Here is a 144179-nt window from a genome sequence, read left to right on the forward strand (position 1 = left end):
GTTTCTTCACCTGGCAACTACAATTCCGGCATTTGTCTCATCTATTCTATTCACAGACAAGGGCACCTTCACGCGGAATTCCCTTCAACTTTCATAGTAGTCATCTGTGGGATATTATGCAGAACCCCCATGGTATTGTGGCAGCGAATCATTTGCATCCGTGGAGCTGGAATGTGAGGGCCGGGATAATTGGCAACCGTCTCTTGGGACCAATAAACCTTCCACGTCACGTGACAGGCCGGAACTATCGGCGTTTCTTGCGGGTGATTGTCCTCCCCCGCTGGAAGGAGTGCCATTGATGTTTCGAAGGTTTACGTGGCTGCTACTCGTACATGATGGCCCTCCACCCCACATCTTCGATATCGTCCGGATTCTTCTCAGTCGTTTCTTTTCTGGTCGATGGATCGGACCGGTGCGATTTCTGGTTATGGGGCCATCTCAATGGTATCGAGTATGCAGAAGCCATTCCAGATGTGGAGACACTGGAGCAGCGTATTCATGCTGCCTTTGACACTCTTCGGATGCAGCCTGGCCGATGTGAACGTGTGAGACAGAAAATGCCACGGCACGCAAATGCATGCGTTGAAGCACATGAAAACCATTTTCAACACATACTGTAACTGTGGTTGCATGGTACAGCGCGTATTAGACAGCAGTCTCTGTTAAAATGTATGATTGAAAAAATGATCTCTAGCAGGGGAATCATTCATTTCCGGACATAAGTTAATTAGATCTTGCTTGTTCCGTATCCCCACAGCGTTGAATCCCTAGACTCTTTACACGGTGTAAAAAATCACCCTGTATTTCCGAAAGGCATTACCTTAATAATATTATAACCGGATCCGGTGTGAAACTTCCTGGCAGATTAAAACTGTGTGCCGGACCGAGACTCGAACTCGCAGCAGACCTTCTGTAAAGTTTGGAAGGTAGGAGACAAGGTACCGGCAGAGGTGAAGCTGTGTGGACGGGGACTGAGTCGTGCTTGAGTAGCTCAGTTGGTAGAGCACTTGCCCGCGTTAGGCAAAGGTCCCGAGATCGTGTCTTGGTCCGGCTCACAGTTTTAATCTGCCAGGAAGTTTCATATCAGTGCACACTCCGCTGCAGAGTGAAAATCTCATTCTGGAAAGGATCTAGTATCACTGCCACCTTTTAAGTACATAGCGTCATTAAGGGATACTGAACTGCAGTACGCACTGTAAGCTGCACAAGAAACTGTGAAGTGGCTTCTATCGGCACGGCCTCCTTGATTGTTGTTGTTGCTCCATCTGGAGGGCACTTAATATCGCGTTCGTCAACGCCCATACACTTACTATGAGGTGAATAGGGCTGCAGTATGCAAAATGAGGATAGCCTAAAATGCAACATGAGACCACATACGCTCATGTCACCTCCGTGACTCACTTAACCAATCACGTCAGAAATGAACACCACCATCCCAGTACGTTGTCGTCGATGGTGAGTGTTCATCGGAGGTGAGGGTATCATCTGGAGTGCCCCAAGTAAGAGTGGTACGTCCGCTGTTGTTGTCTATCTACATAAATGATCTTTTGGATTTGGTGGATAGCAATGTGCGGCTGTTTCCTGATGATGCAGTGGTGTACTGGAAGGTGTCGTCATTGAGTGACTGTAGGAGGATACAAGATGACTGGGACAGGATTTGTGATTGGTGTAAAGAATGGCAGCTAACTCTAAATATAGATAAATGTAAATTAATGCAGATGAGTAGGAAACACAATCCTGTAATATTTGAATAATAGTAGTGTAGCGCTTGGCACAGTCACGTCGATTAAATATTTGCGCGTAACATTGTAGAGCGATGGGAAGTGGGACAAGCATGTCATGGCAGTTGTGGGGAAGGCGGATAGTCGTCTTCGGTTGATTGGTAGAATTTTGGGAAGATGTGGTTCATCTGTAAAGGAGACCGCTTATAAAACACTAATACGACCTATTCTTGAGTACTGCTCGAGCGTTTGGGATCCCAATCAGGTCGGATTGGGGGAGGACATAAAAGAAATTCAGAGGCGGACTGCTAGATTTGTTCCTGGTAGGTTTGATCATCATGCGAGTGTTATGGAAGTGCTTCAGGAACTCGGGTGGGAGTCTCTGGAGGAAAGGAGGCGTTGTTTTCGTGAATCGCTACTGAAGAATTTAGAGAACCAGCATCTGAGGCTGACTGCAGTACAATTTTACTACCGCCAACTTACATTCCGCGGAAAGACCATAAGGATAAGATAAATTAGGGCTCGTACAGAGACATATAGACAGTCATTTTTCCCTCGTTCTGTTTGGGAGTGGAACGGGGAGAGAAGATGCTAGTTGTGGTACAAGGTACCGTCCGCCACGCACCGTATGTTGGATTGCGGAGAATCTATGTAAATGTAGATGTAGATCCACAGCAGAGTCAGTATTGATTCAGAGCCATTCAGTGCTTGTGTGTGGACCTGTGGATCTTACACGGACGTACCGGAATTCCAGGAAACACGGCAGAGGACGAGGCCCGCGCAATGAAGACAGCCGGCTGAGTATTCTCGAGACGTCTCACGGCGCGCGAGAACGAAATTGCCACAGCCGATATTAAATTCCCGGCCACAAACGAGAGGCGGTCGTCACGTGCGGCCGGCAGGAGGCAGGAGGCGATCGCTCGCCGGGCGACTGATGGCCCCACAGCCGCAGCCGCGTCGCGCGCCAGGCGCCCAATATAAACCGCGCCGCGCTGAGGAGCTCCACGCGGCTGCGTGCTGGGGCCGGCACTCCTGTCCAATTTTGCCACGAGACTCTGAACTGCGGTCAGCGGCATGTGCCACTGCTTTTCACGCGTAGTGTTTTATGTTTAGCACCGTTTACGTTTGAAGCACAGCGAGGGGCAAGAAAGTCTGTGGGAAATTTTCTCAGAGTTTGGAACTACGTAGAATAAAACCAGCATAAATTCCACAAGTGTTGACTGGTAGGCTCCTGTGCTTTTCTTCGATCATCGAAATAATTATAGCGTTTTAATATCCACATCCACATCTGTAATCCGCAAGTGACCCGAGGGTGTGTGGCGGATAGTACCTCTGGTGCCACTAGCTAATCACCCCTTCTCAGTTTTATTCGTGAATAGCGTGTGAGAAGTAACCCCTGTATTGGCTCTAAGTTCTCTCCTTTTCTCGTTGTCGTCATTTTGCGAGACGTATCTAGGAGGAAGTAATATGTTGTCCGCCTCTTCCAGGAAAGCACTCCCAGAAACTGCAATTGTAAACCTCTCTGTGGAGCACGAGGTCTCTTTGTAGCGTCTGCCACCGGTGTTTGCTGAGCATTCCTGTGACACTTTCACGTTGAGTAGACGCTCCCATGGCGAAACGTTCTTCTCTTTGATAGATCTACTCTATCTCGTCTTTCAGTCCTATCAAATAGGGGTTCCAGGTTGATAAACAACACGAGCACTCAAGAATCGATCGAACAAGAGCCTTGTGTATGAATTACATTTACTTAGGATTCTCGCTGTGAATCTCAGCCTGGCATCAGGTTTTCCTTCTGTAGTGTTATGTGGTCAGTCCGCTTAAGGTTGCTCCAGATGGTTACTCCCACATGTCTTACGGTAGACAGTGTTTTCACCAATTTGTCAGCAATTGTTTATCTTCCACTTCAGTGAATGTATTTTCCCATGTATCCACAATACGTTACATGTACTTACATTCATGGTCAACTGCCAGAGACAGCACGATTCGTGAATCCTCTGCAGGTCATTCTGCAAATCAATACTGTCATCTGGCGTTGCTACTTTTTTATAGACAAGCGCATCACTATTGATCAGTCTTAAAGAGCTTGCGACGCTTTGTGCTAGATTAATTATATATGTTGTAGACATTCCTCAGAGTACTCCATAAATTATGTAAGGTGTCAGGCAAATCCAACACCTTAAATGAAAACCCTAACATGATAAGCAAATCCAATAGTATGTCACATAGCTCCAAATAAATCGTGACGTTAAATCAACCAAAGTAATACGAGTAACGAGTGAGCAAATGGAATACCACAGACTAACACAAGAATGCCTAAATGCATGTCATACCTTCCCACCGTGAGACAGACGCAGTTCCGAGGGGAGAAACGATAACAGAAGCCGAGAACAAAACCGTGTTAAGCTGGAAGGCCCTACGATAAGGGACGGACACCCACGTGGCCAGATAACCGCTAGGACCCTTCACCAGCCCATGTTAAAAGATAGAGCCCTCCAGAAGAACGGTACAGATCTTACTATAACATTAAAAGGATCACACCAGCTGTAAGTATTAGCGTGAGGCTTTCTCGCGTCTTTGGTACGTCGCGCCGGCCGGTGTGGCCGTGCGGTTCCAGGCGTTTCAGTCTGGAACTGCGTGACTGCTACGGTCGCAGGTTCGAATCCTGCCTAGGGCATGGATGTGTGTGATGTCCTCAGGTTGGTTAGGTTTAATTAGTTCTAAGTTCTAGGCGACTGATGACCTGAGAAGTTAAGTCGCATAGTACTCAGAGCAGTTTGAACCATTTTGTTTCGTTGCAAACTTTAAAACCATTGCCCCACCACGAAAAGTATAACGTTTCTCATTGGATAGACAGAATTTTTGTAGGCGGAGCTTAAGGTTAACTTGGAGACCCTGATTGGTCAGATGAAAACACAGACAGATAGTTTTTTTAAACCAACTTCGGAAAATTGTAGTAAGGAGAAGTTAGGTGAGAGTTGCTTCCGAGGTGAGCGGAGCTATGCTGGCCGCCGCCCCCTGACGAACACCGACAAGGTAATGAACGCATGCGATGCCGCAGTTTTGAGCGCATAAGGCTTCACTCAGAACTGCAGAAGTCTCATCTGTTACATCCCTGTTTTGCGTAATACTAATGTCGATCGTCAATTAAAGCTCATGGTATTCACATTTGCCACTTGAAGTAAAAATCTGAAACGCGATGATTTTTCTGTTATATAGTTATTGAGATGCCACATTAGCCACTGTAATTTACGACAAGTTAGATAAATAATTAAAGATAATTGAGGGTCACGGTAGACCACTTTGATAGTTTTCTCTCTTGTGAATTTTAATTTAAACCTAGTTTATAGATGTGATATGGCATAGGTCATCCTTCTATCCATTGTAGTACTTGGAAAACCACTCAGGGAATATTCGTTCACATTTTTGTTGAACGCAGTTGGTTTTTATCATCCTGTGTTAAAACATTTCCTTTTATCAATAGCGCAATTTATTAACAATGTTTTATGAGTAAAATAAAATTTCCAATGGTAAACTTAACTGCTTTTTCGACGTTATTTTACCAGATAACTAAAAATAGGAAAGCCTTGAACCCCTTCCACTAAATTTAGTTAGTATTAAGATTCTTTTACAGGGAGTTCAGTGGAGCTGACGCTGAAATCATTAAGTATTTGGTTATATCATCGCTAGTCTCACTGAACTCCTCTGAACTCTACAAGGACTGGAAGAGCAGTTCAACGGAATGGACAGTGTCTTGAAAGGAGGATTGAATATGAACATCAACAAAGGCAAAACGAGTATGGTGTAATGCAGTCGAATTAGATCAGGTAATGATGACGGAATTAAATTATGAAACGAAACACTTGAAGTAGTAGATGAGTTTTGCTATTTGGGAAGCAGAATAACTGATGATGGTCGAAGTAAATAGGATATAATGTGTTGACTGGGTATGGCAATGAGAGAGTTTCCGAAGACGAGAAATTTTTTAACATCGAGTATAGATTTAAGTGTCAGGAAGTCCTTTCTGAAAGTATTTGTTAGAGTAGCCATGTATGGAAGTGAAACATAGACGACAAACAGTTTTTAAGCAAGAAGAGAATAGAAGCTTTTGAAATGTGGTACAGAAGAGTGCTGAAGATTAGGTGGGTGGATCACGTAACTAATGAGGAGGTACTGAATAGAAATATTGAGAAGAGGAATTTATGGCACAACTTGAGTAGAAGAATTGATCCCTTGGTAAGACACGTTCTGAGGCATCGAGGGATCGTCAGTTTGGTATTGGAAGAAGCTGTGGAGGGTAATGGTTCAAATGGGAAATGGTTCAAATAGCTCTGAGCACTATGGGACTTAACGTCTAAGGTCATCAGTTCCGCATAACTTAGAACTACTTAAACGTAACTAACCTAAGGAGATAACATACATGCATGCCCGAAGCAGGATTCGAACCTGCGACCGTAGCAGACGTGCGGTTCCTGACTGTGGCGTTCAGAACCGCTCCGCCACCCCGGCCGGCCGTAGAGGGAAAGCAAGAGATGAATACGCTAAGCAGTTTCAGAAATACGTCGGCTGTACTAGTTACTCGAAAATGAAGAGGTTTGCGCAGGGTAGAGTAGCGTGGAAAGCTGCATCAAACCAGTCTCTGGACTGAAGACTACAACAAATCCTTAACGTCCTTCGTACACTTAATCTTAGATATTTAATTCATGTAACTGCATCCAGTCACTGTTCTGAAATCGTGTAATCACACAACAGCGGGTCTTTTTTTCCCCATTATGCGCAGCGGTTTGCATGTGCCGAGGTCAGTAGCCAGTTGCTACACGAAGCCTCGATCGTATGCAGGTATTTCTGCATTTCATACAGTGTTCTAAAATTGCGACTTCTCTGTATACAACAGCATCACCAGCGATAATCCTTTTTCGACGTTATCCACTAAGTCTCTAGTCACATTAATGTGATAATCGCCTATATTCGACGTCAACGTACACCAACTATTTACGAAGTGGCAGTAGCAGCAGTAGCGTGTATATAAACCATGTCGGGGGACGCGGAAAACACTGCAGTCGTTCTCATGGTGTGGAAACAGAGCGATTTATCTGACGTCCAAACCGTCATTATCATTGGCTTTCAGACCAAGGGTGGAAGCGTTTTCATAATGGCTAACGTTGTTTGTGTACCGCCTTGGTTAAATCATACCGTGCATGGCAAAATGGTGCCATCGAAAACCGGTGACGAGTCAACTGTGTCGCACCGCGAACCACAGCTGACACAGGCAAACGTCTGCGGGGGAGATGTGTACGGAGAAACAGAAGTACAACTGAGCATCCAGAAAAGCAAGGAGCTACAGCAGTGTCTCCTCAACGACCATTCACCGAATGCAACAGTCGTCGTGTTTATGGACCCATGCTAACTGCTGTTCACAGGCGATGAAAGCTGGAATTTGCCGCCGTTACTACAGATGGATGTCCATTGAGTTGCGACAGGTTTCCGTTTCAGGTGAATCAAGTTTTATGCTGCATCAGATAGATGGCCGTTGGCGTGTTTGGCCCTGCATCTATCGTTGGAATGGTCCAGACGGAAAATGGAGCATTATGGTCTTCGGAATGTGTTCGTGCCAATCCCTGGATGATCTCGTAATTCTGCAAGTCACAGTGGATCAACAAAAGTATGCGTCTATTCCTGAGGATCCTCCCTTTCAGTCTGTTTTTTCTCGGCACGACGCCGTCTATTGGTAGGACAATGCAACGTGTCAAACTCCCCGGATTTGAACCCAATCGAGAATCTGTGGGACCACCTCGATCGTGCAGTTTGCACCATGAATCCTCGCGTGCCGGCCGTTGTGGCTAGCTGTTCTAGGTGCTTCAATCTGGAACTGCGCGACCGCTACGGTCGCAGGTTCTAATCCTGCCTCGGGCTTGGATGTGTGTGATGTCCTTAGGTTTAAGTAGTTCTACTTTCTAGGGGACTGATGACCTCAGATATTAAGTCCCATAGTGCTCAGAGCCATTTGAAGTATTTTTTATTCCCCGCCTGAGAAATCTAGAACGGCTGGCCACAGCAATGGAGTCGGCATGTTTCCATATCTCTGTCGGTACCTCCCATAACGTCACTGATTATATTCCTGCAGTTACGTGCTGCCGAAGTTGCTTATTAACACTTCTGGTAGGTGGTCACAGTAATACAACTTGGCCACGTATACGGAGTGTAACGGTCCTATGGTTCTCCCAGGGGGTACACCGCAGAAAGTGTGTGTTCATCACCATCATCATCATCATCATTTAAGACTAAATATGCCATTCAGTCTTTAGTCTGGAACATAGTTTCCCTTATAAAATTCCTCCATGATCCCCTATTCAGCGCTAACATTGATGCCTCTTCTGATGTTAAGCCTATTACTTCAAAATCATTCTTAACCGAATCCAGGTACCTTCTCCTTGGTCTACCCCAACTCCTCCTAACCTCTACTGCTGAACCCATGAATTTCTTGGATAACCTTGCTTCTCCTATGCGTGTAACATAACTACACCATCAAAGCCTGTTCGCCCTGGCTGCTACATCTATAGAGTTCATTCCCAGTTTTTCTTTTATTTCCCCATTGTGGAGCCGGCCGGAGTGGCCGTGCGGTTCTAGGCGCTACAGTCTGGAACCGAGCGGCCGATATGGTCGCGGGTTAGAGTCCTGCCTCGGGCATGGATGTGTGTGATGCCCATGGGTTAGTTGGGTTTAATTAGTTCTAAGTTCTAGGCGACTGATGACCTCAGAAGTTAAGTCACATAGTGCTCAGAGCCATTTGAACCTCATTGTGGACACCCTCCTGCTATTGTTCCTGCAATCACCCTAGCTACTTTCATATCCGTAACCTCAGCCTTATTATTAGGGTAACCTGAATCCACCCAGCTTTCGCTCCCATACAACAAAGTTGGTCGAAAGATTGAACGGAGCACAGATAACTTCTTGCAGAAGAGAGTAGATCGAAGCTGAGCGCTCACTGCATTAGCTTTGCTAAACCGCGCTTCCAGTTCTTTCACTATGTTGCCATCCTGTGAGAATATGCATCCTAAGTACTTGAAACCGTCCACCTGTTCTAAGTTTGGTTGGTTGGTTGTTTTGGGGAAGGAGACCAGACAGCGAGGTCATCGGTCTCATCGGATTAGGGAAGGACGAGGAAGGAAGTCGGCCATGCCCTTTGAAAGGAACCATCCCGGCATTTGCCTGGAGCGATTTAGGGAAATCACGGAAAACCTAAATCAGGATGGCCGGACGCGGGATTGAACCGTCGTCTTCCCAAATGCGATTCAAACTTTGTTCCTCCTATTTGGCACTCAATGCATTTATATCTCCTTTGCACTGACATTACTTTTGTTTTGGAGATGCTAATCTTCATACCATAGTCCTTACATTTCTGATCTAGCTCTTAAATATTACGTTGCAAACTTTCAATCGAATCTGCCCTCACAACTAAGTCATTCGCATATGCGAGACTACTTATTTTGTGTTCATATATCTTAATCTCACCCAGCCAGTCTATTGTTTTTAACATATGATCCATAAATAATATGAACAACAGTGGAGACAGGTTGCAGCCTTGTCTTACCCCTGAAACTACTCCCAACCATGAACTCAATTTACCGTCGTCTCTAACTGCTGCATGACTGTCTATTTAAAGACCTTTAATTGTTTGCAAAAGTTTGCCTTCTATTCCACAATCTTGTAGAACAGACAGTAACTCCCTCCTAGGAACCCAGTCATATGCCTTTTCTAGATCTATAACGCATAGATGCAATACTCTGTTCCACTCGTAACACTTCTCCATTATTTGCCGTAAGCTAAAAATCTGGTCCTGACAACCTCTAAGAGGTCTAAACCCACACTCATTTTCATCCAACTTGTCCTCAATTAATGCTCGCACTTTCCTGTCAACAGTACCTGAGAAGGTTTTACCCATAATGCTGATTAAAAAGATACCTCTGTAGTTGTTACAATCTTTTCTCTTTCCATGTTTAAAGATTGTCGTGATTACTGCTTTCGTCCAGTCTGCTGGAACCTCTCCCGACTCCCACGAAACTGTGTGTTTATTCAGCAAATTGCAGTCGCAAAAGAGCCATTACGCTTTGCATCCGTCTGCACATTTCTTAGTTGTGTACCTCCCACGGACTCTCACTTTTCTTTGTAGTTCTGTCTCTGTGTTGCTTCGGAAGTTCGTCCGCTACTAGTTTTAGATACTAAGGAATGCGACGCGTCTTCTTGTGCAAGGGTTGCGTGTTTACAATGGGACCCTAGTCCTCGGTAAGAGGCGTTGTCGAAAGAGCCCGTTAGGGTTGAATCATTCTAGATATTCTCCGAGTGGCTCAGCCAGTATCCCCAAGTTTGGAAGGTAGGAGACGAGGTACTGGCAGAAGTAGCGCTGTGAGGACGGGGCGTGAGTCGTGCTTGGGTAGCTCGGTGGTAGAAAGGCAAAGGTCCCGAGTTCGAGTCTCGGTCCGGCACACAGTTTTACTATGCTAGGAAGTTTAATATCAGCGCACGCTCCACTGTAAAGTGAAAATTTCATTCTATCCCCAATTCGTCTTTCGGTAAATCAATTTTCATCAATGGCGCGACTCTCGGACGTTTGCAAAACTTCAGACCCATATTCTTCTCTCTCTTTCCACCTCTTCTTTGTCTATTATCTGCATGCTTCCCGTTAACGTTCCTTGAGGCAAAGCAGTTTCCATTCATCCTAAATTATCCACACCCGTCATACTTTTGAGCATAAGGCCTCCTACGGCGCTCTGTTCTGTTTATCTATATCCGTAATTGGCTGGTAATGGACAGTGCACCAGAAGAACAAATTTCTCTGCAAGATTTAATTTGTATTTCTATTATTTGAACACACATTCGTATATAAATTGACTTCATGATGTAAATAATACATTTTAACATTAGTTACAACTAAACAGAGCCTAAGCGTCCATTTGTGGTCTATCAGCCGCCGTCCGTTGTGCATGTACCACCACAGCGGAAAGAAGAGAGGCGTGTTGGGCCATATGGTTCGAGAAACCGAGGTCGACGAGGAATTCTCATTAGAGGATCGACTTTCGTACGCTCCCCGGCCACCAACAGTCGTTAGGGTCCTTTATTGCCGGCTAAGAGGGACGTTAGGGCTATTCCGCGCCGAGCGGTCGATCAGGCTCACCCCGCTAGCAGGACGATTAGTTTCTTCATCGTCGGTAAATACCACAAACATCGCAGTACTAGTCTTTGTAGACTCCTGTGAATGGCTTTTCCGTATTAAAAATACGGAAGGTGATGACGCTGAAGATAACACCAGCTTTACTTTAAGAGCACGCAACCATCGCAGCCACATGGTATCATTTGTTGTGTGCAATAATTTCGGCTTTCGTTGTTGAATTTGTTGCGGAGACAAGAACTGGAAGGTAACCTGTTAGGTACGGATATGGTTTACATTATTTAATTGTGACGTAGCTTCTTTCAGTTCGCAAATATTAAAATTCATCAAGATCACGGTCACAGTTAACCCCAGCAACACCAGTGCAGTTTCAGTAATGTGGGCTACTCTACGACCACAAAAAATCAGTTGTTGTTAACTTTTGTTAACAGCATATATTTAAATAGGTTCTGATGAAGAACTAGCGTACAGAAACTGTAAATGTTTTTCAGCACAATCCTATCAAAATGTGTGCATTGAACGGAGGAGTACTTCAAGAACGCCACAATATACTTTTTAAAGATATATAAATGTTTGTGAAGTATGCGGAATCTGAAAATACACAGACGGGGAAAAAATGCAGAACCAAGAAGGTCCGACATGGACAGAATTGGAAGGTGTGTTTCTACATCTGAAACTAGATGTCTATTTCAATCTCACGCCAGTCGTCTGGGCGTGCAGATCTGATTTCCTTTAGATACACGATATAACGGTCGTGAGCATTAGTTACTTCTGAGACGGACTTGGAGAGCTGGTGTTAATCAAAGATGCCTTTAAACCAAAGAAGACGCCATTGTCAGCACCTCACTGAGTTTGAACGAGGTCGTGTAACAGGGCTACAAGAAGCTAGATGCTCCTTCTGCGGCACTACAGAAAGACTTGGCAGGAATGTAGCTACTGTATGTGACTGCTGGCAGCGCGCTCTGGATGGTCCTGTGGCACTATCGAGAGGGAAGCTCATCGTGTTCGACGTATGGCTGCATCTCCAGCAGCAATTTGAGGGGCAGCTGGAACCACAGGGACACAACGAACTGTTACAAATCGGTTACTTCAAGGACAACTCAGAGACATAAGTCCTGTAGAGTGCATTCCATTGACCCCAAACCACCCCCTTTTTCGACTGTAGTGCTGTCGGGCGAAAGATAGTTGGAGCGCAGGGTGGAGGTCTCTTGCGTTTTCTGTTGGATGCTGGTCCTGAGTCGGTGCCAGTGATGGCCGTCTGCTGTTTAGAAGTAGCCCACTTGAGGGCGTGCAAACAACCTCTCTGCGTGCGAGACCCACTGGAGTCATATAATGGGGTACGATTTCGTGTGACAGCAGGAGCACTCTCGTGCTTATCCCACCCACTAAGATTGCAAATCTGAACGTTAATGTAGTGAGTCGACCTGTTTTGCTGCAATTCATAAGCAGCATTCCAGGGGAGGTTTTCCAAGACGATAACGCTAGCTCATATACCACTGTTCAGACCCAACATGCTCTACAGAGCGTCGACATGTTGCCTTGGTCTGCTCGATCACCAGATCCAAACGACCACACACGGGACATCATTGGATGACAACTCCAGCGTCATCCGTAACAGCATTAACTGTCGCTGTACTGACCGACCAAATGCAACAGGCAGCCGGGCGGAGTGGCCGTGCGATTCTAGGCGCTACAGTCTGAAGCCGAGCGACCGCAACGGTCGCAGGTTCTAATCCTGCCTCGGGCATGGATGTGTGTGATGTCCTTAGGTTCGTTAGGTTTAAGTAGTAGTAAGTTCTAGGGGACTGATGACCTTAGAAGTTAAGTCGCATAGTGCTCAGAGCCATTTTTTTGCGACAGGCATGGAGCTCTATCCCAAAAACTGACATCCGTCACCTGTACAACACAATGCATGCACATTTGCATGCTTGCATTCAACATGCTAGCGATTACACTGGTTATTACTGTGCCAGCTTTTCATGTTTGTAATGACTTATATCGCATTTACATAAACCTGTGGTCTTACAATGATAATGACTTAAATACGTTACCTAGACAAAAGTATGCCCAAAATTTAATTAAACTATATTTATTAATTCTTTGGTGTTGCGATTTTTTCCGGCAGTGTGTAAATACGATATTTGTTGTTAAGAGTCACTAGTAAGACCTAAATTTTTGGGTTAAGTTTTACTGAAAAAATTAAAACTTTTAAGGAATGTTTAATAAGGAATCATTAACATTTTTTTTAAATTTTGAGGTATAAAGTATTTGTCTTGATTACTATATTTTCAAAAGGCTTGCAAAAGGTAGCCCCTCATGCATCATTCTACCGCGCTAGCTATTGCGAGGGTTGAGAAGGTTCGTCAGAGTAAAGGGGGACGCCGTGAAAGATGTAGTACCTTTACTGGTGTGCATTAAGCGGATAGGACTATTCAGATGAAGGCAACCTAAGAGATCAGTATAGTACCCCTTCAGAACTTACACTCCTGGAAATTGAAATAAGAACACCGTGAATTCTTCGTCCCAGGAAGGGGAAACTTTATTGACACATTCCTGGGGTCAGATAAATCACATGATCACACTGACAGAACCACAGGCACATAGACACTGGTAACAGAGCATGCACAATGTCGGCTCTAGTACAGTGTATATCCACTTTTCGCAGCAATGCAGGCTGCTATTCTCCCTTGGAGACGATCGTAGAGATGCTGGATGTAGTCCTGTGGAACGGCTTGCCATGCCATTTCCACCTGGCGCCTGTTGGACCAGCGTTCGTGCTGGACGTGCAGACAGGGTGAGACGACGCTTTATCCAGTCCCAAACATGCTCGAAGGGGGACAGATCCGGAGATCTTGCTGGCCAGGGTAGTTGACTTACACCTTCTAGAGCACGTTGGGTGGCACGGGATACATGCGGACGTGCATTGTCCTGTTGGAACAGCAAGTTCTCTTGCCGGTCTAGGAATGGTAGAACGATGGGTTCGATGACGGTTTGGATGTACCGTGCACTATTCAGTGTACCCTCGAAGATCACCAGAGGTGTACGGCCAGTATAGGAGATCGCTCCCCACACCATGATGCCGGGTGTTGGCCCAGTGTGCCTCGGTCGTATGCAGTCCCGATTGTGGCGCTCACCTGCACGGCGCCAATCACGCATACGACCATCATTGGCACCAAGGCAGAAGCAACTCTCATCGCTGAAGACGACATGTCTCCATTCGTCCCTACATTCATGCCTGTCGCGACACCACTGGAGGCGGGCTACACGATGTTGGGGCGTGAGCGGAAGACGGCCTAACGGTGTGCGGGACCGTAGTCCAGCTTCATGGAGACGGTTGCGAATGGTCCTCGGCGATACCCCAGGAGCTACAGTGTCCCTAATTTGCTGGGAAGTGGCGGTGCGGTCCCCTACGGCACTGCGTAGGATCCTACGGTCTTGGCGTGCATCCGTGCGTCGCTGCAGTCCGGTACCAGGTCGACGGGTACGTGCACCTTCCGCCGACCACTGGCGACAACATCGATGTACTGTGGAGACCTCACGCCCCACGTGTTGAGCAATTCGGCGGTACGTCCACCCGGCCTCCAGCATGCCCACTATACGCCCTCGCTCAAAGTCCGTCAACTGCACATACGGTTCACGTCCACGCTGTCGCGGCATGCTACCAGTGTTAAAGACTGCGATGGAGCTCCGTATGCCACGGCAAACTGGCTGACACTGACGGCGGCGGTGTACAAATGCTGCGCAGCTAGCGCCATTCGACGGCCAACACCGCGGTTCCTGGTGTGTCCGCTGTGCCGTGCGTGTGATCATTGCTTGTACAACCCTCTCGCAGTGTCCGGAGCAAGTATGGTGGGTCTGACACACCGGTGTCAATGTGTTCTTTTTTCCATTTGCAGGAGTGTAGAATTACAAAAATGCCTTGCAGCAGCTGTTCCACTGGCTGTGCAATGTGCGGAGGAACTCCATCTTACACAAATATGATCCTCCCCACGCATCCATGTTGCTGACGAATTGGAACAACGCTGGTGCGCAAACGACTCTCATTGTGTTTACCAGTGACGGTACAGGTACCAGGAACCGCAGGACACATCTCTTCGAAAAAACATGGCTCTACAATAAACGATACCATCAACCCGCACCACATAGTTACCTTTGCAGAGTGAAGCGGTGCCGACTGACTGAGAACGAATTTTTCGTTTCCTATACTCTGCAGTTCTGTGTACTGACATGTCAGTGGAAGTAGAAATGGGTTCCCTCTACCTACAGAATGTTCCACAGCCGTTCATTGTCCACTTTAAGGCGAACAAGATACGAGTATTCCAGCGCAAAAGTTCGTCTTGCTGGCTGGTTGTCCATGCCTAAACTGAAGAAATGTTGTATGGATAACAATGCAGCATGTTTTTAGAATTTTATGCACCGTGCTCACAGGCATGTCCAAAGTTTAGCCAATTCCCCGTGCATTGCACGTTTGGACACCACCGCCCGACCCCTCTGCAGTGCTGTGGCCACATCTTCTAATGACTTTGGATCAATTGTTTTCTCTCTTTGCAGATAACGCTTCAATTGAACCTGTCTCTTCGAACTGCGTAATCATTGTCTCCAGAAACTAGCCAGACATCCGACCTGTACATATTTTGATACCTCTGAGCGTCCGTGACTTCTGCAGAGCATCTGGCACACAGTTCCGTTCTTGTTAATGAGTTTCACCGTCAGCGAGCGATCCTTCATTGAAACAGTAATGCGGAGCGTCTCCGATACAAACTGAGAATCAGCTATTTACCCCGAATCATTTATTTTGCATCTTTTGCATTTGTTATTTTTTTCGATAACGTTTCTCCTTTCTCCTATAACGTTTCGCCCAAATGTGACGTCATTCTGAGCAGCAGTTCGTTTCTTACAGTGATCTGAAACTGGAATTTTCATTGTAATCGTCCCACGCGTATCTAATCCAGCTTGCTGTTCGTTATATCCCTGCAGAGTATTTTCTGGAACATCGTGTGACATTAAAAGATCCGTGATTTGTACTTGTTATCTAAAAACATTCACGAAAAGTACTACAATGTAAAGCTGTCTTCAACCCGAAAGATTCTTTGAACACCGCCGTGGCTTGCTGAGCATGAACTTGTTGGGAATGATACATCCTTGCGTTTCTATGACAGTTTAATTGACTTACACAATTATATGGGATCAATAGATGGCCTACAACCTTAGAAAGCGCCTGAGGTCTAGACAGTGCTATACTCAGTTTTGTTTGATTTTTACTGTGTAAAATATACCACTGTACGCTTTTCGACTTTAAGTCACATTCTGAACCACATTCAGAAAATTTGCGAATAATTTTTCCAGGTGCAGAGATCCAGCTGTGCAAGTTATATTAAGAGCGCATTGATAACAATGTCTCGTCAAAAATTTCTGGCGCAAGAGTATTCTGAACGCTAGAGCTTGCGGGAAAGTTGTAATATATCAACTTGTCACCAGGATAAATTTAAAAAAAACCATAGGCTGTTGTAAGTTGCAGAGAAAGCATTACGCAACTATTGACTGAAACAGATGAAAAGAACAAAACAGAAGACGAATGAGAGATGGAACAGTTTAGGTAGCACAGTATCAAATTGTCAAAACGATAACGCCTGGTAGATATCCTACGATATCACACTACATGCTGGATTTGATTGACGAAAGTAGAAAATATAAAATTACAGTAAGGGAGCAACCAAAATGAAACCCGAATGCACTAACTTATAAGAATCGAGGGTATGAAAGCTGTTGTTGAGAACGGAGTAAGACAGGATTCTAGCGTCTGCCCGATACTATTCAGTCTGTAAATGAAGCACGTACTAAAAACACGTGTGAGGAAGATAGAACGTACATTAAATTAAGCGACAAGACCGGAAGTTTTGACGATCACCACTGTCGTTGCAATTCCGTCACAGACAGAAAACGAATTGGAATAGTTTTAGGATTGATGGACCCATCTTCGGCAGGATGTTTTTAACGTTTCTTTATTCAGTAAGCCCTGTTTCGCTGCTACAGTTCATTAGGCCCTCAGTTGGCGGTAGTTGGATGGAAACCAACTTTCACTCCTGTCATTGCAGGGGATAAAATTAAACCGGTGTCTGCATAACCATTAACGTATGAAGAGACTGCTATGCATATTGCTCTGCGTAGTGAACCCTTCATACATGAATAGATCTAGAGGGGATATAAAACGTATACAGTTGAGACAAGAAGAGAGTACAAGAAGGTCGAGACAGCAGGGAGGAGGTATTGAATCGGATTATGAGGAAAGGAATTTCTCACAACTTGAATAAAGTGATCAGTTGACAAAGCACATCCTGTGTCATCAAGAAAGTGTCAATTTACGGTTGGACGGAAGTGTAGGGGTACAAATTGAGGAGGAAGAACAAGTCTTGTCTACAGTAATCAGATTCAAACAGAAGTAGGCTGCAGTAGTCCTACAGAGATGTAGAAGATAGCACAGGATGTACTACCGAGGAGAGTAGTATGAAATCCGTTTGCGGACGGAATACCACAACAGTAAAAATTAAAAACTTATGATTTCCCTCACTAGTATCCTGTGATGTGTAACCATTCATCATTAATTATCGCACTCGACACATATCGACCTATGCATGTCAGTCGACTTATAGGATAGAAACGTACGTACGTAATAGCGTTTTCCGGGGGTCTCCTGCAATGCCGCCAACCCACAAGATAGAACAGCTATGCGGGTCATCACTCCAGCTCCGTAGGCGCACCGGTCGAAGACAGCCGAACTTCGCCTGACCAGCAGGTAGCAGGCTAGTTAAGAGGGCGCGCGCAAGGTTAGTAGCGACCACCACATCTACAGACCTTTTCTAGCGTCCGCAGCACCCATTTTCCTCAGCCAATCCGTGCTCATATTGCTAGACCAATAGCTATCTGGAAGTCATCCACTACGTGGGTATAACTGGCCACGCCAAGCTAGCAGCAGGCAGTTTCCGACTCCACCAGCCGAATTAGAGGATTGCCAGCATCATACCACCGCCCGGGCTACCCAGGACCACAGTGCATTGCGGCCGGCTGCTGACTCTGATGCTGGAACATCTTGTACTGCTCGTGACATGGCACTTCGATTTTCTGCCTACTGTCTAAGAAGATAGTCTGTTTCGTTTGCAAGAGAACTTTGCTGAAGATAGTCTCAAGCAGAAATTTAATAGTTTTGTTTTCCAAGAAATTTATGTAGTCAAAGAAGTCACTGCCTAATTTTCAAGAAAGACATTCCTTATTGGTTTTAAACTGCAGAACTTATATTTGTGGAGATCAACTGATTTAGTCAACAAATTGATTTTTGAGTGTAATTAACTGACTTAAAGTGAAAGTTCCCCAAGCCCTGACACTTCACTTAACTTTTTTTCCCTTGTAGTACTTCCACGCCTTCTTCTACCCTGTGTCTACGCAACTCATTACGAATACAAGGTTTCCCTTTCATCACTCAATCCATTACTCAATAACCCAACAGATAAAGCGTCATGACGTTTGGTTATGTCACATAACCCTGGCGTCAAGAGAATCTTCAATTATCTGCGAGGGAAAATGACTACGGTAGCAAATTATGTAATAGTGGTGAATTAATACGAACAGCGGAAATGTGTAAGAAGTGGTAGCGCATCGGTATGTAGAAGACGAGGAAACTCGAATGAGATTTCAAAACTAGTTACCAGCACTAGAACGCAGCAATATGACAACTGCCAAACTCACATAGCAGCTTTGGTATTCGCGTGAGCAGTATGTAAACTAATCGCTGCATGGTACTGTGTAATCGACTTCGCATATTCTTCCTTTTGCACATCAACCGGCCGACCTATAGGACACATGCTTGCCTCATGGGCCACTGAGAGAGACGTAGAATCTGTATATCTGAGCTCAGTTCTCGACCGCGTAAAAAATTGCTACTGCAAATCCGAATCATTGGATTGTGCAGTTGGCAGGCAGTGGTATAGTCCGTATACAAAAGTTGCCTATTCCCAGTCCACGAATTCTGACAGACATCTCATCTAATTAGCTTTTTCCTGGAGAACAATAATAATTTCATTCTCTGTTAGCACATACGACTCATTTTCTGCTTCAAGTCTTTTACAAAGCTTGTCTCTTGAGTATCGTAAGTATTTCGTAGCACCGGTGACTGTGATTAATACCTGAATATGGTACTGAAGTGCTGATTTTCCTGATGATGCAGAGGGTAGGGTGAAGCATGCGAAGACAAGTAAGTAATCTAATATTCCAGAATAGCATCAATCGATAGCCGAGTTTGACATCCATATTTGACGGATACATGATCACCAGTAAAGTCAATACCCCTTCTCTGCTGACCCATTGTGGAGAGATTTTAAATTTAATCCAGGAATTTAGCGCAAAATTTCGTAGACAGAACTCATGACGACCACATATAGGCATCAAAATTTACGCACCAGCGCGAATCGAATCACAAAAGCCTGCAGTAGCAATCTTCCATACGGAGTGACCATTAATTGAGAGGATTCCTGTCTCCAGGGAAGAGACATAGATCTACGATTACTCTGTTGTATGTTTCAATATAATAACAAGTCTCTAATAGTGAATGGATCTATACGGATTCAAACTTCCAAGTATAGGGTCAATAATGGGCTATTTCACAACGTCTCCCGTCCGAAGCTTGTGATCTAGTGGCTGCCGTTGCTGCCTTTGGATGATGGGGTCACGGGTTTGATTCCCGGCCGGGTTGGGGATCTACTCTGCCCGGAGACTGGGTGTTTGTGTTGTACTCATCATTTCATCATCATCATCATTTGTGGTAGTGACTAGATTGGATTGTGAAAAGTATGGACTGTGACAAAATTGGGACTATGTACGGGCGCTGATGACCGCGCAGTTGAGCGCCCCACAAACGAATCATCATCATCATTTCGCCATCTGTCCTAGCTTCTGAAAAGTAATCGGTGATTGAATGATAAGTTAATAAAGTTCGACAGATTATTTGCATGATTTTTCTCAAAAATCGTGTAGAAAGTGTCTTAAATATTTTTTTCGCCGGCGTCTATTTTGCGAATAACAGTTTTCTCTTTTTTAATACTCGGCCCTGTTTCAGTGCTCCTCTGACATCATCAGTGGTTACCTTTACTCAGTACTAAAAAAATCAAACATGTTTTAACTAATAATTATTGTAATGGAATTATACTTAAGATTTACTTCATTTCTGATTATTATTTTATTCTTAGAATGTTACGTTCTGTAGGACCTTCTATATAATGTTGTCTAGCTTACCATCTACAAGCAGATGGTGATATTGTGAGTTTTTCTGACGCATTAACGCACTGAAGCAAACAAAAGAGGTGAAGGAAACGAAATGAGGCTTCGCAAGTCAGAGGATATTTCGCTGGTTACAAAAGGGAGTCAAACTGAGAAAGTATGAGCCCACTTATGACTATGATTTTGAAACCACTCTGTCCTCAGTACAGTCACTGATTAGGCTGGGACGTGTGTCACAAAGCCGTTGTGGCACCACAATGCTGTCGCATACGAGGTAACAAGGGGAAGCATGATGGCCGTGACGAATCCGTGTGCCGTCGTAGTTCCCTCAATTACTTCCAGTCGTGTCCTTAAGTGATATCCGATGGCTCCACACGCCATGACACCCGGATTGACACATTTCAACAGCACAAAGCTCGTCCACTAATGGCATTTGCCTATAGGAATTGTATACGTGATGTCGGGGTATTCCCATGACCAGTAAGGTCCACAGACCTGTTCCTGATAAAAAAATGTGTGGGGATACAGGATGTCAAAGAACAGTTCACGACAGCTGTGGGCGAGCTTACCCCAGGAGAGAATACTCCTGCACTTCCACAACAATGAAACAATGAGACTTCTCCTCAAGTCCCTGCCAGGCTCATCGATGCCCGCCACCCGGGGAAGTGCAGAACCAATGCAACGCCACTGATCAGCAGTTATACGTTGTAGTCACGGCACCATTTCAAACGCAGCCGTTTGTGTCGCTGTTTCAACAGCAGCCCACGAACCGTACGACAGTTCCCTGTCCCGGCTACTGCTGATCTTCGGCCAATGCTGCGAAATGACACATAATGTAACAGTGAGCCCACTACTTGGTCTGTGGTGACAGAGGCAGATGTAAATGGGCGAAGGTGTACTCCTTTATTCTACACTCCTGGAAATGGAAAAAAGAACACATTGACACCGGTGTGTCAGACCCACCATACTTGCTCCGGACACTGCGAGAGGGCTGTACAAGCAATGATCACACGCACGGCACAGCGGACACACCAGGAACCGCGGTGTTGGCCGTCGAATGGCGCTAGCTGCGCAGCATTTGTGTACCGCCGCCGTCAGTGTCAGTCAGTTTGCCGTGGCATACGGAGCTCCATCGCAGTCTTTAACACTGGTAGCATGCCGCGACAGCGTGGACGTGAACCGTATGTGCAGTTGACGGACTTTGAGCGAGGGCGTATAGTGGGCATGCGGGAGGCCGGGTGGACGTACCGCCGAATTGCTCAACACGTGGGGCGTGAGGTCTCCACAGTACATCGATGTTGTCGCCAGTGGTCGGCGGAAGGTGCACGTGTCCGTCGACCTGGGACCGGACCGCAGCGACGCACGGATGCATGCCAAGACCGTAGGATCCTACGCAGTGCCGTAGGGGACCGTACCGCCAATTCCCAGCAAATTAGGGACACTGTTGCTCCTGGGGTATCGGCGAGGACCATTCGCAACCGTCTCCATGAAGCTGGGCTAAGGTCCCGCACACCGTTAGGCCGTTTTCCGCTCACGCCCCAACATCGTGCTGCCCGCCTCCAATGGTGTCGCGACAGGGACGAATGGAGACGTGTCGTCTTCAGCGATGAGAGTCGCTTCTGCCTTGGTGCCAATGATGGTCGTAATCGTGTTTGGCGCCGTGCAGGTGAGCGCCACTGTCAGTACTTCATACGACCGAGGCACACAGGGCCAACACCCGGTATCATGGTGTGGGGAGCGATCTCCTACACTGGCCGTACACCTCTGGTGATCGTCGAGGGGACACTGAATAGTGTACGGTACATCCAAACCGTCATCGAACCCATCGTTCTACCATTCCTAGACCGGCAAGGGAACTTGCTGTTCCAACAGGACAATGCACATCCGCATGTATCCCGTGCCACCCAACGTGCTCTAGATGGTGTAAGTCAACTACCCTGGCCAGCAAGATCTCCGGATCTGTCCCCCATTGAGCATGTTTGGATGAAGCGTCGTCTCACGCGGTCTGCACGTCCAGCACGAACGCTGGTCCAACTGAGGCGCCAGGTGGAAATGGCATGGCAAGCCGTTCCACAGGACTACATCCAGCATCTCTACGATCGTCTCCATGGGAGTATAGCAGCCTGCATTGCTGTGAAAGATGGATATACACTGTACTAGTGCCGACATTGTGCATGCTCTGTTGCCTGTGTGTATGTGCCTGTGGTTCTGTCAGTGTGATCATGTGATGTATCTGACCCCAGGAATGTGTCAATAAAGTTTCCCATTCCTGGGACAATGAATTCACGGTGTTCTTATTTCAATTTCCAGGAGTGTATTTTTGTCATCCCCTACCACTTTCTCTATGTGAAAGTCTTCCGCTATGGCACGTTTTTGGAACGGGTCGTAATTTTGAGTCTGTCTGTTTAGTTAGGTGTATGATGTGGGCTGTTAAGTGCTCAGCAACTATACTATGAGATCTGTTACTTTCTAGGACTCTGCAGTGTTCTTTATTATTTGTTTCAAAATTTATGCGTATCTGTCCTACCTATATTGACTGTCAAGAGTTATAAGTAAGTTAGTATGAGCGAGAGCTGTTGAATTTTTCTGTGTGTTTCGCATGTAGTGAGTTTTTTGTGTGTCGTGTTTCATTGTTGTAATGGAATTATACCCAAATTTTTTTACATCTGATTATTACTTTTGTCAGCTCTGCAAACTTCATACATACACATATTCACTAAAGTAAACTTTTGACTGGTAGAAAAGAAATTTTAAATAAAGGGAATCGTATATATAAGCAGACATTCGCGTATGAAATTGTGTCTAGAAACAATGATATCGCTTTATTTAAAATTTTCTTTTCTACCTGTCAAAAATTTACATTAATGGGCAAATTATTAAACATTTTTCTCGACTGCATATTTATCTCCTTTCTGAGCGACAGACAACTTTAGTGATGAACAAGGAAGGTACTGTTTTTTCTAGATATCTAGCTCTAGACGTTACTACTCCACTCAGTTTTCGACGGATTTCAGCACCGAATACACTATTTTGAAAAGTTGGAGCTAGGCTGCATAACTCGTACAAGAGATGTCTCCTGAGTGACTAAGTGTACTCAACCTATTATTTTCACTGCTTGGTTTTGTAAAATAAATATTTTCTTTCAGAATGATAGGGTTCGTATGCTGTACGTCATTAATAGCTGTAAATTTGCAAAACATGTTAGTCTGTTTACAAAGCTAGCATGTATGTGAAGCTTAAGTGTTGTTAACTTCGCTCTTTGAGACGCTAAATAGTAGGGCTATTTCCATTTCAGATTTTCATTAAGATGTACACTCCTAAGTTAGGAATTTTCCACTGTCGTCACTGATTCCTGTTCACATGTCAGCAAAACTACGAACGTTGTCACTCATAACTCACGTTTACCCGAGCGTAGAGGATCGGGTTGACAGATGTATAAACCTGCGCCCAGGCGTACACAACCCATTACGTTCAGCAAAAGCGGCGGGCTGAAAAATGTGCTGAAAGAAACTCGTGTGGAAAGGTTTACAGCCCAGGAGAGGTGGACGGGAGCAACGTACTGTCCCCAGCGTTGGAGGTCACGAGTCGGGTCGAGGCTGTAACATTTATTTAACTTCCGGATTTAGTTTGCGCGAACACCAGTGCGGTATTTTTCCGACTCATACGTTTCGCACCTGCCAGCCGCTTGACCCCAGGGTGCTTCGCGGAAATTAAATGCCACCGAAACACGACAAAAGAATGAAAAAAGAACGCAATTTGAAAACTGGTCGGCTCTCTGTAGTCGCTGTAAATACTACCCTTCTCGTGTCAGCAACAGCTTATTTAGAAGGCAGTAAATTATATTTCAGAATTTTAAACTCTCTTTGCTGATGTTTTCGTGCACGAGACAAACCATTCCCTCGTGCACTCGCAAGCTACTGCGACGCGGGTTCAACTTGTACCTAGTATACAGGCGATGACTGCCACGCGATAAGTATTATCATACAATGACAAGACTGACAGCAACTTTCAACCGTCACCACGCATTGTGTCTGTGAATGGAACGGATGACGTGAAATTGGATGAATTCTGGTATTTAAGATATCACATATAAAAACAGAAAAGGATAGGCTCTATATGACCCTAACAGCAAGTTCACTTACCACAAAATATCATTTGAAGTTTTGACTAAAAAAAAATCACTTGCTAATACTAAGCATAACTTCAAATATTTCCATAAGTACTTGACGTTTTTTTGAAGAACTATTCAAGCATTAAAACGCAAGCACAGCTATGAGTAACAGATCATAGAATGACACATTTTCTGGTATATCTCTTTATACTGAATTACACACAGATGCATAAACATCAGCAGAAAATGTGAAAAAGGTTCCAAAGCACCTGGATTTACTGGTGCTTTCAACTTCTTTTCAAATTCCAGAGCAAACCCAGTGCTAACTACCTTTACCAGGTTGCTTTATATGCGAAAAAATTTTAAACACATACTACAAGTGTTTAGCTAAGTAAATTACAGTAATATTTTTTCATAAATTACTATCTAGTCCATTGATAATTGTTTAATAAAATGCGAAGAAGAGCAATAGAATTCTTAAGACGAGGGTAATCTTCACACAGTTGTTGGCTGTTTAAAACGCCATTTGCTTTTGCAACGTTCTTTTATGAATGTCACTTTGAAGACAGGAGAAATGTTAGCACACCTGTAAATAAGTCACTAAATGTGACTGAACTGACACATGAAAAATTGAAGTAACTCCAAGAGTAATAACCGTATAAATTTTTGGTGTTGAAGTATGTAACTTAATAAAGCATATGGTAATACCATTTATGACACACTGCATGTAATTTCAGTATGATGTACAAGGGTAACGTCAAGTTTGGTGTACGAATAGTACGCAAATTTATTTCCTGTTTAAGGTAGAGAGACATTACTAATATTAAAAATTTAAAGTTTATTTTGGTACTTTAAGGCACATTTGTATAGATACCAGTAGATTACTAAGTGCCTCACTACGTGTCCAACGAGCCCATGAAAAATACAAGAATTACGTGCAACTGGTCAATTAATTTCCAAATATTTTAATACGTGTGATGAATAATGAAGCGGTAACTGGTTAATCATGAATCTGATATGAAAGACTCCACAATGTAAGATACTAGATTCTCAAACAACTCGTTTGCTCAAAGTTAACTAAGAAACTTTACAGGATAATACAGGGAGAAATGAAAACTCTAGATTTTACTTCTGATACAAAATTTAAATGAGACTAACATCAAATAAAATGTAGCGAAAAGTTGATGGTCTTGGAAATATAAACTTTATTGAAAGCTGTATTCGTTTAACATGGACACCTATTTAAACAGGAAACCAAGTTTCCAGGATTGCAAAGCAATCGAAAATCTCATAGTGAATGAGGCACCAGTAAGCAGCGGGCAAGAAACAGAGCAAGTGATCATAGGAAAGTTATGTAATACGATGAATTAAAAATAAATGTTCGAAAAATATCTTCGACAAGATGTGAAAAAACGCAACGAATATTTGCTAAGAGAAACAAACGAATGCCATTAGATTATAAAGAAGGCGAAATAGTAACTTGTGTTGTGTAGACACCATGTGACAGATACTGCGATAACTAACAACAGAGAGAAAAGTATGCAAATGCTCCGGTACTTACTGAAACACTTAGGTTGGACCAGAAACAATGACACTTAAACAGAGAAGTAATGAAGGCAAATGAATAAAAATGTTCGAAGTTCAGTGAAAACTTGTTAAAAGGAACTTGCACAAATACCGACAGAATGTAAAAGTTATAGAGCGCAAAAGATGGAAACAATAAATATAAAAACTATAGACGTATCCGCCGCCTTCTTGTCATATAAATGACATTCACCGAAGGTATCATGAACTGCGTGTTAAAAGTACAATACTTCTATTCGACAGTGTAAGACGTTGTCCTTACAATGGTGATATGAACCAGTTTTATGTCGTGAAATGAGAGCGTAGCAATGAGAGAAAGAAACAATTACATGCTACTGACGGCATATAACAACAAACATATTAGAATCAACATATTACGTTTCAGATTCAAAACAAATCCATAACTGTTTCAATAATAAACGAGACTTCAAATCACACACAAAAGGAGAACACTCGCTTACGTCACAGACTAAATACAGTTCCGCTAAACAGAGACAACTACGAAAATTAAATAAATAGTACAGTACTCATAGCACAAATAAGAGATAGAAAAGAAACATAAACCTGAACAACAAAATCTAGAAACAAACACCAAGACACGCACAGAAAAGGACCTCTCTTAAACTTTTACACAATCCTGGCAATTATATACATTTCAAACTAATAGGTAAGATAATATAATCCTTGTATATTATAAAAGTGGATTTGCGTGTGTATGTATGTTCCACATCTCCTAAACCACTTGACCGATTTCAACCACACATGATATACACATCACTTACTGTCTCTAGAAAATCGCTGTGGGGTTAAGACCTACCTACCTATCAAAGTGTGGGGGTGGGAGTGAAAAGCAATGAATCCCACGATGTTCGAATACCCACACTTCAGTCATCCTGTGTCTGATAACGACAGCAATCAAGAACTTGCAAAAACGTTTATACATAATTTACAACCATTACGAAACTTTTTCGCGCTGAGAACCCCTCAAAATGATGAAAGGCTTGGAGTTTATCGCTTACTACACTTTCGCTGTTCATGCAGTAAAACTGCGGTATGAAACACGACGACTTAATTTATTAATCCTTTACTACTAACTGTATTAACAGCGTATTTTGCAGACGCTACTCACATACATCACTGAATGTACCACCATACATGTACCATTGTACGACACGTAGATCAAGAGATATGACGTCATAAACAGGTGCCGCACGGTGTATGACGCTTTAATTTATTACTTCTTTACCACTACCGTTGTTCGCAACACGTTTCGCAGACAGTGTTCACTTATGCCACTGAATGTACAAAAAAAAAACATAGGATTATACGAGAAATAGTCCAGGTGATATGACTCCAATACTGAGATGCGTGAAAACGACCGAATCATACACCATGTTTTAATTTATTACTTCTTTGCTACTACGTTCACAAAACATTTCGCAGACAGTGGCCACACACGCCACTAGGTGTACCTGCAAAATTATATCAGTGCACAGCACATAGTGCAGGAGATACGACTTCCTGAACATTGAGCTGCATGAAAATGAAACTGAATGACGAAATGCGTCGGAGATATAGCTGAAATATGTGTTCAAATCAGTGTGAAAAATGTTAAATATTTGTAAAATATGTTTGACATGCGCGCACGTGATCAGTGCCATGGCAAGAAAGCCTTTGGAATGATTCCAACCAAATTTGGTTCACATATTAGTTACAATCTGGGAAGAAATACTTTGATGATAAAAACAACCATACTCCTCTTGGGGTGAGCGTGACAATGTGGAGAGAGAATGGGGGAGGATGAGACTGACAGAGGGAGGAGTAGGAAATAGACAGAGAGTATGGAGGAAGGACAGTGAGACTCACACTTGTGTGAAGCTACGTGCAACCTAAGGGCCAACTGACAACCCGTCCTCGCCCCTTTACTTTCACAGGTACGTCATCTCGCGGAAGTTTCATATCAGCGTCCACTCCGGTGCAGAGTGAAAATTCACTCTGGAAACCTCCCATCATCCCTCAGGCAGTGGCTAAGCCATATCTCCGCAAATATCCTTTCTTCCAGGAGTGCTAGTGTTGCAAGCTTCGCAGAAGAACTTCTGTAAAGTTTGGACGGCAGAAGTTGACGTGCTCCTAGAAGTAAAGCTGTATGGACGGATCAGCAGTTGTGTTTTGGTGGCTCAAACAGTACACCATTTATACGTAAAAGGTAAAAGTTCCCAAGTTTGAGTTTCATTCCGACACATAATTTTAACCTGTAATCAATAATTTATTATCTTTTATCAAAACCATCTCTCAACAGCAAAGTATGACAATTAAAATGGAAGAATCAATAATTTTTAAGAAAGAATTAAGCTCAAAAACAATTAAGTACGATTTTTAAAAATTTACAGATCAGTTGTATAAGTAGAGTGACACCTACAATGAAATACAAACGAGAGTCAATACGATATTAGCAGTTTGAGACCGAGCAATAACAATAATAACACTCTTGAACAACTAAATTGTTTGAATAGTCCCTGTCAGCTTGTTGCAGAACAGTTAACTGGAGGGAAGAAGGCCCACAAAAGATGTGTCTGTAAGATTAATGCAAATTGGCCACTGCCTACTGATGGGCTACAACTTTTGTTTGTTTGTTTGTTTGTTTGTTTGTTTTCTTTTATACACAGCTACTCTCCCACATTGAGTCAAATCAAGTGCTACACAGAGTACTGAAATTAGGTACAAGTGAGGCCCACTGTCTACGCAGAAATCATTTTAAACTTTAAAACACCCATCCATCGGCAAATGCAATGATATACCAACAGACACCTCTACGGCACTACCAAAGGCTTTCACAGAAAAAAATGAAAACCACTGGGCAGGAGGCCCCATCCGGGGAAGTCCGGCCACCTAGTGCAAGTCTTATTTCGGTCGACGCCACATTGGGCTACTTGTGCGCCAGTGATGAGGACATAACAACACCCAGTCCCCGGGCGGAGAAAATCTCCAACCCGGCCGCGAATCGAACCCGTTCCCGCTTGCATGGGAGGCGAGCACGCTACAACCCAGCTAAGCAGGCAGACTTTCACACAAAACATTAGCAAAAGGATTTGACACAGACGGCCGTTACGACAATCGTTGGTATTATTAAGAAAGTTATAAAATTAACTGCGAGCACTACTAGATATTAGAGAAAAGGATTAGCACAACAGAGCAAATAAAGTAGAATTGCCAGAGGCAGCTATTTTAAACTAAGTTAGAAATTCAGTTAGGGAATAACAGTTATAACACTTAATGACTATCTACAGCCAGCAGTACAGACACTAAATACATCGGCTTAAGTCGACTGAGGTAGCACAGGGAGCGCAATAATACCATGGAAGGAGAGAACACTCAAATATCCTAAACAGGGAATAATTTATAGTAAGATGGACACAAGAAGTTTACTGGCCAACTGTTTTAAAGAGATAAAATACTTCTGTCCTATAGTGCATAAATGATTGAACAGAACCCTGAGGTGCCTCGTTTCTTCTTTCAGTTAGATGTGTGAACTTATTTCTACTCAACACACTTCTTTCAGTTAGATGTGTGAACTTAGTTCTACTCAACACAGCAAGGCCTGTGTACAAGCCCCCTCTTGAATTCTATAGAATAACAATTATGAATCAACCATTAGCTCCTCTGCAACATAGCCAATAGTCGCGATACGTGCTCAAGATGGCTTGAGACGTCTCCGTGCCAAGTCACATCCTCAAGCCAGGCTGCCGACTTCACTGAACGTTCAGCCCACAGAAATGTCAACACGTAGATGGTAATCCCGAACTATACACAGTTCCGCTGACAAGATAAGTCTTTTCGAGTATGCCGTGTATGTCCACATATTGCTGCTCGGCTCTTCTTCCCTGCTCCCCGCCCCCTCCTGGTAGGAAGGCGCCATTTGATTACGGAGCAACTGGTCGGTGACCTATGTTGTGTTCTGCTATTGATAAATGCCCGATACAGAATGCGTACCGCTCAATTCTCCTCTCCCATAAGCCGGAACAGAGTGCCAGAGGTGACCAACTGCACAGACTTTTCTATTTTCCCTGTCCTTCACATGTGCCTCAGGTGTCCATCTTCTTCAACCAAAGCCAGATAACACAGTCGGAAGTCAATACGTCTAGCAGATATACCTCTAACTTCGCGGAAGCTCCTAAGCACCACAAGATTCCCCTTGGTCCATCTTTCCGAAAAGTCGTCAGCCAGTTTTTGCCGCAGTTTAAATTCTTTTGTTAGATTGTGGATGTCAGTAATTTCTGTTCCAGTGGGCGCATTTAACAAGCCTTCACAAAACAGGAAGTGTGCTGGCATCAGGTGTTCTGCATCATCCACCAGAGAGATTGACCTCGAGTTTAATGCAGCTTTGGTGCTGACCAGAACTTACAAAGTTGTTCTGCAGTTAATCTTGATCGCCCCAACACCTTCCGTAAGCATCGCCAATCTTCCATCATCCTCCTGACCAAAACGCTCATAGCGCAACGAACTTTCAAGCAACCCCGTTCTTGGCGAAGAAGCGTTGGGGCCCTGAGGCTGTCAGTGAGTTCCATAGCTCCGAAAATTCTTCATTGATGGCGTGAAAGGTCTTTGCGTTGTCTGTGCAGATTGTGTGCGGCATTCTACTAGCAAAATCTCTGGAAAGCCATCAACATTGTGATCTAAATGTACTGCCCCTGTTGTTGGGCAAGTGAAGAGTTTTGTACAGGCTTTTTACATAGCCATGCATGTCTTTAACGTAGAGTGGGCATGCGGTGTCTTTGTCAGTGGCACTAATGGCTTAGATGGTCTCATTCGATCTGCAGGTGGAGATGCTTCAATTTGTTGTTCTCTTGCATTCTTCATAATCTTCCATAGTAAAGATGTATGCAGGACCTCTTCAGTGGTCTGACGACCGTCAAGAAACTAAAATTGTTTCCGAAGTCACGAGAACGCAGTTCGAACACCAAGATGATGAAGATCAACATCTTTTCGAAATATGAGGAATCTCGTGAAGTGATACAACGCAACTATAAGTACTGGATGTCGTTGATCACTGGTATGTTCTACGGCCCAGACGTAACGAGCCCATCTTCAGTGAATCGATGAAAGCGTTTAAGTTTAGGTACTTGCGGGATCGGTTCATTGTTCTGGAGTGCATGAAATTCCAGCTTGAAACACTAGCTTTGAAGTATTTTAATGTAGTAATTGCACCCAATTTCTAGCTCGATTGCTGTCAACTCTCCAGCAGGTTTCTCATTGCGATAAATATGTGTGAAGCGAACGATCCAACCATTTTTACGAATTAGTCTCCAGTAGGAACTAATTTGGAAATGTCTATGATGCCAGGAGATATAGCAGGTGCCACCATAAGCCTTACACCACTTCTTTCTTCCGGGAGGTCATGACGCATGTTAGGAGTGCCAGATGACCAACATTCCCCTGGGTATGTAAACTATTCCACCAAACTGGCGTAGATTGTGTTTGATTGCCAAAAAGGCCCCGTGTTCGGTGTTCCTCTGGGTTGTCACGTCCAGGACAATGTCTTCATTGACTAGGTGACGTGAATGTATTCATTTATGTCACTCTATTACAGATTAAAGTCATTTGCATCACTGCGTATCCCACCTAAGGATATTTTAGCGTCCTACCACAAAGCTGCTTGAGTGATCTCGAGCCCTGTAGCTGTGCATAAATATCTTATTAATCCTGCACCCACAAGTGCTCCTAGAAGTAGCAGACGTGTCAGGGTTACGCCTTTGACAGGTGCAAATCTGTTCTTCCTACAGTCTGAGGGAATCACTGTGTTTAGGTATAAAACACTGCGGATGTACAGAGCCACGACATACAAAATACTACCTTTGGTAGTTAATATCCATCATGAGATACGAACGCAAGACAATGGACGTAAAAGGGACGTCAGAATGTTCCGTCTTGTTGCCTGGTTGTAATGTGGCATTTCATTTCAAACAGTGCCTTCATTGCTGGGGTCTTGGACTATTAGTTTCGCCAGGATTGACACCAGAGGCACTAGTTTCCGTGGTACAGTGTAAGAATTCCCTTTTGGTGGTAGATCCATCAGAGAATCTTCTGTGACATCGTCCATGTTACTGTAGAAATTGTCGATTTCTACGTTCCAGGACAAGCCCAAATCTTGAGTAGCTGTCGTAATCTCTTGCCATTCGGTTCTCCATATGATCTGCAATTTGTTGGAAGTAGTGGTCTAATTCGCTAACTGGAAGATCAACAGTTTTGTATAGTCGACGTAGCACTAGATTCATTGACCTCATTTGCAAAAGCGAAGTCATCCAATGAAAACCGCACTGCCTATCACCTGCTCTGTGCTAGGGAGCGTGATCTTATTTTAGAAGAATGTTCTTTCAGCGTTGCCGTTCGTGATTGTCTTGAGAAACATTGTGCAATAAAAATCTGGTCAAATCCGTGTCGTTTTGATGCAGGACAAGTTGCAGAAGTGTTTGCTTGATATCGCTAATAGTAGCCACGGGGTGTAACCGGAAACGAGATAGAACAGCAAGTATTTCTGGCAGAAGATTTGGACAAGCTTCTAAGATGTTCATAAGAAAGAGAGCGTTGAGTTTGTGACAGTACTCATCGAAACGGTTCTCCACTTTACCCTACGAAGGTCCTTCTTCTTATATGCATTATGCGGAAGGTAAAAAAATAATTGTGCTTGGGTCTTCATGAAAAGGAAGTTCTACATGGTTCCTTGTAATGTAGTCCAACATAAGACAGTGATAAATGTTCTCCAAGGAATCGTTGGTAAGAAGTCTTTTATGTAAACTTCGAAATCTGCCTTCTGCATTAAATCGCTTGGTGGAATATAAAATAACATTTTGTTTCTTAGGCAGACGAACGACTCTTCTATCATCAACCACCAGATAAGATACCTAAAATTCTTCAAGAAGGTCAGAATCTTCATTGGTCTCTACCGTACCAAGCAGCGCAGTTTTTCCAATAGACTACTGGTCCCAGAGTGGTCCCCATGTGTCATCTGTCGACAGGTTAACAATAGAGAAGTTCACACAGATGACAAACTTTCACCCACTGAGCATACAACAAAATATGGTGGGAAACAGACCAATTGATTTAAAAATACGTTTCTGTATACCTTCCGTGAGAAACTTGCAACAACTATAAAATAACGATTGGAATACTTTATTTTGGATGTCTCTGTAGATCGGCTAACTGTCGTGGGCCGACGTTCGTTATATCTGTAATCTCTTATGGCGTGAGGTAATGGTCATTTTAATATGCGCTGATATACGTCGTAGAGTTAGCCCACACTCCTGTCATTTCGAAAGTGGCAAAGCTACGCCGTCGTGACGAGCTGCTAAGAGACTCGAACGTGCAAACACTGAGTTGACGTTGGTCTAAGGTAGGCAGTTTTGAATATTCTGTTAAGGACTTTGCCATGATATAGGCTTGGATTCCGCTGTTTAGCATACATCGAATTTGTTTGCTTAGCCCTGTTGGTGCTACGATGCCCAACTGAGCAGTTTGCAAGAACGTGAGGGTGGGTGTAGCTGCGTCTAATTTATTAACAGAAACAGTCACTCACTGATCAGTCTGGCCCTGCAACGGAAGACAGCAAAACGAAAGCTGAAACTTTAAATTTAGCATTTGAGAAATCTTTCACGCAGGAGGATCGTACAAACATACCGCCGTTTGCGTCTCGTACTATGGAGGACATAGTGATAGACATCCCTGGGGTTGTGAAGCAGCTGAATGGGTTGAAAATAAATAAATCGCCAGGTCGTGATGGGATTCCAAGTCGGTTTTACGGAGAATAGTCTACTGCGTTGGCTCCACACTTAGCTTGCATTTATCGCGAATCTCTTGCCCAACGTAAAGTCCGGAGCGACTGGGAAAAAGCGCAGATTGCGCCTGTATATAATAAGGGTAGAAGGACGGATCCTCAAAATTACAGACCAATTTCGTTAACATCGGTTTGTTGCACGATTCTCGAACATATTCTTAGTTCGAATATAATGAATTTCCTTCAGACACAGAAGTTGTGGTCCATGCATCAGCACGGCTTTAGAAAGCATCGCTCCTGCGAAACGCAAGACGTCCTTTTTTCACATGATGTCTTGCGAACCATGGATGAAGGGTATCAGACGGATGCCATATTCCTTGACTTCCGGAAAGCGTTTGACTCGGTGCCCCACTGCAGAATCCTAGTTAAGGTACGAGCATATGGGATTGATTCCCAAATATGTGAGTGGCTCGAAGACTTCTTAAGTAATACAACCCAGTACGTTGTCCTCGATGGTGAGTGTTCATGGGAGGTGAGGGTATCATCTGGAGTGCTCCAGGGAAGTGTGGTAGGTGCGCTGTGGTTTTATATCTACATAAATGATCTTTTGGATAGGGAGGATAGCAATGTGCGGCTGTTTGCTGATGATGCTGTAGTGTACGGGAAGGTGTCGTCGTTGAGTGACTGTAGGAGCATACAAGATGACTTGGACAGGATTTGCGATTGGTGTAAAGAATGACAGCTAACTCTAAATATGGTAAAATGTAAATTAATGCAGATGAACAGGAAAAAGAATCCTGTAATGTTTGAATACTCCATTAGTAGTATAGCGCTTGACACAGTCACGCCGATTAAACATTTGGGCGTAACATTGCAGAGCGATATGAAATGGGAAAAGCAAGTAATGGCAGTTGTGGGGAAGGCGGATGGTCGTCTTCATCTACATCTACATCTACATTTATACTCCGCAAGCCACCCAACAGTGTGTGGCGGAGGGCACTTTACGTGCCACTGTCATTACCTCCCTTTTCTGTTCCAGTCGCGTATGGTTCGCGGGAAGAACGACTGTCTGAAAGCCTCCGTGCGCGCTCGTATCTCTCTAATTTTGCATTCGTGATTTCCTCGGGAGGTATAAGTAGGGGGGAAGCAATATATTCGATACCTCATCCAAAAACGCATCCTCTAGAAACCTGGCGAGCAAGCTACACAGCGATGCAGAGCACCTCTCTTGCAGAGACTGCCACTTGAGTTTGCTAAACATCTCCGTAACAATATCAGGCTTACTAGATAACCCTGTGACGAAATGCGCCGCTCTTCATTGGTTCTCTACTCAAGTGTAGGTCGAACGAGTGTTTTTTTTTAAGCCACCTCCTTTGTTGATGGACTACATTTTCGAAGGACTCTCCCAATGAATCTCAACCTGGTACCCGCCTTACCGACAATTAATTTTATATGATCATTCCACTTCAAATCGTTCCGCACGCATACTCCCAGATATTTTACAGAAGCAACTGCTATCAGTGTTTGTTCCGCTATCGTATAATCATACAATAAAGGATCCTTCTTTCTATGTATTCGTAAAACATTACATTTGTCTATGTTAAGTGTCAGTTGCCACTCCCTGCACCAAGTGCCTATCCGCTACAGATCTTCCTGCATTTCGCTACAATTTTCTAATGCTGCAACTTCTCAGCATCATCCGCGAAAAGCCGCATGGAACTTCCGACACTATCTACTAGGTCATTTATATATATTGTGAAAAGCAATGGTCCCATAACACTCCCCTGTGGCACGCCAGAGGTTACTTTAATGTCTGTAGACGTCTCTCCACTGATAACAACATGCTGTGTTCTGTTTGCTATAAACTCTTCAATCCAGCCACACAGCTGGTCTGATATTCCGTAGGCTCTTACTTTGTTTATCAGGCGACAGTGCGGAACTGTATGGAACGCCTTCCGGAAGTCAAGGAAAATAGCATCTACCTGGGAGCCTGTATCTAATATTTTCTGGGTCTCATGAACAAATAAAGCGAGTTGGCTCTCACACGATCGCTGTTTCCGGAATCCGTGTTGATTCCTACAGAGAAAATTCTGGGTTTCCAAAAACATGATACTCGAACAAAAAACATGTTCTAAAATTCTACAACAGATCGACGTCAGAGATAAAGGTCTACAGTTTTGCACATCTGCTCGACGACCATTCTTGAAGAATGGAACTACCTGTGCTCTTTTCCAATCATTTGGAACCTTCTGTTCCTTTAGAGACTTGCGGTACACGGCTGTTAGAAGGGGGGCAAGTTCTTTCGCGTACTCAGTGTAGATTCGAATTGTTATCCCGTCAGTTCCAGTGGACTTTCCTCTGTTGAGCAATTCCAGTTGCTTTTCTATTCCTTTGACACTTATTTCGATGTCAGCCATTTTTCGATGGTGCGAGGATTTAGAGAAGGAACTGCAGTGCGGTCTTCCTCTGTGAAACAGCTTTGGAAAAAGCTGTTTAGTTTTTCATCTTTACGCGTGTCATCCTCTGTTTCAGTGCCATCATCATCACGGAGTGTCTGGATATGCTGTTTCGAGCCACTTACTGATTTAACGTAACACCAGAACTTCCTAGGATTTTCTGTCAAGTCGGTACATAGAATTTTACTTTCGAATTCACTGAACGCTTCACGCATAGAGCTCCTTACGCTAACTTTGACATCGTTTAGCTACTGTTTGTCTGAGAGGTTTTGGCTGCGTTTAAACTTGGAGTGAAGCTCTCTTTGCTTTCGCAGTAGTTTCCTAACTTTGTTGTTGAATCACGGTGTGTTTTTGACGTCCGTCACAGTTTTACTCGGCACGTACCAGTCTAAAACGCATTTTACAATTGCCTTAAACTTCTTCCATAAACACTCAACACTGTCAGTGTCGGAACAGAAAGTTTGGTGTTGATCTGTTAGGTAGTCTGAAATGTGCCTTCTATTACTCTTGCCAAACAGATAAACCTTCCTCCCTTTTTTTATACTCCTATTAACTTCCATATTCAGGGATGCTGCAACGGCCTTATCATCACTGATTCCCTGTTCTGCACTTACAGAATCGAAAAGTTCGGGTCTGTTTGTTATCAGTAGGTCCAAGATGTTATCTCCACGAGTCGGTTCTCTGTTTAATTGCTCGAGGTAATTTTCGGATAGTGCACTCAGTATAATGTCACTCGATGCTCTGTCCCTACCACCCGTCCTAAACATCTGAGTGTCCCAGTCTATATCTGGTAGATTGAAATCTCCACCTAAGACTATAATTGGTAGAATTCTGGGAAGATGTGGTTCATCTGTAAAGGAGACCGCTCATAGAACGCTGGTGCGACCTATTCTTGAGTACTGCTCGAGCGTTCAGATTGAGGGAGGACATACAAGCAATTCAGAGGCGAGCTGCAAGATTTGTTACTGGTGGGTTTGATCATCACGCGAGTGTTACGGAAATGCTTCAGGAACTCGGGTGGGAGTCTCTAGAGGAAAGGAGGCATTCTTTTCGTGAATCGCTACTGAAGAAATTTAGAGAACAAGCATTTGGGGCTGATGGCAGTACAATTTTGCTGCCGCCAACATACATTTCGCGGAAAGACCACAAAGATAAGATAAGAGAGATTAGGGCTCGTACAGAGGCATATAGGCAGTAATTTTTCTTTCGTTCTGTTTGGGAGTGGAACAGGGAGAGAATATGCTAGTTGTGGTATTAGGTATCCTCCGCTACGCACCGTATGGAGGATTGCGGAGTATGTATGTAGACGTAGATGTAGATGTGCTGCTGTCTTATACGTCGTACTTTCGACGCATATCGTCTTGTGATTCGATTTTGTATAATCAACACAAAAGGCTTGACCGTTCTATCCGCAGTTTTTTCCTCCGTTTAAGCACAGAAAACACTGATTAGCGGTTTTTAATTTCTGTTTCCGTTCTGCGAAGTCAGTGACATCATTACATTCTTGAGCCCAATGGCCACGTTCTTCACAAAAGGCACAAAATGGGCCGTACCTTTTATAGCCCTCGGGCGATATTTGTTTCTGATTAGCGCGGATATGAAGGGCGACAGCTATGTAAGGGAAAGTCTACGTTTTATTGTCGCAACGGATCATCTGTGAAGCCAGCGCTGAGTCTATTTCCTTTACTATCAATTTCAATTTCTGAAGAATGTCACCTCTGAAAGACCAGTTTGTTCGACATTAATAAGCCAGTCTTGAAATATCAACAAAGAAAGTACTGAGAATTTTTGGTGATAGTACCCGACCATAAGCATTTACGTCTTCACCTGTTGCGTGCAAAGCTTAGTGTATGCGGCCGTTGCAATCGACAAAGACAAAATTAATGGATTCTAGATGCGGAAAGTGTATGGGTTTCATATCTTCCAGATAGTCCAGATGAGCTTGCATAATTTTATGTTTATTGCCGTGCCGTACTGTGAGAGTTCTCTTAGTTCGTTCGTATGTTAAACATAATTTTGAAACTATACTTCGCTGAATAACATCTGTGAGGTGCATTTTGTTGCGTGACATAAGCCAATTAGAGCACATTTTAATCAGAATGAGTACAGTTCGCGACTTAACGCGGATCAGTCTCGTTTTTGGCAATTGATCCACATCACATAGGGTTGTTCCTCACCTATTTTTCATTTGAGTTACTGTTTCTCTATTTTTTGATTGTTGATCAATTCTGATTCCTCATTCCGTTCCTTCGTTTTGCACATGACTTTCATCACTGACGACGGTCTTTTTATCATACGACAATGGTTTTTCTTATCAATTAAGAAGTACTGTAATCTTCACCTAGCCACGCCAGTTGTTACACTGTAGCATTGTGTAACCTATGACACAGCATTTGTAAGTTCTTTCTTTCGGTATGAACTTACAAGTTGCATTTATTAAGCATATATATAAGCCAGTTCTTCTGGGGTGTAAATGATCCACACCAGTTTCCTATGCTTGACGCGTAATATTTTGTTCCCTATTTATATCCAGTCATTTAGTATTTAGGGTACCTCAGATAACTGCGTTAATCTTAAAAACTATTTTACACAGATATTTGCACCATAAGATGCAACTGGAAAGTTGCAAAACCGGCTGTGTGGGTTTATAAGTGACGTGAACAAGTACGGCTACAGCGAATCATTTAACATTTCCTTCAGTTTCATTTAAATAGTTCTAACACCTATATTTAAAAAAAACGTTCACTGAATGAAGTATCAAGCAATCATGTGTTCTTCGTACTTGTCACAAGTCATAGCGATACCGTCAACTAACCTCCTTGGCTCCTATTCTAAGCAGCCATGCAAAAATGATTGTTTACTTATGAATTATATCGTGATGTTTTGCACAATTGATTGCTGGAACTGTTCCCAAAAACAAGACCATCCCTCAACATCTCCTGAAAATGTCTCATGGTTAACAGTGGGTAGTCTAATTTAGATGGTCGACTTACTGTCGTAGTGGGTTGTTTATCTTTGACGGTAATGTAAACCACAGAAGTCATACGTTTCCCCTCTGTTCCCCGGAACGGCGGTAAAATTGTGTGTTTGGCTACGTCTATGTGTTCGTCACATTTGGATGCGTCAATAGCATTATCATCGACACCGTGAAGATTATGTATTTTGTTATCTAGATTTGTTAATGCATGCAATATTTCATGTAACCGATCTTTAGAATAATCATAATCTTCGATACGGGTTGTGTCCTTGAAGTTGTGTACTTTGTTCAAAATACGCATAATGTTAGTTCTTCCTCTCCTCCGTACCCTCGTCAGGCGCTGCAGTTGATCTTTGTTCTCAGCGTTTCCTGTGTCGGACATTGTGAAGCTAAAACCGCAATTGACTGAGCCAATGAAGCCAGTATGTAGTTCAGTAAACAATTAACAAATGGCAGCACCGGTCATAAACAATATACAGGAAAAATAGTCTAAGATATGATAATCCATCACAGCGCCAACCAAACAGTTACATTAAAAGCACGGAGGGGTAATAATGTACTCAACTGCATTTACAAATTACACTACAAAATAAGTTGCGAGGCAATTCAATTGAACTTAACTGTGTACACAGGCAGTGGACGTTCGAAGGTTCGTTGCGTGGCGTGACAAATCGCTGCAGTGAAACCCAGGTGGTATAGCGGCATGAAATGCGTTCAAAAGTCGTCGTTCTCAGCGGCAATCTCTGGTTTCGCCATCAATTTTTATGTCTTGAAATGATAGTAGTAACGAGCGATTTTTATTGTTACATGCTCTTTATTTACATGTCACAGAGCACCTATAACAATAGGAGATTACAAGTCAAGTCTTCAAAAGCGAGTATTACAAATCAGAAATATGAATGTCTTGAACACCTCCATTTCCAGCAAACGGTAAGGCCACATTCCAGCGCCCCTTGCAAGTATTGACTCAGTTCAATCACGCTGACCTCACTCTTTTATAATACAGTATGTTCCCACACTCTGCTACCACCGATTACGTTGGGATTTAGTTGGGAAATGTTACGGTACTACGAAAATTAAATCATATTTCCACCAAAACGATTTACTATCTGTTAAACAAACCACTCTCTTAAAAGCAAAGAGTGACAATTAAGATGGGAGAGTCAATGAAATTTAGGCGAAATTTAGTCACAAAACAATTAAGTATATTTTCAAATTAGTACAGAACAACTGTACAAGTATGGATGCACCTGAAATAAAAAACCGAATCGAGTCAAGGCAACATTAGCAATTTGTGACCAAGAGCTTCACGTCAAGAAGAAACTACAATAATAATAATAACCGTGAAAAACTAAATTAATGGCTCCGCTCCAATAGGCACGTTGCAGAATTTTTCAATAGAAAACAACGTGGACCCCCAAGAATATGTCTGTAATATTAATCCAAATAATTCATTGCGAGTGGATAGGTTACAATTATTTTTTAACTCAGTTAAATTCCCAACACATGGTCAATGAAACGTTTATAACCAGGGACGACTGTCAAAATGTTGACATCACTAAGTATTGAACTTAGGTACAAGTGAGGACAATTATGAACACAAAAATGATTTTAAATTTTTAAAACACTCAGTAGACTTCAAATGCAATAATTGCATAGGTATGTCTCTACATTGCTGGGTAGAGGTAAACAGTAATATTATTTTCGACTGTGATGCGAAAAGTGACAGCCAGAGTCGCTTTACCCAAACCCATTTTAGATGCTACTCGGCTGTGCCTCTCTGCATCAAAAAATGCAGAAATGTATCAATAGCCACTTCTACGGCGCTTTGAAAGAGTTTCACAAATGGCCTTAGGAAAAGCACGTGACACCAACGATCGTTACTAATTAAGCTTAGTACCAGTCATTTAGATTATTAACGAAGTTCTAAAATTGACTGTGAGCACTAGTAGATATTACAGGAAAAGACCAGTTACCAGCAAGGCGATCAAATTAAAATAGAACTGCCTCGAGGCAACTAAATTAAATTAAATGCTCAATTACGAACTAAGAGTTAAAATAGTTAATGACTATCTACAGCCAGCAATACAGACACTACGTAAATTAGCTTAAGCCCACTGAGGCAGCAGATGGAGACAAGGAACGAGCAGTGCGATGGTAGCACAAGAGGCACTCACATTCAAATGCAGTAGAACAGCTGTTTCATACAGACATAAGGTGCCCCTGCCCAGTGGTGTGTAAAGGACTGAACAGAACATTGAGATGTCTCTTGTTTCATTCTGCTACTTTCATTTACTTTATTTATTTATTTAATTTTTTTTAGTTTTTAAAAATTAGCTGTGAACTTAGTTCCAGTCAGAGGCTCACTGGACAAAGCCTACTTCCGGGATCATTCTCGAATTCAGTATAACAATAATTACTAAGAAGGTCATTATCTCCCAGCGACACAGCGACACATGAACTGCATTAATCCTAGTACCACTAAAACAAGTAAACACATTCGCCCAAGGGTGGGGCAGGGTTGGTGTACTGGAGATATAAAAGCGCCAAGAAACTCTTAGTGCAATTATTTGAGCATGCAGATCCCAAGACAATATTGAGACACAGAGTTTGTACAGACACTAGTAAGCCGCGCCACTCAGCAGTATGATAAGAGGAATCCAATTACATCAATAGTAAATTAAATGATTAACTCACATTCGCCACAAGTCACAAAACATCCTCAAAGCGGACTCCGAACTACACACAATTCCGCCTACAAGACGAGACAATGCGAGTATGCCGCATACGTCCACATACTGCAGCTCGTCGCTGCCTCCCTGTCGCCTGGTGAGAAGACATTCTTCTCTTACGCAGAAACTTGTAGGAGGCATTCGACGCAAATAGCAAATGTCGATATAAACGGGTGGTCCCATTATGGAATGGCATGGCTCAATAGGTTAGCAACAAAAGTAGCAGAAAATGGCATCACGTCAGTCGGATTTGTTATGAATAGGAAAGTAGGACAAGAGCGAGGTACTGTAAACAGTTCAATGATAGAATTGTTTTCATCAGATTCGACAGCAAACCAACGTCGATTACGATATTTCAGGTGTACATACCTACATCGCAAGCAGAAGATGAACAGAGAAAGAAAGTATATGAAGATACTGAACAGGTAATTCCGTATTTCAAGAGGATAAAAAGTTACACTACTGGCCATTAAAATTTCTACACCTCGAAGATGACGTGCTACACACGCGAAATTTAACCGACAGGAAGAAGATGCTGTGATGTGCAAATGATTAGCTTTTCAGAGCATTCACACATTGTTGGCACCGGTGGCGACACCTACAGCGTGCTGATATGAGGAAAGTTTCCAACCGATTTCACATACACAAACCGCAGTTTACCTGCGTTGCCTGGTGAAACATTGTTGTGATGCCTCGTGTAAGGAGGAGAAATGAGTGCCATCACGTTTCCGACTTTGATAAAGGACGAACTGTAGCCTATCGCGACTGCGGTTTATCGTATCGCGACATTGCTGCTCGTGTTGGTCGAGATCCAGTGACTGTTGGCAGAATATTGAATCGGTGGGTTCGGGAGGGTAATAGCGAACGCCGTGCTGAATCCCAACGGCCTCGTATCACTAGCAGTCGATATGACAGGCATTTTATCCGGATGGCTGTAACGGTTCAGGAGCGCCTGTGATGGTGTTCTCAACGACGAACCTGGGTGCACGAATGGCAAAACGTCATTTTTTAGGATGAATCGAGGTTCTGTTTACAGCATCATGATGGTCGCATCCGTGTTTGGCGACATCGCGGTGAACGCACATTGGAAAAGTGTATTCGTCGTCGCCATACTAGCGTATCACCCGGCGTGATGGTATGAGGTGCCATTGGTTACACGTCTCGGTCACGTCTTGCTCGCACTGACGGCACTTTGAACAGGGGGCGCTACATTTCAGATTTCTACTTTTCATTCGATCCCTGTTAAACCCTACATTTAAGCAGGATAATGCACGACTGAATGTTGCAGGTTCTGTACGGGCCTTTCTGGATAAAGGAAATGTTCCACTGCTGCCCTGGCCAGCACATTCTCCAGATCTCTCACCAATTGAAAACGTCTGGTCAATGGTGGCCGAGCAAATGGCTCGTGACAATACGCCAATCAGTACTCTTGATGAAGTGTGGTATCGTGTTGAAGCTGCAAGCTCAGTTTGACTCAATGCACAGGCGTATCAAGGCCGTTATTACGGCCAGAGGTGGTTGATTTCTCAGGATCTATGCACCCAAATTGCGTGAAAATGTAATCATATTCTAGTATAATATATTTGTCCAATGAATACCCGTTTACCATCTGCATTTCTTCTTAGTGCAGCAATTTTAATGGCCAGTAGTGTAGTAATACTGAAGGACTGGAGTCCTTTTATAGAGGAAGGCGTAGACAAAAGGGTTATAGGAGAAGATGATATAGGCAATAGGAATGAGAGAGGAGTGAGACTAATTGAGTTTGCAATACATTTCAGATGCCAATAGTGAACACTATTCAAGAATCACAAGAGAAAGAACTAAACTTAGAGAAGACCTAGAGATATGGGAAGATTCCAGCTGGATTACTTCATGGTCCGAAGGAGAATCCGAATCAGACATTGGTTTGTAACGCATACCCAAGATCGTATGCAGACTCAGATCAAAATTTAGTAATGATAAAGAATAGGTTGAAGTTTAAGAGAGGAACTCAGAAGAATCAGTTTGAAAGGAAGAGTGACCCCCAACTATTGAGAAACGATGAGGCGTGGTCGAAGTTCGTTGAGGATGTGGATACTACGAAAAGGAATATCGCAATAGGCAGTTCAGTGTAGTATATTTCTGTAAAAAGGGCAATCACAGACGATAGATGGTCAAACATACGTACATGGAAGGTAACTCCGAATAAACATTGGGTTACACGTGAAATACCGCAACTGGTCAACGAAACAAGGAAGTATAGAAAAGTTCAGGATGAGACAGGAATTTAGCAACATAAGTCACTTGGAAAATATATCAATAAGAAGCAAAATGGCGGCTGGAAAAATGGGCTGGAAATCGAAAAAGAAATAATCCTTGGAAGGAAATAATCGTCGGGAGCATGTACAAAAAGTGGTGGGTTGAAAGGTACCTACAGAAACACGGCTGTTATGGTAAAGCATTTCCAAAATGTTTGGGAAAAAGCAGAATTTTCAAAGCGAACAGTATGTTAACAATAAATGATTTGTTTTTGCGTATGTTGAAGTCCTAACCATGATAATACACATCCTATCAGTACGAATCAAATTGGTGGGGGCAAGCACGTACTGCCCCCTGGTGAGCTCTCCTGACAGATCAGTTCTGCTGTTATTGCTTCGCTACTGACAACGCAATACTCCCCGCCTCCTTTTCTACTGGCCCGCCCGCAGGTGACGACTAGTGCTCAGTTCCACATTACGTAGTCGTGTCAGGGTACTTCCGTTCACGTAGTGTATATCAGCAAATCATTTCGGACAATAATACTTGATGAAGATCCGATACCTCAGACCTCACTGTGTTGGAATATAATACGTGCAGTGATGACGAAAAGACAGTTAGTGCAACTTACAGGATAGCACGACATTTTCTAACGCATTGAGATCCAATTGCTGTCCCCACACGGGCTATATTGTCAGTACAAAGGAGGACATCGTTATGGACACAGTAGTAACATTTCTAGAGGGAATTAGAATTATATTAATACCTTCACATCCGAAAGAACAGACACCATATCCATATAAGTACACTCCTGGAAATTGAAATAAGAACACCGTGAATTCATTGTTCCAGGAAGGGGAAACTTTATTGACACATTCCTGGGGTCTGATACATCACATAATCACACTGACAGAACCACAGGCACATAGACAAAGGCAACAGAGCATGCACAATTTCGGCACTAGTACAGTGTATATCCACCTTTCGCAGCAATGCAGGCTGCTATTCTCACATGGAGACGATCGTAGAGATGCTGGATTTAGTCCTGTGGAACGGCTTGCCATGCCATTTCCACCTGGCGCCTCAGTTGGACCAGCGTTCGTGCTGGACGTGCAGACCGCGTGAGACGACCCTTCATCCAGTCCCAAACATGCTCAATGGGGGACAGATCCGGAGATCTTGCTGGCCCGGGTGGTTGACGCACACCTTCTAGAGCACGTTGGGTGGCACGGGATACATGCGGACGTGCATTGTCCTGTTGGAACAGCAAATTCCCTTGCCGGTCTAGGAATGGTAGAACGATGGGTTCGATGACGGTTTGGATGTACCGTGCACTATTCAGTGTCCCCTCGACGATCACCAAAGGTGTACGGCCAGTGTAGGAGATCGCTCCCCACACCATGATGCCGTGTGTTGGCCCTGTGTGCCTCGGTCGTATGCAGTCCTGATTGTGGCGCTCACCTGCACGGCGCCAAACACGCATACGACCATCATTGGCACCAAGGCAGAAGCGACTCTCATCGCTGAAGACAACACGTCTCCATTCGTCCATCCATTCACGCCTATCGCGACACCACTGGAGGCGGGCTGCACGATGTTGGGGCGTGAGCAGAAGACGGCCTAACGGTGTGCGAGACCGTAGCCCAGCTTCATGGAGACAGTTGCGAATGGTCCTCGCCGATACCCCAGGAGCAACAGTGTCCCTAATTTGCTGGGAAGTGGCGGTGCGGTCCCCTGCGGCACTGCGTAGGATCCTACAGGCTTGGCGTGCATCCGTGCGTCGCTGCGGTCCGGTCCCAGGTCGACGGGCACGTGCACCTTCCGCCGACACTGGCGACAACATCGATGTACTGTGGAGACCTCACGCCCCACGTGTTGAGCAATTCGGCGGTACGTCCACCCGGCCTCCCGCATGCCCACTATACGCCCACGCTCAAAATCCGTCAATGTGTTCTTTTTTCCATTTCCAGGAGTGTAGTTCTGGCCACACCGGCCATGACCTTCTTCTTCTGTGTGGATGCACACATATTCCCCCACTTGGTAAGAATGTCTTCCACGAGTAATGATTGTGTTGGAGTGATACACTACGAATGTAGTGTGTGGACATACAAGGTGACAACGTGTGTCTCGCGGGAGACGTGCGAGTGGTAGTCTCTGCAGTCGCGCTATCCTCTGTGCCCTCTGTGGCTCAGATGGATAGAGCGCCTCCAATTTAAGCAGCAGATCCGGGGTTCGAGTTCCGGTCGGGGCACACATTTTCACCTGCCCCCGTTGATATATATCCACGCCCGTTAGCAGCTGAAGGTATCAATATAATTCTAATTTCGTTCTAGACAGCTGCAGGCCATCAGTGTCCGAAAGAACAGACACCATATCCAGAAGTTTCTGGAGGGAGGTTTTAGATCGTACACCGTCGTACATTCCCGTCAAGAAATGTTTCCTTTCAAAGCCTGTGTCCCAGCTACAGTGTAAACGAACGGTTGGTATGTTTCCACTTCAACGCTGATTTGTTTTCAAAGTGGAGTGACAGTAAAATCCTTAAGTATGGTGCAAAGAAGCACCATCAAAATCACCACTGTCATTTCATGCCCTGCCAGTAAGATGTCATTTCCAACGTTTGTCCATCGGGTTTGATGTGTGCAATCTCAGCAGGAGTTTAAAGTTTTCCATACTGAGCTTGATCGCTCTCTAGTGGTAATCCATAGCCATCTAAGCGAAAATCTGGCTTTCCGTTTTGCTTTTTTTTTATTTCCTTCGCACACGAGCCAACAAGTAAAGTTACCTGGGTGACTGACAGTGGAATTAGCCAAGAAACACATATCACATAGCATAGCATTAAATTTCCGTCGCTACATGATCTTGCAATTCACTCATTATATCGGGCGCTATAGTATTCAGTTACAGTACGTCTCGAAACCCAGTATTCTCGATTGACACAACAACAGAGCGCTTAAAACAAAATTTGCACCTGAAGCTAAATGTGTTTTTATTTGATAGGAGTGCTATATGCCGCCAGGAGAGCATTCACTGGAACTGCCGCTTTTACACGGTACTGTATTTAGTTAATTTTTATGTCTGTCATCCTTTCAGTTGAAATGAAAGTCGGGTGTTATTTGGTCAGCGCTGTCACTCTTGGTTTCTCTTTATTGTGACATAACAGTGCTGTTTTGATTGCAATGTTGATATTTTCCGCAGTGTCCGCTCGGAAGAAGTCCCACTGACACTGACATGACATTTGCTTTTTTTTTCCCGGCAGGCACGAGACTTGTCGCCAGCAGTAGAATACACTCACAGAATGTACCCTCCGTTGTTTTTATGCAAGTGTTTGTTAACAAAGCACGCACGTCGTGCAAAAGTCTCAAAATTCATTGTGCATAAATCACGATTTAGGTTATTAATTTCTAATGGGCAATGATGAGCCAAGGCAACAGTAGTTCACACCTTATTACATTTCTTTTTCTTTTGTGTGATGCATTCTTTCCTGTGTGATGATTACACAGATGTTGCTGCTGTCGTAGATTTATTTACATCTCCATGACTACTCTGCGATTCACGCTAAAGAATTCTTCGATCCACCTTCTGCCTATATTATTTGATTTTTTTACTGTTATTATTATTGCTTATTATTGCTTTTATCATAATCTGTATGTATATTACCTCCTGTAAAAATACTGCCAGCATTTAATTTGTTAAGTCTTAGTCATGTTTATCATTACATTTTTTTACTGTTATTATTACTGCTTTTATCATAATCTGTATGTATAGTACCTGTTGTAAAAATACTGCCGCATTTACTTTATTAGGTCTTAGTCACTACTCTATATTCATATTGTCACTAGAGTAAGCTAATATTCTCATTGAAACTATGGTAATGACGTAACTCTGATGTGTGAAGTGCTGCATGTGTGGAACACTGGCCCGATGTAAGACAGGGCCTGATGGCCCTAATCTGATCAGGTTAAATAAATAAATAAATAAAATAAATATACCTCTACAGTTCCACTTTCAGACAGCATATAGGGAAAAAAACACTCAAGTATTTCTGTACGAGCTCCGATTTCTCTTATATTACTATAACGATAATTTTTCACAGTGTCGAAAGGCATTTTTACATCCGGAGGAGAAAGTTAGTGATCCAAATTTTGGGTGAAGATCTCGTCAAACGGAAAACGCCTTTGTGTGAGTGACTGTCATTTCAAATATCTTATCATAAACGTGACACTCTCTCCCCTATTTTGCGATAACACAAAACGAGCTGCCCTTCTTTGAACTTTTTCGATGTCCTCCGCCAATCCTGTCTGGTAAGTATCCCACACAGAACATAAATGATCTGTCAGACAACGAACAACCGTAGAATAGGGGGTCTCTTTAGAAGGGCTGTTGCATCTTCCTATTGTTCGCCCAATAAAATTTAATCTTTGTATTCCTTCCTGTTAACGTTGTTTACGTGATCGTTCCAATTTAAGTTGTTCCTAATTGTAATTCCATAGTATTTAATCGAATTGACAGCCTTTATATTCGTGTGATTTGTCGTGTAACCGAAATTTAACCGATTTCTTTTTGTACTCGTGTAGATGGCCCCACACTTTTCTTTACTGAAACTGCCGGTTTTCACACCATACCGACATCGTGTCTCAGACATTTTGTAATTAGTTTTCATATTCGGATGACTTTGCTAGGCGACAAATTTCAGCATAATCAGCAAACAATGTAAGACGATTGCTCTGATTGTCTCTTAAAACTTTTATGCAGGTTAGGAACAGCAGACGGCCTGTAATACACTGAAGAGCCAAAGAAACTGATACACCTGCCTAATATCGTGTAGAGCCCCCGTCAGCTGCAACACGACGAGGCATGGACAAGACTATTGTCTGAAGTAACCGACACCATGAATCCGTAAGAATACGAGGGCGTGGACGTCTTTTCTGACTAGCACGTTGCAAGGCATCCCAGATATGCTCAATAACGTTCACGTCTGTGGAGTTTTGTGGCCAGTGGAAGTGTTTACACTCAGAAGAGTGTTCCTGGAGCCACGCTGTAGTGATTCCGGACGTGTGGTGTGTCGCATTGTCCTGCTGGAATTCCCCATGTCCGTCGGAATGTACAATCTACATTTACATGTGTACTCCGCTAGCCACCAAGTAGTGTGTGGTGGAGTGCACAATTAGCGCCAAAGTCATATTACCCCCCCTCTGTTTCACTCGCGGATCTTACCAGGGAAAAACGATTGTCTGAACGCCTCAGTTTGAGCTCTAATTTCCCTTTTCTTTGAATAGAGATCATTGGCCGATTTGGTAATAATATATGCTCTACATCCTCGACAAAGATCGGATTTCGGAATTTACTGAGCACCCCCTTCGTTTAGCTCGTCATCTATCTGCAAGTGTATCCCACTCCAAACTTTCTATGAGATTCGTAACGCTCTCGCGATGGCTAAATGTACCAGTCACAAATCTTGCAGCTCTTCTTTGTACCTTCTCAATCTCTTGACTACCCGACTGGTAAGGGTCCCATACAGACGAACATTACTCTAAGACTGGACGAACTATCGTATTGTAAGTAATTTCATTTGTTGAAGGACTGCATCGCCTCAGAATTTTACCAATAAACCGCAATCTAGAGATCGCCTTGCCCGTTACTTGTGAAATCTGATCATTCAATTTGAGATCATTTCGAATAGTCACCCAGATACTCGATGGATGTTACCGTTTCCAAAGACTGGGCACTTATTTTGTACTCGTACATAAATGGGGATTTTCAGCTTGTTATAAGCAGTGGGTTACACTTATTAACATTGAGAGATAACTGTCAGTCATTACGCCACGCATTTATTTTTTGGGTATCCTCACTGATTTGTTCACAACTTTCGTGTGATACTACTTTCCTGTAGACTACAGCATCATCGGCAAACAGTCTAATGCCGCTGTCAATATCATCAATCAAATCGTTTATATAAATCGTAAAAAGCAGCTGACCCATTACGCTGCCCTGGGGCACACCTCATGTTTCGCTTGTTTCTGTTGAAAATACCCCATTCAGGACAACATACTGTTCTCGGTCTACTAGAACACTTTCTATCCAACTACATATGTCGTCGGACAGACCGTAAACGCGTACTTTTTGGATCAAGCGACACTGCGGAACAAAGTCGACGCCTTTCGAAAGTCGAGAAATATGGCATCAACATGGGAGCCGGTATCTATGGCCTGTTGTATATCATGCACAAAGAGGGCGAGCTGTGTCTCAGATGACCGCTGTTTCCTAAAACCGTGCTGGTTTCTGCAGATGAGCTACTCAGAGTCTAGAAAGGTCATTATGTCTGAACACAAAATATGTTCCAAGATTCTACAACAAATCGATGCCAGTGAAATTGGCCGGTAATTACTTACATCCGATTTTCTAACCTTTTTATAGATTGCTATGACTTGAGCCTTCTTCCAGTCTCGTGGAACTTTCCGCTGTTCCAATGATCTCTGACAGATGATGGATAAGAATGATGCTATATCTGCAGCATAGTCAACACATAATCTTACGGGGATACCGCCTGGGCCAGATGCCTTCCAGGCGTCTAAGGATCTTTACGGTTTTACAATCCCAGATTCACTAAACACTATGTCAGCCACCCTTCCGCCTGTTCGATAACTGAAATGTTAATGGTGCTGCAGTTCTCTACCAGTGGGCATCAATGAATTCAGGTGATTAGACAGGATGCTTACGTACGTGTCACCCGTCAGAGTCGTATCTAGACCTATCAGGGGTCCCATATCACTCCAACTGGACACGCCCTACACCATTACAGAGCTTCCACCAATTTGAACATTCCTCTGCTGACATGCAAGTCCAAGGATTCATTAGGTTGTCTTCTTACCCGTAAACGTCCATCCACTCGATACAATTTGTTGACTAGAGTCGTCCGACAAGGCAATATGTTTCCAGTCACCAACAGTCCAATGTTGGTGTTGACGGGCAAAAGCGAGGCATAAAGCTTTGTGTCGTGCAATTACCAATGATAAACGAGTGGGCTTTCGACTCCGAAACCCCATATGGATGATGTTTCGTTGAGTGGTTCGCTTGTTGATGGCCCAGCATTGAATACTGCAGTAATTTACATATCTCTGAATTTGAACACGCTTGCCTATACCAGTTTCATTGGTGCTTCGGTGTAGTTATTCAATAGAACTGTATGTTTCAACAAGGTTTGCTCATTTAATGTACATAGTGGATTCTGGTTCAATTTCTTCCAACAAGTTAAGGACGCGATTCTGGTTTAATTTCTTCCAACAAGTTAAGGACGCGCCTTTCGGCTGTATCTGGAGTATACTTAAGCTATTACTTTTGTCAATAATGGTGCGCTTGTGTGCTTATAGGTTAGGTTTTTTCCCTTGTTCAATCGTTTTTTCTATGTAACATTGCTTTGTTGCTGTAAACGTTACATATTGTCACGTACCATGTCTCGTGTCTATTTTATTACATTCTTAAATGAAGTATTGTAAATGCTCGGACCAGTCAGTCCAGATTTTCTGTATCTTCGCTAACACGTCAGTTTACTTGCTTCTACGCCTTTGGCGCCACTGGTGCGGAATACCTCCAGACCTCTGGCGTGGCTGCCCAGCGGCGGAAGCTTTGAGTACAGTGTTTGTTGCCTTTCGTCCCACCCATCCGGACGTTGCATTCTTAGGAGATGGAGTGTATGGAGGTGGTGAGAGGGAGGGATACAGCGACAGAGGTGCGGCGGTGCGGCAATAGGTGCGGGGTGGAGAGGAAGGAGGAAACCAGAGTATGGGGGGGATCAAGCCTGCAGACAGTGTAAAGGATGAGGAGATGTTGGAGGAAAAGGAGGAGGTGGAGGATGGGGATGAGGTCATACAGGAGTCGTGTGGGGGAAGGAAGGGGAAGGTAAAGTGCACATGGCGCTCGAGTCTTTGGAGGGCCTTATTAAATCGGGGGGGGGGGGGGAGGGGGGGGGGGGCGGAGATCCAGGCAACGTCGTCGTAACGTCGGAGGATAGGATGGGTGTGGAGGATGGTGGAAGGATGCAATCCCCGTGTCCGACCAGACGAGACTTTCAGGAGGTGGAGGCGGGAATGGGCTTTCTGCTGGATGGTCAGGAGATGAGGGGACCAGGTGAGGCCAACGTATCTCAGGGTGGGGGTGAGCTTGATGTGACGACCATAAATTCTGAGGCAGAAATCGTTGAGACGGAAAGAGTGGGTGATGCAGCCTGTGATGATTGCCTGGGTTTTTGAGGGGTTGATACAAACGAACCACTGGTTACACCAAGGGGGTTTGAAGGGTGCATTGGGACTATTGAAGGGTAGGATAGAGAGCCAGGAAGGCGGTGTCTTCAAAATATTGGAGGAGATGTACAGGAGGGGGTGACTGAGACATATCAGCAGCGTACAGGAGATAGAGGAGAGGGGAGAGAACAGAACCCTGGAGGATGCCAGCAGGGGCATGAAAGATACCGGAGTTGGTGTTGTGGGTGCTGACATAGGAAGGATGGTGTGAGAGGAAGGAAGTGACAATCAAAATTGATAGGCAGGGCGTAGGTTTGGAGTTTAAAGAGAAGACCTGTAGGCCACACATGGCTGTAGGCGTTTAGGAGGTCGAGGGAAACAAAAATGGCGTAGCGATGGGAGTTGAGCTAGAGGGAGAGAAGGTGGACAAGGTTATGATGTTTGTCTCCAACAGAGAAGGAGAAGCAGTGGGTAAGGGGAAGGAGGTGATGCTGATTAAGGTGATGATGGATACGGCGGGAGAGAGTGGATTCAAATACCTTACTAAAGATGGAGGTGAGGCAGAACGGACGACAGGAAGAGGCGACAAAACGGAGTTTGTTGGGTTTCAGGAATAAGAGGATGGGGAAAGTCTTCCACAGGCCAGGGTAGAAGATGGTAGAGAGGGTGATGTAGAGATTGCCAATCGTCAGGATGGTGATAGGTAAGAGGGTGGCTTTCGACCTGGGTGGCGACGGATTCCTGGTAGGCATCCCAGTAGGCACGATGTAGTCATAAACTACCTTGGGAGGGGGTGCAGGGCGGGGAGCCAGGGGAGGAGGTGAGCAGATGTTATGGTGAGAAGGATGGGAGGTTGTCGCTACCTGTGGGATCAAGGATGTCGACAGTGATACACCCAAGGAGTTGGTGGAGGCAATGACAATATCAGGGGTCGTGTCTTGCGGGGTGGGTGTGCTGGGGAAGGGGAACATGGTCACCTTCGATCATGGGGAGGAACTGATGCCACCGCCGAAGGGCGGCACGGAAAAGCTATGGATGTGTATTATCGGCAGCAGTCACATAGGTGGAGAAGGTACGGTCAATGTGAGGACATGGACGAAGTGCTTATGGAAGGAAAAGAGGTGATCAGCGTGGAGGACCTGCACTCAGTAATGACGGTAACAACAGGGAAGGTTGAGGTGCGAGAACCTGTTGACAGCGGTAGCAATAGTATCGCCATCTCAGAACAAGTGTTCCGTCGACGTGCTGCAGAGAGGAAGTGGCCGACTCTCGCAATGAAAAGAACTAACATATAAGGTAAAATTACAGGAAGAGGGACTAACATGGACCTGCAGACCAGACTCAAATTTAAGTGTGAAGGGCGCTATTTGGAGAACAATTTTTTAGTGGTTTCCATACTCTCGATTGACGTAATAATATGGATGAATTTTCTGATGAAGCATCAAGCAATTCTTAACCTAGGTTCAAATGGTTCAAATGGTTCTGAGCACTATGGGACTTAACATCTCAGGTCATCAGTCCCCCAGAACTTACAACTACTTAAACCTAACTAACCTAAGGACATCACACACATCCATGCTCGAGGCAGAATTCCAACCTGCGACCGTAGCGGTCGCGCGGTTCCAGACTGAAGCGCCTAGAACCGCTCGGCCACCAGTGGCCTGCCCTTGACCTAGGAAGCGACCTTCTCACCCTTAATAAGGAAACCGAGATGACTGCATAATTCGACGGATAAGTTATTTGAGCTCAGCTATCAGCTGATTGTCTCAAAATTTGGATCACACAATTGGACAACAATAGATCTGGTAGACCTTCCATCCATGCTGAATACGTTAATGAGTAAGAATATGTCTGCCTGGAACGATAAATTGAGGAGATGATCAAGGAGAAAGTGGTCTTGCTCCACAACATTGGGATAACGAAACAAAGAAAACTCGAAAGTGTGCTCTTGGAGAACACTGAAGCATTTTTGCCAACACCAGGTACGATCAAAAATTTTGTGCATGAGTTCCGGGTAAAACTGCACATGAAGTTCTTCGTTCTGCCATTAGGTGCATGTATCGGAAAACGGTTGCGACTGAAATCTCAAAGATGTTAATAGATGGGGTGATCGAACCGGCGGGGCAATGCAGTGTCGACTTACGATGAATTATTTAACACCTTCAAGGAACACTGTTTTGCAGTCAACATTGAGAAGTCGTGTTTCGGATCAATGAAAGTTGACGTCATAGAATAGGTAATTACGCAAGACGGAATATCATTGAATCCATAAAAAACAGAGGCCATATCGAAGTACCCTCACCCAACGACAAAGCGATAATTGCGTGCATTTCTCGGTGTTGCCCATTTCTACCAGCGATTCATATACAGTAATACACTGAGCTGTCCACGGCTTACTGCGTTGATGGGAAAGAATATGCCCTGGAGATGGGACAAGGAGGCTGAATTGCAGTTAAAGGCACTCAAATCGGCCTTATTGGAAGTGCCACACGGAGGATGTCTGTATGTTGACAGATAGCGCTTACTGTAGACTTGGTGTGGTGATTTTCCATAAAAATGTGGATGATGGAAATCTGATATGGAAAACAATCGCATTTAGGAGTCGCGACCCCAGGAAAAGTGAAAAAAACTACTCCGTAACCGAGCGGAGATCACTCGCCGTGGAATGTTCTTCGATCATGTTCTGAAATGTTCGAGTTAGGTGTGACATTTTTTTGGTGTTATGCCACACTAACCCCATTTATCAAGTGAAGCACGCAGCATGCACAATGCATAAAAATCTAGAGCGAGCTGGACGGGGGGGGGGGGGGGGGGGGGGGGGAAGAAGGTGGTTTATGTGGAATGGCATTTTCCATTTTCATACACTTTTTAAGAGCCCTAAACAAGCCCATCATCCATTTCTAAAATCTGAATTTGCACTCAGGCACATTACTCTCATAACACTGAAATGCAAAGCAGCTAAAAGGATACTTCATCCGCCATGTACATGATCGGGAATAGAATCCATGCATATTGTAATTCTTTTCATTTCACGTAAGAGACGAGTGGAAACTTTTGGGCCATGAGGAAGCCAACTGCTCACAATAGCACGAGATGGGGAGACATCTGGCCACTGGGAATTGCAGACGGAATCTTGACCCATTGCTGGTCGCTTTCTCTTTTGATGTCGGATCTCATGGGCAAAAGCGATGGACGCATGCTATTTTTCCTATGGCGGAGGCAGTTTTCTCGTGAACGCCTCATGTTTTGTGCAGGTAGGCAACAGCTTAGCGTCGCGGCTGTGCTATTGTTTGAGACATTTTCGAGAAATGGTTGCCAAGCTACGCGGGATAGCCGAAAGAAGGGCGCAACGTGTTGTACGACAATTATCATATTCCGTCGGTGCCCATCGCCAGAAAACTTCCCACGCAAATTCTTAGTAGAGGCTTTGATAGGCTGTTCGATTGTTACGTCAACACATATTTGCTGTCACCAAAGGGAATTGGCAGAAAGGAATGGTTTTAGCACCTAGGCTGACGTAGTGTGGCAGTGGGAGTGTAGACGAATTTGTTGTAATGTCATAAATGGCGAAAGCTGGATTTATTTGCGACGACAGGTCGGATTCTTCCACACTCTCTGGGCGCGGGTAGGAAGAGAATTTTTGTAGGCATTCCTGACCGCCGCAGGAGTCGGTCACGTTCTTTGCCACCCTTGGTTACCGGATAATTTTATTCAAAATTTCACTTGTCCGTCCACCGGGATAAGCAGGTAGATTTTTGTCGCACTCAGATTTCGATCAGTGTCCAAGGTGGATCCCTGTCCATGCAGCGGAGCCCAGCATGAGCAGCAGCTGTCATCAGCACCCCGTTCTGTGTCGTACTATCGGCGATGTACGCAGCCCCGGCCTGTAGGGTTTCCATTTATTTTTCTGCCTCCCTTTATTCGAAATCAGGTTTCTCAGCGGTGGGCAACTGCATAACCGCTTTGTCTCCATAGGTTACACACTTGTTTATCTATTTACACATCTCACTGTTCGCTTTGCCCCCCTTCTCGTAGTAGAGAAACACAATGGGTCCTATGCAGTGTTGCCAATATTCTTGTCAAGTGTGGACTGTTTACATGTTTGGTTTACACTAGTATACATCATTGTTTCTTGTACAAATTAGTGATCAATGTTCTATTCCATTGAAACAAAATAAATGTAATCAAAAAATCTTAGGACCGCATTTATCTGTTAAAAAGTCACGCTTACCAGAATCCTATCCCATCATAAGCTTTTTTAGCGCAGTTGTGGTCAGGTAATGTAATGAATAAATTATATGAGAGGCTAGCCACCCCACGTAGGATTTATTTCAGGGCCATTATAAGACTGAGTTACACGCCTCGTGCAGACTCACTTCAAACCCACTTGGGTTTCATTTCCGTATCATTGTGATTCTGGCCCCTAAGTTGCATTTCAGTTAAGGGTCCCATGGCAGCAAACACGTAGCTAGTTTTCAATGAGAGATGGAGTTCAGTAAGAGGAAGAGAAGGAAAAATAGGAGTATTAACTGGGGGACAGAAATGAAAGCAGAAGCCCCCTGGTGGAATTTTACACAAGGTGTAATTTAATCATCGTTAACATTTGGATTAAGAAACAAGAATGAAGGGTGTGCACGTGGCAGGAACCGCGAGACGCTGTAAGGTTTAAGATCGATTATACAATAGTAAGATAGACATCTAGGAACCAGATTTTCAGCTGTAAACCATTTGTGGGAGCATATGTGGATTCCGACAATAATTTATTAAAACGGAAGAAAATGCAAAAAGGTAGAAGATGAAATCTGAATAAATTAAAGGAACCAGACGTTTTTTTGAGTTTCAGATGGAGCATTAGGGAATGGTTGACGGGAACAGGGGAAAGGAAAACAGTAGAACACCCATAAATACCTTCGAGAGTGCTTGTTTACTCAATTTAAGTGATGACAGGAAAAAACATAAAAACGCAGAGAATGAAGCAGATGAATCTAAGAATGAGACTGACAGGAAGTGTAAAGTGGCTAAGCTGTAATAGCTAGCTGTGGTATTTCGTACAGAGGGAAGCCACAGCTAAATCAGTACATTGTTAATACTTAAGAAACTTCAAATTGTTTTTAGTAGAAAAGGTCTTATGAATTGATGGGATGCACAGTGAATGGGACTCTTCAAACCAATTTAGCTGTTCTGTAGTCTTTTAATGGGAACACTATCGGTTTCGCATCATTACATGTGCGTCTTCGGGTGATGACTGTTAATTCAAATCCAATCTTAGGAAAAGGATAAGTTTTATTACAGCTGCTAAAAATATTTGTCAAGCTGTAAGGGCAGCACCACACTTATTAGGGCAGGTCATCCTCAGGCAAACAAACGTCCTGAAATTAACGAAACTGCAAAGGCACAAAATTTAATGTCGTGTTTTATCTAATTAACAAATACAACAAAATTATCTCTTGTGTTAGTCTATAAAGTATGCCGTTCATAATGTAAATCAGTCATACAGCAATTTGTTGAAAATCGGTTTCTGGAAATTTCACGAAGTCGTAAAGCAGCTTCTACATAGGCACATTCGTGAAAGTGAACATAATAAGAATAGATTTTAGCTTCTGTTCCAATAACTATTTTACAATAATTTTTAAAAAAAGTGTTTAGGACCTTCTATCGACACGTAACAGAAATCATGCTGGAATTAAAATGCATAAATAATTTGAAGTGAGAAGTATACGAATACACTAGCGACGACTCTTGGTGCCAACTGTCAATTTCCCGGCCAGTACCGGCCATCACCTGGCTGCAATGAATTACACAGTGGTGAGCGGCGTGGGACACGAGCATTTGGCAAATCACGCCGTACACTGTGGTTCTAACCATGGCTTCACCGATGCCCATTCATCTCATCTTTTACACACCTGGTAGTGTTTCAGAAAGAGTACTTCCATAGTAGGTAGAGGGCACTTGCAATAGCCTTTTATCAACGTATGTTCCAGGGTTTTGCTATTAAATTGCATCTGCTATTGTGTACGTAATATGATCTATTTTCACAATGAATCAATTTATGCACAGCTGTGAAGATGGTGATCATGCTTGTTGTTTGCTGTTGCTCCCCAAATAGCAAAACTCGTCTACTACTTTAAGTGTCCCATTTCCTAATCTAATTCCCTCAACATCACCCGACTTAATTCGCCTACATTCCATTACCTCGTTTTGCTTTTGTTGATGTTTGTATTATATCCTCCTTTCAAGACGATCCATTCCATTCAACTACTCTTCCAGGTTCTTTGCTGTCTCTGACAGAATTAGAAGGTCATCGGCAAACCTCAAAGTTTTAATTTCTTTTCCATAAATTTTTATTCCTAGTCCGATTTCTTCTTTTGTTTCCTCTAATGCTTGCTCAATATGTAGATTGAATAACATCGGGGATAGGCTACAACCCAGTCTCACTCGCTTCTCAACCACGGCCATCCTTTCATGCCTCTAGACTCTTATAACTGCCATCTGGTTTCCGTACAAATTGTAAATAACCTTCCGTTCCCTGTATTTTACCCCTGCCACCTTCAGAATTTGAAAGAGAATATTCCAGGTAACATTGTCAAAAGCTTTTTTCTAAGTCTACAAATGGTAGAAACATAGGTTTTCCTTTCCTTAATCCATCTTCTAAGATAAGTCGTAGGGTCATTGTTACCTCACGTGTTCCAGCATTTCTACACAATCAAAACTGATTTTCCCCAAGGTCGGCTTCTGCCAGTTTTTTTCTATTCTCATACATCTTACTCACCAGATGGTAGAGTTTTGTCAAGGCTGACTCTCCCAAGGCTATCAGTAGTTCTAATGGAGTGTTGTCTACTCCCAGAGCCTTGTTTTGACTCAGGTCTTTGAGCGTTCTGTCAAACTCGTCATTCAGTATCATATCTCCCATTTGATCTTCATTTATGTCCTCTTCCATTTCCACAACATTGCCCTCCAGTGCATCGCCCTTGTATAGACCCTCTACGCACTCCCTCCACCTTTTTGCTTTCCCTTCTTTGCTTAGAAGTGGTTTTCCATCTGAGCTCTTGATATTCCTACATGTGGTTCACTTTCCGCCAAAGGTCTCCTTAATTTTCCTGTAGGCAGGATCTGTCTTACCCTCAGTGATATAGGTCTGTACATCCTTACATTTGTCATTTAGCAATCCCTATTTAGTCATTTTGCGCTTCCTGTCGATATCATTTTTGAGACACTTGTATTCCTTTTCGCCTGCTTCATTTACTGCATTAAATTCAATATATTTTCTCTTACCCAAGCATTCCTACTGGCCCTCGTCTTTTTACGTACTTGATCCTCAGCTACCTTTAGTATTTCATCTCTCAAAACTACCCACTCTTCTTCTACTGTATTTCTTTGCCCCGTTGTTGTCAATCGTTTCCTAATGCTGAAACTCTCTACAACCTCTGGTTCTTTCAGTTTATCTAGGTCCCATTTCCATAAATTGCTACCTTTTTGCAGTTTCTTCAGTTTTAGTCTACTGTTCATAAACAATAAATTGTGATCAGAGTCCACATCTGCCCCTGGAAATGTCTTACAATTTAAACCCTTTATCGTAAATCTCTGTCTTATAATTATATAATCTATCTGAAACCTTCCAATGTCTCCAGACCTCTTCCATGCATAGAACCTTCTTTCATGTTTCTTAAACCAAGTGTTAGCTACGATTAAGTTACTCTCTGTGCAAAATTATACCTGGTGGCTTCCTCTTTGATTCCTTACCCCCACTCCATATTCACCTACTACTTTTCCTTCTCTTTCTTTTCCTACTATAGAATTCCTGTCTCCCATGACTATTAAATTTTCATCTCCCTTCTTTATCTGAATAATTTCTTTTATCTCGCCATACATTTCTTCAATATTTTCGTCATCTGCGGAGCTAGTTGGTATATAAACTTGTACAGCTGTGGTAGGCGTGAGCTTCGTGTCTATCTTGACCACAGTAAAGCGATAACAATGCTGTTTGTAGTAACTTACCCGCGCTCCTATTTTTTATTCATTACTGTACCTACTTCTGCATTACCCCTATTTGATTTTGCATTTATAACTCTGTGCTCACCCGACCAAAAGTCTTGTTCCTCCTGCCACAGAACTCCACTAATTCCCACCATATCTAACTTTAACCTATGCATTTCCCTTTTTAAGTTTTATAATCTACCTGCCCGATTAAAGGATGTGACTTCCATGCTCCCATCCGTAGAATTCCAGTTTTATTTCTCCGGATAACGACATCACCCTGAGTAGTACCCGCCAGGAGATCCGAATGGTGGACTATTTTACCTCCGGAATATTTTACCCAAGAGGACGCCATCATCATTTAACCATACAGAAAAGCTACATGCCCTCGGGAAAAAGTACGGCTGTGCTCTCAGCCGTTCGCAGTACCAGCACCGCAAGGCCGTTTTGTTTAATGTTAAAAGGCCAGATCAGTCAATCATCCAGACTGTTGCCCCTGCAACTACTGAAAAGGCTTCACAAGCTGCGACATCGTCGCATAAAAACACAGTGACCCGTATATGTAATAAGTTTCTTTAGTTTACGTCTACGGTCACAGTCTTTTTTTGCTTACCAGATTGCAGGTTTCGGTCTTTAATGACCATCATCAGATCTGTTTCTTAAAAACAAAGTCAAATAATGTACTGCACCATAGGACGATTATTAAGATCGACATATTTGCAGTATTAGGTGGGATATGTTCTCATCAGAAAGATCTTTGGTTATTTCAAATGATACGTTTTTGGACCTTAAGCAACGATCAACTGACGTTTGGGTAAAGATAGACAAGATGTTTGGTGTGGGAGTGGTAGTGTAATCTGCATGTTTGGTGATGTCATAAAAGTGCTCGCCGTCTCGTTAATGGACATTGTTGTGTGAGGAGCATAAACACGCACCCTCTAACCCCACGGATAGTAGTGGGAGTGAAGGCGCTGCTTCCAGGACGGGAAAGTGCAACTGCTTCGGATCTAATTCACCAGCCGGGATATGGTTTTTAGGTGCTTTCCCACGCCCCACTGGGCGGATACCGGGGTGGAACCCGTGTCTCCTGGGTTGCCTTATTCGCGAATATTTGAACCATGGATAACGCTACACGTAGGACTGGGGGCACAGATATCGTTTCCTGCGAATGACGGGATGGTGACAGACACGGCATCTGGCCACCTCTTAAATTAACAATGCCAGATCCGTTAATACACTCCTGGAAATGGAAAAAAGAACATATTGACACCGGTGTGTCAGACCCACCATACTTGCTCCGGACACTGCGAGAGGGCTGTACAAGCAATGATCACACGCACGGCACAGCGGACACACCAGGAACCGCGGTGTTGGCCGTCGAATGGCGCTAGCTGCGCAGCATTTGTGCACCGCCGCCGTCAGTGTCAGCCAGTTTGCCGTGGCATACGGAGCTCCATCGCAGTCTTTAACACTGGTAGCATGCCGCGACAGCATGGACGTAAACCGTATGTGCAGTTGACGGACTTTGAGCGAGGGCGTATAGAGGGGATGCGGGAGGCCGGGTGGACGTACCGCCGAATTGCTCAACACGTGGGGCGTGAGGTCTCCACAGTACATCGATGTTGTCGCCAGTGGTCGGCGGAAGGTGCACGTGCCCGTCGACCTGGGACCGGACCGGAGCGACGCACGGATGCACGCCAAGACCGTAGGATCCTACGCAGTGCCGTAGGGGACCGCACCGCCACTTCCCAGCAAATTAGGGACACTGTTGCTCCTGGGGTATCGGCGAGAACCATTCGCAACCGTCTCCATGAAGCTGGGCTACGGTCCCGCACACCGTTAGGCCGTCTTCCGCTCACGCCCCAACATCGTGCAGCCCGCCTCCAGTGGTGTCGCGACGGGCGTGAATGGAGGGACGAATGGAGACGTGTCGTCTTCAGCGATGAGAGTCGCTTCTGCCTTGGTGACAATGATGGTCGTATGCGTGTTTGGCGCCGTGCAGGTGAGCGCCACAATCAGGACTGCATACGACCGAGCCACACAGGGCCAACACCCGGCATCATGGTGTGGGGAGCGATCTCCTACACTGGCCGTACACCTCTGGTGATCGTCGAGGGGACACTGAATAGTGCACGGTACATCCAAACCGTCATCGAACCCATCGTTCTACCATTCCTAGACCGGCAAGGGAACTTGCTGTTCCAACAGGACAATGCTAGTCCGCATGTATCCCGTGCCACCCAACGTGCTCTAGAAGGTGTAAGTCAACTACCCTGGCCAGCAAGATCTCCGGATCTGTCCCCCATTGAGCATGTTTGGTACTGGATGAAGCGTCGTCTAACGCGGTCTGCACGTCCAGCACGAACGCTGGTCCAACTGAGGCGCCAGGTGGAAATGGCATGGCAAGCCGTTCCACAGGACTACATCCAGCATCTCTACGATCGTCTCCATGGGAGAATAGCAGCCTGCATTGCTGCGAAAGGTGGATATACACTGTACTAGTGCCGACATTGTGCATGCCCTGTTGCCTGTGTCTATGTGCCTGTGGCTCTGTCAGTGTGATCATGTGATGTATCTGACCCCAGGAATGTGTCAATAAAGTTTCCCCTTCCTGGGACAATGAATTCACGGTGTTCTTATTTCAATTTCCAAGAGTGTAACTATGCCGACTCTTCGTAGGTGCGGGACAAAGGCACAAGAAAATGAGTGAGGAGTATGAGTTGTCATCTGTTGGCGTAGTTGAGTTTCATGCTGATAAGGTTGCAAAACATGGAGGTTGTGCAGGGGACAATTACACTCTGGCGGTCACAGGGGTTAGGTCACGCGATGTTTACTCGTCTGAGCTGCTACTAGTCTTTACAGGCTGCGCGCTATTAGTCGGCCTCAGTATTATTGCACCTGGGAGAAAGAGCTCTCCAGTCACCTTAACGTCTGTTGTTATCATGATATTTTACGAGGTTACGCTAAAGCACTTGATGGTATATGCACAACTGTCCTTAAATCATTCACAATGCGAAGCGTTTCCCTTAGTTACCACTGCACTTGTTTGCTATAACGTCACCGTGTTTCTCCGATAACGAGCGTGGGAGGCCAAGAGCAATAATATCGTGGTCGTTTAATACTCATACCATATCGCGTAGTGTCTATTACACAGCTGCGATACGCGGAAAGAGAGAGTGTTATTCGTTCCTAGGTGCGTGAAAAAGTGTAAACAACAATGGAAGCACACCGCCGAAGAATACAGTAAAACTATAATTCGCCACATGTAACTACCTACATGAAACCTACAAGAGATGAAACTAACAAGAGAACTAGTAGACAGTGCGCTAATACAATGCTAAAGACTGCATCTACTGTTTCAAGCTACGCTCTTAGTTTGTGTACGAGCAACTAATCAATGAGTGTACCGGTAACTATGAGTTAACATTAACAGCATGCCCTTTCTCTACGTTTACCGTTAGTTCAGTCGAAAGACACTTGTCAAAATTACATGTCTTTACGATATCCTTACAGGTGACAGACAATTAATAAAACTCAAATTGCACCCCTATGGAAAAGTCTAGTGCCGTTCGGAAGGGGTCTAGGCGTATTTTGTCTCTTTTCGCCGTCCCAAATGCAGTCGAAATTAAACAAAACGATCCTACTTATACTGAAAATTATGATCCATCAGTCTTACATCATATACACGGAAAACAACCAGCATGCTTCAGATATAGTGAAACAGTCCATGTTTAACATGACCATACGAGATGAGAATTGGTCTTGAACACAACTAACTAAACATAAATGCTTATTTCCTAACCTCGTAGCAGGAACAACTAAAGAGCCGACAACAAATAGTCTCATATCAGCTGAAAGTAATTCATCGGCTGTTAATGTTCCTAAGAATGTAAACAACAAGCCTGAACTCAATACTGATTTTCAAAATGTCTCAAAAGAATTTAGATGTACATGGAAAGAACAAGACTGCTTTAGAGAGACGCAGTTGATACTAGCAAAGTCGAGCGAACATTCGATAAGCAACCCGACCGTCAAAGATACAAGGGAGGTTCGGAATGTAACAGCCATTCGAGAAAGATAGTTCCCCACATTATACACTGCTGGAAATGGAAAAAAGAACACATTGACACCGGTGTGTCAGACCCACCATACTTGCTCCGGACACTGCGAGAGGGCTGTACAGGCAATGATCACACGCACGGCACAGCGGACACACCAGGAACCGCGGTGTTGGCCGTCGAATGACGCTAGCTGCGCAGCATTTCTGCACCGCCGCCGTCAGTGTCAGCCAGTTTGTCGTGGCATACGGAGCTCCATCGCAGTCTTTAACACTGGTAGCATGCCGCGACAGCGTGGACGTGAACCGTATGTGCAGTTGACGGACTTTGAGCGAGGGCGTATAGTGGGCATGCGGGAGGCCGGGTGGACGTACCGCCGAATTTCTCAACACGTGGGGCGTGAGGTCTCCACAGTACATCGATGTTGTCGCCAGTGGTCGGCGGAAGGTGCACGTGCCCGTCGACCTGGGACCGGACCGCAGCGACGCACGGATGCACGCCAAGACCGTAGGATCCTACGCAGTGCCGTAGGGGACCGCACCGCCACTCCCCAGCAAATTAGGGACACTGTTGCTCCTGGGGTATCGGCGAGAACCTTTCGCAACCGTCTCCATGAAGCTGGGCTACGGTCCCGCACACCGTTAGGCCGTCTTCCGCTCACGCCCCAACATCGTGCAGCCCGCCTCCAGTGGTGTCGCGACGGGCGTGAATGGAGGGACGAATGGAGACGTGTCGTCTTCAGCGATGAGAGTCGCTTCTGCCTTGGTGCCAATGATGGTCGTATGCGTGTTTGGCGCCGTGCAGGTGAGCGCTACAATCAGGACTGCATACGACCGAGCCACACAGGGCCAACACCCGGCATCATGGTGTGGGGAGCGATCTCCTACACTGGCCGTACACCTCTGGTGATCGTCGAGGGGACACTGAATAGTGCACGGTACATCCAAACCGTCATCGAACCCATCGTTCTACCATTCCTAGACCGGCAAGGGAACTTGCTGTTCCAACAGGACAATGCACATCCGCATGTATCCCGTGCCACCCAACGTGCTCTAGAAGGTGTAAGTCAACTACCCTGGCCAGCAAGATCTCCGGATCTGTCCCCCATTGAGCATGTTTGGGACTGGATGAAGCGTCGTCTCACGCGGTCTGCACGTCCAGCACAAACACTGGTCCAACTGAGGCGCCAGGTGGAAATGGCATGGCAAGCTGTTCCACAGGACTACATCCAGCATCTCTACGATCGTCTCCATGGGAGAATAGCAGCCTGCATTGCTGCGAAAGGTGGATATACACTGTACTAGTGCCGACATTGTGCATGCTCTGTTGCCTGTATGTATGTGCCTGTGGTTCTGTCAGTGTGATCATGTGATGTATCTGACCCCAGGAATGTGTCAATAAAGTTTCCCCTTCCTGGGACAATGAATTCACGGTGTTCTTATTTGAATTTCCAGGAGTGTACATTCCAATCTCTTTTTTTTAATTTTAGATGTGCATCACGCTTTTACAGTCGTTTACGCTGATGGATCCAAACAATGGAATTCCCTTGGATGTCCTGTAGTGTTTCCTGATAATGTCACCAGCATTCGCCTCCCTGTTGAATATACCGTTTCCGCAGCGGAGCTCCACGCCATCCTGAAGGCTTTGCACCAGATGCTCCACATTCGGAGCAATCGGTTACTCATCTGCTCCAATTCCCTTAGTGCCTTACAATCGTTGCAGAATCTGCACCCGACTGAGGAGATGATCCAGTTGATACATGATCTACTGTACTTGCTCCAAAGGCGGGGTAAGAAGGTGTCATTCTGCTGGGTGCCTGGTCATATCGGAATGTGGGGCAGTGAAGAGATCGATCGGGCTGCCAAGGAGGCCTGCAGAGAGCAGGCTGTCGTTTCTGCACTTCACAGGAAGTGTAAGCACCTGTGGGAGGCAGAATAGCAGGCGGTGACGGCCAGTAAGCTGCGGTTGCTGAAGTCAACAACTCCGCCGTGGTGTTCCTCCTGCCGGTTGCTCAAGCGGGGTGAAGTGACACTCACACGTTTCCGGATTGGGCACTGTCCTCTCACACATAGCTTTCTATTACGGCTGGAGGATTCCCCATTTTGTAATACTTGTGGTGTGCACATCTCTGTTCGCCACATTTTTACGGAGTCCATTTTATACCGTGATGCAAGGGCAGAAGTAAAAATTGGTGGGGATCTGCCCTCAGTTTTTAAAGTTTTGCGATGAATCTGGACTCTGGCCTGAGCTTTTAAGCTGGACGTTTTAGTGTATTGCGGAGTAGCTGGCTCCTTCCTTTTTTTCCCTTGTGGTCAGCCTGCTATATTGTTTTAGCTCCACTCACCACTTTCTTCCTGTGTCCTTCATGTTTTACTACTGACGCAATGCTCCATCCCATGAACCGATGTGTGTACACACATAGTTTTCCAACCTCTGTTACCGGTGTTTTAGGTTCTGTTTTGTCTTCCTGTTTTGGGTATTTTTTGACACCCGCCTCTACCTGTTTCTCGGTGGGTGCTGGAGACCTTGCCATTCCGCGCCCATACGAACCTCTCCAGCCATCCATCATCTAGAATCAAGTGCACGTACCCTCTCACAGACTTCACGCAGTTTATCGTAAAAGCCGTCCACCAGATCCTCATTTGATCTTTCTGTTGGAGCGCCTATGTTTATAAAAGTCGTATTACGGAGATATTATTTTATTTAGATCGTGCTCACAGCCATTATATATCGTAAAAGCAAAGACAGAATTGCCCATATACTTTTGCTGCAATGAATCCAACACCAAGTTCTTCTTGACTATCGTCTCACCCGCAGTAATATATCGTAATATTCTGCTCCCGTACCTCTATGTTTCAAATTGCCTGCAACAATATTTTTTCCAAGGCTGGGGTCTTCACCCTGCGCCTAATCCCCTATTCTTCAGGGGACCGTTTGTCCTGCTTCCCACTAGCGTTGGGTACTTTATCTTCCACAGGGTCTCTTAAGTTCCCGGAGTTTGATAACTTGTAGGTGAGAGACGTAACAGCAGGAAAGGCTATGTGATTCTCTTGCCTAAAGTTATATTTTACGCCTCACTAATCAGTTCGAAGCCACATAAGCGTATCACTGATCCCAGTTTTCTTGATCGAGTAACCGGCCGCTGTGACGGAGGGGTTCTAGGTGCTTCAGTCCGGAACCGCGCTGCTGCTACGGTCGCAGGTTCGAATCCTGCCTCCGGTATGGATGTGTGTAATGTCCTTAGGTTAGTTAGGTTTAAGTAGTTCTAGGGGACTGATGACCTCAGATGTTAAGTCCCGCAGTGTTGAGAGCCATTTGAACCATTTTGATGTCACAGGAATCTGCACTTCGGAACAGATATGCTGCCACTTTACTGGAAGACAAAAATGGTTCAAATGGCTCTAAGCACTATGAGAGGTCATCAGTCCCGTAGACTTAGAACTACTTAAACCTACCTAATCTAAGGGCATAACACTCATCCATGGCCGGGGCAGGATTCGAACCTGCGACCGTAGCAGCAGCGCGGTTCTTAACTGAAGCGCCTAGAACCGCTCAGCCACAGCGGCCGGCTTACTGGAAGAAATCTACTGGACAGAAGGCACGATCCTGACCATTACGCAATGGTAACACTTAACAGTTTTTTAAGAGAACATCTGAAAATCGTTTCTTTGTCGTCCAGGGCAACAAAGTTGCCCTGCGACGCTCGCCAAATTTAACCACTCTTGGCTTTTATCTGGGGCAAAATTGAAGTAGAAGCTGTTCAAGAAAACAGCGACGACTCGGGATAACATGAATCTCTGTATGTCACGGGCACGTGCAACGGATAAATGCAATATTATCTCCGCGTTCGTTTTATAGGGTGCATCAGCGCGCTCAAGGTCAATCACTTGAGAGTCGCACACACTACTGTACGTGAGCAATGTGCCTCTTCACATTTGGTGCAGTAGGGAAATCGTTTGTCGGACCCCTACTGACGAAGGAGCAACCGTTTTTAGCTTCGCAGTTAACGTATTACTCTTTGCTTAGGTCCATATATCACACCCACACAAAACCAGTAACAGAGTTCAAAACACAACACTTGCGAAAATCAGATTTAAACAATTAATTCAATAAAACTTACCTACGGTCGCAGGTTAGTTAGGTTTAGGTAGTTCTAAGTTCTAGGGGACTGATGACCTCAGGTGTTAAGTCCCTTAGTGTTCAGAGCCATTTGAACCATTTTTTTCGTGCACATTGGGGCACCTCACACGCATTTTTTGTTGACATAGACTAAAGATGCCATTCTTCGACTTGTCTCACTTTTCTTGCTGAGCTGCAGTATGTCGTTGAAAGCCTTTTGGAGGCTCTTTAGAATGCTCCGTAAGGAAGTAATCTGATGTCTAAAATTAAAGCAACAAACCTCTATTTCCCCGTCCTGTGTCTAATTCACGATATAATCATACAAACTTTTAACCATATATCCATACGATCGTGCTCTACACGGAAAATGGCATTCCAGTCAACAGACCACCACGCCAACGATGACGTCAGGGCACAGTAGCCCCACATTCACAATCGCTGTGTACAGAGTCACAGATGGTGGAGTGTGGCACAGAGAGAATACTACCAGACTCTATGGTCGACGGCCACAGAAAGAAAGGAAGTAGTTTCACCAACTGCGACATGGTCTATATGACGATGCTGTAATGATTTTATTTATATGTTGTGGCGATGCCATTATGGCCTTATCACTTTAGGACATGGTGTAAAAAAGATCTGAGGGTGGTCATTACGGACTAAACCGGTCATCGTCTAAAGAATTCATATTGTGATCAAACAGTGGAATAAAAAACATTTGAAAGGAAGTAGAACAGTTGCAAAATGATTTGGCCCGATGACTTAACGTCAATCGTTCAGGGCCGCCCACGTGTGACTTCGGAAGAGGTGAAGTAATGGCACTGGCATGTGACCTCGCAGCATCCACTGGAGGTGTTGTATCGAGGCAAACGGTGTGCAGAAGGCTGGCTCAGTGGGCTTTACTGTCGGAGACTTGACGCATCTCCACATAAGGGAACGTCTAGAGTGGAGTCATCAACAAGCCACCTGGACGGTCGAACAGTGGGCCAAAGTTGTTTTCCAGAGATGAGTCTCCATTTAGTCTGAAGAGTGACTGTCGATGGATTCGCATCTAGCGGGAAAGTGGAACACGATTTCTGGACCGAAACATTGTGCAAAGAGACCGAAATCGAGTTGGATCCCTAATAGTGTGGGCAGGAATTATGTTTACCGCTCGAACTCCTTTCAAGAAATTGCACGGGTGAATCGGCAAGGGTTAACTGCCGTCAGGTTTCGTGACGAGATCCTGGTACGTCATCTACGGTTGCTGCGAGATGCTGTGGGCCCTGACTTCTTGTTTATGGACAATAAAGCTCAATCTCATATAGCACAGGTGGTTGATGTTTTCCTGGAAACAGAAGATTTGCACACATGGCGTGGCCTTCTCGATGATGTCATTCATGCCCCGTCGTTGTCAGGCTGTATTGCTGCCAGATGTGGTCAAAGCCCATACTTAGCACCTTAACCAGTAGTCGGAATGTGTGTGCAAATCCGTAAAGTTGTAAAAAAGAATTACATTTTGTCCACCATTCTGCGTGTTGCAATTCCTTACGTTCTGTTTTCTTTTCATTGTTTCTACTTCACTATCAGGTGTTTATACGGTTTTGTGGCAAAACAAACATAGCCTTGCAAAATTTCCGTTTGCTCCTTTAATTTTGGACAACTGTGTATATAATCCCATTAAAATGTAGGGGTTACAATTCACCATATACGTTAAAACTTACTTGCCTACGTTAGAAAATTGGCCACATTGTCCGCTGTAACTTAGCGAAAATCACACTTACAGACATTTACTCACCCTTGATGTATAGCGTATCAGAGATCTGTCTCATTTATGCCACTGGATTCGTGATTCCTTATCAGGAAGCTGATAGTTCGTAGTAATTAAGACATCGTGTCAAACAGAAGTGATTTCTGGCATTCTCCAGGGATGTGGTAGATGTCCTCTGCTGTTTCTAATCTTTGTAAACGATTTAGGAGACAATATGAACAGCGCTATTAGGTCGTTTACAGATGATGATGTCATTTTCCGTGTCGTAATGTCATCAGATGATCAAAACCAATCGCAAAATGCTTCAAACACGATGTCTGTATGTTGTGCGAATAATGGTCATTGAATCTCAATAATGAAAAGTGTGAAGTCGTTCACTCCTTGAACAAAGAGTGCAGAGCAATAACAGACGAAAATCTAAATTTTACTGAGCACGTAACTGCAATGTGCAGCATCTCTGCATAACGCACGCAAAATATAAAATGCTCTTCCCTCTTGACCTGAATAAAAGAACTTCTAGAAACACTTAGGCTCCCAGTTGTTGGTAATAGCGATGTTAGCCCTGGAAGGCCTTTTTCAGGAAAGTTCAGGTGGCGTCTACAACTGGTTATGAATGTCTGGGATGTAGGTATGATGTTCCACTCATGGATCACATTTCATCATTACATGTGCAGCTATCCTGGCTGCTCATAGAGAAGTGCAAAGATTTCCATACCCTCTGTCTTATTTACTGTGTTACCAAAGAAAATTGTTCCTCATATCTCTTCTCGGCCTTAACGCTCTTGTCTGCACATCATGACAGAAACAGTAGTTCCCATAACCACAAAATCTTTTCAGTCCTGCTTCATCGTTTAGCCATTTCCTCAATGTTCTCGACTCTGATATAGCCTCCAGCATTATATTAGAGAAGTGAGTAACATCTCCAGTCTCAGAAGATAGTGATATATCTACTAAACTAACAATAATGAACTACAATTTCTCCCATACACACTCGTTACTCCTTCATACCCATCTTTCCAACCAGATCTTCCTCATTTCCTAATATTGTTAGCGGGTGCAGTCTCTTCAAATTTCCTTTTGCTACAACTCGCTATGTGAGAAAACATTTATTGTGTAAGCCTATAAATTCTTTTTTATCTGCTCCTACCATTATGGTTATTTTTGTCATTGCTTTTACCGTTATTATTATCAATACTATTCTCACTATTACTGGCACCTCCTCTGGTACAAGAATTGCCCGCATTAACTTTACTAGTTTATAGTATTATTTATTCACAGAGTCACTACAGCCACTGAAATCATTTTAATACTATTTGAGATATTAAAATTGTTATTTCCTAGGAAAGTATGATGTGAAATACCTGGCTGATTTAAGAGAGGACCTGTTGGCGCTAATCAGATAAGGTGAAATTTATAAATAAAATAAAATGAATCCTTAAGAGACTTTCTACACTATACATTTCCATCCTCTTCTGTACGACTGCTGCATATTGTGGGATCTGCATTAGCTATGATTGACAGAGGATATTAAAAACTTCAAAGGAGTCCAGCTCGTTTTGTATTATCACGATATGGAGGAGAGGGTGATTCAGATGTAATAGGGGAGAGTAGTGGAGCTAGACAGTTTCTGGCGCAGCTTGCATTGTTTTCAAATTTATCCAAGATGGCTGCAATAGTTGTTGGAATGTAGCACCAATCTTGAGACAGGAAATTCAAATTTCGGTTTGAAATATTCTGCTAGACAATCCTTCATAACCATGAGTGTGAGATGATCACATGAGTTCCAAAAGGAATCCGTTGGAATTCGATTACTCGATAAATAGTACAATTCTCAAGGCTGTCAATTCAACTAAGTACCTGGGTGTTAAAATTACGAACAACTTCAGATGGAAGGACCACATAGATAATATTGTCGGGAAGGCGAGCCAAAGGTTGAGTTTCATTGGCAGGACACTTAGAAGATGCAACAAGTCCACTAAAGAGACAGCTTACTCTACACTCGTTCGTCCTCTGTTAGAATATTGCTGCGCGGTGTGGGATCCTTACCAGGTGGGATTGACGGAGGACATCGAAAGGGTGCAAAAAAGGGCAGCTCGTTTTGTATTATCACGTTATAGGGGAGAGAGTGTGGCAGAAATGATACACGAGTTGGGATGGAAGTCATTACAGCATAGACGTTTTTCGTCGCGGCGAGACCTTTTTACGAAATTTCAGTCACCAACTTTCTCTTCCGAATGCGATAATATTTTGTTGAGCCCAACCTACATAGGTAGGAATGATCATCAAAATAAAATAAGAGAAATCAGAGCTCGAACAGAAAAGTTTAGGTGTTCGTTTTTCCCGCTCGCTGTTCGGGAGTGGAATAGTAGAGAGATAGTATGATTGTGGTTCGATGAACCCTCTGCCAAGCACTTAAATGTGAATTGCAGAGTAGTCATGCAGATGTAGATGTAGTCTTCACTGATTTAATTATTGACTCAATATCCTTCTTGTCTGTATCACAGAGGAGTATTTCAGACATCAATCTCAGAAAGCCATTTGCCAAGATAGTATATGATTTCCTGTAGAAACTAAATTTTTATTTAATTCACCTGCAATGCTCAGAAAATAATTGTTAAATACTGTACCTATATCTGATTTATCAGTAACAGAAATATTTTTAATATGAACTGACTTTATATTGTCGACTGTGTGCTGCTGACCAGACATTTCCTTCTCAACTGACCATATGATTTTAATTTTATCCTGTGAATTAGCTATTCTATTTGCATACCACATACTCTTTGCCTTCCTAATAACATTTTTAAGCACCTTACAATACTGTTTGTAATAGGCTACTGTAGCTTGATTGTGACTACATTTTGATATAATTCCCACTCTGTTCTACAAGATAACCTTATCCCTAGACAGCCACCTAGGCTGCCTATTACCGCTAGTACCCCATTTAAAACGTTCTAATGGAAAGCAACTCTCAGAGAGCATGACCAGTCTCGGCCATATTAAGTTCATACTATATCTCATGAAAAAGAAGATCTAAAGTATTATGTGTAAGCTTCGATCCCACTGTATAAGTACTATCCCTTTGCATAAATGATCCATTACGATATACGAAACTCGTGCATGGTAGAGTTACGTCGACTAGGTGCTGGATAACAATACTCATTTCATCGTTCTTGTTAAACGTGGTTGAAGCATAAGGTTTATGTGAGACGTATTCCTGACATATAAAATGCTCATCATATTCCACTGTTTTAATTATACTTAATGACGACATTGCGAGTTTTGAGATCTAATTATGTATGAAACTCCTTTTTTCTCATGTTATCACCTTGCACTTGTTGTGAAGAGTCACTCTGTGCATTTTGCACGTCAGTTTTATGTCTTATCCCTGTCGTTGCATTCTGACCGCTGGCATGCCTCAAGTCTCGACTGGTTGAAGGTCACATCTGGTCTCTGCAGGTTCGAGGTCACTGGCGGCTCTGCTTTAGATGTAATCTTACAATGGTTCCCTCACCACGAAAGTCGACAAGTTGATTATCCTGGTCCCCAGTATGTATCGCCGTGTAGTCCAATGTCTGGACTGTTACACAGAGGTATATAGCGATGGTAGGGGTCTCAGTAATATTATATCCAGATTCAACTAATGCGAATAATCAGTAAATTGTATGAATCAATCTACTGCTAGGATAAAGTTTTTTGTAATGTTACATTCGACACAGATCATACTGGCAGCAATTACGCATATATCCACTGACTGACCAGATCTGTAAAAATTATTAGAATTCTTCTTCAAAACCTGCCCTTTTTTTAAATCCAGTAGTCATGCTATTAAACATTTCTGGTTAAAGTCAATCATTGCATTCGCTATATCTATATCAGTGTATTGATGTTTGCATGTAGCACAATCCCTTCTCCAGACTGTTTTAAAACTTCGTTTAAATCATTAATGTCGTATGCACCAGGTTCTAATTCTAAAAGTATTTTTTCCTACCATTAATTCCCAGATGAAGTTTATTGTTAGTCTCTATGATATTCAGAGCGTTGTTGCACGTCTCCAGTCCACTCAACACAATAGTTTTCTCTCCATTGCTTAAATCAATCAGTGGGAAGTCATTTGAACGTAATACAGACGATCGTTCTCTTAAAGTCAAAGTATACGGCATTGCATTTGAACGTCAACTGATGAGTGGATGCTTAATGCAACTCTTCGTAATCGTTATGAGTAATACAATGCTAAGGTGTCCACACAGGTAAGTACTGAAATATTGAGATGAGCACACATCTTCTGTCGATGAAGTGTCATTGTAATAGTTCTGGTGGTTACAGGTCTCCAAATGAGTGGAAATTGTAAAATTTATTTGTATTTTTCTTAAATACGCCAACTACTTGGTTCCAGGTCCTCGTCTAAATTCACAATTCCACGTTATCAGGATTTCCACACAGTCTTTGGTAACGTATCCCCCATACAGTGGAATCTTGGAATACTGAATTTTTTCCTGAAAAACCTGAACAGATCTGTATTTGGGCCTCTAACTGCTCTTGTGACTTCTCTGCGGTCATGACTGTTCTGGCAACAGCCAGTGAACCTATCGGCAAGAGACCTGCGAGGACAGGACTGAGGAAGGCGATAATTCTATGCAAGGGTATATTTCCAATCCAATGTCTTGCCCATTGGTAGATTCCATGGTGCTTTAACCAGTACTTTTTTCTTCTGGGAGCTTTTAGCTCAAATGGCTCTGAGCACTATGCGACTTAACTTCTGAGGTCATCATTCGCCTAGAACTTAGAACTAATTAAACCTACTAACCTAAGGACAAGGAATGAAAGAGGAGAAAGACTAATTGAGTTCTGTAACAAGTTTCAGCTAGTAATAGCGAATTCCCTGTTCAAGAATCACAAGAGGAGGAGGTATACCTCGAAAAGGCCGGGAGACACAGGAAGATTTCAATTAGTTTACATCATGGTCAGACAGAGATTCCGAAATCAGATAGTGGGTTTTATGGCGTACCCAAGAGCAGATATAGACTCAGATCACAATGTAGTAGTGATGAAGAGTAGGCTGAAGTTCAAGACATTACTCAGGAAGGTAGCTGCGAAGAAACCATGGGTAACAGAAGAAATACTTCAGTTGATTGATGAAAGGAGGAACTACAAACATGTTCCGGCAAAATCTGGAATACAGAAATACAAGTCGCTGAGGAATGAAATAAATAGGAAGTGCAGGGAAGCTAAGACGAAATGGCTGCAGGAAAAATGTGAAGACATCGAAAAAGATATGATTGTCGGAAGGACAGACTCAGCATACAGGAAAGTCAAAACAACCTTTGGTGACATTAAAAGCAATGGTGGTAACATTAAGAGTGCAACGGGAATTCCACTGTTAAATGCAGAGGAGAGAGCAGATAGGTGGAAAGAATACATTGAAAGCCTCTATGAGGGTGAAGATTCGTCTGATGTGATAGAAGAATAAACAGGAGTCGATTTAGAAGAGATAGGGGATCCAGTATTAGAATCGGAATTTAAAAGAGCTTTGGAGGACTTACGGTCAAATAAGGCAGAAGGGATAGATAACATTCCATCAGAATTTCTAAAATCATTAGGGGAAGTGGCAACAAAACGACTATTCACGTTGGTGTGTAGAATATATGAGTCTGGCGACATACCATCTGACTTTCGGAAAAGCATCATGCACACAATTCCGAAGACGGCAAGAGCTGACTAGTGCGAGAATTATCGCACAGTCAGCTTAACAGCTCATGCATCGAAGCTGCTTACGAGAATAATATACAGAAGAATGGAAAAGAAAATTGAGAATGCGCTAGGTGACGACCAGTTAGGCTTTAGGAAAAGTAAAGGCACGAGAGAGGCAATTCTGACGTTACGGCTAATAATGGAAGCAAGGCAAAGAAAAATCAATACACGTTCATAGGATTTGTCGACCTGTAAAAAGCGTTCGACAATATAAAATGGTGCAAGCTGTTCGGGATACTGAAAAAGTAGGGGAAAGCTATAGGGAGAGACGGGTCAATACAATATGTACAACAACCAAGAGGGAATAATAAGAGTGGACGATCAAGAACGAAGTGCTCGTATTAAGAAGGGTATAAGACAAGGCTGTAGCCTTTCGCCCCTACTCTTCAATCTGTACATCGAGGAAGCAATGATGGAAATAAAAGAAAGGTTCAGGAGTGGAATTAAAATACAAGGTGAAAGGATATCAATGATACGATTCGCTGATGACATTGCTATCCTGAGTGAAAGTGAAGAAGAATTAAATGATCTGCTGAACGGAATGAACAGTCTAATGAGTACACAGTATGGTTTGAGAGTAAATCTGAGAAAGACGAAGTTAATGAGAAGTAGTAGAAATGAGGATTGATGGTCTACATCTACATCTATATGACTACTCTGCAATTCACATTTAAGTGCTTGGCAGAGGGTTCATCGAACCACAATCATACTATCTCTCTACTATTCCACTCCCGAACAGCGAGCGGGAAAAACGAACACCTAAACCTTTCTGTTCGAGCTCTGATTTTTCTTATTTTATTTTGATGATCATTACTACCTACGTAGGTTGGGCTCAACAAAATATTATCGCATTCGGAAGAGAAAGTTGGTGACTGAAATTTCGTAAAAAGGTCTCGCCGCGACGAAAAACGTCTATGCTGTAATGACTTCCATCCCAACTCGTGTATCATTTCTGCCACACTCTCTCCCCTATAACGTGATAATACAAAACGAGCTGCCCTTTTTTGCACCCTTTCGATGTCCTCCGTCAATCCCACCTGGTAAGGATCCCACACCGCGCAGCAATATTCTAACAGAGGACGAACAAGTGTAGTGTAAGCTGTCTCTTTAGTGGACTTGTTGCATCTTCTAAGTGTCCTGCCAATGAAACGCAACCTTTGGCTCGCCTTCCCGACAATATTATCTATGTGGTCCTTCCAACTGAAGTTGTTCGTAATTTTAACACCCAGGTACTTAGTTGAATTGACAGCCTTGAGAATTGTACTATTTATATAGTAATCGAAGTCAATGAAGATAAGGAATTCTGATACTTAGGCATTAAAATAACCAATGACGAACGGAGCAAGGAATACATCAAAAGCAGACTCGCTATGGCAAAAAAGGCATTTCTGGACAAGAGAAGTCTACTAATATCAAATACCTACCTTAATTTGATGAAGATGTACGTCTGGAGCACAGCATTGTATCGTAGTGAAACATGGACTGTGGGAAAACCGGAACAGAAGAGAATCGAAGCATGTGAGATGTGGTGCTATAGACGAATGTTGAAAATTAAGTGGACTGATAAAGTAAGGAATGAGGAGGTTCTACGCAGAATCGGAGAGGAAAGGAATGTGTGGAAAACACTGATAAGGAGAAGGGACAGGATGATAGGACATCTGCTAAGACATGAGGGAATGACTTCCATGGTACTAGAGGGAGCTGTAGAGGGCAAAAACTGTAGAGGAAGACAGAGATTGGAATACATTCAGCAAATAATTGAGGACGGAGGTTGCAAGTGCTTCTGAGATGAAGAGGTTAGCACAGGAAAGGAATTCGTGGCGGGCTGCATCAAACCAGTCAGTACACTGATGACCAAAAAAAAAAACCTAAGGACATCACACACATCCATGCCCGAGGCAGGATTCGAACCTGCGACCGAAGCGGTCGCTCGGCTCCAGACTGCAGCGCCTAGAACCGCACGGCCACTACGGCCGGCGCACTTTTAGCTGCATACATCGCTGTCAGGATACAGGTTTTCAGACACCCCTTCTTCTTCGTCATTGTTGTCTTCTTTATCTTCGTGCACAACTTCCTGCAATCATAATTCAGTTAAAATTCAAGCCAAACCTAATTTTACCGAGCTTGCCTTTCTGAACTGTATATGCTGCAATGTGCTAACCTGTACCAATATCCTTTCTCACAAGTATTGCCTTGACTTTCTCGGCTAAAATTCGATCCGCAGCGTGACGTCCAGGGAGATCTTCACATTTTGCGTAGGCAGTATTGTGCTCCAAACACGCCCCGTCAAGCAGGTTACTCCCCTTATAAAAATGTTCCCAACTTTTTTTGAAGCTTTGTGCCAGGGCCGCAGTAATTATGCCTGGAATCTCCAATTCAACTGGAGTTTTGTCGATAATGCCATCGCTGTTATGTGCTGAAGGAAACTTGTGCTCTATTGCCTCAGATTCTTACAACATGCTATACGCAAAACGCATTGCTCTTAGCTCTTCTGCATTACCTCTGTGTAAAAACATCGTGAAAGTTCAGGCCAACTGCTATCTTTAAGATTTAAGTTCTGAGGTTTGTTCTCTGCACTTTGGATACTGCGATCTTACTCGACCAGTCTGGCAAGTATAAGGTACCCATTGTGTTTTGAGATACGTACCAACTCACCCATATTAAATATCTGTTTATGTGGGGCAAACATTAATACCGTAGCACGCAAGATCCAAGAATCTACACTCCTGGAAATTGAAATAAGAACACCTTGAATTCATTGTCCCAGGAAGGGGAAACTTTATTAACACATTCCTGGGGTCAGATACATCACATGATCACACTGACAAAACCACAGGCACATAGACACAGGCAACAGAGCATGCATAATGTCGGCACTAGTACAGTGTATATCCACCTTTCGCTGCAATGCAGCCTGCTATTCTCCCATGGAGACGATCGTAGAGATGCTGGATGTAGTCCTGTGGAACGGCTTGAAATGCCATTTCCACCTGGCGCCTCAGTTGGACCAGCGTTCGTGCTGGACGTGCAGACCGCGTGAGACGACGCTTCATCCAGTCCCAAACATGCTCAATGGGGGACAGATCCGGAGATCTTGCTGGCCAGGGTAGTTGACTTACACCTTCTAGAGCACGTTGGGTGGCACGGGATACATGCGGACATGCATTGTCCTGTTGGAGCAGCAAGTTCCTTTGCCGGTCTAGGAATGGTAGAACGATGGCCAGAGGTGTACGGCCAGTGTAGGAGAACGCTCCCCACACCATGATGCTGAGTGTTGGCCCTGTGTGCCTTGGTCGTATGCAGTCCTGATTGTGGCGATCACCTGCACGGCGCCCAACACGCATACGACCATCATTGGCACCAAGGCAGAAGCGACTCTCATCGCTGAAGACGACACGTCTCCATTCGTCGCTCCATTCACGCCTGTCGCGACACCACTGTAGGCGGGCTGCACGATGTTGGGGCGTGAGCGGAAGACGGCCTAAAGGTGTGCGGGACCGTAGCCCAGCTTCATGGAGACGGTTGCGAATGGTCCTCGCCAATACCCCAGGAGTAACAGTGTGCCTAATTTGCTGGGAAGTGGCTGTGCGGTCCCCTACGGCACTGCGTAGGATCCTACGGTCTTGGCGTGCATCCGTGCGTCGCTGCGGTCCGGTCCCAGGTCGACGGGCACGTGCACCTTCCGCCGACACTGGCGACAACATCGATGTACTGTGGAGACCTCACGCCCCACGTGTTGAGCAATTCGGCAGTACGTCCACCCGGCCTCCCGCATGCCCACTATACGCCCTCGCTCAAAGTCCGTCAACTGCACATACGGTTCACGTCCACGCTGTCGCGGCATGCTACCAGTGTTAAAGACTGCGATGGAGCTCCGTATGCCACGGCAAACTGGCTGACACTGAAGGCGGCGGTGCACAAATGCTGCGCAGCTAGCGCCATTCGACGGCCAACACCGCGGTTCCTGGTGTGTCCGCTGTGCCGTGCGTGTGATCATTGCTTGTACAGCCCTCTCGCAGTGTCCGGAGCAAGTATGGTGGGTCTGACACACCGGTGTCAATGTGTTCTTTTTTTAATTTCCAGGAGTGTATTATCATGAACATCGATTGGTCTCATTTGTATTGTGTTGCTTTTGGTTAGATTATCCCATCCAACTATTAATGGTAGGATATCTGTCCGTTTGTATGAGCTGCAGAGATAAAAATGCATCTACATTTCACTTCTTATTGTTCTGTTTAAACGTTCCACGATACTCGCCTTTAGGTGGGTGAATGTTGTGTAGTGGTGTATACCATACAGCTGCATCACAGGTTTGAAATACCTGTTGTAGAATTCCCCACCGTGATTGGTCTGCAGGTTGTCTGGACATAGATTCGTCCCTGTTTGCAACAAACACTTGATCACCCATGCAAGATGCCTCCCTCTTTTTGTTTTAACAGCTAATGTCCAGATGAGTTTAGAGTACGTATCGATGGCAATTAAAATATATTTGAATCCGTGATTGTCATTGCATATTTCTTCATGTCTACAAGATCAGCCTGTCATAAGATACCGCAACCTTTTATCACAACATGCTTATGATGGTATGTTTTCTGTGCTACTTTCTGCAAATCTCGAACTACTGTCACCATTCTTATTCGATTACACCTCTATCTCTCTCTCTCACTCTCTCTCTCTCTCTCTCTCTCTCTCTCTCTCTCTCTCTCTCTCTCTCTCTCTCTAAGCTCAGAAGTTATTGAAAGAATGGAATTAGAATGAGCAGTATTAGCGGCAACACCTGATGCCATGAGCAGTCATAGTTGGTATGTTAGCTCAGTTGGATCTTCGTAGCATATATACTGCAGGAGTCGACTGCTGACTCTTTTATGCTAGATGTCAATATCTTCACCAGTGCTATATGATATCTAATGTAGGTCTTATAATGGTTTTGTACTTTGCACTGTGACGGTTTCCTGCTTTCCTTTGTATACCACTCATTTGTAGTATTTCATCATACATCTCCAGACCTTTGGGTGCATAATTTACAATTCTTGCAGATTTTGGAAAATGAGCTTCAGTATCCCAGTTGCTCTCTGAAATTCCCTACCATTTACTGTATTGTTTTGTTTTTTAAACTTGTAGGTTCAGTGCCTAGCAGGTACAGTTTTTCGACACCGATGTCAAACATTTTGCCTCTCTTATTATCACTGTGGCGGTTAAAGAAACCAGAAACTTCATCGTCAGTGTGTATGTTTGATGGGAGTTCATCGAAATACTCTGTAGCTGGTTTAAAGGTTGCTCTCAGTGTGTGCTCTCAATCCGATTGCCCTAGCCTTAGCAGTTGTAAGATATCTCTAACTGCTTTCTGTGCAACCATGACCTTATACATAGTCGACGTGTTGTTGTGTACTAAGCGGACTGCTTCATAGGCTGCACCTTATACACATTTCACCCATTTCTATCAACTTTTACAATTATGTCATATACTTTCTTTTCAGTTCTATCAACATTTACAGTTACATCGTTTACATTATTTTCAAGAAGAGTAACCCTGAGAACTAAGTGCATGATCAGCCACAGAAGGGTCTGGGCATACGTCTCTAGATCCTTAACTTTATGATCGAGAGGCTGAAATTTTTCATCTACATACAGACGAATTCTATATTGGGTATACTTAGACATACCCAGCCTCTTGGGTGGAGCACTCGATATAGGTGTTAACTTGTCCATGATGTGATGTATACTAACGAACCCACTTCTTTCGTGGCTATATATACACAAACGCCATTACCTACCGCCATTAAGTTTCTGTGTTTTATCAATAACAAGAAACTTGTACTGTGTGTGATTCCAGCAGTCTCCACATATCTGTATAAATTCATTGAACGATGTATCACCCCTCCTCCATACCCCTGGTCAATGGGATTTAAATTTAGATTGTCTTGTTTGAATGCTATGATGAGGTTTGCATTACCTCTCACCAACTATTTCAAAATCCTGGAATACGTCTCATTCAAATAAAATACATCAGCACCAATATGATGACCAAAACAGAAATATCGTAGAATCTGATCCTGTTTTTCGTCAGCAACATCGTCAAATATGAATAACATGTCTGGTTTTACTTCTGCTGGTGGAGGAATTTCATTGCTTTGACTCAATGTCGTGTATGTTACACCATCGACACCTTATGGTATCTTTTGCAGCAACTAGTACTTGGGTTGAAACAGTGTTTTTGAAAATACATATAACTGCTCAATGCTCATATTAGACTCCATTCGGTGTGTTAAAGCAGTATGAGAACATTTGTATTGCCACAACTGAATGAACATACAATTATCGCTCATTTACACTCCTGGAAATGGAAAAAAGAACACATTGACACCGGTGTGTCAGACCCACCATACTTGCTCCGGACACTGCGAGAGGGCTGTACAAGCAATGATCACACGCACGGCACAGCGGACACACCAGGAACCGCGGTGTTGGCCGTCGAATGGCGCTAGCTGCGCAGCATTTGTGCACCGCCGCCTTCAGTGTCAGCCAGTTTGCCGTGGCATACGGAGCTCCATCGCAGTCTTTAACACTGGTAGCATGCCGCGACAGCGTGGACGTGAACCGTATGTGCAGTTGACGGACTTTGAGCGAGGGCGTATAGTGGGCATGCGGGAGGCCGGGTGGACGTACTGCCGAATTGCTCAACACGTGGGGCGTGAGGTCTCCACAGTACATCGATGTTGTCGCCAGTGTCGGCGGAAGGTGCACGTGCCCGTCGACCTGGGACCGGACCGCAGCGACGCACGGATGCACGCCAAGACCGTAGGATCCTACGCAGTGCCGTAGGGGACCGCACAGCCACTTCCCAGCAAATTAGGCACACTGTTACTCCTGGGGTATTGGCGAGGACCATTCGCAACCGTCTCCATGAAGCTGGGCTACGGTCCCGCACACCTTTAGGCCGTCTTCCGCTCACGCCCCAACATCGTGCAGCCCGCCTACAGTGGTGTCGCGACAGGCGTGAATGGAGCGACGAATGGAGACGTGTCGTCTTCAGCGATGAGAGTCGCTTCTGCCTTGGTGCCAATGATGGTCGTATGCGTGTTGGGCGCCGTGCAGGTGATCGCCACAATCAGGACTGCATACGACCAAGGCACACAGGGCCAACACCCGGCATCATGGTGTGGGGAGCGTTCTCCTACACTGGCCGTACACCTCTGGCCATCGTTCTACCATTCCTAGACCGGCAAAGGAACTTGCTGCTCCAACAGGACAATGCATGTCCGCATGTATCCCGTGCCACCCAACGTGCTCTAGAAGGTGTAAGTCAACTACCCTGGCCAGCAAGATCTCCGGATCTGTCCCCCATTGAGCATGTTTGGGACTGGATGAAGCGTCGTCTCACGCGGTCTGCACGTCCAGCACGAACGCTGGTCCAACTGAGGCGCCAGGTGGAAATGGCATGGCAAGCCGTTCCACAGAACTACATCCAGCATCTCTACGATCGTCTCCATGGCAGAATAGCAGCCTGCTGCGAAAGGTGGATATACACTGTACTAGTGCCGACATTGTGCATGCTCTGTTGGCTGTGTCTATGTGCCTGTGGTTCTGTCAGTGTGATCATGTGATGTATCTGACCCCAGGAATGTGTCAATAAAGTTTCCCCTTCCTGGGACAATGAATTCACGGTGTTCTTATTTCAATTTCCAGGAGTGTGTTACCAGGGAGGAGTACCCACTTCTTCTTCTTCTCCTGGTCTTCTTTCACGAAGGACCAGTCGCTTACAATAAAGTTCTGATGCTTCACTCACCCTGCCGTGATTCATCTGCATCATTTGTTGGTATTCAATAGGTTTTTATTGAGAAACACTTTTAATAATATGTGTGGCCAGTATAGCGCAATCAGCACATTACTGACTGAGCTGCAATAGCATCATTATAATGAGAATTATTATGAAGTAAGAAAAACAAAAGCTGCACGATAATATATTTTATTTACACTTCAGTAATCGTTCACAAGATGCAGTACATCAGCAAAACCCACTGAATCTTTCTTCACTCCTGTATAGTATTTAGCAAACAATGGTTTCTTGTACGCACAGAATTCAGTAGGTACTTCCTTCAGACTGATGGGTATTCCTTTAGCTTCTTCTTTTGGTCTAATGTTGATACCGTGCTCTAAACTATCTACACACGAAACGTATGAATGTAGTTGACGATGTACATATAGGCTCTTTGAACACAAGGCAACTATCTCCTCAATCTTTCTAACACAAGAGAAAGCACCATCCATACCCCGTACATGTTTGTAACAGTAGAGCGCTCAAAATAAATGGACTAACCATCTAGTCTCAGCATGAGTGCGGCGCCATCGTACATTGATGTCACAGATAGCATCATAAAATCTCTGGAGGAGAGCAGGATCTCTGTGGTCATTTGCTGATTGACTTTGGGTTCTGCATTACACAGTTCAACAAATTATGACTCCTTAAAACTCACTGAAACACCGCGCGGTGCATTTTCGATACGTGTATCGATCTCTCCATTGGCAAAAGATTCTGGAATAGCCCCCCATTCCGATCTCCGAGAAGAAACTGCCAAGGGAAAGGTGACCATGGGAAAAAGATAGACTAATCAAGGATAAGATAACGTTCTACGAGACAGGGTGCGAAATGTCAGAAGCTTGAATGTGGTAGGGAAGCAACAAAATCTGAAAACGGAAATACAAAAGCTCAATCTAGATACAGTTGCGATCAGTGCAGTGAAATGGCAAAAGACAAGGATTTCAAGACAGATGAGTATATGGGAATATTAACAGCAGCAGAAAATGGTATAACAGCAGCAGGATTCGTTACGAATAGGAGGTCGGTCATAGAGTTGTTCTTATCAGAATCGACAGCAAATCAAAATCGACAACGATAGTTCAGGTATACACGCCGACATCGAAAACTGAAGATGAAGAGATAGAGAAAGTATATGAGGATAGTGAAAGTGTAATACAGTACATAATGGGAGATTAAAATTTAATAGTCATGTAGGCTGGAATACAGTTGTAGGGGAAAGATTAGAAGAAAAGGTTACTGGTGAATATGGGCTTGGGACAAGGAATGAGAGAGGAGAAAAAGTAATAGAATTCTGTAATAAATTTCAGCTAGTAATAGCGAATTCTCTGCTCAAGAATCACAAGAGAAGAAGGTATACTTGGAAAAGGCCAGGCGATACAGGAAGATTTCAGTTGCATTACATCATGATGAAACAGGAGAGCAGATAGAGATTCAGATCACAATATAGTGATGATGAAGAGTAAGCTGAAGTTTACGACATTAGTCAGGAAGAACCAATACACAAAAAGTGGGATATGGAAGTACTAATGAATGACGAAAAAGTGTTCAACAATGTAAAAAGGTGCAAGATGTTTGAAATTCCGAGAAAAATAGGGTTAAGCAATAGGGAGAGGAAGGTAACATACAATATCTACAAGAGTCAAGAGAGAATAATAAGAGCGGACGACCAAGAACGAAGTGTTCAGATTAAAATCAGGACATCAAAAGCAGACTAGAACAGGCAAAAAGGGCGTCCCTGGTCGATGTGAGTCTAGTAGTACTGACCATAGACCTTATTTGAGGAAGAAATTTCTAAGAATGTACGTTTGGAGATAGGATGCGTAACAACAACTTGTTGTCCTGCTCCAACATGACAGCTAGGAGCGCTACAGCATCCAACGATGCTGCAAATCCCGAAGCCTGATGTCACTGAGTGTCCTGACAGTCTGCTGGCTGCCATTACTGCTTTTCTGTCCACAGCAGAGGTCACTGTAGGTTCTGACAACCTGGTATGTGCTGCTGCTGATCCAGACCTACATGAACCCATTGTAAAAAGAAGTAGAAGAAATAATAAACATCCACAGACAAAGACACAGAGTTGAACAAAGAAGAGCTATGTGTGGTAAGAGTGGCTAAAACATGTAATAAGTACTTACTCTTCCACTTCATCTGCGAGATGGTGGCAGATGAAGATATCAGCTGCTGTTTACGTTTCACAGCTAATTCCACTCCACTGACAGTCTGGTGGATGGCCACATTCTTCTTATACCATCCAGCTGTCAGGATCACTTGACCAGAAGTAGTGATTCTGCATTCCTGTTGACACCTACCTATTTTCAGATGGCGAGGGCGGATTCTGCATCCCTACTGTTTCCCTGAGAGGAAGTTATGGGGGAGTAAATCCCACTACAAGCACTCTCGATGGCAGTTTTGTGAACTAGATCAGCCAGTCTGGGATTGTTGATGAAGAACAGATGTTTGTCTGTTAGACATATTGAGCGGGTATTTCGAAAAAGATACACAGTTATAGCATAAGCGCCCATCTGCACAACTTGTAAAATGCATTTCTGCCTATCACAGTGCAGCACCATTATTTACTCAAAAGTATTATAATTACACTCATCCCTTATCCTTCCTTTCCAATTCTCATGTAGAGAGCTATGGATGCAGTCTTCAGCTGCATCCTTACATGTAGTACAGATATTAATATCCTCCCTGCTCGTCATCACCATCTCCTCAATTGAACACATTCAGAACAAGATGCCTACACTGGAGTGGATGAGTGTCTCATCTCGTCCTCCTTGGAAGACTGAGCGGACTTTTCATGAAAGGTCTAAGGTTTTAGCACAAGCATCTATCAGCACTAGTGAAACGTAGTTTCAGTCTATCCCACTGCATCTACATTTTTGAAGAAACGTATTCTTATTCTTACGCTCATCCAATAGCTCTGCTTTCCAATCATCACGCATGGAGCTATTGGTGCAGTCCTCAGCGGCATGATTACAATTAATGTAGCTGTTGAACTTGTCCTTGTCTGAAACCAACATCTCCACCAAACACATCACACATACAATAAAGTAAGGACTTACATCCATTCTATCTGGCAGCTCAGCTCAAACTGATGCTTCCCCACTTGTGGAGGAAGATAGGAGGAGTGGAAGGAGGGGGGACTGGACAATGGTAGGAGTAGGGAGGGACAACAGCGCCCTCCGGTGGTAGTATTGTGTTGGTAGAATTGTGTGTAGAATTGTGTTGGTCTCTGAATCTGAACACACACCTGAACAAGGTGAACATACAAAACTTGAAATTGACACTATTTTTTGAAATTATCACTATTTCATAAGGGTCAGGGGTGGGGTGGATGACATTATAGGAGTGAGGGAGGGGGGTTAGGTTAGTGGAGGTACCCCAATTGCCTTATTTCTCACCAAAACTATCACATATACTGCTGCTACTTGGATGAATTAGGCAGTATGCAAGCTGTCCCAGAAACCAATTAGCCGCACTACTGGAGAGCTATAGTGGTAATCATGAAAACAAAGGCGTTTTTCAAGTCGGCAGTATCTTTCCACAAAATTTAAATCCAAAAATTTCCCATCCAAATGTAGAATATTTTGTTGGCACCCACCCCCACCTACATGGGGAGGAATGATGATTGTAATAAAAAAGAGAAATCAGAGGTCTCACGAAGAGATTTAAGTGTTGGTCCTTCCTGCACACTGTTAGGGAGTGGAGTAGTAGAGAAACAGGTTGATGGTGGTTCATTAAATCCTCTATCGGGCACTTAATTGTGAACTGCAGAGTAGCTATGTAGAAGTAAATATATTGGGTGGACTCTTTTAGCTGTCTAACCCATTTATTTATATGTAAATAGTACATCAAATATATCTCCCTTTTTTGGTGTTCTATGAAGCTTTACACATAATGTCTTTTGTGTTGCTTTCTTATTTTAGAGGCATTTATCTAGACTCTCTATATGGAAGTTATGGAGAACAGTGAGTCCCCTTTTTATCGTAATTTTTTATTTACAAAAGATAAAGCTGTGTTATAGAATTTAGGTGAAGGTGGGTACAGACTGGGTCAAGCAGCTGTTGGGCTCAGTTTATTAAAGCAAAATATCTCTGTAATCCATATGAATTCTTAAACAGGGCTTCACACATCCAGTACTACAAAATATCTCCCATTAAATCAAAGAATTGAAATTAAAAACTTGCTCTAATACACATAACTGGAGAAAAAAATTAACTTTTTGTAACGACTGGCCCTGAGCCATAACCAGTCATAAAATTGCTGATAAGCTCAGAAGTAAAGCGTCACATGGCAAAACAACTTTTAGACATCGCCATGATTATGATACATAATAATTTTTCATGGTTTATTACTATCATTACCTTATACCAGCACAATAAGCTACACACAAGCCTTTATCTACTACCTACATACACATTTCAATAACTTCTTACACAATAACACAAACAATCCATTACTCACAAAGAGCAAATAACAAGATGAATTCTCAATGGAACTGTCTCAATAGCTGACTCAATTTCCCGGCATAATTTAAACAAAATACTTCCATGTTACTACAATTAATCATACTCACGGCATTTACTTAAGAATTAGAAGTGCTCTCAGTCACAATGCAAACATTATCACTCAAGTGTGCCATCAATAAACAATAAAAACTCACCACATGACAAACAGTCTTCCACACACAATTTGAGCCTAGCAAACTCACCCACTGCACGAGTCATATATCACACAGTGCACTGTATAACCGTAAAACAACTAGCATGAACCTTCAACTGCCAAAACACTCAGAGAGTGCTCCCCTTGATATTCAAAGGCCCCTTCTTTCCACCCCCCACTTCGAACACGATCTATCTGACCAGGAAGAGACGCCAAGCGCTCAACCAGTCTATTATCTCCGAACAAGCACTTGGGCCCATCCGGTCCCTGCCGACGCTCCGCAGGGTTGTCCTCCACTTCCACCACTACGATGGCGTTGACCTCCAGAAACTGTTTCGTCCTCCTACCACCCTTGCTTGCGACCAGCTCAGCCCCATCAGGTGCGCACGCTGCCTGCTCCCTGGCAGCTCCAGCACAATCCACTGCTCAACAGGACTCTCTGGATGTGGGTATAACAACCGTACCATTCGAATTTGCACAAATCACAGACACCATAAACAAGCACAATAACAAGATTAAAGATGAAACTTCATGAAAGTGGTCACCCACTAATGCGCACAACCTAATGGTCTGAAAACACATAGGCAGAAAACACAACAGACCACACTACATCAGAAAAGGAGCAAGTGGTACCCCACTAACATACAATAATAAAATAGTACTAAAATTCGAAATGTATTCAAGAAGAAAGGACTTCTAACAACATTCAGAATAAACAACACACTACAACAAGGATAAGACCGGATGAAAGAACTCCAGACAAATTCAGCAGTGCAGGAATATACCAACACACATGCAAATCCTGTCAATCCCAGTACATACTACAAACAGGCAGAAACTTCCGAACAAGGTACACATAGCAGATGAGAGATCTGAAGATTGAACACACATCTCATTTTCACAGAATATTTAATAAAAACCACCACACCACTGATGTCGAAACTTATCTATAAATCCTGGAACACGTCAACAATTTAACCCGAAAATTAACAATTGAAGAAAAATTATTAGACAGAAGAGGCTATAGCGTAAGGCAAATTTAAAAAATGAAAACTGAGCACTTTGCAACAACAGTTTTTATTGCCTTAAAAGAACTGACAGACAGACAGAACAGAAATAACACACACATATAGATGTGTGTGTCTGTGATCAGTACCCCATCAAACACAGATACATAATTAAGGAATAGAAGTTGCTAGAACTCCTGCTAGAGCTTTCAAATGGTTCTCGCGATACCGGATACATCTCGCGAAACATGCAAACAGCAAAATGGCATCATGATTTACAGTTATTGCCAAAGGGATAACTTAATTCTTTTCTGTGCCTTAGACCATCTAGAAGCCGACCAACGAACATGAGTTCATGACAGGTTACTTCACAACCTAGTGCTCACCAAAATTTTATCCACAGCACTAACACAATTCCCATTAGCATAACGCTAACGTATGTAGCATCACATTTTCATATATTTTGTTACTAATAGCCGCTAATATCTTTGCAGATGACATATTGTATGCCGAAACACCGCCACAAGCACAAAAAATGTGCCGATAGAACGGCAGTAGATGTAGAAACCACGCAGTGACTCAAAAATAAAAAGGTATTATAAAGCTATTCGCAGAACACGGTATCTAGCACCAAATCGTACACATGTAATATCATCTTTGTAGTGTGTTGTAACGATGCTAAATTTGCATGTTTAAGAATGAAGAAACCACTGATGATAGTGAAATTTTCGCTGAAACCAATTTGTGGAAGAAATTAAATAAAAGTATTTCGCATCCAAGTGGACTCACAATCCCATATTATTCTTTTATATTTTCTAACTCTGAATTTTTACTTAATTTCAATGTTTGTGATTTATATGTAGTGTTACAATGGTGTTGCTGCTACAGAAATCAAATATGTACGTTTGTGAGCATTTCATTGGTTTATAAATCCACTGTGTTCTAATACTGAATTTGGGGCACGAACGATTTTTACGGTCTTGCAACAGGTATTACCCCACCCCACCCCCTCCCCCCTGTGACTATGGGCCGCTCGTTTGTATTATGTTTGTCGCTAGGCTCTTGCAGCTTGAAAGAAACTGATGGGTCACAATACATGTACTGTATAGAGGTAGAGAAGTGGTTGGCTCACCCTGTAAGTATAAATTTAATGCGTTGTATACTCTCAAGATAAAGTCACATCAATGAGCGGACAAAGCAACTTTCAGTATGCACAATGTCAATCTGCTTGCAAAATTTTAAATTCCCATCTGGTTCAAGGCTCACACTCAGGTACCAATGGTGGTAGCACCTATACGTTCCTGGGATTCTTTGCTTTATAACTAAGGTCGATCATATTTAACACAGGTGTGTACTGGGCTGTATTTACAGTTTGTTCACCTTCTCAGTTGTACTTCCACTAAAGGGATAGAAACCGTATCAGAAGTTTGAAAGTATTTTATATTTTACGCTTGAGTGTTTGTTTAACTAGTCCCGATTTTCTACTGAAATTATTTTCGTGATCACAGGTCTTGCGAAGCTGACCGAATACGTTTCATCAACTCGAGTGGCGTGATGTTTTCTCTTCTTTTTTTCCAAGAGCATGTTCTGCTGCCGCAAACCTCTCTCTTTCCTTTTACACTACGTTACATTTCTCTTGCCATTTCAAAAGCAGAGCTTCAGCGTTGCGTAGAGTTATATGGACACTCGCTGTGTCAACTTGGTCGTGTTTATCTTTCGCGGACGTTTGTAGTTATTTAACTTTAGTTGTCGGTTTGCATAGTGTCGTTATTCTATGTTTATTCAAAAGTTTCACGGTACTTCACCCTCACTGCTTCTGCTCCTTTCTTTTTTTTTGGTAATAATTAAATTGCCCGGTGGCATAACAGCTACCGACACGTAGCCTATATTTTTTTACAAACATAGGCCGTATGTTCCAGTGGATTCAAGCGTCTTCAGTACTAAGAAATAGCGCCCTTCCTTCTATTAAAAAATGAAGTAGAGCAACCTCAGTATCTCATCCGTCTTAGAGAACTTTAATAGGTATTTCATGTTTTAGATTTTCATGATTTAGATTAGTCCAACCTCTATTTTTAATAGACAATCCTCTTTCAGGAGTCTGCAACACCGTTTTATTTGTTTTATTTGTTTATTTCTTTGCACTTTGTTCTTTTAGTTGTCCAGTGCAATTTTATTGTAATATTTCACGTGTCTGTTTTAAGCTATTTGTCCAATGTGACGCTTAAAAGCTAGAAATTTGTCACAGAAGACCACCTGATTTTTCTACCACGGTCCGAGAATAATTCACTCGTGGGCACATATGCCGCTGCATACTTAGTCATCGGCTCAAAAATTCATCAAAAGAGAGATGTAAAACATCGAAGATCAAAGCAGTTACATGACTGCTTCCAGATCTCCACATCTACATTTGTAGACTGCAATCCATCTTACTGTGTCTTGCAGAGGTTATATTAGTGAAACAGTATATAATTTCCCTCTTTTTCATTTTCATTAGGGGATGGAGCACGTCAAGAAAGGCTGTGGGTACCTCTTTCTATGAGCTCGATTTACTCTAAGTTTAGCGCCATCGTCATTAGATGCTATGGAGGAAACATCTTTTGAAGTCAGTAATATGTGTCAAATAACTGACTTCAGATCAAATATTTGTACAGAAAATGATCTGCCCTTCTAAGAACCAACTTGATATTCACCTAAATTACTCTACAATGCTGTTTATATTCCATTTAGTGCAGTTGTGCTAAATGTGTCATGTGCAACTGATTTCAAAGAGATTACTCTGTAATTTTTGTCTTCTTGTTTATTGCCTTCCTTATGTAGTTGATGTATGAAGTCAACCTTCCACTCCCCTGAAAGTTCTCGGTTTTCAAAGTCTTCTCAAAGATGAATTTTATCTCTTTTTCATCTATTTGTATCCTTGTTTTTTTTATTCCAGAATTGTGCAACAGATCGACTTCAGAGACATAGGCCCATAGTTGGCAAATGCAGTTCTGATGACGTATTCATTGAACACATCCACATAGCCCTTCATACTTTAATTTCGGTTTCGTCTACTTTCTTTTCTTATACGTTTAAATTTCCAATGAATCTGTCTTTGCTTTCCTAACAGCTTCCTACCACGATTTCAAACTACTGTGGATCCCTTCCATCCCCCACAGTTTCATTGGGCACGTAAGGGTATATGTCTAATGAGTGTTGTACGATGCTTTGATGCTCAAATAGGCAGTGCTGGAGATGAAATTTTCGTGATAGCCTGTCTGGTAATCTGAATTATGTCTCCTGTCACGCCTTGCTAAACTGAAACATCTTCTTGCCTCCCGTTGTATTCCTATTAACATCTGTATTCGGTAATTCTTTAGAGGCTTTCTGACCGCTAATTCTCTGTGCTACTCTGAGTTGAAGGGTTCTGGTCTGTTAATGAGCAGTAGGTCTAAGATCTTCACGAGTTGGTTCTCCGATTAACAACTAGTGATAATTATCGGATAATACACTTAAAACAGTTTAATGTGGTTGCCTATGTCTACTACCCATCATAATCTTTTTTTTTTCAGTCATCAAACTGATCTGATGCGGCCCGCGACTACATCCCCTCCTGTGCCGGCCTCTTCATCACAGAATAACACTAGTAACGTACGTCCATAGCTGACTGCTGGATGTATTCCAATCTCTGTTTTCCTCTACAGTTCCTACCCCCTCTCTAATCCCACTGCAGTTATTCGGTGATGTCTTAACCCATGTCGTACCATCCTGCCCCTTCTACTTAGTATTTTTTATATATTCCCTTCTGTAGTGTCGCGGAATAGTAAAGAGTTGGAAACGTGGAATATTGTCCAAGTTTCGTTGCCTATACCGAGAGCCAGAGGCAGTAGGTTACCCAAGAGGTAACAGGATTGGAAATGTATCGGAATGTGTCGTCACGCAGGGGCAAAGGCCTGTTTACATACAGCAGGCGAGAGAGAATTGCTGAGCACGCGGTTTGTGTTAGACGGAGACTTTCGTAGAGTCTAAGGCAGAGGTATAGCGTCAGCTGTACTACATTTCACAACTTGGCGTAAGTCTGCCGTAACAACATGTAAATCTGTCGCAAGAACACCTAAGGGGCGAGTACGACAGATGAATCAGCAGTATAAGTGGAACAAATGCGTTCATTACAAACGAGCATGACGGCAGGACGTCTCTCGTGCTTCCTTTAGATACGCTAGCTTTAATAGCAACAAGGCACTCGCAGTTGGCCTTGCAGTTAGATGATAGTGGGACGCTGCGTAGCGCTCAGCTCGGTGATCCACATGTTAATCTTTACTAAGGAGATGTTGCAGTAAGGGCGGTCCACCCAGCGGCAGCATAGATGACCAGAGCATGATTTGTGCAAATTACCAACAACTTACTCGATACTGAATTAATTCCTCAGAACAATAACTACACTAGCAACTCAACTCCTTTGTCACAGTTGAGCACTACACACAAGAAGACAAACAAGATTCACAATGCACAACTAAACAAAATTAATCCATCCGCCTTGTTATTGCCCAGCGACACTCTACAATTGTGCGCTGCATCACCAAACCGTCTACAAATTGAACGTTGTACTGGTACAAACTTCGTGCATGGCTCCCCATGCCCTGTTAAATTACACACACTACATCTGACTGGTACCAAGTACGTTTCCCAACTCTTCCCCTAAACTCAGATAAATCTGCTGTTTCTGCAGGTCTCACAAAGTGCACTCCCAACAAACAACATGCATCCATAGTTATTAACAAAAATCAAAAATCGCCTCGTGCGCTTGTAACACCATAGCTCTAATACTCCAATGATTTATTTTGATTTTTGTTTCATTTAATATTACATCGTTAAGCTTCTGTAAATGTTTTTGGTTGAATAGAGAACACAGAATTGTATACTCCTTTCTTTGTAAGAACTTCGATGTCATGATATGATTCTATGCAGTGTAGTATATCTGTCATTTAAATTCTTTGTCCCATTTGGAGGGAACAAATCTTACTGTATATAATTGTAATTTCTGTGTGAATAATGTTTTGTAGAAATATCAATATGTGCAAATATTCTGTTTTATTGAATGAATTTGGTTGCTGTTATGTAAACTGCTGATCCTCACTTAGGGTTCTTAGTTAGTTTGTATGTAAAAGGTGTTGTGGTTCCCCTCGGGGACGGAACTGTGTAGCGCGCGCAAATTGTGGTTGGCCTAGGTAGAAAAGGTGGAACAAGAGTCAGTCGTGGACGAGCTACGAGTCGGGGACGAGCTACCAAACTGTGCACTGCCATGTAAATGTTGCATATTGCGATGGTCCCGAGAGAGGATATTTTCTGCTACTTTCCAATGCCTCGGATGGATAGATAAATAGCTGGAACTATTCTGGAATTTGTATCTATCATCGCCACCAAGAAATGACAGGGTCCAGCAATTCTACCTGCAATTCCACCTACCGACATGCAGTTGCCACCGCATTGCGCAATCACTGTAACGGAATGCTATAATAATGTACAGTGAAGGATCAGTTCATCGGATGTTTTAGTGTGCACAAATATGAGGTAACTTATAATTGAATTTGTGTACCTACCTTGATTTTTTCCTTATCATCACCTCTCCGGTTCCTCTGCGTTTGAACTAAAGTGATTGCCGAGTGTCCCTACTGAAATAACATTGAAGACCAGTGTTTTTGCTAATTAATAACCCTTGAACATAGTATAGAGAAAGTTAAAGTTAATGATGCTTGATGAAAGTAATTTTCCTAATAAAACTGCTTATTAATGTATTGTTGCCAACTTCAAATTAAGAGTTCGTTAAGACTGAGACTTATAAAGTTTTGCTTAGTAAATGATCACATTACTGCCTGTTGTAAATCGCAGAAGGTGAGTCAGTATCTTACATATACGTTAATTTTGTCTCTCAATGTAGTAAAAGTGGAAAACTGCAGTGTGTAACGTTATATACTCATGTCTGCTAAGTGTTTGTCTATCTTGTGTATTGGAAGTGCATATTAATAATATAACAGTGTCCACAGTTTGCCGATTGTGATAATGCTAGGTAACAAGTAATGGGAAGACCACTAATTATGAAAAACATTATTTCTTTATTCAAATGATAGTGAGAAGCAACCTGTTAGTAGATTCCAATTAACTTTCATTTTAAATAGTAAAGTATTTAACTGAGAGAGACTTGACCTATATCCAATTAATGATTCTGCAGTGAATAGTAATAATAACGTTATAAAGACCATTCAGTTTGTGTAAGCTCTGAAAGTAATAGAGTGTTTCGGTATCTGTTATAATCTTGCAAATACTTTGTGTGCTGCTCTAACTGTTAGTTTCAATCTTACCGTAAACACATGTATGTGTCAAGAGTTCACTGCACTCGCGTGTGACAAAGTATAGGTTGTGTTTATCCATTAAAGTTATTAATAACTATATTCTTGAACGAGAATGTTATTCATTCTGTTGCCTAGTTAGGCTAGCGACCATTTTCTTTACCCATTGAACAGTGCACATAGGCAAAATTTTGTTTGTTACTGTTCAAATATTTCCGTAATTCGGACTTTTCCGATAAGCCACCTCCGTTAGGTACTACACGGTCAACACAACAAAATTCCTCTCAGAGGGTAACACTGCTCTGTTGCTTTATACCATAATTGTTTTAACTAGATAATTATAGTTCACGACGTGCTTCCAACTTTAAGGTTATGGTATAGCAGTAGCAGACGGTAGTGTTATAAACTTTCCACAAGGCTGCGTGGAGTCGACAGTTCTGACTGCAACTCTGTGGTGTCAGACCTGCAGTGGCGGGGTCGACGACTCCAGATACCAGATCTGCCGGCCAGTGCTGTAGTGGGCGGTTCGAACACTTCTGATACCAAATCAGTAGGCGATGGGCGCGATGGCTTCTGACACCAATTCTGTTGGCGCCCCGGTGGTCCCGGTCGCCTGCGGTGGACTGGAGGCCGAGCGGTTACGTCTCCAGTTGTCAGGATGCTAGGAATTGACTGTGGACGCGTCAGAAACGCCAAAGAAACATTATTAATGCATGTACCTTTATTCCTGCCAAGTACAATGTGGCCCGCATAACACATCCTGGCTGAGCTTGGTGATATCAACGACCTTCCCCGAGTCCTCACTGACTCGACCGATGACACCAGCTCCGGGCCGCACCAGTAGCGTGGAATGCCTTTACTTCGGCCGTGAGTGGCTGGCTGGCCGGCTGCAGGCCACTGCGCGTAGGAGGCTCCGGGTTGGAGTCCCGACGCTGTCGGCACGATAAGTGTTCTCGTAGTGCGGAGTATACTCTGTCCCACCCCGTCTTCTTCCCAGCTCCTCCTGGTGGCTCGTCCACGGGCTGCAGTCCCCCAACGTCGTCGGCTCACCCGGTTGTGACGGCGGATGCACAGGGCCTAGGCCCCGCACGATCTCGACGACGGCTCACTGATGTGGTCAGCATTGGCGGTGAGCGAGTCTACCGCGATGTCTGCTAGTCCTGGGTTGATGATTGGCAGCGGCAGCAGAGAGGACCAGAGCTGGGACTGTCCCCTCATGTCTGCGGCTGGGTGGGCCGCCCTTACTGCAACATCTCCTTATTAATGATTAACATGTGGATCGCCGAGCTGAGCGCTTCGCAGCGTCCCACTGTCATCTAACTGCAAGGTCAACTGCGAGTGCCTTGTTGCCATTGAAGCTAGCGTATTTAAAGGAAGCACGAGCGACGTCCTGCCGTCATGCTCGTTTGTAACGAACGCATTTGTTCCACTTATACCGCTGATTCAACTGTCGTACTCGCCCCTTAGGTGTTCTTGCGACAGATTTACGTGTTGTTACGGCAGAGTGACGCGAAGTTGTGAAATGTAGTACAGCTGACGCTACACCTCTGCCTTACACTCTACGAAAGTCTCCGTCTAACACAAACCGCGTGCTCAGCAATTCTCTCTCTCCTGCTGTATGTAAACAGGCCTTTGCCCCTGCGTGACGACACATTCCGACGACACATTTGCAATCCTCTTAACTCTTGGCTAACCTTCTGCCTCTGGCTCTCGGCATAGGCAACGAAACTTTGACAATACCTGTATCCCACGTTTCCAACTCTTTACTATTCCGCGACGCTACACTTCCTTTCCGATTCTGCAGCGAACCGCCTCATTCCTTACCTTATCAGTCCACTTAATTTTCCGGTTTTCATCGAGTCCATATTTCACTTCCATACAATGCTGTGGTCCAAACGTACATCCTCAGAAATTTCTTTCTCGAAGTGACGGCTATGTTTGATACTAGTAGACTTCTCTTGGCGAGGAATGCCATGTTACGTAGTGTTAGTCTGTTTTTAATGTCCTTCTTACGCCGGCTGTGTAGGTAGCAGAACTCCTTCACTTCATCTACTTCGTGATCACCAATCCTGATTCTTGCTGTTCTCATTTTTGCTATTTCTCAATATTTTCATCTTTCTTCGATTTACTCTCAGTCCACATTCTGTACTCACTACACCGCTCATTTCATTCAGCACACCATGTAAATCATCTTCATTTTAATCGAGGACAGCCATATCATCATCAAATTTTATCACTCATATCCTTTCACCTTGAATGTTAATTCCACTTTTAAACGTTTGTCTTGTTTCCGTGATTACTTTTTTCGGTGTCGATACCGAAAAGTTGGGGCGGAAGACGACAGCCCCCTTTCTTACAGCCTTTTCAATCCAACACATCATTCTTTGCCTCTCTTGGCTCTAGTACATAGTGTTGTTATCTTATCCTCCCACACATCACTATTAAAATTCTTTGTCTCTGCACAAGTTTTGAAAGCTTTCTGAGGCGTAAGATATACAAAAGAAAAACTTTTTACTTATCTTCATTTTCTCTTGTTGTTGGTTCCAGCTCTTGCGTCTAGGGATACATTCTTGTAGCTGAAATTTTGACTTACTGGGTTCCAGATGACTAAATAACAGATGAAGTACTATCTGTTGCTTTGATTTTCTTTTCTTTTATCCCATTTTTCTATATCACACTGACTTCACAATCTCCATTTTCATTCAACTATCCATTATATTGTTGTAGACAAAATTAATAGACACGTGCGTTTCCATCAGAGGCATGGCCACTACTGCTTCCATTCTACCGTACTCACAATATTCCAAAGAGTTTATAAAGCGAAAGAGTTTACATACTTTCTTGAGAAAAGAAGAATCTTCACTAAAACATCATTATCCTGCAAATGAGTCCCGAAATAAATTTAATAAATAATGTTGCACTGTGCAATTAACAATATGAATTTTAAGTAAGCCAGATATTTCGTAATTTCAAACATTTCTACAAGAAGAAGAATTTTAGCTGTATCGATAGCAACAATTTAATTTATTTTTATCCCGTTTAGTCTGAAATATAATACATCGTATACAAAATCATAGGAAATTCTTTTAGTTAAACAGCTGTGATAATGTTAACCTATAAAAGAATGGAAAGTATAAATGGTATCGGTTATTTCTGTATAAAAAAGTTATGTTAGAGAAGGGTGTCCCCTTACAATGTACAAACCGCTGTATAAATGACACCACTGGTCAAAATGACGTCAAACTGCAACGGAATATTATCAGAGAAGGGGGAAAAAATTTTAGCAATAAAAGGCGCTGTAAGCATCATTGTTTCGTAGTGGTCGACTACAAATGACAAATGAATCATAGAACAACACCTATGGTGTACGTTTGACGTTAAAAAAACTGTACTACTCAGTGTGCATGGGTGTACAGGTGTGATAATGTTAGTTGCATAAGCCCATCCATCACGGCCAGGTCACATCACATCGGACGGGAAAAATCGGTTTTTAATTGTCCTGAGGCCAAAAGCAGCATGCAAAGCATCAATCAACATCAAATTGGATTGTTAATTTCCGTGTGACTGCCGCAAAACTATGCTATCCATCGTTTTCTGCAACAAGCTGAAATCGAAAAACAGCATGTTCCACAACTTATAGAAGTGTTTTCAGAGTCACGTTCAGAATGTGTTGCACAATGCGTGCCTTCAATGCAGCTAAGTTTGCAGTCGGAGCACTGAACACAACATCTTTCATATAGCACCACAGTCAGAAGTCACACGGATGATGGAAATGACGGATGATAATTCTAGCATTTCCGAAATTGCGATTCAGCAGCTCCTTAACTGGATTTGCAATGTGCGGAGGTGCGCCATCTTGCATATAAATGATCCCATCCACACATCGTCGCTATTGGAGAGCTGGAATGATGTGGCTGCGCAGAAGACACTCTTAGCGCTTAGCAGTGAGGGTACATGTAACTGCTGTGGCCACTGCTTCCACTGACGTCGAATCAATTCGTTTCCTCCCTCTACTAGGTTTCACACCAGAAGAACCCGTCGTTTCGAGTTTCCGAATCATTTTCTCCAGACCCACGGCAGGCATCGAACCAACGTCTTCTTTCAAACCCTTCAGTGTTCGCAACTTCAGCAGAGCAAAGTGTACACAGTCATCATTCTTGTAACACGGCTTTACAAGCAGAGCGCGGTCCTGCTCTGAGACAGTCATGGCGAACATCAAAGACGCGAAAGGAGGAAAAGCCGCGTACCCGGCTTGTTTATACCATCTTCTATGGGTCGTGAGCCGGCCGGAGTAGCCGTGCGGTTCTAGGCACTACAGTCTGGAGCCGAGCGACAGCTACGGTCGCAGATTCGAATCCTGCCTCGGGCATGGATGTGTGTGATGTCCTTAGGTTAGTTAGGTTTAATTAGTTCTAAGTTCTAAGGGACTGATGACCTCGGAAGTTAAGTCGCAAAGTGCTCAGAGTCATTTGAACCATTTTCTATGGGTCGCGAACGTGACAAGTGTTTTCATTTACGTGTTCCTCACGTACAGCGCCATCTATTGATCAATTTTCACACTATATTTTCCTTGTGCCATGCGTTTTCCCCCTTCTCCGATAATATTCCGTTGCAATTTGACGTCATTCTGACCAGCGCTGTCACTTCTACAGCGTTTAGAAAGTTAACTCTGTATATTACCCGTTTTTCCCAATGGCTAACCCTTATTTTACTCAGAATTTCGAAAACCTTGCCTCATTCTTCATTGTCGAATGCTTTTCCAGGTTGAGATCTCCTATGAAAGTGTGTTTATCTGCAATCAGAATTGCTTCATTTATCAACAGCAACGTCAGAATCGCCTTTGTGGTGCCTTTGCCTTTTTTAAAGTCAAACTGATCGTCAACTAACAGATCCTCAATTTTGTTTTCCATTCTTCTGTATATTATTGGATACATGAGCTGTTAAGCTGATTGTGCGTTAATTCTCACACTTGTCAGCTCTTCCAGTCTTCGGAATTGTGAGGATGATTTTTTTTTCAAAAGCCAGATCGTATATCGCTAGGCTCATAAATTCTACACACCAACTTGAATAGCCGTTTTGCTGCCACTTCTCCCAATCATTTCAGAAATTCTGATGGAATGTAATCTTTTTTGAAAGACATCATGTTTACGCCAGTGCATGTATCCATGGCTTCTGCCTTATTTGGGCTTAAGTCTTCCAAAGCTGTTTTAAATTTTGATTCTAATACTGCATCTGTCTCTTATATGAACTCCTGTTTCTATCACATCATCAGACACGTCTTCCCCTTCGTAGAGGCATTAATGTACTCTTACCACCTGTCCACTCTCTCCTCTGCATTTAAAAGTAGAATTTCCAAAGCATTCGCAATGTTACTTCCCTTGCTTTTAATTTCACCAAACATTGCTTTGACTTTCCTATATGCTAATTCAGTCCTTCCGACAGTCACATCTTTTTCGAGCTTCTCACATTTTCCACGCAGCCAATTCTCCGTAGATTCCCTACACTTCCTATTACTTCATTCCTTTATCACTGGTGTTTCTGTATTCTTGAATTCCCTGACAGTTTTTGTGCTTCCTTCTTCCTTCCATCAGACGAAGTGTTTCTTATATTATCCATGGTTTCTTCACAGTTACCTTCCTATTACCTGATTCCCTTTCCAACTTTACCCTTTTTAGATGTGTCCATTCCTATCCAACTGTACTGCCTACTGAGCTGTTCCTTATCGTAGTATTTCTGTATCCGACTTCTTTGTTCACTGGTTTTCCTCAATAGTCTCTCCAACCTCAGCCTACTCGTCATCAATAGTGTACTGTGATGTGAGTCTATGTCTACTCCTGGATACGCCTTACAATCCAGTACCTGATTTCTGAATCTCTGCCTGACCATGATGTAGTCTAGCTGTAATCTACACGTATCTCCCTGTCTTTTCTAACTGCACTACCTACTGAGTTATTCCTCGTTACAGTATCTGTAGGCTTAGAGAACTTCAAGCGCTTATCTTCATTCCTAGTACTTCCGTATTTGTTACTAAACTCGTAAACTTCAGCCTTGTCTTCGTCTTCGACCGTACTATATTGTGATCTGAGTCTGTATCTGCCCCTTGGGTACGCCTTAGAAACCAGTATCTGATTTCAGAGTCTCTGTGAGCATGATGTCGTCTGCCTGAAATCTTCCCGTATCTCCCTGCTTTTTTTATCTCCTCCTCTTGTGATTCCTGAACAGAGCATTCACTGTTACAAGCTGAAATTTATTACAGATTTTAGTTAATCTTTCTCCTCTCTCATTCCTAATACTAAGCCCATGTTCTCTCTTGTCTCTTTCTCCCACTCCTTCCCCCAACCGCATTACACTCCCTCATGACTATTAGATTCTCTCCTTCCTTTATATATTGCCTTATATGTTCGATACCCTCATATACTTTCTCTATCTCTTCATTTTCAGCTTGTGATGTCAGCACGAATTCCTCAACTATCGTTGTCGGTGTTGACTTACTGCAGATTCTTTTGAGAACAACTCCATCATGCAACCGTTCACAGTAACACCCTCTCTGACCTACATTCCTACTCATAAACAGTCCTAAACGCGTTATACCATTTTATGCTGATGTTGATATTTCCCTACAGTCATCTGAAAAGCAATCCTAGTTTTCTTTCAGTTTCACTTCACTTACTCCCACCATGTCTAGATTGTGCCTTTACATTTCCTTTTCAGATTTTTTAGCTTCCTTACCTCTTTCAGGCTTCTGACATTCCACACACCGAAACGTAGAATGTTATTCCTTTGTTGATTACTCATTCTTTTTTTTTTCTCATGGCCACCTCCCTCTTTGGAGTCCCCTTTTGGAGGTCCGAACGGAATCTTTTGCCAGTTGGAAGGTCATAATGATACTTTTTTAGTTACAGGCAATATGTCCTGTGAATACACATTATGCCTTCTGCAGCCTCATTCCGTTGATCATTGCTAATTCTTCTGCCTTTAGGGGTAGTTTCCCATCCCTGAACCTCTCTCCACTCCTCGCCCTTCTTTGGCAATGCTGTTGGCAGAATAAGGGTGTCTTGTTAAGCGGAAAGTTTTCAACGACCAATGCTGGTTATTATCGAACATTTTAGAAATGGCACGTTTCGAACCTGACACCGAAGACATTTCGATTACTAGCCCTCTCCCCGTCAGATGACATCTAGTTGATCGTTGAATATTTCACTCATTTTTTTTAATTACAGAGGGCATTAGTCCAGGGCGAGGAGAAGGGTTTCTCGTCAATTTATTGTATTCCCAAGGGCTAAGAGTGATAGAGAGGGGTTTCCTACCAATTTTATATCACGCGATCACTGTCCATAGCTCGTACAATTGCCAAAGGCTTGTGGAGGTTTCCCCTGAGTGACCTTGATCAACTCCCAGGGCAGAGGGTAACGTGTTGTTACCTTGAATATAAGGAGTCTAAATGGTTAACCTGACACCTAAAGTCTTTATTTTACCAGAATACCCTCTATATCTGAAACTGGCACTGATAACCTCCTAACCTGTCGCCTGGTCGGGTGAGTTACGTTTATTGTTGCACCAAGTGGATGGTCTTGACTGGATAAGCAGTCATCCGGGAGAAGATTGATCGAAATATGTTCCGCAAAACTGCCGAAGATTGATGGGAGCAGTCTTAAGTTATGGGGTACTTTCACTTGGGTCTCCATGGGACCAGTGATAGTAATCAAAGGCTGTGGACAATATGAACATTACTGCTGACCAGCTACGATCCTTCACGCTTCATGTTTTCTTCGGCGACAGCAGCATCTGCCAGAATGATAACTACCAGTGATATAAGTGGTAATTTAGTGGTTTTTGGTTCACGTCAATGCCTTGGCCGTCAAACTCGCCTGATCATAACCCGATGGATCGCATCTGGGACACTGTTCGATGCCAACTCAGCAGCCACAAACAACAGGCCTGTAATTGACTTATGTGTAAATTTGCAGTGACATATACATCTAGAAAACTACTAGTTTTGTAGAATACATTCCAAGCAGAATCGCTACTGTACTTCCTTCCAAAGAAGGACCAGTTTGCTATAAAGTACGCACTCAAACCGTTTGTAATTATTAGGGTATTTACGACTTGACTGAATACTTTCAAAGAAACGCATCTCGGTGCGTCGTTCTTCAAGAGGAGGCAACGTCCGAAGCTAAATAAGTAGCGTAGCTTAGTGTAGTGTACCCAGTAAGTACACACCACCACCACCCCATCCCCAATTCCATACAGACTCCAATCACTCCATTTTAAGATAAGCTCAATGTTTATGAATCATATCTCCTGAACTACCTGTCTTACAATAACAGAATTTAGAAGGTACGCTCAGTGGTACATGTAGATATTGTCTGCAAAATGTGTTGCGGAAAGAGATCTAGTAATGCGGTCAAAAAGTGTCATACCTGATGTTCAAGTTACACTGCACGAACAGCGAAAATGACGTAACCGATAAACGTTTTTTTCCTTTCATTATTCTCTGGTCGGTTTCAGAACGAAAAAGTATCGGAGAGATTTGAAATTATACCTGCAGTTTGTTGGAAGTTCTCTGATTCTCAAATACTGGTTGAATATAGTATGGAGACGCTGCCTCAAGTTGAATATACTATGGATATGCTGCGTCAAGACACCAATGGGTGCCTCGCCTGTTGGGACTGTGGCTGATCTTCCAGACATGTCCTGACGACCGCAGAGGCTGAAACTCCCGGTGTAAGAAGTCACCCTCGTTCAGCCAACAGCCTTGTCAAAGAGGCAGAAGGACTGATAGAGGTTCAGGACACTCTCTTGCCTTTTTAGTGGGAAACTGTCCCCAAATGCGGAATAATTAATCATGATCTACGGCATGAGGATACAGAGCCAATGGAAACTGCTACATTAAAGACACATATTGTGTATCAACAGGGTCTGTAATAGAAAAATGATGATCTCTCCGCTGGCAAAAAATTCCGTACTAGTCACCGATTCGGATCCCTGGGAGTGGACTGCCAATGTCGCCGTGACCGTGAGGAAAAGAATGATTAGCCAACGAAAGGATAATGTTCTACGAGTTGGAGCGTGGAATGTCAGGAGTTTGAAGGTGGTAGGGAAGTTAGCGAATCTGAAAAACGAAATTCTAAGGCTCAATCTAGATTTTTAGGGGGTAGTGAAGTGAAATGGAAGAAGACAAGGATTTTTGGTCAGATGAGTATAGGGTAAATCTAAAGCAGCAGCAAATGTTAAACAGGAGTAGGACTCGTTATAAACAGGAAGGAAGGGCAGAGAAGCAATTACTGCCAATAGTGCATGATAGGGTTGTTCTCGTCAGAATCGACAGGAAACCAACATCAACAACAATAGTACAGATATAAATGCAGATTTCGCAAGCTGAAGATTAAGCGATTGAGAAAGTATATGAGGATACTAAACGGGTAATTCAATACGTCAAGGGAAATGAAATTTGTTGTGGTTGGCAGCTGAGCCAACACCGCACTACCAAAGGAGGCCGAAACGCACGCGTCTCAGCTCACGCAGGCTGGCGTGACGTCTGGAACATGACAAGGGAATTAGAATTGAGAAAAACGGACGTAGCTGGTGGAATACTTAACTTTCATCCATTAAAGGTGAACGTCGCTCGTGACAGTACATGATTCACAATATCAATGGTAACTGAATATGGCGCCTTGCTAGATCGTAGCAAATGACGTAGCTGAAGCCTATGCTAATTATCGTCTCGGCAAATGAGAGCGTATGTAGGCAGTGAACCATCGCTAGCAAAGTCAGTTGTACAACTGGGACGAGTGCTAGGAAGTCTCTCTAGACCTGCCGTATGGCGGCGCTCGGTCTGCAATCACTGATAGTGGCGACATGCGGGTCACACGTATACTACCGGACCGCGGCCGATTTAAAGGCTACCACCTAGCAAGTGTGGCGTCTGGCGGTGACACCACATTCCTCCCCCGCAAATCGGCGTACGATTGTGGTATAAGGCTTCCGCCTGCCGTGGAGAGCACCACATGTTGACGTATGTGACGAGGTGGGGAGCCTAACAACACGCGAGGCTGTGCCACCCGCACCCTGCCATTCGGACCGCGGGGAGCTAGGAAACTCCTGAAAACCTGCTCCAGGGTGCACGCCAACATGCGGTGTATGCGCCCGTACAGAGACAGGAGGGGCCGAAGGGTCGACCTCCATCGGGCCGGGGTACCCGAAGGGCGAAGACGACATATGGTACGGAGCGGGCAAGAGTTCCATGTCGGAGGACAACTGGTCACGGGAAGCGATCGGCGGCGCGTGACACAGGGAGGCGCCCGACGGCTGCAGCGGTGCGTCCACTGCGGGCGTAGCCGGCGGGAGAACAGGCGGCGGCGGCGGCGGCGGTGGCGGCAGCGCGTCGCCATGGGGCAAAATGGAAGGCAGCGCCGGTAACACCTGGGGCTGAGGCGAGCCAGTAGATGGGTCCCCGGGGCGCTGACCGGACGGCACCGTCGCTGAAAGCAGACGGCGAGCGGCAGATCCCGTGCGACGACAGAGGCGCAGCTGATTGAAATGCCGACGCACCTCACCAGAGGCCCCCAAAACCAGATACATAGCGCGTCCGAGGCAGCGAAGAATGCGACCTTCGAGCCAACGCCGTGACCCTCGATAGTGGCGATAGTAGACAACGTCGCCTGGAGCAAAAGCAGGTGTCTGCCACTGCACAGGAATCAACTTCAACATCTGTGACTTGAAAGTCCTGACCAATCGTTCAGCGGCACCGTTTGATTGTGGCGAAAACGGCCCGGACGTCAGATGTTGAATACCATTGGCCTTGCAGAATGACTGAAATTCTGCAGACATGAATTGTGGGCCATTGTCGGAAACAATAGTCTGTGGAAGACCTTAAATGCAAAAGATAGCAGACAACGTTTGGATCGTGGCAGACGATGTCGTGGAAGACATCTGGACAACAAAAGGAAAATTACTGAATGAATCTACCACAACCAACCATCGAGCATTCCAGAATCGACCAGCAAAATCTATGTGCAAGCGTTGCCAAGGGGAAGTGGCTTTTGGCCATGGAAAGAATTTCCGCGGTGGTGCTGATGTTGTTCGGCACACACCATGCAAGAAGAGCACATATTCGTAATCGCGGCATCGATGCCGAACCAAGTACAGTGCTGACTTTGACAAGGGCCATTGCGTAGCAACAAAACGCAGAAAGGGAGCAAGGACAGGGTGGGCAACTGTGGCTACACGACGAAAATCAATCGGAAACGATTCGACCACGTCATCGGTTTCCACATCAATGAACATGCAAGCAAGGTCGGTGGAATCGAATGCCCTATCCTCAGCAACAGGCAAGTGGGACAACGCATCGGTGTTTCCGTGCTTAGCAGTGGACCGATACAAGATATCGTTGCGGTACTGCGAGAGGAAAATAGACCAGCGAATGAATTTCTGCGCTGTACGTGGAGGTACAGGCTTGGTCGGATGAAAAAGCGATGTCAAAGGTTTGTGGTCTGTGATTATGGTAAAGTGACGACCATACAAGAAATCATGAAACTTTGTAACACCAAATACGAGAGCCAATGCTTCTTTCACGATCTGTGAGTAATTTCTTTGAGCTGACGAGAGCAATTTGGACGCAAAGGCAATAGGGCGATCGTGCGATCCATCTTCGTGCGCAAGCACAGCACCGATCCCGAAATCCGATGCATCCACCGTCAACAAGAGGGGCTTCTGGGGATCGAATGGCGTAAGCCAAGTATTGGAAAGCAACGCCGATTTCAACTGGCGAATGGCGCGTTCGCACTCCATCGTCCAGACGAACGGAACACCCTTACGGCGTAAGCGATGAAGCGGAGCTGAAATGGAAGAGGCGTGTGGTATATAACGGCGATAATAATTAATTTTTCCCAGCACACTCTGTAGCTGCTTCAAATTCTGCGGCGAAGGCAGGTCTTGTAAGGCACGGAGGTTTGTGGGACAGGGATGTACGCCATGGGCATTGAGTACATGTCCCAAGTATGGCAAGTCCCGAGCAAAAAATACACATTTGACCCTCCGCAAGCGAAGACCATTTTGTCGCAAGACCTGAAATAATGTTCTGAGATTGGCCAAATGTTCTTCTTCCGTCTTTCCAGAGATCACAATATCGTCCATATAATTTGCTGCAGTAGGGACAGACGCACAAACAGTTTATAGATATTGCTGAAACAATGTAGGGGCGGGTGCACACCCGAATGGCAGTCGTTTGAATCGATACAAACCAAGATGCGTGTTAACCACCAAAACGCGACGGGATTCTTCGTCCACCGGTATTTGCAAGTACGCATCTGCTAGATCCAACTTCGAAAAATTTTTACCCGGGCACAGTTTGTCAAAAACATCTTCAGGGCGGGGTAAAGGAAAAGTTGCAATCACTAGTTGTGGATTCACTGTTGCCTTGAAGTCCACACAAAGTCTCAATTTTCCGGAAGGTTTTGGCAAAATTACTAAGGGTGAGGCCCAGAGAGAAGCCTGCACACGTTCAGTGGCACCTTGTGATTCCAAATCGTGTAATGTTTTTGCGACCTCATCACGCAATGCTTGGGGAACATTGCGCGCTCCGAAAAATTTCGGTTGCGCGTTCACTTCCAGTTCCAAATGTGCATTATAGTTCTTAGCGCAACTGAGGCCCGGTGCAAAAATGTCTGCAAATTCTTCACATAGACGAGAAACACTGTCTGAAGGCACCGTCTGGTTCACTGATAGGACCTGATTTACTATAGACAAGTTGAACAGCTGAAATAAATCGAAACCAAATAAGTTCACTGCAGAAGAAGATCGAAGGACGTAAAATGACACAAGTTTTGTTTGTCCTTTGTATGTTGCAAGAAGGCTGCACTGTCCTAAAACAGGGATACCTTGCCCTGAATAACTACTTAACATTTGCGGCACGCAACGGAGGTGTGCCGAGCAGTTTGTAAGTGTCTTGATTGATCAGTGAAACTGCAGCTCCGGTATGGAGATGGAATGGTATCACTTTGCCGTTAATGTCCAAGTCTACAAAAATTTTATTGTCCTGCTGACGACAAGAGCGACTGTCTCGTGCAACGTGAACTGAAACTGGTACATAATCACTTGCGACTTGACGGGAGTTCCGGCGATGTCGACGCACACTATTTCTGGGACGAACACAGTCACTGTTGGAGAGAGTGGCACTGGGTGGAGTGGAATGAACTACATGAATTTCCATGGTCGAAGTTTCGAGAGCCTGAGTACCCTTGGTTCGATTCCGATTCCGGCGCGAAGCAAAGGGCCTGCAACGGTTTTGAGCTTCCGATCTGAGCTTTTTCCGGCAAAACACTCTGAACATGTCCTTTTTTATTACAATAAGAGCAAATAGCTTGGCGTGACGGGCAATTCTCACGCGAATGTTGAGTAGCACACCGCGTTCATGATTTGATCACTGCATTTGCTTGCCTGCGCAGTACACGTGGCTGAGAGCCTGGCGGAAGCGACGCGGCCGGGCGCGAGCGTTGTTTACTGCTCCGTGTAGCTCGCCCGGCGGGCCGGTTAACTTAACACACTGCTGGCGAAGTTTCAAATGATTCCTGAGCAAAGTCAAGTGTGTCCTGCCGATCCAATATGTCCATCACTTGCTGAAGGGAGGGATTTACTAGTTTCAAAATCAGTTCCCTTATACAAACATCAGAAACGTTCTGTGCAATCCCATCACGCACCATAGTATCTGAATAAGGGAGTCCACATTGACACTCAAAAGCACAATCCCTAGTAAGGCCTCGCAAGGTTGCAACCCACTCCCGATTGTCTGACCTGCCGTACGTTTTGTACGGAAGAAGGTATACCTTTTCGCGACTACAATGACTGATTCTTTGAAATATGCATCTAATGCATATAATTTGACTATCACACGGTACGTGTTCACGCCGACCGACGATAACAAAAAAGGCTGCCGCTCGTTACCTTGAATTCTGTAGGCGGCGAGATGGAATCCAAATTGGCGTGACCACTCCGTCCAGCTTTCCAGTGCGGCATCAAAAGGTCGAAAAGTGGGTGCAACAGCTTGTTGTGGCTGCGTTAGCGGTGAAGTGGCTGCTGCCGCATCGGTTTGCATCGCACGTTGACCCTGGAGAAACTGTCCAAGGGCATCCAGTAAGGCCTGGGTCTGCTGATTCTGTAAGCGATAAAATTCGGAGATTATGGCGAAGCCATTACACAAGTAAGGGCAATTTAGATAAGAACACTTTTACTCTCGTCGCCAATGCTGTGGTTGGCAGGAGAGGCGACACGGCACTACCAAAGGAGGCCGAAATGCACGCGTTTTAGCTCACGCAGGCTGGCGTGACGTCTGGAACATGACAAGGGAATTAGAATTGAGAAAAACGGACGTAGCTGGTGGAATACTTAACTTTCATCCATTAAAGGTGGACGTCACTCGTGACAGTACATGATTCACAATATCAATGGTAACTGAATATGGTGCCTTGCTAGGTCGTAGCAAATGACGTAGCGGAAGGCTATGCTAATTATCGTCGCGGCAAATGAGAGCGTAATTTGTCAGTGAACCATCACTAGCAAAGTCAGTTGTACAACTGGGGCGAGTGCTAGGAAGTCTCTCTAGACCTGCCGTGTGGCGGCGCTCGGTCTGCAATCACTGATAGTGGCGACACGCGGGTCCGACGTATGCTACCGGAACGCGGACGATTTAAAGGCTACCACCTAGCAAGTGTGGTGTCTGGCGGTGAAACCACAAAATTCTAATACTTATGGGAAACTTGAACGCGGCTGTAGGTGAAGGAATAGAATAAACGGTTACTGTGCAATGTGGGTTTGGTACTAGGAACGAGAGACAATTCTGAAATAAATTTCAGTTGCTAATAGCGAATACTGTGTTCAAGAATCACAAAAGGAGAAGGTATACTTGGAAAAGACAGGAAGAAACGGGAAGATTACAGTCAGGTTACATCATGGCCAGGCAGAGATTGCGAAATAAGATACTGGTTTATATGGTGTACCCAGGAGCAGACATAGACCACAATTTACTATTGATGAAGAGTAGACTGAAGTTTAAGAGACTAGTGAGGAAGAATCAATGCGCAAAGAAGTGAGAGATGGAAGTACTAAGGCATCAACAGAGACGTTTGAAGCTCTCTGAAATTATAGACAGTGCGATCAAAAATAGTTCAGTAGGCGGTACAGTTGAAGAGAAATACACATCTCTAAAAAGGGCAAACGCTGAATTTGGAAAGAAAAACAAGTACTAGAAAGGTAACTGTGAAGAAACCATGAACAATGCAAGAAATACTTCAGCTGACAGACGAAAGAATAAAGTATACAAATTTTCATGGGGGATACAGAAATACGAGTCAGCCATGAATGAAATAAGTAGGAAGAGTAGGGATACTAAGACGAATTGACTGCATGAAAAATGTGAGGAGCTCTAAAAAGAAATGATTATCAGAAGGACTGACTCAGCATATTGGAAAGTCAACGAAAAAAATTAAATGCGAGGGAAGTATCACTGAGAGTGCAGTGGAAATTCCACTTTTAAATGCAGAGGAGAAAGTGGATAGGTGTAAAGAGCACATTAATGCCTTTATGAAGGCGTGACGGAAGAAACAAGACTTGATGTAACAGAGATAGGGGGTACAGTATTAACATTCAAAAGAGCTTTGGAAGACTTAAGATCAAATAAGGCAGAAGGGATAGAATACATTCCATCAGAAATTCTAAATTACTGAGGGAAGTGGCAACAAAACGACTATTAACGCTGGTATGTAGAATGTATAAACCTGACGATATACGAACGGGCTTTTGGAATAGTATCATCCACACAATTCCGAAGACAGCTAAGAGCCGACTAGTGCGAGAATTATCGCAAACTCAACTTAACAGATTCTGACAAGAATAGTATACAGAAGAATTGAAAACAAAATTTAGGATATGTTAGATGACAATCAGTTTAGCTTTAGGAAAGGTAAAGGTACCCGAGGGGCAATTCTGACGTTTCGGTTGATAAAGAAAGTAAGAGTAATGAAAATCAAGACACGTTCGTGATATTTGTCCACCTGGAAAAAGCGTTAGACAATATCAAATGGTGCAAAATGTTCGAAAGTCCAAGAATGATGTGCTCGGTTTAAAAATTATACAAGGCAGGGTTGTAGTCTTTCACCCATCCTGTTCAATCTATACACAGATGAAGCAATGATGAAAATAAAAGTAACGTACCGAATTTGGTATTAAAATTAAAGATGAAAGGATATCCATGATGCTGTTCACTGTTGACTTCCTATCATCAGTAAAAGTGAAGGAGAATTACATTTTCTGCTTTATGGAATGGTCTAATGAGTACATAATACGAATTGAGAGCAAATCGAAGAAAGACGAAAGCAATTAGAAGTAGCAAAAATGAGAACAGCGAGATACTTAACATCAGGATTGGTGACCACAGTGTAGATGAACTGAAGTAAATCTACTACCTAGGCAGCAACGTAACCAACGACGGACGGAACAAGGAGGACATCAAAAGCTGACTAGAACTGGCAAAAAGGACATTTCTGGTCGATAGGAGTCTGCTAGTACCAAACATAAACCTTAAATTCAGGGAGAAATTTATGAGACTGTACGTTTGGCTCACAGCAATTTCTGGAAGTGTAATATGGACTCTGGGAAAACCAGAAAAGTAGGGACCCGAAACATTTGAGATGTGATGCTACAGAAGAATGTTGAAAATTAGGTGGACTGATAAAGTAAGGAATGAGGTGGTTCTCCATAGAATCGGAGAGGAAAGGAACATATGGAAAATACTGACAAGAAGAGGGAACGAGATGGTAGGCATGGGTTAAGAAACCACGGAATAACTGCAGTGGGACTAGAGGATAAAAACTTTCGAGCAAAACCGGATTGGAACACATCTAGCAAATTATTGAGGACGTAAGTTACAAGTGCTACTCTGAGATGAAGAGACTGGCACAGGAGATAAATTCGTCGCTGGCGAGACTCGGCGGATTATGCGGGTTGAAGACGTAGGAAACCACATGAAACTGTTTTAAGTGCCTTAGCCAATAATGGAGTTGTTAATGGGAGAACCAACTCATGAAGCTCTTAGACCTACTGGTGACAAATAGACCAGAACTTTCCAACTCAGCATAGTGACCGTAAGGCCTCTAAAGAATCACTGAAAACACATGCAAATAGGAATACAAAGTGAGGCAGGAAGATATTTCTATTTAGTAACGGTGACAAGAGACACACTCCAGATTACCTGCCAGGACAGGAGGGTTAAAACTGTAGAGGAAGACAGAGATTGGAATATATCGAGAAAATAATTGTGCACTGAAGTTGCAAGTGCTTCTCTGAGAAGAAGACGTTGGCAAAGGAGAGAAATTCGTGGTGGGGCACATCAGACCACATAGAAGACCGATGACTAAAATGTCAATTGTACTAAGAAATGTTCTAGACAAATATTCAGTACGAGATTTTCACTCTGCAGCGGAGTGTGCGCTAATATGAAACTTTCTGGCAGGTTAAAACTGTGTACCGGACCGAGAGTCGAACTCGGGACCTTTGACTTTCGCGGGCAAGTGCTCTAACATCTGAGCTACACAAGCACGACTCACGCCCCGTCCTCACAGCTTTACTTCCGGCAGTACCTCGTCTCCTACTTTCCAAACTTCACAGAAGCTCTCCTGGTAGAACACCTGCCCGCGAAAGGCAAAGGTCCAGAGTTCGGGTCTCGGTCTGGCACAAAGTTTTAATCTGCCATGAAGTTTCAAATATTCAATAAATTTTGCCTTGTTTCTCGTAGCGATGGGAACCAATTTTGGCTGCTTATGCAGTGGTAAACTACGATCGAAGTGTCACAAGAGAGATTCACACTGTTTCCTATGAAGAAGAAAAAAGGAATTATCAACCCATGTGTTTTATAAGGTTGTTGGCCACACTTCATAGCAGTGAACCTTTTGTTGTTTGTCTAACATGCCCCTTACTAAGCAGAAGATTTCTCTGCAAAAGAACTGTCATTTGTGTGGGCGAGGTATGTGCAGGCGCGCAAGCGCGCGCGCGCGTTTGTGTGTGTGTGTGTGTGTGTGTGTGTGTGTGTGTGTGTGTGTGTGTATAACTGATATCAACGTTAAAGCTATAGCCATAAAGTGCATAGTTTTGTAACTTATTATACAGTAGGTCATCACTGTCTTTTTTAAGTAGAGTATAGAAGCATGGTAGTGCATATCACGATTACCATATAATCCGTTAAAACTACAGTTTCGCCCAACATGTACACATAGAGCTAAAAATATAGCACTCACGTATTCTTATTTTAGAAGTCTAAACTATAAGAAGAATTCATGTTCACGTGATCAGCATTTTTATCTCGTATTACTTCACCAGTAGACTAGTTCTAGAACGACATTGGGACTACGTATACGAAATTTTAGTATGTATAGCCTAAGTCTGCTCGACAAGCAATCCATCTTTCAGGGATCAGGAAGGTGCAATTTCTTCTGCATCGTTACCAGCGAAACAGCCAGCACTCACATTTGCATTATCAAAATTACTCTTACTAGATGTTTTCCATATTCTTAACACAATAACAACAACCGTCTGAGGTGGTGTGTGCATTTGACAGCCATAGGAATCACAGATGAAACATGCTTCCCAGTCTGTTTACAGTCTGACGAAACAATTACATGAATAAACACCCACATCTTTCCACCATTAGCAAATGCTCCATTAAAAGAGTATTTTTGTAATGCGTATGCACACCATATACATTTGTTTACGACCAATAGATAGCAGCATTCCGTGGAATTCCATTATGAGCTAGTCCATAAATACGACTGTCAGTACCATCGTTTGTGTAATCAGTTTTCGCACATACAGTGTGCTGTTTTATAACTCATTATAGGTCCACATTGTGTTTTTAAGTGGAATATCGATGTATGGTACTGCAAAGTGTCACTATTGGATAATCCGTTAAAACTGGTGTTTTCCATAACATGTACACAAGCGGCTACAAATATACACTGAAGCGTCAAAGAAAGTGGTATAGGCATGCCTATTCACATAGAGAGATATGTATGCAGGCAGAATACGGGGCTGCGTTCGGCAACGCCTACACTCGTGTGAGACAAGTGTCTGGCGTAGTTGTTATATCGGTTACTGCTGCAGGTTATCAAGATTTAAGTGGGTTTGAACGTGGTGTTATAGTTGGCGCACGAGCGATGTGATGCAGCATCTCCGAGGTAGCGATGATGTGGGGATTTTCCCGCACGACCATTTCACGAGTGCACCGTGCTTAGCAGGAATCCGATCAACATCAAATCTCCGGCATCGCTGCGGCCGGAGAAAAATCCTGGAAGAACGGGACCAACGGGACAAAAGTGCAACCCTTCCGCAAATTGCTGCAGGTTTCAGTGCTGAGCCATCAACAGATGTCAGCGTGCGACTATTCAACTAAACATCTTTGATATGAGTTTTGGGAGTCGAAGGTCCACTCGTGTACCCTAGCTGACTGCACCACACAAAGTTTTACGCCTCTCCTGGACCCGTGAACACCGACAACGGACTGTTCATGATCGGAAACATATTGCTTGGTCGGACGAATCTCGTTTCAAATTGTACCGAGCGGATAGACGTGTACGGGTGTGGATACAGCCTCATGATTCCATTGACCCTGTATGTCAGCAGAAAACTGTTCAAGCTGGAGAAGGTCTGTAATGGTGTGGGGCATGTGCAGCTGGAGTGGTATGGGACCCCTGATACTTCTAGATACGACTCTGACAGGAGACACGTACGTAAGCATCCTGTCTGATCACCTGCATCCATTCTTGTCAATTGTGCATTCCGACGGACTTACGCAATTCCAGAAGGACAATGTGACATCCCACACGTCCAGAATTGTCACAGAGTGCCTATAGGAACATTATTCTGAGCTTAAACACTTCCGCTCCAGACATGACCATTATTGAGCATGTCTCGAATGCCTTGCAACGTGGTATTCAGAAGAGATTTATGGACAGCCCTGCAGGATTCTTGGTGTCAGTTAGATAAAACTGCATAACGATCTTAGGATTATATGTTTTTAAATTTAAACAGGAAGTAGTCTACGACTGTTCGACATACACTGCCTCCTTTACGCATCATTAAGGTATAAGTTACCATATACCTCCGCCAGCAAGACTGTCGAGCCCTCTTTACATTATAGCACTTACTGTCACTAGAATTTTCCATACTCGTAGCACTAGGAATACATAGTCATCCACCCAGAGATATTACCCAATAGAACTGTCAGCATCGCTATTTGGTAGCCCCCGTAACCGATTTCCTGTCACTAGAATTTTCCATACTCGTAGCACTAGGAACACACAGTCATTCACCCAGAGATATTACCCAATAGAACTGTCAGCATCGCTATTTGGTAGCCCACGTAACCGATTTCCACCTCAAATACACTCCTGGGAAATGAAATAAGAACACCGTGAATTCATTGTCCCAGGAAGGGGAAACTTTATTGACACATTCCTGGGGTCTGATACATCACATAATCACACTGACAGAACCACAGGCACATAGACACAGGCAACAGAGCATGCACATTGTCGGCACTAGTACAGTGTATATCCACCTTTCGCAGCAATGCAGGCTGCTATTCTCCCATGGAGATGATCGTAGAGATGCTGGATGTAGTCCTGTGGAACGGCTTGCCATGCCATTTCCACCTGGCGCATCAGTTGGACCAGCGTTCGTGCTGGACGTGCAGACCGCTTGAGACGACGCTTCATCCAGTCCCAAACATGCTGAATGGGGGACATATCCGGAGATCTTGCTGGCCAGGCTAGTTGACTTACACCTTCTAGAGCACGTTGGGTGGCACGGGATACATGCGGACGTGCATTGTCGGAACAGCAAGTTCCCTTGCCGGTCTAGGAATGGTAGAAGGATGGGTTCGATGACGGTTTGGATGTACCGTGCACTATTTAGTGTCCCCTCGACGATCACCAGAGGTGTACGGCCAGTGTAGGAGATCGCTCCCCACACCATGATGCCGGGTGTTGGTCCTGTGTGAATCGGTCATATGCAGTACTGATTGTGGCGCTCGCCTGCACGGCGACAAACACGTATACGACCATCATTGGCACCAAGGCAGAAGCGACTCTCATCGCTGAAGATGACACGTCTCCATTCGTCCCTCCATTCACGCCTGTCGCGACACCACTGGAGGCGGGATGCACGATGTTGGGGCGTGAGCGGAAGACGGCCTAACGGTGTGCGGGACCGTAGCCCAGCTTCATGGAGACGGTTGCGAATGGTCCTCGCCGATACCCCAGGAGCAACAGTGTCCCTAATTTTCTGGGAAGTGGCGGTGCGGTCCCCTACGGCACTGCGTAGGATCCTACGGTCTTGGCGTGCACCCGTGCGTCGCTGCTGCTTGGTCCCAGATCGACGGGCATGTGCACCTTCCGCCGACCACTGGCGACAACATCGATGTACTGTGGAGACCTCACGCCCCACGTGTTGATCAATTCGGCGGTACGTCCACCCGGCCTCCCGCATGTCCACTATACGCCCTCGCTCAAAGTCCGTCAACTGCACATACGGTTCACGTCCACGCTGTCGCGGCATGCTACCAGTGTTAAAGACTGCGATGGAGCTCCGTATGCCACAGCAAACTGGCTGACACTGACGGCGGCGGTGCACAAATGCTGCGCAGCTAGCGCCATTCGACGGCCAACACCGTGGTTCCTGGTGTGTCCGCTGTGCCGTGCGTGTGATCATTGCTTGTACAGCCCTCTCGCAGTGTCCGGAGCAAGTATGGTGGGTCTGACACACCGGTGTCAATGTGTTCTTTTTTCCATTTCCAGGAATGTATTATGTTTTTGAGCAGCTGGCAGGTGTTTTGTCTGCTATTCACTTCAGTTCTTGATCATTGGTTATAAAATCAGTAACTATTCGTCTAACACAAAACGATGAAGCCGTGTGGGGTAGCCGCGCCGTCTAGGGCATCTTGCATGGTCCGCGCGGCTGCCCCCGTCGAGGTTCGACTCCTCCCTCGGGCATGTGTGTGTGTTTGTGTGTTGTCCTTGGCGTAAGTTAGTTTAACGTAGATTAAGTAGTGGGTAATCTTAGGGACCGATGATCATAGCAGGTTGGTCCCATAAAACCTTACCACATTTTTGCAAAATTTACAAAACGATGTTCTACTCACTCTGACTTATCTAGAAAGCGGCGGATAGTGATTTTGAGGCACATGTTTCATTTGTAGCATCTCTCTTCTTGGTCCAGCATTGTCAGCCAGCATATTTAAATCTCTTGTCCATTTTAAAAATTTGCTTATGAAAACACTCAGTGTATTCATTGCTCACAGTCCTAAGATTTTGTGGGAAGAAGTGAATTTTTAAGGACATGTTGCTTCTCATAGCTTTATAAGCATGCAGAAGATCAGCTACCATGTCACGATAGTAATATAAAGTGCAAGCATGATCCACACTCAGACTCTGGAATATACAAAGTAACATGCAAATAATGCTCCATGTTCTACCTAGGCCGAAAGTTCAACACCAGGTAAACAGAGCACATAAAAGCCTACACACACAACAGACATACTACATCAACCATAGCAACAAGTATACATAATACAGGACACCCATTTGGTAAAATAGAGAATATATCAAAGTACTCCACCGACTAAATAAAGGACATAAAATGGATGTGCTACAAGAACTGGAGATATTTTGATATTACAGAAAATTTGAAGATAAAATATTAAACTAAGAAATTGAAAGTGAATCAGTGAATTTATTCAGGTATTTCGATAGTATACTTATATAAAAATAATTACACATTGCAATAAGCCCAATTGTAAACTGGATATAAGTAAATTATTATCCAAATTGTTAAGGTAAATAATCTGTACAAAAACGTATCATACTCTGTGGAAGACCTATAATGTCATTTCTGTTGACTACCTGTAGGAATACCTTAGTAACTGTTATGTTTATGTAAAATGTTTTATATGTTTATAAGTGTACGACGAGTTTTGTATGATGTTTAGTGTGTGTGATACTCTGCACAAATAGACCATAAGGAAACTGTAGTACAAGTTCTTCTAAATAGTGCCTCTAACTTCTCAAAATGATCGAAATCCAACTAAAAATCGCTTGTTTTCTTGTAATTTGAAGCAGGCTTTCAGGCATCGACAACATCACATAGAAATGCCACCACAAAGACAAAAAACGCACGTGAAAGTCGAAATCATTTTCCGAAACGCGAAAAATAACATAAATAAAATCGGGACTGGTAGCAGATGAGTTATATACAAACAAACCTATCAATATATTTCATCCATTGACCCAACACTCCACGACTGATATCTACTTTATGGAATGAAGGTCTCTGGCAGCTGAATTTAATTTGAGTGATTTTCATTTCCAGTATGGCCATATTATGTATGCCAAAGCAGCAGTTCGCATTAGGTTACCTTCATACTTGACTGTGCAAATGGATAAGCTCTTGGGTATAACTTAACAATTGTTTTCTCTAAATTCAACAGTAGATACTAATTTCTCTTGTGTGGTGATGGACTATATGTCACTGGAGATAAAGTCTACATTCACTAGTTTCCTCAATCCTTTTTTAAAAATGACCAGTTCTGCTTCAGTATGGCCCATCGTCAGATCTGATTGTACCCGTTTCAAGAAAAATCCGTCCTACTATCAGCAAAATTTACATGCTAAATCTTATTATACAAATTTGTTTTATTCAGAATTGACATCAATTTATAGTGTGACATATCACACAAAGTTTATTGATAGGTGAACTGGCTACGTTTTAAACCTCATGCAGTCACATTTGAGTGTGGTGAGTGCTGAAGTGAACAGGTAGTTAGTTTTTTTTTTAATTGATAGTATCAAGTTGGAAAATAAATCTGTTGACGTTTATAGCGTGTTCACGAGGATTCCATATAGGTTCTTCCCCTAGCGTTTTCTGATGCTGATGATTAGTAGCATCTCTGGTTTCCTCATACTGCTGTGAATTGTCCAGATGATAATTTCAATTTATTTTTTGTTTTTATTCTCGCTGCTGTTAACCAATAACAACTGGTGACATTCTGACTGAACATTCTGGCGATGATTAGCATAAATCGCCATGGAATAACTATACTGAGTATGATGAAATATCCCCTTCAGTCACAAATTATGTCAGGTCATGAACTTGTAAATTTTTTTTGTAGCTTCAAAGACATCAATATTTCTGCAACTGCAGCAACGTCTCCTCTGTTTCAGTCAACCGACATGTGTCACACAGTGTCACAGACAACCCGATCCCTGAATCCGCCATTGTTAGTATGGTGCATTACAGTGGTTTGTCCACATCTGCACTAACACACTTCTACCAGTTTTTCTTCTCTCGCCTCATCTTCATATCTAATTAAAAGTGTGACGTACAGCTTGCTTAGCTTTCTGTTTGTGGGTGAACCAAATCAGAAATCAACTACATTCTTAGTCCTCACTTAGCATGTTTCCACTCGTATGCTTAGACTCTAACATCATGCCCTGACTCTTTGTTCGACTTATCAATGTTACAATAAGATTTGTTTCTTATTATGTTCCCTTCAAAACGCATATCCCTGTGTTTTCTGGTATTCCGCACTGCAGCAATCTTGCTTTTGTACTCAAATGGTTCAAATGGCTCTGAGCACTATGGGACTTACCATCGGAGATCATCAGTCCCCTAGAACCTAGAACTAGTGAAACCTAACTAACCTAACGACATCAAACACATATATGCCCGAGGCAGGATTCGTACCTGCGACCGTAGCGGTCGCGCGGTTCCAGACTGAAGCGCCTAGAACCGCTAGGCCATAACGGCCGGCGATTCTGTACTACAATGGAGTCTTTTCCTCACTTCCTTTTATTGTAAGCTCTCTTGTCGCCAGCATGTTCAGTTTACTCTACCTCAGATATACTACTGTTGCACTGTATTTGGGATTCTCCCAGTACCATTTATCAACATGGTCACTACGCGCCCCAACGTCATAAAAACCTTTATCCGATCAACTGCCAAACAGTATTTACCATAGGAAGTCCTGAAACTGGTTCGAATGGTCTCTTCAACGTTTCAGCTATATTTAATCACATTTCACAGATTACTCTATATTCTTTTTTCACAGTCTTTTTATGGTCACAAGGACGCTGTCACACATAAACCCCACATGACTCTCCCATCATATATTGCAGTTGCCTATCTACAGGTTACGTTCAACCCGTCTTACGACAGAGATGTTTAACATAACCAGATTGTTGTAGTGCACGAAAAGTGTACCATTAAAAAGAATCGAGTGAAAAACCAGCAGACAGATGCTAACTGCCTCTCTGAATATTTGTTCACGTGCATTAAGATTTATGTATAAGCTTTTAATCTCTACTCTGATAGCCCTGCACACATCTATAATATAATCTTTACTCTTTTATTCTAGTCTGACTTCTGAATTTGTATTTTGAAGTATTTTTGGTGTCTCATTTGTCCATTTTATTAGCACCAAAACTCCTATTTTCTGGTCTACTGTTTCCAAAAGATATTCTTTACTGGGCTTGTTAGTATGTGCTTCCCTTTGCTTAACAATTTCCCATATTCCTTGTGCTTTGCTCTCATTCACTAGCTAATCATTTAAACTACTTTATAAAGACACCTCGTTGTTTAACATTGTTACCAAAAATTTCTAAAATCTCTGGAAGTCTCAGGTTTTAAACTATACTCTAATAAACTTTCAGATGGACAAAGGTTTACATTTATACACTGAAGGAAAAAACCGGAACACGATGAAGGAGTTGTGCGACATGAAGGAAACTTGGTATGCGTGCTTCTACATCTAAAATATATTGCCTGTTAAAATTTCGCGCCAGTCGCATAACAGTGCAACATTAAGAGGATGTAGATCATATTTGCTTTAAACACACGCTGTAACGATCGTGAGCGTTAGTTACCTTTGAGACTGGACATGGTGAGTTCATGTCAATCAAGAATGGCTTTAGAGAACCAAAGGCGATATTATCAACATCTCACTGAGCTCAAACTACGTCTTATAATATGGATACGAGGAACTGGAAGTTCTTTCTGCGATACTGCACAAATACTTTGGCAAGAATGTAGAAACTGTAAAAGATTGATGCAGAGGTGGTCACGAGATCGTACTGTTACAAGAAGACTGGTTCCGGAGGCCATATGCACTACCGAGAGGGCGTGCATCGAGTCCCGTGTAGGGTTCTGGGGCGTCGAACTGCATCTGCACAGCAATTTGAATAGCAGTAGCAACCACAATGACACAACGACCTGTCACAATTCGCTCACTTCAACGACAGCTCCGAGACAGATGCGCTGTAGCGTGTATCGTTCTGGCCCCAAACCACCGCCATTAATGACATCAGTGGTGTCATGCACGAAGCCATTGGAGGCCGGGGTGGATGTGTAATATTTCTGGCTTACTCAGCCATCATGTTAGGCTCCAAGAATCTGTTCCCAGAGCAGTGGAGATGCAAGAAGTATAGGCTATAGATGACGAAATGTGGTGTGGGGTACCTGTAACAGATGTCAGATTCGGTACCATTCCCGTGAGAAAGACCGCCTGCAGAATGCTACGGCTTTGTGATTAGCTGCTGTGTTCTCTAGGCGCTACAATTTGGAACCGTGCGACCGCTTCGGTCGCAGTTTCGAATACTCCCTCAGGCATGGACGTGTGTGATATCCTTAGGTTAGTTAGGTTTAAGTAGCTCTAAGTTCTAGGGGAGTGATGACCTTAGATGTTGAGTCCCATAGTGCTCAGAGCCATTTGATACATGTTTTATAGTTATTATTATTAGTTAAGCTACTCATTGGAATAACTTCACTTTTTAATATAAATACCTCTCAACAGCTAACTGTCAGTCATTTTAGAATTATTAAAAACAATTTAAATCAAAAACAAACGGCTGACGAAACTGCAGACGAAACACTTCGGAAGCGTTACGGCTGTTCGCCACTCTGGATTAGGCAGTCGAGAAGAACAGACATGTTGTCTGCCGTAGGATGTGTTTCCAAATTTTATTTAAGTTCCTGTTCGTCACTCTGGATTAGGCAGTCAAGATGTACAGTCGTGTTGTCAGTGGCAGGATTTGTTTGCCACTATTCAGTATTAAAAGATTCACTCCGGTAGGTATGAGGCACAGACACGTGCCACAAATAGTGTAAAGATACATTTTCGTAAACATTGTGTTTGATCATGTACTTTGCTGTATCAGAAGGTGTTCTATTAAGATCATGTAGTCTTCTCGCGTGGCTATATTAAAATACGCGAGTTGCGTCCCAAAGAAGTGATACGTTATTTGAGAACAGAACTTCGCTAAAAGTCAGTTTCAGCCTCAAGATACAGAACCTACTACCTGCGTGCTGTTTTCTGCGCTGGAGACATCAACTTGAAGACAGCAGGTTAGTGAACTATAATAGAACGTTTGTATTCCACACAGAGCAGTGGAGGCAACTAGGCCTCTCACGTGTACTGCATGCACAGAACAAATGTGCTCAGTGACACGTCATCTGCAGTAATGCAGATGAGGTAAAGGAGGATGATCGTTATTAACACCAACAATCAATTCATTCTTCCTTTCTTGCCGTAAGGTTTGTTGTGTTTTCTGATGAAAGGTGGTTCTGCCTTGTTGCCAGTGACGGCCGTGTGTTGGTTAGAGAGAGACTAGTTGAGGGCTTGCAGTCAAACTGTCAGCGTGCTAGACACGCTAGACGGACACTTGGAGTTATGATCTGGTGTGTGATTTCTTATTACAGCAGGACTACTCTTGTGGTTATCACACGCAACCTGACTGCAAATTTGTACGTCAGTCTGTTGTGTCGACCTACTGTGCTGCCATTCCTGAACCGCATTCCAGGGAGTGTTTTTCGACAGGGTAACGCTCGCCCCTGTTGTAACCCAGCATGCTCTACACAATGTCGACGTGTTGTCTTGGCCTGCTCGATCATCAGATCTGTCTCTAATCGAGCACATATGTGACATCCTCGGAGGACAATTCCAACTTCATCCCCAAACAGTGTTAATTGGCTCCGTATTGACCGATGAAATGCAGACATGAAACGTCATTCCACAAACTGATACGGTACAACTGTACAATAAAACGAATGCGCGTTTGAACGCTTGTATTCAATATTACGGTGGGTATTAATGTACCAGCATTTCACATTTGTAACGCCTTCTCCTACGCTTACATTAGCCTGTGAACTTGTAATGTTAATCAATTTCATATGTTTCCTAAACAAATGAATTCCCAAAATTTCATTTCTTTATATTATTAACATTTTTGGAGCTGCGATTTTTTTCCGTCTATGTACTTTACTCATTGTCTCCGACACCATCAAAACCTCGATGCTCATATCATGGACAATAATCTCAAGTGCAGCACTGCAGCGCAATTTGATCTTGTGTTGACTATCGCTAACGCACAACAAGTACCTATGCACAGCGTTAGCTGCCGAAAAACCATTGATTTTATGTGTTCCATACTCCGTGTCGCGTTTATCGAAACATGTGGTGAAAGCTAAAAGGTCCCTAAAGTGAAAAGTCTCGGCAATGACTGTCGCTGCTCCTCGCAGCACAGCTTCAAAACTTAACTTCACAAGCTGGTGTCTCCGTGTAAACTAAGCTTTACGAAGGAAAGAAGATTGAGTGTAATGTCCTGTCGACATCGACGTCTTTGGAGACGGAATACTAGCTCGATTTTGTCAAGGTTGGCATTTGCCTGGGCCGATTTAAGTAAATCATGGGAAACCTATGAAACCTCGTAGTCAATGGAAGGTACGGTTCGGTTATGATTGTGGACGGGGCCGTCATCAGTTATTATTGGTTGCCTTTTACAGCTACACACAATTTACTTTAAACCAGTAATTCCAGACTCAACAATAAATAAAAATACCACGCGTGAATAATGAAGGAATAAACAACTGTGTAAATAATAGTGTTTTCAATGAGTTACAATTTAGCAAATCACCATTAAATACAGATACAGTAGATAATGTTTTAAAAGCTAGCCACTGTGATCTGGGGCAGAAGGCCTTACACGCCAGAAATGGCAATAAATTAAGAATTGTTTAGTAACTCGCTACAATTTACAACTTACATGCATTGAAATATTGAAGGTAAGTGGCCACAAACACAGCAGATGGTCTCAGACGCTAGGAATGACAGTAATTAAGGTTTTAAGGCTTACTGCTAAGATACAAATACCAAATTATAATTTTAAGGCAAATGACCACAATCACGGCTGAAGGCCTTACACGCCAGGAACGGCAACGATATAAAAAGTTTAGAAACCTGCTGTAAAACAGCAAATACAATAGCAAAGGTTAATTATAAACCAAACAACTGATCACCAAACGGGTGAAATAAGATAATGGTAAACTTTGGAACACAACTCTTAACATTCACTGAACACTATACTGCTAGATTTATTCCAGAAGGCGACTAAAACTATTAACTAGACATATATAACCTTTAATGTAGGCATTACAAAGTATTGTAATAAATTATACAATAATAAAACACAAGGACCTGTACATAAGTTCATTAAAGGGTACTGAAGCAGATTATACCTGCATAAGGCGTGGGCTTAAGGAGCGTTACACTGAACTATCGGCCATCAGACCTCCTTTTAGAACACACATGTCTGATAAGAACCAAGGGGCCACAGATGGTGCTCCATGAATCGACCTCTGATGAGGTCCAGCAACAAACACTTTCGCGAGCGATAAGATAGGCAGCCAAGAGTTGGATTCACTTTACAAGATGGTAACTCATACTAGGGGCAGTCTAACGAATGACTAATGATAATCTTGCTGAAGCTACATGACGTCCGATGAACCAAATGCTACAATGAAACAATACGATCAAAGCCGGAACCGACGGTCTGCATTATGCCCCATAATACTGTGTTTAGAGCGCCCGGAACGAGAAAGGAATGACTACCAGCAGAGTAGAAGAATCACCAACCTGTCTAACACAAAGAAAGAACTAAACGTCTTAGCGGACAGCAGCGGCAGGGTGTGGAAACGTACACTGCCGTGACATACATTAACCCCCAGGGCAGGTAACTGGAGCGTTAGCGGCCACCCGGCAAGAAAAATTACCGCTGGTTGAACAAAACAAATTGTAACAAGTTGAAAGCAGTAAATAGTTATAAGAAATCGAGGAAAGCTAATCAGATCCGCCTTCTCCAAGCTCTCTACTCGCAGCTGTTCACCTCGGGTCACTACGAGCAGCAACACGATTTCACGTCACTGGAGAATCGCGAGATATCACAATGGTGGTTTCTCTACTTGGATTGAAATGCACTCATCTTAAAGTTTGCTGGATCCGGTTTACGACGAGGTCGTGCACCCTTATGACCACTGCCCTTCCATTCGGCAGTGCATGGGTGCAGCCATTGGTCCCGGCGTGTTCTCGCACAGCGCGGATCTCGCTCCTCCTGAGCCCCCAACCGAAGTGGCCCACTCACACGACCCGGAAAAACAACGACGTCCCCCCAAAGATAGGGTAACAGTTACTACTTATCGCTAACCGCCGCTGCTGCCACTAACGGACAGGCAACGCTTGCGAAATCTAGTGGTGCCAGTCAACACGAGAGGAAGACAAACACCGCAACCATGCCAACTAAACGATACCGTCTGGCCTCCAGCAGAGGGCGGAAACCTAAAACAGAACCAACGCCAGCCGCAGCTCGGTTCAACCTAAATGTGGATCTCCAGAAGAGGGTTTGAACGAGTGTCTTCCCAAATGCGAATCCAATGTGCTAATCACTTGGCCATCTCACTCGATAAACTTAAGTAAATAATAAATAAATATAAACTGAACTAGAAGTCGTATTTGAGTGAATTTGTATAGAAAAATTGAAGCAAATCCTGCGCTCAGTGTTTAACTTCTTTTTATAACGCCGTTCTTGGGAATTAAAGAATACAATGAACGTTCTTCGCGCTGTTAATTGCGGGACAGACAATGGTTTTTCATGTAAAATTTTTGCTTCATAGTGACTAAACATACAGACGTGTTCAAATTATAAGACTAAACGACTATTTTTGACACTCTAAGTTTTCTGGTGTAAAAATATGAAACAAAAGTGCAATAATTGATTTGTTTTAATGTTTTGATTGATGACACGAAATTTCCCTCCTAAGCAACTCACAGATCACTGAATTATTCACAGTTGATAACATTTGTCTTTTTCCCTCCAAATCGTGTTGGTGTTAGTTACCTATGTACATGCTTTGAAACTGTGTTTACAGTAATGTTTTATGTTTCTATGGTGTACTTCAGATTGTTGTTTGTTCTATCAACTTCTGTTTGCTGCATTAAAAAGACATTATATTGCTTGTGAACTTGCATGTTTTTATCTGTAGGAATGAATCGTGGAGTTTCCTAGGGAAGACAAAAGATGTTTCACTTCGGAAAGTTTCGGCTGTGGTAGCACGTCTTGTTGAGAATCGTCATACACAGCAAGAAAATGCTGACAGAATGAGAATATCACAGAAAACTGTCAGCAGAATCAAACTTTCACAGCGCAATGGTGGTGAATACAAGCTAAACAGGAAAGGAAAATGTGGATGTAGAAGAAAAATCAGTCCTAGAACAATGAGAAGACTTACAAACATCCAAAAGTGAACCGTAAACTTACTTGTACGTACATGAATCATGAGCTGAAAGGTTTGGCTGTTGACGTTTCACCTGTGACAGTGAGGAGGGGGTTGTTTGAACGTGGTTTAAAGGTATGCCAACAAAGGAAAGAAAGAGAAAATTACATCTGCATGAAAACCAAAAGATTGCTGTGGACTAACAACTTCAGCAGTGGACAAGTGAGAACTAGGCTAAGGTATGTTCAATGACATGGTAAATGAAGTGGGTCTGATCTCTATAGTTAAGAGTTTTGGCTTGAAATTGTGACGTTTTACTGATAGTGAAGAAACATACATATAAACTTTGGGACTGTTGAGATGTCCTATGCTACTGCTCCCAAGTATTCTAACTTGCGATTTTGTACACATGCTTCAGGTATGCTTCAGTGATGAATCTGTATTCACTCTGATGGAAGAAAGCAGCCAGTATGTTCGTCACCGACCTGGAGAACAGTTCAAAGCTGTGTGCAGCAATGTGTGACGCATCCCACTTCCGTCATAGTCTGGAGTGTGATGTCCGTGAAAGGTCCTGGCATATTATACATTGTCGAAGAGACAATGAGGCAAGAACAATATGAAGAAATCCTTGAAAAGTAACTTATCCCCCAAATAAATGACTGGTTTCGTAATAAAGATGCCATTTTTATGCATGATGGGGTACCTTCCTACAAAGCCAAAAGTGTTTCCAAGTACTTGGAAGAATAGCAATTAAAAGTGTTGCCCTGACCAGGGAATAGCCCCGATATGAACCCAATTGAAAATTTATGGGCTATTGTGAAACAGAGGATAAGGAAATTTACAATAACCACCGAACAAGATCTCATGGAGGAACTAGAGGAAATATGGTTCTACGACAATTATATTAAAATGTCAAGTGAAACGTTAATAAAAACTATGCCAAACGGGATAAAAATGTTGACAAAGGCATGCATACAAAGTAGTGAATGTACATATGTAATCTGTTTGTGGATGTAAATGTGTAATAAACGAAAGTTTGGAAAAAAATGTCTTTAATCTACATCTACATGGATACTTTGCAAATCACATTTAAGCACCTGGCAGAGGGTTCATCGAACCACTTTCACAATTCTCTATTATTCCAATCTCGTATATCGAGCGGAAAGAATGAACACATATCTTTCCGTAAAAGCTCTGATTTCTCAACAAAATATTTTCGCATTCAGAGGAGAAAGTTGCTGATTGGAATTTCGTGAGAAGATTCCGTCGCAACGAAAAACACCTTTCTTTTAATGATTTCCAGCCCAAATCCTGCATCATTTCCATGACACTCTTCCCATATTTCGCGATAATACAAAACCTGCTGCTTTTCTTTGAATTTTCTCGATGTACTCCGTCAGTCCTATCTGGTAAGGATCCCACACCGCCCAGCAGCATTCTAAAAGCGGACGGACGAGCCTCACTCATTTTTACCTCGGGCCTGTAATTTAGTAGATTACTCCTACTACCTTTCTTGAATATTGGTGTGGCCTGTGCAACTTTCCAGTCTTTGTTATAATTTGAACACGCCTGTATGTTCGTATACTAGTGCAACACTAGACGTATGACCGGAGTGTTTAAGAGTAAACCACGTGTTCTAGCAATTTCTAATTTCCAGCTTTAGCGCAACAGCGAAGCCTTTCACTTTTGCTCGCCACTGCGCGCCTCCCAGTAAGAGCCACTTCCATCAACACGGCTCGCGGCGGCCGAGCTCTTTCTGCTCGACGAAACGGCGCGCGTAAACATTAACGCAGCGGCAGCAGCAGCAGCTGCGAGCGGACGCGTCCGTCCGTGCGAGCGGCGCCGTGGTTACATAAGGCGCAGGCGGCGACGGACGCGGCAGTAGACGCCCGCTTTTGGAAAGGCGACGCCGCGCCAGCGCCGGCCGAACAAACAAGCGACTGGCGCGCCGTGACGCGTCGCAGCCTTTCTCTCTGATTGGTTGGAGAGGCAGCGCTCGGCAAACAGCGCGCGGGCCGCTCGCCGTTGTAGTACGGCCGCGGCAGCGGCGCGTGTTCGGTCAACACGCGACGCGACGTGCGGCCCGCGGCAGGGCACGAGCTGTCTGTCCCGGCGGCCATGTTTGCCGCCGTAATTAAACGCGCGATGTTCCGGTAGGGCCAGGTCCCGCCTGTCGGCGCGAAGGATTAAAACCGTGCGGACCACGCTCTCGCTGTTTTCTCTGGCATAGTCGGTACACTACAAATGTTATTCTTTCTGTACTGTATTTTAATTTTTTCTTACTACTTACATACCGTGGGTATTTTCGTTAAAGGCAACCTTGACGTCCGGAAGCGTCAACCAACGACGCTACAGTACATATATGCTCAGTAGCGTCGTTTGTTGCCGTTTCCGAACGTGTGTTCCCATGAAAAATAAGCACCTGTATATGTATGCTCAGTTGCGTCGTTGGTTGACGGAGAACCACTTGCATGAAAATCATCAAGAGCTCAGATGGAATCCCAGTTCTAAGCAAAGAAGGGAGATATGATACTGCGTGAAGAGTCTGACAGAGCACTGAAAGATCTAAATCGAAACAAGGCCCCAGGAGTAGACAACATTCCATTAGAACTACTGACAGCCTTGGGAGAGCCAGTCCCGACAAAACTCTACCATCCGGTGAGCAAGACGTATGAGACAGGCGAAATACCCTCAGACTTAAAGAAGAATATGATAATTCCAATCCCAAAGAATGCAGGTACTGACAGATGTGAAAATTACCGAACAATCAGTTTAATAAATCACGGATGCAAAATACTAACGCGAATTCTTTACTGACGAATGGAAAAACTGGTAAAATCGACCTCGGGGAACATCAGTTGGGATTCCGTATAAATATTCGAACACGTGAGGCAATACTGACCCTAAGGAAAGGCAAACCTAAGTTTCTAGCATTTGTGCACTTAGACAAAGCTTTTGACAATGTTGACTGAAATACTCTCTTTCGAATTCTGAAGGTGGCAGGGGTAAAATACAGGGAGCGAAAGACTATTTACAATTTGTATAGAAACCGTATGGCTGTTATAAGAGTTGAGGGACATGAAAGGGAAGCAGTGGTTGGGAATGGAGTGAGACAGGGTTGTTGCCCCTCCCCAATGAAATTCAATCTGTATATTGAGGAAGCAGTGAAGGAAACAAAAGAAAAATTCGGAGTAGATATTAAAATCTATGGAGAAGAAATAAAGCTTTGAGGTTTCCCGACGACATTGTAATTGTATCAGAGACACCAAAGGACTTGGAAGAGCAGTTGAACGGAATGGATAGTGTTTTGAAAGCAGGATATAAGATGAACATCAACAAAAGCAAAACGAGGAGAAGTCGAAAAAAATCGGGTGATGCTAAGGGAATTAGATTAGGATATGAGACACTTAAAGTAGCAAATGAGTTCTGCTATTTGGGGAGCTAAATAACTGATGATGGTCGAAGTAGAGAGGATATAAAATGTAGACTGGCAATGGTAAGGAAAGCGTTTCTGAAGAAGAGAAATTTGTTAACATTGAGTATAGATTTAAGTGTCAGGAAGTCGTTTCTGAAAGTATTTGTATGGAGTTTAGCCATGTATGGAAGTGAAACATGGACGATAAATAGTTTGGACAAGAAGAGAATAGAAGCTTCCGAAATGTGGTGCTACAGAATAATGCTGAAGATTAGCTGGGTAGATCATATAACTAATAAGGAGGTATTGAATAGAACTGGGGAGAAGACAAGTTTGTGGCACAACTTGACTAGAAGAAGGGATCGGTTGGTAGGACATGTTCTGAGGCATCACGGGATCACCAATTTATTACTGGAGGGCAGCGTGGAGGGTAAAAATCGTAGAAGGAGACCAAGAGATGAATACACTAAACAGATACAGAAGAAGGTAGGTTGCAGTAGGTACTGGGAGATGAAGAAGATTGCACAGGTTAGAGGTAGCATGGAGAGCTGCATCAAACCAGTCTCAGGACTGAAGTCCACAACAACAACAACATATATATGCTCAGTAGCGCCGTTGTTTAACGTTTCCAGACGTGTGTTCCCATGTCAAATAAGCACCTATATATATATATGCTCAGTAGCGCCCTTGTTTGACGTTTCCGGATGTGTGTTCCCATGTAAAATAAGCGCCTGTGTATACCGGGTGATCAAAAAATCAGTATAAATTTGAAAACTTAATAAACTACGGAATAATATAGATAGAGTGGCAAAAATTGACACACATGCTTGGAATGACATGGGGATTTATTAGAAAAAAAGTTCACAAAATGTCCGACAGATGGCGCTGGACAGCAAACGTCAGTGACTCCGCATGACAATCGTGTATAAAAGGAGTTGTAATGAGAGAGAGACTATCAGATGCGCCAGCAGTCGCAGCATGTTGACGTTACCTAACAACGGGCTTTTAGTGAAGCTGTATTATCAGAATGGGGAATGTGCTAGTTCAGCGCTACGATCCTATCGCCATAGAAGGGGGATTTGAACGGGTAAATGTACGTTGACAAATGCAGCTGTGGCGAGATAGATTTCGATGTTCGACGTTGTTTAGACGATAGACCCCTTAGTGGCCGACCGAGCACAAGGCGTAATGGTGCTGAGACAGTTCAGGAAGAAATGGAGACTGTAGCGATTCGTCTTAGCACTGGGAAGTCAGGGCTCGTGCAGTCGCACGTCGCACCGACATTCCATACACTACTGTTTGGATGGCACTTAGGCGTACCCTCCGATGCTATCCGTACAAAATCCATCGGCATCATGAACTGTTACCTGGCGATTTAGTGAAGCGGAGAGAAGTTGCGGTGTGGGCGTTTCAAAAACTGGCGGAAGATGACGATTGGTTGAGTAACATGTTGTGGACCGACGAAGCTCATTTCACGCTCCGAGGGTCTATCAACGCCCACAACTGCAGAAGTTGGGCTACCGAAAATCCTAGAAATGTCGTGGAAACTCCATTGCACGACGAGAAAGTCACGGTACGGGTAGGGTTTACCACATCTACCGTTATCGGGCCGTTTTTCTTCGAGGAAATGCGTGATTCAGGTTTTGTAACTGCTACAGTGACGGGTGAGAGGTACGCCGATATGTTACAGAATCGTATCATCCCCAGCCTGGCTCATAAACACCTGCTGGAACGTACGATGATTATGCAGGATGGCGCTCCACACCATATTGCTAGACGCGAGAAAGATCTCTTGCGCTGTTCGTTTGGTGATGATCGTTTGCCCAGCCGCCACTTTCGTCATGTTTGTCCTTCCAGGTCCCCAGACCTCAGTCCGTGCGATTATTGGCTTTGGGGTTAGGTGAAGTCGCAAGTGTATCGTGATCGACTGACATCTCTAGGGATACTGAAAGACTACATCCGACGCCAATGCCTCACCATAACTCCGGACATTCTTTACAGTGCTGATCACAACATTATTCCTCGACTACAGCTATTGTTGAGGAATGATGGTAGACATATTGCGCGTTACCTGTAAAGAACATCATCTTTGCTTTGTCTTACTTTGTTATGCTAATTATTGCTTTCTGATCAGATGAGGTGCCATCTGTCGGACATTTTTTGAACATATTTATTTGCTTGGTTCTAATTAAACCCCATGTCATTCCAAGCATGTGTGTCAATTTGTACCTCTCTATCTACATTATTTCATGATTTATTCAGTTTTCAAATTTATACCGACATTTTGATCACACGGTATATGCTCAGTAGCGTCGTTGGTTGACGTTTCCGGACGAGTGTTTCCATGTAAAATATGCACACACACACACACGCATATATATATATATGTGTGTCAACACACAGTAACCCAAGTTCCATACATCGATCTCTCGATCTCTATTTCAAACCCGTAAACATGTCGAGTTTTGTGCCTACGAACTACGATTTGGTTTCCTGTTACCATTTGAAGAAAGCTGCTGCAGAATCGCACTGAATGCTTCTCGAAGCTTTCGACGAACATTCTCATGGGAAAACACAGTGTTTCGACTCGTACAGAAAATTCAAAAGTGGTGATTTTGACGTGAGAAACAACCTGGGTGGGATACTACCGAAAAAACTCGAAAACGACGAATTGCAGGCCTTATTGGATGAATATGAGAGTCAAACTCAACAGGAACTCGCGGAACAATTGAATGTGACACAGATACAGCTTCTCTTACGTTGAAAGCTATGGGAAAGGTGAAGGAGGTGGGAAAATGGATTCAGATTGAACTTAAGGAAAGACCATTTCTGAAGTACTCCTCTGTGTATGAAAGTGACTCGTTGACTGTTTCTCTTCAAAAGAAGAATTGTTTTTTAGGCCTTGCGTTCAAAGCCTGTTGGAGAGGTGGGAGAAATGTATAAATAGCAATGAAGATAATTTTCAGGGAAATATCAGTTTCAAACAACAGACGTATAATTATTGGAACCAAACTCCGGTTTAATACGTCTATATCTGGTATGCTGGGTGATTCCGTAATGATGTTTCAAACTTTCATGGATAATGGAGTACAACAAATATATCAATATGACGTAAGGGCCTCTGCATCATACAGTGGAAGACATGTAGTAGTACTGTTGCACCTAAGATTGTAGGGTAGGCAACTTTCATAGGTGGTATTATTGACTGAAACAAGAAAAAATGTCTTCTAAACAAGGGCTCTAAAACGTATAAAAGGTATAAATTGATACATATACTCTTCTACAAAATCATCCACGAAAGTCTGTAACATCATCACGAAATCAGCTTGTATATAGAGGAGATCTGTTTCACACTAGCGAAGATGAACAAATGCTCATAGCTCTTCGAGTATGCGTTATAGGGCCCACGTTTACTAAAATTTTCTCTTGCTTTGTCCCACGCTACGACATCTGAAAGATGCATACCCAACATTCTGAGCAACAATAGTACCTGTGCATGCATTCCACTGTCAGAGAGCCGGCCGTTGTGGCCGAGTGGTTCTAGACGCCTCAGTCCGGAGCCGCGCTGCTACTACGGTCGCGGGTTCGAATCCTGCCTCGGGCATGGATGTGTGTGATGTCTTTAGGTTAGTTAGGTTTAAGTAGTTCTAAGTTCTAGGGGACTGATGACCTCCGATGTTAAGTCCCATAGTGCTCAGAGCCAGTTGAACCAGTTGTTCTTGATGAAACCGAAATAGAAATGTTAGTGTTAAGATAATTCACTTCCGACAAGTGAAAATTTGTATCGCAACGGGGCTAGAAGCCGAATTTCCCGCTTTACACTAGCAGTCGCCTAAGCTTCTTCGGCTATCCGAGCACGCTTTCCTTCGACCCCAAATTCCCAACTCATCATACACTACTTCCATAGCGTCCCCCAGCCCACCATTCCCATTGCTGGCAGCATGTCCGAAAGAACAGACACTTCGGATGTAACAGTAATAGAAGAGGTATCTGAGAAAAGTAATGAGACTGATATTTTATCTACCAATGCCTTTATTCTTTCAAAAAATGGCTCAAATGGCTCTGAGCACTATAGGACTTAACTTCTCAAGTCATCAGTCCCCTAGAACGTAGAACTACGTAAACCTAACTAACCTAAGGACATCACACACATCCATGCCCGAAGCAGGATTCGAACCTGCGGTCGCACGGTTCCAGACTGTAGCGCCTAGAACCGCTGGGCCACCCCGGCCGGCTTATTTTTTCAAAGAACAAATTATCCCCTTCAAAGTAGTTGCCTTCGACAGGCATACACCGGCGAAGACGCTGTTACCGGTCCTGGTAGTAGTGCTTAAAGGCTTCAAGTGGTAGGGCTATTAACATTTCGTTCACATTCGTTTGAATGTTCTCCAGAGTCCCAGACTGACGTCCTTTTAAACCGTTTTTCAATTCCGAGGAAAGATAAATGTCACAAGACGCAGAATAGGTGAATAGCCGAGCAATGCATCAGTAGGAACGTCTTTTTAGAACAAAAAATTCCGTGACAGATGTGATCTGTGACCTTAGGCTTTGTGATAATGCAGCATGCACTTGTCTGTTACTTCCGGTCTCACGCGTTTCACTCTTTGCCTGAGCCTTTCAAGGAAGTCTTTGGACAAGACAACGTCGACAGTTTGTCCTGGAGGAACAAATTCGTTCTCATTCCACAAGAGCATGCATATGTTCGGCGGTTTCGTCGGTTTTTGAAGTTGAACGTCTCCCTGGGTGACGTCATCTTCGTGTCCTCGGCCCTCGACAAGTGATCTGCGCCATATAAAAAGTTGTGCTCTTGTTCTCCATGGACCTCTTACATTTTCCGCTGTTCCCTTTCGTAACACACTATAAAACACAGCTTTACTGGAGGACTGTACTATTCTTTATTTAATTACGACCCAGGTTTCGGCCATTAGCAAGTTCTAACTTTCTGCGTGGTGTCTGTTTGTTCTAAGTCGTGTCTCCCTACCACTTTCGCGCAACGACGCTCTGAGCGTGTTTTTTAGGGAATTGACTAGTTTGAACCTGGGTCCTGTTGCTGGTAAGGAGACGCCAGACCACACATGACATGTAGAGTTCAGAAGAGTTCAGTCAGACTAGCTATGATACAATCAAATACTTAATGATTTCAGTGTCAGCTCCACAGCGCTCCCTGTAAAAGATCTTAATACTAACTAAATTTAGTGGAAGGGATTCAAGGCTTTCCTATTTTTAGTTAGCTTACGTTGAAAAAGCAGCTACGTTTACCATTGGAATTTTTATTCTACTCACAAAGCATTGTTTATAAATTGTACTATTGATAAAAGGAAATATTTTAATACAGGATGATAAAAAACAACTGCGTTCAACAAAAATGTGAACGAATATTCCTGAATGGGTTTCCAAGTTCTAAAATGGATCGAAGGATGACCTATGCCGTATCACATCTATAATCTAGGTTTACATTTAAGTTTCATAAAAGAGAAAACTATCAAAAATTGTCTACAGCGACCCTCAATTATCTGTAATTACTTATTTAACTTGTCGCAAATTACAGTGGTTGATGTGGCTCCACAATAATTATATAACAGAAAAATGATTGCGTTTCAGATTTTAATTTCACTTAGCAAATGTGAATACCACGAAGTTTAATTGACGATCGACACTAGTATTACGTAGAAAGGGGATGTAACAGATGAGACTTCTGCAGTTCTGAGTGAAGCCTTATGCGCTCTTATGCGGTATCGCGTGCGTTCATTACCTTGTCGGTGGTTAGGCAGCGTCAGAGGCGGCGGGCGGCACAGCTCCACACACCTCGCCATCCCAGTAGCAACTCTCTCGAACTTATCCTTACTACTGTTTACCGAAGTTGGTTTAAGAAAAAGGTATCTGGCTGTGTTATCAATTGACCAATCAGCGTCTCAATGTTAACCTTAAGCACCGCGTGCAAAAATTCTGTCTATACCATGAGAAACGTTATACTTTTTGTGGTGGGGCAATGTTTTTAATGTTTGCTACGTAACAGAGACGCGTATAGTCTCACGCTAAAACTTGCAGCTGGTGTGGCCCTTTTAGTGTTATCGTAAGATCTACACTGTTCTTCTGGAGGGCCCTATCTTTTAATATGGGCTGGGGGGGGGGGGGGGGGTGGACCTCCCGGTGGTCGCCCGGCGATGTGGGTGTCCCATTGTCCCGCTCTTATCTTAGGGCCTTCTAGTCTACACGCCTCTGCTCTCTTCTTCCGTTCCTGTTTCCCCCCTCAGAACTGTGTCTGTTTCACGGTGGAAAGGCATGATATGCATTTAGGCGCTCTTGTGTTACTCTGTGGTATTCCATTTGCTCACTCGTTGATCGTATTACTTTGGTTAATTAAATGTCAGGATTTATTCGGAGCTATGTGACATATTGTCGGATTTTCTATCTTGTCACGGTTTTAATGGAAGGTGTTTGATTTGCCTGACACCTTACAAAGTGACTGAGTTTATGGCATAAAAGACCGAAACCTGAGTCGTGTTTAAATAAACAATAATACAGTCAAATGGCGGTGTGTTCATTTAAAAATTATTGTATGACTGTTGCTCAGAAATATCAAAAACTGTTTTACTGTTGGAGCTTTTAAAAATGACATGACGGTCGTACGGTGCTGGAACTCTGGCTGAGCACCTGAAGGGGGAGAACGCACAGGTCTGCACAAGTCAAACAGTGCAGCGCTGGTGTCGGTAGCTACAAATGTTTAGAGTGGACTAGACAGGTTGGGGGGGGGGGGGGGGGGGGACTCCTCCCACGCAGACAGGGCGTCTGTCGTCATCAGCTGTTTTGCTCCCTTTGCGAACTGCGGTAGTTGTGTTCACTGGACATAGCTGCGTAATGAACGCGCCGTTGTTTGGTGCACACAGGACGATGACAGTTCAATCGGCGCCGGATAACTGTGTAACTACCTGCTCGGGGAAGCGTTAAGCTCTACTGAAACAATGTTTACTCCAACTTCGTGTGTATATAACAACTCTCTGTATGACGTTTGTGATATCTGGTCGCCTCGGAAACTGAAATGTGAGCGGTGATTTGATCGGGAACAGATGTGGAACACTTGAGCGAACTGTATGAACATGGAGGAATTTTGTGCATTTCAACAATGGGATCCTTTCTGTTAACCCATCTTAGTATGAATCAGTAACCCAACCAACTATTCCTTAAAGAATCGAACTTCCATGTATAAAACAGCTTCAGACCTCTGATTGATATGCTAAGTGTTTTCTTTATCCGGCGGTTGTGGCCCAGCGGTTCTAGGCGCTTCAGTCTTGAACCGAGCGATAGCTACGGCCGCAGGTTCGAATCCTGCCTCGGCATGGATGTGTGTGATGTCCTTAGGTTAGCTACGTTTAAGTAGTTCTAAGGTCTAGGGGACAGATGATCTTAGATGTTAAGTCCCAAAGTGCTCAGAGACATTTGAACCATTTTTTGTTTTCATTATGAAACCATGGATGAGTATAGTCTAGGTAATTTACCTACGTCGTTACGAAAAGCTAGTTCTTCAAGCATCTCAATGTTTCTGGCGTCGTTATCTCCTGAACTGTGTGTCTTACAACGATTTAATTTCTCAGGTACATTCAGTGGCATACGTGGATACTGTCTGTAAAATGTGTTGTGCACAGAGTTAGTACTAAAGGCGTAAGAAATTAAAACGTATTTTGCAGTTTTACTGCATGAAACGCGAAAATGTAGTATGGGGTGGAAATTTTCCTTTCATCATATGACATGTGGTGACAGCGACAAGAAACTTTCGTTAAGGCTGTAAATTACGTGCAACGTTTATTCAAAGATGCTAAGCTCTCTCACACTCAGAAACTCGATAAATATGCTCTGGGTAATTTGCTCGCCGCTAGTCAACCTGCCTCAAGACATGTGAAGAGTTTCAAACTGTAGCATTTGTTTTGCAGTGTTAAATCTTTGACATAAGATTATAACTATTAATGATTAAATTACACAATTTTGAAATATTAAATTACGTCAACACTAACAAACAATATTGAAAATCCAATTTTTGTTGCCCCTGGAAGGCGTTAGACATGCAACCAACAACAGATACCTCGCCGCCCTTTAACCGTTTTGCGTTAGTAATCTGTAGTGACAACTGAACATTTGTTTCAGACTTGGACTCGGGCTGTTATTTTCTACTTATCGCTAGCGGATGACTTCACTTAAGCTTTCTGAGTACGATCCCCAGACCAAATGTTTCCACCTAGGATTTCTGAAAACTAGTACTACAGTGTCTTGGTGTAAGGGACCCGTGTCTCATTGCAGACCACGAAGGTATTGTGTGAAAAAATCGAGAAAGGAATGGTTATCGGATAAGATGATTCGGTGCATAGACAATTCAAAATGGCCTTCAGTGAAATTAAAACCAAACGAGTCAGCATTAAAAGTTTCACTGTTAAACGCAGAGGAAATAACGCATCGGTGGAGAGAATACATTGAAAAACTGTACGAGGAAGAAAATGTCTGATGATGTGGGAGTCGATTAAGTAGATATATATATGCGGTGAAGTGTAAGAGAGTTCAGCAGAGAATTGGGAGATGAAATAAGGAATAGTATAAACGTAAAATGGACTCTCTTAGTTTTAAAATTATTGAGACGGGTGTTAACCTAAAGATCACTAATATTTGTTTGCGGGAACTATAATTTTGGAGACAGTAACGCTCCACAGAGTATGCCATGACTCTGTCATTGTTTTTTTCCAGTAAACAGTTTCCTTTCTCATACCCACAATCAATCCTACTGGTCGCAACAACTCGACATCTGACTCATAAGTACGATTTTGTTAACAAAAATGGTTCAAATGGCTCTGAGCACTATGGGACTTAACCTCTATGGTCATCAGTACCCTAGAACTTAAAACTACTTAAACCTAACTAACGTAAGGACATCACACAACACCCAGCCATCACGACTCAGAGAAAATCCCTGACCCCGCCGGGAATCGAACCCGGGAACCCGGGCGTGGGAAGCAAGAACGCTACCGCACGACCACGAGATACGGGCGATTTAATTAACAAGAAGGATTGATTAAAAGTGAAACATCTCTGCATAAGCTTACTAACTGTTATATATCTACATGTAAATACGCAACCAAACGATGTAGTGCACAAAGTCTGTGTAACATGTACCACCCATGTTACATTCTCCACGATCTCTGAATACTGGAATCGATTTTAGGCTAATGTGTTTCACCAATAATAAATATTCCCGAGCGGCCTTTAGATAATATTTAAAAAGCCACCTACGCGAATCGCTTTATACGGCACCAAAGAAATACTACAATTTGTATTTATAGCAATATTACTCATTTACCTGTTTCCGTATAATCTATATAAGACGTATACCATATAGATATTTGTTTCCTTTAATGCTTTTCTTTCTATGTAATATAGTACCGTCACTATCAGTCTACTGTTGTCTCGTATTTTAACAAAGCAAATATTTTCCTACCCGGAACTCAGAAATGCAGTATCTGTTACTCTATGAGGCTACTAATATAACATGGCAGTGGTACTTTTCTCACTCCTTTTCTTAATTTTGTTGTAGTAATGACCTTTGGCTTTCTAGCGCCAGAAGTTAATCCTTTGAATACACAATTTAAAAAATAACATATGTTTCTCTTGCGATGTAGAGCTTCTGTCTCTGATTTGCTTTTTTTGCTAGAACCACTACCCTATTTCTTCACGCTTTCGTCATTTAAAAATTAATAAATTAATGTACAGTTATTTTGGTATGATTCTGACTTTTCATCTTTTTAAAGATCGTAAGGGCGTGTTATTAGATTAACAGACTACGTATGACAAGTCTGCACCTATTTTTAACATTTAACGAAAATTAGTTTTATTCCCAAATAACGCCAGGTACACTCTGCTGTAATAGAGTTCCAGTGTTTGGAAACGTGCACAGACCTTTTCTACAAAAAGTTATCTATTTTCACCGCCATTTTCTACCTTACAGTTAATTACTTTTCCAAATCTATCACATCAGCTGTTGGTAGCAAATAACACAATATCCCAATACCTGTTACAGTAATGACTGGCTACTCGATTCAGCGTCACAAGACGCTATCCAGTTAAACGGTTCCTTTTCTTTGTCCATTACAAAGCAGTTAGGGATTTTTAACTATTTTAAAGCTCCAGGGCAATAACACAGTGCCTGTTACAACTAAATCAGATATTGAGTTGTTCCTACGTACTCAAAGAAATTCAGACCATATACTTTACATCACGAAAAACAGTAACCGCTCTTCCTCGAGTTGCTTCTGTATAGGACAGCTACTACAGGCTAGAACACAACCTGAAATTATGCTGATTGCGAATTCATACTCTAAACACCAAACTGGACGGGAGCTGTTAAAAGTCAATAACCGAGAAAATGTCATTTGTGGTTTTACAATACAATATTGACAGTAAGGCAGACGTAACCTTGAATTACTCAGTAACAATAATTTCGTTCAACAATAAATAGAAATTGAATACTCTCCGCCACAAGCACACGCGCTGCAGTGCTTGTGGCGTCCAGATTACTGTCCGCCACATTTTACTTGACTGTCTTTTATTCTCTGACCAGAGGGCGGTGGTTTCCTTGCCACCGGATTTGCCCTCTATTTTGCAAGACGACGCAGCGACTGTGGTTAAGGTTTTACGGTTTTGTGTCCTGTCCAATCTGTAGCCTCGGATTTTAGGGAGAAGGTTTTAATGTGCTGCTGGGTGACTGGCTCACCCAGTTTTTAGGTAAGAGGTCCGCCAGTCACGATTACCTCCTTGTTTTACTTCGGTATCTGTTCTCTTTTCCTTGTGTTTCCTTTCCTTTTTTAGTGTGTTTCTTCTCCTCTTGTTTTGCCTCTGTATGTGCGCATTTGGAACTGCGTCAGGCCTGTGTCTTTTAGCCGTTCTCCTTGTTCGGCGTCCGTCTTCGTCCCTTCACCGCCTGTGTTCCTGTTTCTATGCGCTTGGGCGCTGATGACTACGCTGTTTAGCGCCCGTAAACCTCAAACACACACCCACACACACACCGAACATTTCTAGGAATCTGTGCTAACTCAACTTCAGGAAATTATTAAAAAGTAAGCTATTAACCCGTCAATCTGACTGCAGTAGCTGGCATCCCAACTTTCAAGATCACTTATTCAAACTCTGTCTAGTAATATGACTGCCCAGAACTAAACATACACCCACTGTCAGTCAACTTTACTAGGACCTGATCAAAACCATGCTTCCGTAAAAATCTATACTAAAATTTTAGGAACCATTAAATTTGAACAAACGAGCACCACTGCTAAAAGTTTTTAATAATTCACTCATCGTTTATTATGGCCGTCGGCGTATCTTCCACCTTGCGCTTGTTGTATACTCTTTACCACTCAGGTATTAGCACGGCTATAAAACGCAAGGTACACACAATTCGCAGCCTCTTTGTACCCTCCTTGCATCTGCAAAACTGTGCAGAACAGTTTACGTCAAGATATAAAAATACAATACATACACCTTTTATTTGTTATTCTTACCGACTTGTTCTTGATCAGTGACTAAAGTTGGACAACACACTTTTACTGCACTCGTGATAAACGCTGCGTAAGTTTTGGCACATACCATCAGACATGCAATCACACTGTTTCAAAAATATAGTTCGCACTTAGCCATCTCGTTTCATATGCATAGGCCGATTGGGTAATCTCTGAGAGAGTGAACGTAACAAGCACTGGTCAGTCGCATACTCAGAGGGAACGCGCCAGTCAGAACATTATGGCCACCTACCTAACAGCCGGTACGTCCACCTCTGGCACGCATAAAAGCGGCGATGCGTCGTTGCATGGAAGAAACGCGGCCTTGCTGGTGTTGGCAACATATCTGCACATACGAGTCACCTAACTCCCGCAAATTCCAGGGAATCGGGTGATCAGCTCTGACACCACGTTCAATCGCATCCCAGATGTGTTTGATTGGGTTCGTATCTGGAGAGCTGGAAAGCCAGCACATCAACTGGAGCTCGCTACTGTGTTTCCCGAAACACTCCATCACGTTGAAAAATGTCACTGCCGGCGGGAAGGAGGATGTACGTGGTCTGCAACCAGTGTACGGTACTCTGGTCATCACAATGCCTTGCAAAAAACTCCACTGGAGCTATGGACGCCCAGCTGACTGTTCCCCAGAGCATAACGGATCCTCCGCCAGCTTGTATTCGTCCAGCTGTACACTTGTCAAGGAGCTGTTCCCCTGGAAGACGGATTCGCTCCTTCCCGTCGGCATGATGAAGAAGGTATCTGGATTCATGAGACCATGCAGCACATCATTCTGCCACTGGACCAACGCCCGGTGACGATGGTCACATGCCTACTTCAGTCGTAGCTGCCGATGTCGTGACGATATCAATGGCCATGCACGGGTCATCGGCTGCAGAGGCTCATCGTCAGGCGTGTTCTGCGCATTGCGTGCTCACACACATTGTACGTTGCCCAGCATTAATGTCTGTTAATTAGTTAATGTTCATTAATTAGTTCCGGCACAGTTCAGCACCTGTCCTCTTTTACCAGCCGACCCAGCCTACGAAGTGTGTAATGAGTAATGGCCGCCCAACCCGACGACTTCTGGACGTGGTTTCACCCCCGTTTCGCTACGTGTTGATGACACTCACCGCAGCACTCCTCGAACAGCCAACAGCGTTTGCAAATTCCCAAGAGCTTGTGCCCAAACTCTAGGCCATCACAATCTGCCGTCCGTCAAACTCAGATAGATGGTGCGCCTTCCCCATTAAACATACGGACAGTATACTCACTGACACTACACGCAACGTGCAAGTGTCTGACTGCCAGTCAATCCTCACCAGGTGAAGCTGCTACCGCCTGGACAGGATTATATCGATAGAAAGTCGGTGGGAATAATGTTCTGCTTGATCAGTGTATTTCAGAGTTAACGCTGCAGCCAAGCGGTGTGGGATGAAGTCCATCCCGATTTCAGCAGTGGGCAGCGAGCTTCTCGATTACCGACGGAAGGCGTCGGAGACCAGTGTGGCAGGCCGGGGCCATTGAGCTGCAACCTGCCACTGGAAAACTGATGGGGTGCCACTGTTGTAAGGTGCCCGCTTTTTGTCATGAGACCAGACCGGCAGCGAGATTCTCAGCTTCGTTGAAATTTTGTGGAGCTGCTTCAGTACATTTTAATTTGGTGACTTCTCTGATTGTGCACTTAAATTGGTGGTTTGTTAACGGCAAGCCAATACAGATTAGCTGCGTTATACGGAATTACGTCCTACACGGTCCAGATTCATTTTGCGGATTTGTGGAGGACTGGTTTAACTTTAGAGGCACGGGAAACTACATCGTTGGGTATATTTCTGTTAATGGATGGAAATATATGTGTTCATTCTCCTGATACAGGTGGTT

Source organism: Schistocerca gregaria, chromosome 4 (assembly GCF_023897955.1).
Source record: "Schistocerca gregaria isolate iqSchGreg1 chromosome 4, iqSchGreg1.2, whole genome shotgun sequence".
NCBI classification, from domain to species: Eukaryota; Metazoa; Arthropoda; class Insecta; order Orthoptera; family Acrididae; genus Schistocerca; species Schistocerca gregaria.